The 144,179-nt window shown below is 41.8% G+C and overlaps 1 protein-coding gene and 2 long non-coding RNA genes across 6 annotated transcripts; 1 reads left to right on the plus strand and 2 right to left on the minus strand.

Moving 5' to 3' along the window:
* Positions 1–22,081: 22,081 nt before the first annotated feature.
* On the minus strand, positions 22,082–64,878 carry KCNK1 (potassium two pore domain channel subfamily K member 1). Its single transcript, XM_077894476.1, has 3 exons — positions 64,466–64,878; positions 25,974–26,369; positions 22,082–23,056 (listed from the first exon to the last, which is right to left on the minus strand). The coding sequence occupies exons 1-3, from the start codon at positions 64,818–64,820 to the stop codon at positions 22,797–22,799; spliced, it is 1,011 nt and encodes a 336-aa protein (XP_077750602.1). The 5' UTR covers positions 64,821–64,878; the 3' UTR covers positions 22,082–22,796.
* A 203-nt stretch (positions 64,879–65,081) lies between these two features.
* On the plus strand, positions 65,082–117,106 carry LOC144312128 (uncharacterized). 2 transcript variants are annotated; one of them, XR_013377568.1, is made up of 5 exons: positions 65,082–65,212; positions 79,892–79,967; positions 89,029–89,115; positions 114,775–115,012; positions 116,734–117,106. It is a non-coding gene; the product is annotated as an uncharacterized LOC144312128 (long non-coding RNA). The 2 variants fall into 2 exon arrangements; XR_013377569.1 differs by lacking the exon at positions 89,029–89,115.
* Positions 117,107–136,595: 19,489 nt separating this feature from the next.
* On the minus strand, positions 136,596–141,276 carry LOC144311776 (uncharacterized). 3 transcript variants are annotated; one of them, XR_013377299.1, is made up of 4 exons: positions 141,209–141,276; positions 140,969–141,087; positions 139,663–139,860; positions 136,596–136,822 (listed from the first exon to the last, which is right to left on the minus strand). It is a non-coding gene; the product is annotated as an uncharacterized LOC144311776 (long non-coding RNA). The 3 variants fall into 3 exon arrangements; XR_013377297.1 differs by lacking the exon at positions 141,209–141,276 and having other exon boundaries at positions 140,969–141,201; XR_013377298.1 differs by lacking the exon at positions 141,209–141,276 and having other exon boundaries at positions 139,663–139,864; positions 140,969–141,201.
* Between the last annotated feature and the right edge of the window lie 2,903 nt (positions 141,277–144,179).

The raw sequence follows: 144,179 nt of genomic DNA on the forward strand, positions 1-144,179 counted from the left end.
TTCTCATGAGATGACATGACGAAGGCCTGATGTCCCTGCATGAGCTATAAGAGAGGAACCTTGAAACTAAGAAACTCTGAGCTTACGAAGGCGGCTGACGCATCTGCTCTTCCTTTCCTCTTCTGACAGGATGGGTGACGGTAGGTAGGCAGGGCGAGATTGAAGGAGAAAATAAGAGAGAGAGACCTTTGCTCTGGAATGTAAGCAAATATTCTCTGGGAAGGGGGGGGGGGATGTTCCTACTTTTATTATCCACTTGAATGTAAGCAAATGACTCCATGGGAGATAAAACTTTAAATTCTCCAGAGCAGTACACAATCTCTAACTTCCGAGGCATGTTGGTCATTCAATCATCCTTTAACCCACGTGGCCAGTAATTTTGCTCAGAAGTCTCTGACTATGGATAAATATGAAAATGTTCATGGAGAGTTATTTCCCAGCACTAAAGAACTGGTGTGCCTTGATGCTTGAATACATTGTATTGATCTTCTATGATCACACCTATTTTCCAAATATTTCCATTTCTACTGTGTCTGTACAACCCTGCCTTCATACCTTTTATTTACTTTGCTCCTTCCCTACAGCATGATTCTCTACCTGGTTTTCCTAGAGCCCTAGTTTCTGTAATGATCCCGAGGGAACTCTAGGGAAGCTGGGATGTATAGTAAAGGAAGGATCTCTTTCTTTGAATTCTGCCATTTCAATACCCAAACATCTGTAGCTCTTGTTCTATTTACTTGTTCTATTTATATGGTGTTTCCACATTTAAAAAATAAGTTTTTTATGGAGGTGCTTGGGGGGCTCAGTCATTAAGTGGTTGCCATTGGCTCAGGCCATGATCTTGGGGTCCTGAGATCCAGCCCCAGGTCAGGCTCCCTGCTCAGTGGAGGGTCTGCTTCCCTCTCTCTCTCTGCTGCTCCCTCTTGTGCTCTCTCTCTCTCTGTTTCTCAGATAAATAAATAAAATCTTTTAAAAAAATAAAAAATAAAAATGCATTTTATATGAAGAAAGGGACTCCTCATAGCAGACCCTTTTATAGGGCAAAATTTTAATTTTGATCAAATCCAATGTATCAAATTTTCCTCTTATGGATCATGCTTTGTATGTCAAGTTTAAAAACTTTTTGCCTAGCTCTAGACTCTGAGTATTTTCTTTTTTTATACGTGTCTCATAGTTTTGTGTTTTATCCTTAAGCCCATGGTCTATTTTGAGTTAGCCTTTGTATAACTGTATACTTAATGAAACTTACCTCAAGATAGTTCTTTTGGCCTCTGAATACCAATCACCCTGTTTGTATTTGTTGAAAAACCTGGATTTCCTCAACTAAATTGTTTCTATACCTTTGTCAAAAGTTAGCTTGTCATATTAGTGTAGGTTTATTCTTAGATTCTCTACTCTGTTTCATTGATTGATGTGTCTATCCTATCAGCACCACCCAATTTGACTGGCTACGTAATAAATCTTAAAGAATCCAGTAAACTGACTCTTCCCGTTTCATTATTTTTCAAAATTGCTTAGCTCTTCAAGTTCCTTTTCATTTCCATATACATTTTATTTTATATATTTTTAAAGATTTTATTGATTTATTGATTTTAGAAAGAGAGAGACAGTAAAAAAGCATGTTCAAGCAAGTGGGGGAAGCAGCGGGAGCGGGGAAGGAGGGGCAAGCAGATTCCACACTCGTGTAGATGCCAATGCAGAACTCTATCCCACCACCCTGAGAACATGACCTGAGCTGAAACCAAGAGTCCAACTCTTAACTGACTGAGTCACCCAGATGCCTCTCCATATAAATTTTAGAATAATTTTGTCTATATCTACAAAATATTATTCTGGAGTTTGATAAAAATTTGTACTAAACTTGGGTATCAGTTTGAGGAAAGCTGATACCTTTACTATGTTAATCTCCCAATCCATGAACATGACATATCTCTCCATCTAGTTATATCATCTTTAATATCTTTCATTAGCTTTTGCAGTTTTCAAAATACAAGTTCTCTACATATTTTGTTAGATTTATATCTAATTACTTCATTTTTATTTTGAGTTGATTATAAATGGAATTGTATTTTAAATTTTTGTTTGTTTTCATTGTTGATATATAGAAATATAATTGTTTTTTTGTATGTTTATCTTTTACACTGTGACTTTACTGCACTCATTGTTCTAGAAGGTTTTTTTTTTTTTTTTTTTACTGTGATAAAATATGCATAACATAAAATTTACCAGGGCACCTGGGTGGCTCAGTTGGTTGAGTGTCTGCCTTTGGCACATGTCATGATCTCAAGATCCTGGGATCTAGCCCCACGTCTGGGCTCCCTGCTCAGTGGGGAGTCTGATCCTCCCTCTCTATGTGTTCCTCCCCCCAACTCGTGCTCTCTCTCTCAAATAAATAAATGAAATCTTAAAAAAAATAAAATTTACCACTTAAGCCATATTTATGTGTATAGTTCAGTGGCAGTAAGTACATTCACCATCACCACTATCTCTAGAACTTTTTCATCACACCAAATTGAAACTCTGTAGCAGTTAAATATAACTCCCCATTCTCTGCCTCCTCCCCAGATACAGACAGTCACTAACTCTATAAATTTGGTTATTCCAGGTACATCATATAAGTGGAATCATATACTATTTGTCCTTTTGTGTCTGAAGTATTTCACTTCAGACTTCATGTCTTCAAGTTTCATCCATGTTGTAATATGAGTATATGTCCTTCTTTAACCAATCTAAATGTCTGTATTACTTTATTATACAAAGACAAGTCCTCTATAATACCAAAACACACAGACATTTTAATTCTGTCCTCAGATTGATCTATCTCATTGCCTAGTATTTTGGAGGCAAACAACCCATTGCTTAATTTTTTAAATTCAATTTTCTTTTCTTTTTTTTAAAGATATTATTTATTTATTATCTTAGGGAGAGAGAGCACACATGCATGCTTGAGCATACATGAGCAGGGGGAGGGGTAGAAAGAGAGAGACAGAATCTTAAGCAGACTCTGGACTAGTGTGGAGTCCAACATGGGTTTCCACCTCGTGACCCAGAGATCATAACCTGAGCTGAAATCAAGAGTCAGACACTCAACCAACTGAGCCACTCAGGCACCCCTTAAATTCAAATTTCTTAAAGTAGAATAGATACTGTATAGACACAGCTAAAACTAAAACTGTCATCTTACTGGAATGAAGAATTTCCTTCCTTTCAAAGATGGGATAATATTTTATTATATGTTTATACCATGTTTTGTTTATCTATTCATCCATCAATAGACATTAGGATTGTTTTCACTTTTGGCTATTGTGAACAATGCTGCTATGAACGTGGGTGTAGAAGTATCTCTTTGAGACCCTGCTTTCAATTCTTTTGGTATAAAAGTAGAATCACTAGATCATATGATAATTCCATGCATATTTTTTTGAGGAACTATCATACTGTATTTTACATCAGCTGTGCCGTTTTACATTCCCACCTGCAATTAACAAGGGCTGCAGTTTTTCCACATCCTCACCAACTCTGTTGTTTCCTTCTTCTTTTTAAATAATTGATCCTAATAGGTGTAAAGTGGCATCTTATTGTCATTTTTCTTGCATCTTCCTCATGCTTAGTTATCATCTTTGCATGTACTTATGTTCATTTTATATCTTCTTGGAGAAATATCTAGTCAAGTCCTTTACCCATTTTTTTAAAATTGGATTGTTTGCTTTTTGTTGTTGAGTTGTAGTTCTTTGTACATTTTGGATATTAATCTCTTATCAGATATGCCATATGCAGGTATTTTCTCCATTCTCTGTGTTGCCTTTTCACTCTCTTGATCATGTCTTTTGATGCACAGAAGCCTTTAATTTGAAGAAGTCTGATTTATCTATTTTTTTTCTTTTGTTGCCTATGTTTTTGGTGTCATATCCAAGAAATAATTGCCGAGTCCAATGTCATGAAGCTTTTCCTCTATGTTTTCTTCTAAGAGTTTTATAGTTTTAGCTCTTATATGTAGGTTTTGATCCATTTTGAGATAATTTTAATATATGGTGTTAGGGCAAGGGTCCAACTTCCTTCTTTTACTAGTGAGTTCTAGAAAGTATTTGTAGATTCTTTGGGATTTTATTTATTTTTTTAAGATTTTTTTTTTATTTATTCATGAGAGACACACACAGAGAGAGAGAGGCAGAGACACAGGCAGAGGGAGAAGCAGGCTCCATGCAGGGAGCCTGATGTGGGACTGGATCCTGGGACTCCAGGATCACACCCTGGGCTGAAGGCAGGCCCTAAACCGCTGAGCCACAGGTGCGCCCAATTTTTTTTTTCTTTGGGATTTTCTATATAGACCATCACATCATCTTCAAATAGAGACAGTTATATTTCTTTATTTTAAATATTTATGTGTTTTATTTCCTTTTCTTGCCTTGGTGCACTGAATACTGTTACAGTGTCCAGAATTATGATGAATAAAAATGGTGATAGTTGGGACACTTGGGTGGCCCAGTGGTTGAGTGTCTGCCTTCAGCTTAGGGCGTGATCCTGGGGTCTGGGATTGAGTCCCCACATCAGGCTCCTTGTGGGGAGCCTGCTTTGCGCTCTGCCTTTGTCTCTGCCTCTCTCTCTGTGTGTCTCTCATGAATAAATAAATAAAATCTTGAAAAAAAAATGGTGATAGCAAACATCCTGGCATTGTTCCCAGTCTTAGGAGGGAAGTATTCAGTTTTTTATCATTAAGCATATTGTTAACTGTAGGTGTTTTTTGTTTTGTTTTGTTTTGTCTGCATATACTTTCTATCAAGTAGAGGAAGTTCTTCTCTTGGTCGAGACTTTCTTTTTTTTCACTTGTTTTAAGTGTGTTCATAATTGTGTTTTATGATGGCTGCTGTAACATCTTTGTCAGAAATTCTAACATCTGTGTCATGTTGTCATTGGAATCTGCTGAGTGTTTTTTCATTCAGTTTGAGATCTTCTGAGTTCTTGGTTTGAGTGTTTTTCAATTGAAACCTGAACATTTTTTTATTATATAATGTGACTCTTATTTAAACCTTCTATTTTAATAGCTTTCTCTTATACAGCTTAGGCAGAAGGTGAAGGTCACTGCCTCATTACCAACAGGAGGAGGTAAAAGTCCAGGTTTGCTATTTAGCTTCACTGACTCCTGAGAGGAAAGGGGTTCAATGTTACTTCTAGATAGGGGTGGAAGTTTTGGCTTTCCACATGGTCTCCATTGATACCATTGTGTGGCTGGTCTCTTACCATGGGTGGTGATTAAAGCCCTTCTACTAGGCCTCCTCTGACTCTGAAGGAGCAGTAGGGGGAGAGGCATCTGTCAGGTCAAAGTCCGGCTCTACTGATACTGTTGGAGTGGAGGGAAGTGAGTAGGAGAGGAGGCTCTTTACTGCCTGATATGCAGTCCCTAGCCCCTGCTTGGCCTCTTCTTGCACTACCTGGGTGACAGCAATGGAGTGCCTCACTATAGCCTGGTGAGGTTTGAAGTCTAGGCTTCCTAATATGCCTTTGCTGGCCTGGATGTCATGGGACATTTTTTTTTTTTCTCCTGTGATGTTTGCTTGCTGTGTCTTCCTGGCTCCACTATTCAGAATTTTCTTGTGTTTATTCTGTATATAATGTCCAAAGTTGTAATTAGTGAGAAAAATAAGGAAAAATACCTCTATTCTGTCTTCTTGGATACAGAATTCTTTTTTTTCTTTTTAGTTTTTACTTATTTATTTGAGAGAGAAAGAGAGAAAGCAAGAGCAGGGGTTAGGGGCAGAGGGAGAGGGAAAAGCAGACTTCCCACTCAGCAGGGAGTCTGACAGACAGTTCGATCCCAGGACTCTGGGATCATGACCTGAGCCAAAGGCAGACACTTAACTGACTGAGTCACCCAGGAGCACCGTATCTTCCTGGACACAGAATTCTAAGTTTACTTTTGCTTGCTAAGACACTCGATCTTAATTATTCCCACCAGAAAAAAAGACATGATAATTATGTGATGTGATAAAGGTGCTAGCTAATTCTATGATGGCAATTATATTGTAATATATGAATACAACAAATCAACATGTTGTGCCTCTTAAACTTATACAATATTATATATGTAAATATATTTTAGTTAAAAAAAGATAAGGGAAGGCAAAGCTGGGGATGAGGAAAATGAAACTTTAATGGTTAGACTAAAGCTTCAGACCCCCACAGACCCTGTGGCAAAGCCTACAAAGTCACCTTGTCTTAAGACTCTGCCTCATTTTAAATTATATCATTGTTGTAACTGTGAAAGCATCAGACCTTCTCAGTAGGTTGTGAAACAGTCTAAACTTGAGAAAAGAAAGTCATGTTGAAGATTTTGAGGAAGGAAGCTGCTAAGTGAATTTCATCTATGTTTAAGAATCAAATTTGTGGGGGCACCAGGGTGGTGCAGTCAGTCAAGCATCTAACTCTTGGTTTTGGTGCATGTCGTGATTTGCAGGTTGTGAGATGGAGCCCTGCATTGGGCTCTGTGCTCAGCATGGAGTAACAGATTGTCTCTCCCGTTCCCTCTGTCCCTTACCCCCACGCTCCCTCTCTTTCAAAGAATAAATAAATCTTAATTAAAAAAAGGAAATAAATCAAATCTATAGTCAATGATCTATTTAAGCAGAGGATAGCACTGAGGGACTGTGGGCAGAAGTTTTGAGGGGTCACCCCAGCATTTCAAAGGACTCCAAATGCACTTAGCATCCCCCCTATGCTTACCCCTTTGGCTTGCTTATATCTATAATACAAGCATATGTCTTGCCCACATATTGCCTATACATTATTCCTAAAAGGCCTCTCTAGATTTTGATAATAATTTATTGATGAGATTTCCCTCTTTAGCTCAAGTCAGACACTGAGTCAAAGAAAGGGGGTGTGACAGCCTCAACCCTCCATCTCTGGGCTGCACAGTGACCAGGCAGTGTTTAGAGTCTCCTCCATTAGTCAACAAAGTGAGCTCACAGCTTCTAGGGCCTTCAGGTTCCCAGAAAAATGAGGAGGAGAGGTTATAGTCTCACCTTATCAAACACCCTCCAGCAGATGCCACAGGCATTCCAAATCTTGGCCTAGAGTGGAAATGGTGTGGTTTTAAGAGCTGACAGGTAGAAACCTCAGCCTTCCTTTCTGCCACACTGGAGCTCCCTTCTGAAACAAAGAATGGTGACAATTCTTTGAATGCCTCACAGAAGAGTGTCTCCGCATTCTGGAGGGGGAGGCAGAGGGTGGTGATGAGGGGAACACTCCTCTCCATGACATGTTATTGGGATCATGCAGACCTCTGGGAAGCCAGCACACTCTGCTCTATTGCAGCTACAAATCTTTAGACCTGGTAACGTATTTTGAGCTTTGAGTTCTCCCCCCCCAAAAAAAACCCATATCTATGCTTTATTGAAGGAAGGCTTACATTTATTTATTTTTAAAGATGTGTTTATTTATTTAGAGAGGGGGAGGGGCAGAGGGAGAGAGAAACCCAAGCAGACTCTGCAGTGAGCATGGAGACTAACATGGGTCTCAATCTGACAACCTTGAGATCATGGCCTGAGCCGAACCCAAGAGTCAGTTGCTTAACTGGCACCCCAGGGCTTACATTTCAATAGGTAAATAAACATGCTCTAGTGGTATTCAATGATCTTTCTATTGCTTTCTCTTGGCAAGAAACTTATTGTAAAGAGAAGTATGAATGGTACAGAGGTCAGAGAGTTGTTCAGAAAATTGAATAATGCTTCACTTGATGAGAAGGTGACAGTTCTTTCATTAATTTTCCAGGAAGTAGTTGAGTTGGAAGATCTAATGATCAGATCTACAGATCTAAGGTAAATTCCCATTCATCATCAACATTGAAAGAAAGAAGCCTTTAGGCAGAACATCACTTACTCTAGACATGTCACACAAATATCTACTTCTATGGATAAAATTATCTTGTATTTTTTGGAATATCTTCTACCATGAAAGTGACAGTGAGCTATCTCATGGAAATACCATAGGCATTAATTATAATACAGTGCATGTGAAGTGCTTACCACCTATAAAAAGACTTAGATCTTAAGTCATTTTTCATGTTTTCATACAATGAACATTACGTTCTACTATGTAACACGATCTGACTTGACTTTCAGTTGTGATTTGGCAATAAACAAAGAATTCTTGTTTGGCTTTTCATCAGCCAGGAGCAAGTCCAGTTCTATATGGAGGATATCAATCAGAAAACTTGACTCTGTTTCCTGATGTCATTAATTGTGCTTCTCACAACACATATCTTTACCTTTGTGCTTTTGCTTCCTAATTATAACTATTTTATACCTAAAAGGCTAATAATACTTGTGGGTTGCTTTGAGATAATGCCTGGAAAACAATCATAGAAAAAATGCAATATTAGAATGAGTACAATTACCTCTTGACTGTGTATGGGCCCCCCAAAATAATCCTACTTTATTTGTTTGTTTGTTTTTTTTTTTTTAAAGTTTTTTTGTTTTTTATTTATTTATGATAGTCACACAGAGAGAGAGAGAGAGAGAGGCAGAGACACAGGCAGAGGGAGAAGCAGGCTCCATGCACCGGGAGCCCGACGTGGGATTCGATCCCGGGTCTCCAGGATCGCGCCCTGGGCCAAAGGCAGGCGCTAAACCGCTGCGCCACCCAGGGATCCCAATCCTACTTTATTTGTAATCTCATCCTTTCTTCCTCCCTCATTTCTTCTTGTACTTGCATCTTTACCTATATATCCCAACCACACACACTTCTCCGCAAGGATTAAGATCTTTCCAGATCTCGAAGGGTAAAACCTCCTAGATCTTTCCCTTTATAAATAGAAAGCTAAATCCACTTATGTTCATGAAAATGACTCTTACCAGGATGTTCAATTTCAGACATGACTTAAAAGCTACGGGTATAGCTCTTCCAGCAGGGCTTTCTGCTTCCTTGGTTAGGCGATCTTAGTGCATTTTTAGAAACAGTGTTGGGGGAATGTTCCAAACAGCTCTGTGAGCCGGCAAAGTGGTTGACTCTAGAGGCAAGGTCTCTCACACTGTGTTAGTTTTCAAGCTCCAGTTATTTAACAGCCCTTTAATCTGCCCTAGGTGCACTCAGCAACCAGTAACTCCCTTTTTTATTCAATATTTACCAGAACCAGTGGTGATAATACACTCAGGCTGGGGCCTGAGTGCTGTCCTGGAGAGGAAGGAGGTTTGGGAAGCTTGGAGCAATGAAGCTGTGGGAAAACCATCAAGGGCCTCTCTCGAGCTCTATGATGACACCATATGGGTTGGCAGGTGAAAAGGCAAAATGGTTTCTTACCATGACTGATGGGGCCTCTCATGGTGACCATGTCTGGTTCCCAGTGTGCTTTTATCATACAGTAGTTATTGGCACAAAAAGTTCATAAATTGAAGATGAGTCAAATAAATGAAGTCACTGTGTTGGTCTCAGCCTATTAAAAGTGATGCCACTGACAAGGAATGCCTTGGACCCTTGCCTGGGTAGCAAGCCTCCACAGACTAGGGGTCAATGTTGAGGCTGGAAGGTACAGGGCACACCGGAGGGCCACACAGCAAGGTCACCAGGAGAAAGAGAGAAAGAACTCTGCCATTATTAGGGTCTAAGGGTAGGCTATTTGGGTTAAGTGGGTTCATTCTTTAAAAAAAATGTATTGGAATATAGTTGACACACAATGTTATATGAGTTTCAAGTGTACATCATAGTGATTTGACAAGTTTTTATGTTACACTGTGCTCACTGTGTAGCCACCATCTGTCACCACACGGCACCATTACAACATCATTGACTATGTTCCCTATGTTGTACCTTTCATCCTGGTGACTTACTCATTCCATAACTAGAAGCTTCTATCTCCCACTCCCCTTCACCCATTTTGCCCATCCCTCCACCCCACCCCCTCTGACAACAACAGCTGAATCACCAGTAGTTACACGTCTTTTTCTCCTTTCTGTTTGTTCACTCATTTGTTTTGTTTTTTAGATTCCACAAATGAGTGAAAAACTGGTTCACTCTTTATTGGTTCATTTAAAGCATAAGAGTGGGAGTTAAGGCCCGGGAGGGAGCAGCAGGGTCACTCAAGAGGTTAGCCAACTATTGCCCAGGGCTTTCTGAAAGAGGGAACTCCATGCGTGAGATGGTCCCATTCCTTCCCTGGTTGTTTTGCTAGTAGCTATGTCCATACAGCTAGCTGGCAACGTATTTATTCAAGACGGGTGTCTTTAGACATGGATGCCTTCCCAGTGAAATAGCTCAGTCAGGTACTTACATTACAGAAACAGAGGGGAATAGCAAAGCAGGAGAGAGGAGGCAAGTAAAGAGCAACTGGAGGTTTAAATTTATGTCTAGAATAAATAGAAGATATCCCTAATCAAAGCCTCTCTCCACTGCCTTTTTTTTCCCCTGAAACACAAAACTTACATAATTTGGGTACACTGGTATAATAATATAAACCTCCTACCTTCCCATAACTGTTGAGCTGGTTCTTTGGTTTCAGGCCCTGTCTGGCTCAGCTGAAGCTCTTGGATCCCCTGCATGTGGGTTCGGCCACATTCCAACCTGGGCCTGCTGCTGACCTGGGCAGCAAGACCAAGCTAGAATGAGGGCAGCATCTCGCATCTGCCATTCTTGCCTGCCACCAGCTCTCATCTAAGTGAATCTGATCTCCTGTACTTGGACAGGATCCTGTTACTCGTCAGCCTAGAGCCCTTCGGTGATGTCTTACTGCTCGTAGGCCACAGACACTACTCCTTCCCCATGGGTCTGCCCCTCCAGCTTTAGCTCCCATCAGACCCCGCCCCCACCTCCTCACCCCCACTGCTGCTTTCTCTGCTGTGGCCACACTTATGCCCCATGATGAGCTTTATTGTCCCTTCCATGGCTGGACCATCCTCTCTCCTTATTCACCTACTAAACTTCTACTCATTTTCGAACACTGACAAGATCAAATCTAACATCCTCCTGGAGCACTCTACCTCTGCTCTGGATCCCTGCACAGGTGCTACTTTAGTTGTTGGTCCCAGGCTGGCTTCCCTGGGAGACTGGCTCTGACCCCTTAAAGTCCCATGATGAGTGGTATGTTGGTGGGTACTCAAATGGGGTGTGCTGCATTGAGGATGGCTCTGAGAATTGGTCCACAGTGGAGCCACAGGGCTGGGCCTTTGAACCTGGCATTGGCTGTCATTGGATAGACTCCATGGAGGAGATATCACCCTGAACAAGGCAGCTTTCTTCAGCAGAGGACAAGTAAAAGACTCAGCAGTGAGCCATTAGCCAGCAACAGTGCAGGCAGAGCACTGGGGAGGTAGTGCCTCAGTCCCGGAAGGGGTTCTGGGAAGCCCATGATAGCATCCACTACAGTAGTTGTGTTGTTTGGCCAATGCCTCTCTGGGCCCCTTGGTGCAAGCTTCTTGAGAATAGCGTCAGTTTTGTTGTGCAAGTGTTTAGTGTAGCATTGAGCACAGTTCGGGATCTCGGTAGATGTTTGTCAAAGGATAAATGAATCCAATCTATGCGATCAACCTTCCAGGTTTGCCCAAGACTGTCCTGGTTTTAGCAGCGAAAGCCCTACATTTCAGGAAAACCATCAGTCCCAGGAAAACTGGGGCAACTGGTCACCCTACCCCTACCATTCCTAAATACTCCTACTAACCCTGAATGGAGTTCACTGTAACTTATGGTTCACCTTGCAGATAGTCTGGCAGGGACTACCCTCCTTGCTCTTAAATGAGGAGATAGACCTTGACTTTGGTTTACATCTTCTGCTTCTAAGACTTAAGTCTTACTATCCCTTTTCTACATTGAGCCTCTGGTTTCTGACCTACATTTGTAAGGCATTGGCCATTCCTGTAACCCAGCAGGTCCGTCTAGATTCCTAATCTCAGGACGCTCTGGTCTACCTCATCCTGTTGCCACTTGACCATCTCTCATTCTCTTTCCACTCTCTCCAATCACTTGAAAACTAGGGGATGGTGTGATATGTTGTCTCACGTAAGGTGCTGCTTCACAAAGGAATGACTGTGTCCTTTTGAAACTATAGGCTCAGTGGGAATCACGGGCTGGCCTGGATCAAGGAAAGAATAATCAGGCCAACACCATGGAGAGGATGGTGTGGTCCGTGTCACCTGGTTCAAACTGATCCACTTAGAGAACTTAAGAGACATAGAACAGTTTGTGAATTTTCTTGGAAAAAAATTCAAAAGAACAGCATTGGGCTCTCTACATTCAGTCCCCTGTTAGGCTATCTGATCTCTGTAATCATTTCCAATGCAGGCTTCTAGGATAAAATCTGAAGCTCAAAGGTCTTGGGTTTCTTGCCAACTAGGATATCTGACTCCATTGGTACACTTCCTTTTCACACTAAATTTTAAGTCCAATTCCCACTCTTTATGAACATATCTATTGGGAATTTAATCAATTTTGACTGGTGACATGTCTGATGAATGGGGAGACCATTGGTACCTGTCCCATTCTAAGGAGGAATGTGTTAAAATGCTAAAGAGATGAGTAGCCAGTCCGGCATCACCCAACATCTAGACCTACAATTTTGAGAGGAGCAAGAAGAAATCTCCTGATGTCTTGGCACATCTGCAGATGAAAATACACTGTCTTCCTTTCAGGGATGTTCATCTACAGATACCCACTAAAAAGAAAAAAAAATCAGTAACGTTGCAGTTCACACAATACTGACCCACTTTAAGGAATGTTCACCACAGAACATATTTGTACTATTATTTTATGAAGATACAGTTGGGAAATGGTGTATAAATTTAATGGGATAACTAGGACTAGTCACTATCAAAGCATCAGTGTGCAGTGAGATTCATGCAAAACTACTCTACTGGATATGATTTCATCTTTCTTTGAAGGCACTAAAATCTTCTACATAGTTCCAGTGTAACTGTTGTGAGCGTTGATCATCATTGTGGAGCAGGGCCAGTTAAAAACCAATTCCTAGTTGATAGCTTGTTTGCTATTACCTGGACACAGGAAGTCATAAACTGCCATGTGTAAATAGGCACAAGATAATGTTGTTTCAGAATTATGTGGGAAACTCTTTCCCCGTGGTAACTGATATGAAAATGATCTTCTTCACTGGGAACAGGTCTCATCTCACCCCCCACTGAAGAATCAGTGCTTACCTCACGACCCGGTGGCAACTTCTAAATCTGGGTTAACCCAGGTGGTCACAGGACTAGCACTTAGTCCATGGGGTCTCATGGACAGAGAAATAGTTTTGGAATTGGTATCTTTGACAAAGAACTTTCACTAGTTACATGGAATGGAATAAAAATAAAATGTGTAATATATTACTATAAAACAGCTGTAGATGCAATTCTGTAATTATCCATCATTCTACCAAATTAGCTTCCTAAATTTAAGGCTCGAGCCACATAAGAATAAAATAAGTTGGCATTAGATGTCACATGTGTGTACAACTGGAATTCTATGCAGGATACAAAAACATATTTAGATTATGGCTAAGTATTTCAGAAGGTACAGGTAGGAATATGTCCTTTGTTTCCGACTATTCATGTATACTATTTAAAATGTTTGGAGTGCCTGAGTGACTTCATTGGTTAACCATCTGCCTTTGGCTCAGATCTTGATACCAGGTCTTGGGATCGAGCTCCTTATTGCTGAGCAGGGAGTCTGCTTCTCCCTCTTCCTCTGCCCTTCTTCCCAGCTCATTTTTCCTTTCTCAAATAAATAAATAAAATCTTTTAAAAAATAAGATATTGGGATGCCTGGATGGCTCAATGGTTGAGCGTCTGCCTTTGGCTCAGGGCATGATTCCAGTCCCAGGATCAAGTCCCACATCAGGCTCCCTACATGGAGCCTGCTTCTCCCTCTGCCTGTGTCTCTGCCTCTCCCTGTGTGTCTCTCATGAATAAATTTTAAAAATCTTTACAAAAAATAAAATATTTATCAGACCCACTGTGTTATACGCATTAAGGTCACCCCCCTCTCCACTCTGGGTATCTATGCTGAGAGCCTTTCCTGGTCTCTTTATCCCACTTCTGCTTTCATAAAACTGCCATGTCCACCTTGTAGCTAAATCCAATGTCATTTCCTTTAGCACATTTGGAATTTTCTAGCAGTCGACACTTTGCCCACATTCTGTGTCTTGTTACCTTCCTTCCAAATGTCAGGCACCATACTGGGTTTTTTTGCACACATCATCTCATTTACTCTCTGTGAAGATCTGCATTACACCAAACCAACATTATCACCAACCAAACTCATCTCTTCTCAACCTGTACTTTTATTCTTATTAGTTGTTTTTATTACAATTGACATGCAATATCTTATTAGTTTTAGGTGTACAACGTGGTTGGAGATTCATATCCATTGTGAAATGCTCATTACAAGAAGTCTAGTTAATGTCTGTCACCATACAAAGTGAATGCAATTGTTATTGACTATATTCTCCATGCTTATTATTATTAATAAGTCATCCCTGTGACTTCTTTATAAGTGGAGATTTGCATTTCTTGACTCTCGCCTACCTCCAAACCACTTCCCCTCTGGCAATCACCAATCCATCCTCTGTATCTATGAGTCTAAGTTTTGTTTGGTTTGACTGTTTTGTTTTTTTAGATTCCACATATAAGCAAAATCATCTTGAGATTTGTCTCCCACTGCCTTATTTCACTGAGCATAACACACTCTAGGTCCACCCATGTTGTTGTAAATAGCAAGATTTCATTCTTCTTTCATGGCTGAGTAATATTCCATATATATTGTTTCCATGTCTTGGCTATTGTAAATAATGCTACAGTGAACACAGGGGTGCATATATCTTTTCAAATTAGTATTTTCATTTTCTTCAGATACCCAGTCGGAGAGCTGAGGATCACATGATAATTCCTTTTAAATTTTTTAAAAACTTTATGAAGAGCCTCCATGCTGTCCTCCACAGTGGCTGCACCAATTTACACTCCCACCAATAGTATACAAGGGTTCCCTTTCCTCCATGTCCTCACCAACACTAGTTATTTCTTGTCTTTTGATAACAGCCACTCTGACTGGTGTGGGGTGATATCTCATTGTGGTTTCAACTTTTTTTTGAGTACTACTACTTTAGGTTTAGATTAGAAGCTTTTGTCTCTTCTTCATTATAATTTTTATGAGTAGGAAATCATGGTGATACCCCTTGAAGCTCTGTGGGAGTGTTCCCTCACCACTTCTTTCTTTCCTCCTTTGTTTCTCTTCTAGTCCACGTTTACCAGCGCATGTCTCATGACTGTGACAGGGACCCAGCTTCCTTCCCACTCCTAGCCTGGGTTAACCTTCTTCTGCCTTTGGTATCTATGTTCCAATTCTCAGAACACTCCGGTACTTTGACTAAGTTTTCAAAACACTCTTCCTACTGTATTTCTCACTATTCCTTCATCTACTTAGTTACCAATATTACTGTTATATAAGAAGCAAGCTGGATGTAGAAACATTTTGAGGTTCAGAATGGTTATTAAATAATTCTGGCACTTGGGGCACCTGGGTGGCCAGTGGGTTAAGCATCTGCCTCAGCTCAGGTTATGATCCTAGGGTCCTGGGATCGAACCCCACAACGGGCTCCCTGCTCAGTGGGGAGTCTGCTTACTCTCCTTCTAACCCCCCAACCCCGCAGCTTGTGCTCTTGTGTTCTTTCTCTCTCTCAAATAAATAAAATCTTTAAAAAAGTAATTCTGAAAAAAAAAAAAGTAATTCTGGCACCTAAATTTTGTTATGACAGATGATATGCCAGGGTGCTGTGCTAAGAGCTTTTCAAGAAATTGCTGGGACCCTTACATACCCAAAGAAGATACAATTCTCCCCACCTGAGAGATGAGCTGAGGTCAGCCATAGTTTGCCCATCACCCCACGACCAGAGAACGGCTCAAGTGGGCCTAGGAGCAGGACTGGTGCCTTATAATTTGTATCACAAGTCCCTATTCTATAGCCACCCAGCTGTGCTCGTCACTTTGGCTTATGCTGCTCTCCTAAATGCCACTACCCTGTGTTTCTAAGATCCAGTGGCCCCACAAAACCTTTCCTACTATTAAAGTGAAATACAAAATGGAGGCCAGGCTTGAAAACTCCCTGAGCAGACAGGAACATTCATTTATTTATTCATTCATTTATTGAGAGTGAGCATGCATGCACATATGTGGGCACTCACATGTGAGAGCTCAGAGGAGGGGCAGAGCTCAAAACAGGCTCCACGCCCAGTGCTGAGCCTCATACAGGGCTCGATCTCATGACCCTGAGATCATGACCTGAGCCGAAACCAAGAGTCTGAACGAAGGCTTAACCGACTGAGCCACATAGGTGTCATCTGAACACTTAAACCATATACACCAAACTAACGCTTGCTTATTTCAAGAATGTGGGTGAAACTTAGGTTATTTCCTGTAAATGCCTCTAATAATCACAAAAGAAACTTAAGTCTTAACTTGCTTAATTGGTATGAGATAACCACTTTTAACCAATCCCTGCCGTTGGTGACCATTGTCAAGGCTAAAACTCTCCCTCCTCTTCACTTTCTAGCCATTCTGCACTTCATATTGGTTCTGGGTTTCAAGGTTCCCAGTTTGTGAACTGCTATTATATACACAATAAGCTCTTACTAAACATGATTTTACTTATCTGGTTTCAATTTTCCCTATTTCTGGATTTTTGACACCACCTACCCCAATGCCAGATACCTCTTCCTCCTTTGAGTTCATGATCATTTTCCATCTGCAAGACACCACAGAGTATTGGAATTTCATGACCTCATGTTGCTAATTAGTGTATTGTTTATTCTCCACATAGAAAACAGGTGAGTTCCTTGAGAACCTGCACCATATGTCACTTACACAGCACTAGGAATCAACTTGTCCTTCAGGGAAATGCCTAAAATTGTTTTTGTTTAAAGATTTATTTTAGAGATATAGAGAGTGCATGTGAGAGGGGGAAGGGGCAGAGGGAAAGAATCCTCATGCAGACTCTCCCCTAAGCATGGAGCCCCACAAGGGGCCAAGATCATGACCTGAGCTGAAACCAAGAGTCAGACACTTAACCGATTGAGCCACCCAGGTGCCCCTAAAATTGGTTTTAATGGTAGCAGCTGACAGGCATGAAAGCGTTTCCTACTAAGCACCAGATGCTGGCTCCTTGCTTTGCATTCATCATCTCCTTCAGCCCCTGGAAACACCCTCCTGTAATCCTTGAGCTGTAACACCTGCAGACAGCCCTTAGGTTCACCTGTTCCCCAAGAACCAGTTCCTTTTAGAACCAGATCAGAGGGGAGCTCCTGTGACCCCTTCACACACCTTTACCTCTTCACATGGACTGGGGCCCCATGGGTGATCTGGAGGGGGCTGGGGGGGGGTTTGAGGATGTGAGGCATGGTGCAAAAAACTGGTAGGGAGAGTCCAAAACTTAAGTGTGCAAATGATGTCAAGCTACCTTGAATTTTTCACCACACTCAGCTCGTCTATTAACCTATAAGGGTAATGATTCACTGTTATATTTAGTTATTTATAGCTTTGTCATTATACTGATTTTTAGCTACTGCTTATAATAAATTTTTTTAAAACAAGTCTATGCTTTCAGGTGATTTTGGTAGCTTACATTGATTTTTTTTTTCTTTTTTGTAAAAAGAGTGTGTAACTCACGCTGCAAACTCTTCATTCTTTCTCTACTCCCCGGTATAGCATCTTTCTTTCTCCTTAGCTCACAGGCAGCTGTCACGGGGATGAGATTCACATGCACCTCTTTTCTGCAAGTCTGATGCTCCACGTGGGATTCACCGACATGGATTCTCACACATTATGTATGCAGGGAAGTAAGCGCCCATGATTTTACCATTTTATGACCTGGATACAAAGCTATTCACACTTGACCTGATACTCTGCCTAATGTGTATAAAATGCCTCTTTTCTTTCTGCCTTAGATAAGCCATGAAGACTTGAGATTCACACATCAGCCAGAAACAACTTCAAATGCAGGGTGATTTCTTTTCCTTTTTTTTTTTTTAGATTTTATTTATTTGAAAGAGACAATGAGCAATGGGGAGGAGAGAAGAGGGAGGGGCAGAAGGAGTAGGTAGGGAGGAGCAGAGCAGGAGAGAGAAGCAGGCTCCTCGCTGAGCAGCAGGGCCACGCAGGGGAAGGCTCCATCCCAGGACCCCAGGAACATGACCTGAGTTCAAGGCAGACACTTAACTGACTGAACCATCCAGGCGCCCCCATTTGGTTCTTCTCGTAAAGCCCCTCCACAATGATCTGAAATACATTCTTGATGGCAACAGCCAGGTTTCTGCAGACTGATGTATGAGGCCTGTCCTCCAGCCACTGCCCCTTCCTCGGAGCACATCACTAACACTGACACGTGAAGTCTGCGCCTGGCATGGCCCTGGGCTCTGCTGCTCTCTGCCCCAAGATAGGGTGCCTGAGGCAGCCTGATTTCTTTCTCAGCTCCCAAAACTCAGGGGGAGCATCCCAGAGAAAATAAGACCATGATTGAAAAAAAAAAAAAAAAGTCTACTATTTTATTTTGTCACAGAATTCCGCTAGTTCGTGTGCCCTAAATGATGCAGTGACCTTTAAAATCTGGCTTGGTCACTGCCAAATGGGTGGCAAGACGCTTAGTCCCAATGTTAAGGTCATATTGTCCTAAACTTCGACCATCACGTGGTGTAGCAAGTTGGTAACAAGGGCAGAGGAAGGCTTTCATTATACAAGTTAGCCTATCAAAAAAGGGCACTCCTGTCACATTAATGCAGCAATTTATTTTTTTTTAAAGATTTTATTTATTTGAGAGAGAGTGTGTGAGCGAGAGTGAGAAGGAGAACATGAGCAGGGGCAGATAGAGAGGGAGAAGCAGACTCCCCACTGAGCAGGGAGCCCAACATGGGGCTCGATCCCAGGACCTGGAGATCATGACCTGAATCCAAGGCAGATATTTAATAAACAGAGCCACCCAGGCATCCCTAATGCAGCAATTTAAAGCAATAACATTTATACAGAGCAAGAATAAAGTAATGCAGGAGTTTCAGGTAAATTATGCTAATGTTTCTGAGCACCTACAGACTCATTGGTAAGTTAAATATCTCACTGCCAATGGGCTCTGGGTGTCTAGCCACTGCTTAGAAAGAATTGCTGACTTATATGCATGCATGCATATATACGCATATATATATAATATATATGTATATATATATTATACATATATATATAAAATGGTCACAACTTATATACTAATGGACAAAGATGAAAAAAAACCCTCAAGACTCAATTTGTCCAACTAAAAATAAATGTCTGATTTACTTACAGAAGACTCTGGTAGTCAGATAAATGACAGCAAAGCTATACACTCATGAACTTACTACCTCATCTTGAAAAAGACTGCTAACTCTGGGAAACGAACTAGGGGTGGTAGAAGGGGAGGAGGGCGGGGGGTGGGAGTGAATGGGTGACGGGCACTGGGTGTTATTCTGTATGTTAGTAAATTGAACACCAATAAAAAAAAAAAAAAAAAAAAAAACTTAATAGAAGAAAAACAAAAAAAAAAAATAAAAAAAAATAAAAGTAAGGGGAGAAAAAAAAAAAAAAAAGAAAAAGAAGATATTTAGCCTAAGAGAATTGTTCAGACAATGGAAGTTATATTTAAAAAGCAAGCCTCTTAATGGGGCACCTGGCTGGCTTAGTCAGTGGAGTATGTGACTGACCTCAGGGCTGTGAGTTCAAGCCCCACATCAGGTGTAGCATTTACCTAAACTCATTTAGGGGGACCTGGATGGCTCAGTAGGTTAAAAATCTGCCTTTGGCTCAGGTCATGATCCCAGGGTCCCAGGATTGAGCCCAGCATTGGGTTCCCTGCTCAATGGGGAGTCTGCTTCTCCCTCTCCTTTTGCTCCTCCATCCCCTTGCTCATCCGTACTCTGTCAAATAAATAAAATCTTTAAAATAACCCTGAATTTTAATCATTTTGTATGGAAATGCATCCCCACTTACTCTATTTCCTTAGAGTATATTAAAGTGTAGTTTAACATTGTTATGAAAATCACAACATTGAAATAACTTAAAAAAAAAAAAAAAAAAAAAAAAAAAACGCTGTCCTGGGGGCTGTTTGCTCCCACTGGGAGGGCTATAGAAGGCAGTTCTTTTCTTCTGAGTCTGCCTTTCATGTCAGGCTTTCAACAGCCCTGGCAACTCCTCTCAGTGCACCTACTAGCAGTTAGCAAATGGTTCTCAAAGCAGGTGGCAGAGGGCACTAGGATCCACAAACCACACACAGGCGGCTGGCAAAGTTTTACCAATGTGGAAAATCCATTTTCTCAATCCAGTATTCATACTTTCACAATTGTGCTGGCCTGAGTGTGTCCTGTTGTTTTGCTTATGTAACCTGAAATTCATACACAGGAGTACTTTCCTTGAAAGACATGGGTTTCTGCTGCTTCTCTATCCTGAGGGTATTTCCTGGGATTCTTAAGAACTCAATCTAGAACACTCCTGCCAAAGAGATCACTGAGCTTATATTTGACTCCAAATCCTCTTTGCTAGTATTCACTCCCACCTTCACCTTCACCCATGCTCCCCTTCAACCAGAAAGTTCCAAGGTCACCTCCCTGCTGCCCACTGCTCGCTGCCTGCTGCTCCTTGTGCCCCAGCAGGTCCACTGTCTGTTCTCTGATTGACAGCAGGCTCCTCCTTCAGGACCACAGGTGGGCATCTGCTCATTGGCCAAGGACCAAAAGCAAGCACAGGAAGATACTCTGCCTTACAATATGCATCCAACAGAGCACAGGAGGCAACACTTGCTCCCAATTTTGCACCTCCCCCTTCACATTCAAAACAACAAAAGCAATTTGAAGGGCACTAAGTTAGTGCCTTCTCTGCAGAATCATAAAATTATGCTTTGAAAATCAACTATTTCTGTGACTCAATAACATCATGATTCAGAATTTTCCCTTTCTGCTATTTCTCCTTCTCTGTATTTTGCACTCCCCTCTTAGTCAAGAATGGTGGCACGTCAGTTCTCTTTTCCTGCAAGGAATATAAAGACACTGTCTCTGTGTAAAAGCCACCATTCCTGTGGCTTGTATCCTGCAACACCCCTGTACCATCTGTGAATTTTCCAAACCCAGTCGTGTCCTTGATGCATGGCCCTATTGGCTGAGGAGTCTCTATTCCACTCCTTAACCAACCACCAACCCCCAGCCTAAGAGCAGCCTCCACCATGGAGACACAGCACGGGATGTAGAAGAAATGTGCTTACAGGGCAGCATCACCCAGATCTAGAGGAATCGAACACTGGAAGGCGGGGAGGGGAGTGTCTACTGATGGCATCACAGGAGCTCTGGAGTGGCATGGAGGCTCCAGAATGGAACCTTCTTATGGTTTTGTTATTCTGAGGCCAGATGAGATCTCCTACAATAAGGAAGGGCCCTGCTTATGGAAGGTCAGCAGGCAGCAGGAAAGATCTAGTAATGGTGTGTGCCCAGGGTGGCACGTCATGGAGATGTTTCTGAGCAAGCTCCCTAAGGCGAGGACACTCTGCTTAGTTGGCTCATCAGCTCATCAGGGCATGGATTCCCATCAAGAACTCAAGCAGCGCCTCCCAGGCAGCTACCTAGGGGAGAGGAGACTCGGTTAGCAGGTCACTGAGGATCAGCTATCACACAGGGTCTTTTTCATTTTCTCTTCTAAAGCTCTTAATAGTGTCCTGTGTATACCAGTTAAATGTTGCCTTAGTGGCTCCTATAAAGGAGTATATATATATTACCTACATGGAGGAAAGCTTGTCTTGATATATTAAAGCATAGGATTGCAACCAGCTATGATTTTTATTGATTTCATCTTGTAAATTTAAAAGCTCTCTGATTAATTTAACAGAATCTGTTCATTTGGGGCTTCTCTATTCGTGTTCTGGGCTTTAGTACCAGGTGACTACAAATCACAGCGCACTTTCAAAACAAAATAACTTCTTTTACAAATCATATTAGTCATTAGCTGTTCTCTTCCAGAGAAATACTTACAAATATTTTAGACACTTGATATCATACTATTACAAGGGGTAGAAACATTTATTGTAGCAGAATACTATAGTAACTCACTCCTAAATGTATTGTTTCTCTTATTTTATTGTAGCAACTCTCGATTCTTTAGTACAAAGAGAAATCAAAAGGAAAAAACATCTACAATCTTGGGTTAAGAAGTATGCTGGGATCTGGTGACTAAACCATATGTACAAGATATAAACATATTTATACTTGTATGTACACAGTTAATGGTTGCCTATTCATTATAAATAGTAGGTTTAAGTTAGATTCTACAAAAATAATGATTTGGGATGGGCACATGCAAACCGGTACACATAAACTTATTTATAAAACACATCTCTATGCTTCTCTCTTTTTTTTGTTCTTAAATATAAATGTTACTATTTAGCCATCAGCTAAAATGATTTAAATCCCAAAGTCCCCAATCAAAAGTATAAAATCTGCTTCTATCCACAGCAGCACACTTCTTCAAGTATTCTTTACCTCTTTGTAAAGTCTAGGTAATTTTGTCACATATGAATTATAGGTACAATTATAGGTACATATCCTATTTCCTCAGGAGACAGTCCTCCAGAGTAAAAGCTTCCTTTGTTTCATGACTTTGTTGTGTGTGTGTGTGTGTGTGTGTGTGTGTGTGTGTGTGTTTGTAAATATTTCAAACAGTAGATATCTGTTAAAAGATCATCTTGGCTTCTACAATGCTCATTCAAATAAACAAGACAAAGGCTTTTTCTCCTGGCCCTGACCCTGGTGCTCTGGGGACAATGCCACAAAGCCATCAGTTGCCCGCCGAGCCATCAGGGTGGGCAGAAGACTGCAGGCTCACGAAAGGCTCGTTCTGCTTCCGATCCTCCTTGGGGCCCCCTGCCTGGTCTGCGATGGATGAGAAGGACAACTGGTCGTGTTCTATGATGTGTACTCGGTCTTCATCCTTGTCCTTCTTCACATAGAACATTTTTCTGAATTTTTTCAGCTCGTGGAGTTCACAGAAGGTTTCTAGAACTACCAACATGGCAATGAGGCCAAGTAGCAGGTAACCTGAGTGAGAGAAAAGCATGTCAGTGGGATCAAGTCATGGATGACTCAAGCAGCGACACAAGAGTGTGCCACTTTTTGAATTTCTAGGGATGTTCTGAGGTCCGTGGCTCCAAGAGGGATTACCCAGAGAAAAATGAAGAATGACTTAACTTTCTACAAACTTTGATTATTCAGAATCAGGGAGTAATTTCTGAGAAAACAATAAGCTGGGGCTGACATGGCATCATTAAAGAGAATGCCATCCTGCACTCACCTGCCCCAAAGGGAGACCTGCAGGGAGAGGGCTCTTCACCTCTGCTTCATCATCAATGGCTCCCAAAATCCCAGTGACATGTCCCTAGAGTTTTTGATTGAAGGCTCAGCACAGAGCTTGCCACCTTATTCAGGACTCGATACTTTTGTCAGTATTTCCACCAGGGAGTAAGAAGGACAGCAGTAGGAATTATAGTTTAGATGAAAACCCCTCTAAGAATCAATGCCAACATGGATCAGGCCTTTGTGTAGGGATTCGCCCTTGACCAGGATCTAACTGCACACTGAGCGTCCATGATGGGACAGTCATTTTGGGGGCATGTGGACCACTCACTGATTAACTCTATCAGCTTCTTACACCAAAATAAAAGATAACCTGTTGATTCAGGTTACACACTTATTCCCTGAATTTGGTGATGGGACAGTGGTGATTTTAAGGCAGTTCCAACACATTTAAAATCAGTTCCTGGGAAATAAAAATTCATCATGGAAGGGAACAGGGAAGTGAAAATGAAAATTAAAAATAACAAAATCCCAATTTCATGGCCCAGTGGTAAGATGTTTGCAGAGGATTTTCAGGAAATAAATGAACCAGCTAGAAGGAGTAGCATAATAGGAACGAGGGGGCTGATTATCTCAAGAATGCAGAGAAACACCATTCTAGCATCTGTAGAATTTGGCTATTATGTTTTGATGTTAACATGGTATACCGTAGAAAGAGCGATGACAGGGGTGCCTGGGTGCCTCAGTTGGTCAAGCAACCAACTCTTGATTTCAGCTCAGGTCATGATCTCAGGGTGGTGAGATCCAGCTCCATGTCAGCTCTGTGCTCAGTGGGGAGTCTACTTGGGATTCTTTCTCTCCCTCTCCCTCTCCCTCTGCCCCTCCCTGCTGTGTGCATGTCTGTGTGCACTCTCTCGCTCTAAAATCAATCAATCCATAAAAAAAAAAAAAGAAATAGCAATGACATTGTTGGACTAGTTGACAATTCCCCTTCTTTTCCTTCATCCAGTGTTTAGTCAAGCCCTTGAGTGCTGACAAAAATACCCATGGGGTTTCAGGCAAAAGCTGTGGGATTTTATCCTATGCACAACTTAATATATCTTTGAAATATTTGCTCCGCTCAGCATGTATGGTACATGGCCACCTAAGAAAACCTGGTTCATATGTAACAAGTGCTAAGATCATCTTCAAGGCTTTAGCATTATTGAAAAAATTGAGGGAGTTCAACAGTTGGGCAGAATTTGAGAAGACAGTGAACACAAGAGGGAAGTAGAGCTAGCAAATACAATCACAGAAACATTCAACTTCTCTAAGTTCTAAAAAAACTAAATTAAAAAGAGGAGGTAATAGTTTACCTAACAGATGAAAAAAAATTAAGATAATGTTTATTGGAGCTACCAAATTTGCAACAGAATGCCCCTAATTCTACTGGCCCACGCTACCCCATGAAGGTTGAAACCATTATGCTCAGATCATTTAAGCTTGTAATGCCATTTGGAAAGCACCAGGTCAGTATGTTCTGTGCGTCACAAGAAAGGTATATTCACTTTGGCCAGCAATCCTACTTCTTGGAAAGATATCCAAGTAGAGAAAGTATAAACATATACAAAGATTTACTATAGTGTTGTTTATAACGCTCCCAGCTTGGAAGCAATCTAAACAGTCAGTAGAGGCGTTGTTCGATTACAATATAGCCACTGCTGAAATATTATGTGGACATTAAAAATAATTATGGTAACTGAAGGAAATATGAACTCTTGCTTGTAACTCTTTGGTCAACATTTATGGAATGTGTATGGTTGTGAGGCACTGTTCAAAGCATTGGGGTTTACAACTGAAGTCTCTGACCTCGGTAAGCCCCAGGTTTAATGAAAATGTTAACATATACACAATTCAACTAATCATGTTATCAGGTTAAAACTACAAGAAGGGCTAGGACACGCATCTGACTGCCTGAGTATCTACTATGATCTGCGAGGAGACGTGACATGAGCCGAGTTTTGAATAATTCTTGAGATGACAGAAATGAATACTGTATACTTATTATGATACAAAAGAAAGGGCACACCAAAACTAAGAGTCTCTTGAAAACAGATTTCTAAGTTCCCCCCATCTTTTTGAATTTTAAAAACATGTTAAAAATTATAAACCACTGGCCATCTGAATCTGAATGCCTAACTTCACATACAAAACTCTGAAAATGGTTCACATATATTCTAACTTCTTTGAAAAAGAACCAGATGAACCAATGAGATCAGCAACTCTTTTAAGATTTTCCTGGCATATTAAAGAACATAATCGATAGCAACAGGCTAAATTCTAGCCCTAGTTTTCTGGAACTTAAAATATTTAATAAAAACAGCAACTTTTTAAAAATTAAAAGTTAGTGATTCAGTAATATTCTATGTGGTACATTTTTACACTGTAATTTATAATGCTTCCTATGTTATTAGTAAGAAATTGATCAGTTATGTTATTCGTTATTAGTAAGAAATTGATCAGCAGTTTTAAGGTGCCTGAAAAAATAAGATTTTTGCATTAAGGAGCTTGAAAATCTATCAGTGAAAAGGTGATCAGGGCTTTAATGAATGACTATTCATTGGTAGGTAAGGTGGGGTGTGAACAGTAAAGCAGGCCAAGGGGGTGGGGTCTGGATACTCACATGTGATCCCAATCTTATAGAGCTCTCTGAATTTTTGATTGTAGCCTTCTCCAGGAACGTAATCCCCTAGGCCAATGGTGCTCAGGGAAATAAAACAAAAATAAAATGACTCGAGGAAGTTCCAGTCATCCTCCAGGATGGAGAACACAGCGGCTGGGATGAAGAAGAAGCAGGACACAGTGACAAACCCAAGGAGAACGGCATGGACGATGGCCACCATCTGTTTGGAGAAGCCCCAGCGCACGTGGAAGTAGAGGACAGGCCTGCGGGTGACGTGGATGGTGACACGCTGGACCACTGCTGTCAGGAATAGGAGGGTGAATGGAATCCCGATGACCGAGTAGATGATGCAGAAGGCCTTACCTCCATCTGACAAGGGCACGGTGTGGCCATAACCTGCATGGAGGAGGTGAAGAGTAAGAGGAGGGCAGTCATACCTCGGGTCTGATACTTTAAAGGCTCGATCAGAATATTTACTGCAAGTACCTGGGTGGCTCAGCCGGTTAAACATCTGCCTTCAGCTCAGATCGTGATCTCAGGGTCCTGGGATGGAGCTCCACTTTGGGCTCCGTGCTCAGGGGGGAGTCTGCTTCTCCCTCTCCCGCCCCTCCCCACTGGTTTGTGCACGCGCACGCTCTCTCTCTGTCTCAAATAAATAATTTTTAAAGAGTATTTACTGCAATAATTCAACAGAGGATGTCATTGCCCTTGATGAAATCTAATTAGCTCTTCCCACCACACCCAGGCCTGGTTTTGAATTCACTGTCAGGCTGAAATAGAAGCTCTGGGTGCCAAGGGGCTGGCACCCATTGTCTGAGGCCAGCAGGGCAAACCCATCAGAGGGCACCTACTTCCCTAGGCTGATGTACCCCACCCTCATTCCCCCCACCCTGGGGATCCTCGTTAGTACCCAGACATCAGTCTACACTTGAGTCCAAAACAAACTACTCGTAGCATGTTCTAAGAGGGATGGCTGAACTGTGGGCACGCGAAGGAGACTCCAGGAAGATACAGACATGGCAAAAGAACATGAAGGTTAAGGCATACCAAGTCTCAGGAGTGAGCATTTCTTTTAAAAATATTGTGCTTGGCTACCTGGCTAAATGGCATATTGAGAAACTATAACTCTTCCCCCCTTATTATTTCCAAAGGCTCTAAGATGCCGCACATTAAAAAAAAGACATTAGGGCCATGGTCAAAACATGTTTATCGACTTTCCATGAGGTTCGAGTCCTTCCCCAATTAAGCCATTCAACAGACTATCCAACAAATGCTGGTAAGAGGGAAGCCAGCCGGCAGAGGCTCCACATACTGTTTTTAAAACTTCACGTCCACGTACTGTTTTTAAAATTTCAGGAGGACTTGACTTCATCCTCCGTTTGAACAAGTCAGTTCAGGAAAAAGCCAACAAAATGCTTTTTTTTTTTTTTTGGTGAAACTAGATGCTGAAGAAGCCTCACATATGTGATGATGATTTCAAAACCCGATTTCTCCTACATATCTTCCTGAAAAATAAACAACTCTGACAATCCTTCTGCTCCAGACCCCCAGACTCTCAGCTTGATGGCAGTTACTGGGGTAGGGCCCAGGGCCAGGTGGTCAATGAAAGCTTCCTTGTGATCCCCACGCACAGCATCAATACGACAGTCAGGTGGCGATCAGCCAGCCCAGGGGCACTCGGGTCATGAACGAGGTATGGGGAGTCCCAGAAATTTACAGAAATTGTTTGCAGCATGTACATCCACACGTGCAAGATTCCGGAATCTTGGATTCTCAAAAGAGTTACGAACAGTTGTTCTGAGCATCAAGTGCCTAAATCCATGGGGCCCTCGCACACCCCTGCTGCTCTTGGTGTGCCATGTTGGGCTCTGGGCACGGCTAAGGGGGAAGTGGGCAAGTCAGAGCATCTGGAGAACAGGAATGATGGGGATGGTGAATGATGTTCCCGCCACAGAAGGAAGCAAGAGAGAGTCCACTGTTGCTGGTGAAGCCTGAGTAAAGCAGCCACCTCACAGGAGATCAGGGCCAATCCCAGCCAGAGGAGAAGCGAGGCCTCAGGAGAGATGTTCTTGTGGCCAGAGATCTCTGGAAAGGACATTTCACTTAACCATAAAAAAGCCACTGGGAAATGACCACAGTTTTGGTTCTGTGCCTGTGTGAAAGTCTGAGGAGACCACAGAGCTCAGGCGGAGGTGCCAAGGGTGACTTCCACCATGGCAGGAATTTTGGAGAGAAGATGTAGGATGGGAGGAATCAGATGGACTCCGCAAAAGCCTGTAAGTCTATCCCTTTATTATGGTTTTTGGTAGTATTTTTATAAATTATCTTTTCTAAAAGTAGAACACACCAATTTCCTGCGGCCCACCTCTTCTGTACCATCTGTTCCAATAAATCACACGATTTCAGTTCTAGTAGGAAAAAAAGTAAATAACCATCTAATTTTAAAATATTTTAGGATTAACTTCTACTATCAAATGACAACAGCTCTTTCCATTAGAATGTAAACTGACTTTCCATTGACTAAAATGTTATCTCTGAGCAATGAAAATAATCATTACAAGACTCTAAACCTCCCCCTGCAGTAATGCATTTTTATGCCAGTAATATGTTCCCACTAAGAGATTTAAAATCACCAACGTGTAGATTATTCACTGAAAGCCTGTTTCTTCTCCTGATGTTACATAAATAATTTCTGCTAATGTAAAGTGTTAAATTTACATTCCTTTGGTATTGACCGTACTTTCGGTGCAGGCCTTATTGGGAATACTACCCTCTATGCAGAGTGCACAGCAATTCTTTTGCAGATAGCCCTTAATGCATCAGATGGAAACTTTCAGTGATATTGAATTTTAATGAAGTGGTGAATAATTTACTCAAGTTCAGTCAACTGAACCCCTAGATAAATCACCAAGAAAAGCTCATATTTTAAAATCTTATATTAAAATCCATTACAAAACATGAAGAATGTAGCAAAATAGTAATAAGCCTTACATATTTGGTGTTCTTTCATTTCTTACATATTTGGTGTTCATTCATTTTTCTAAGGCTATTCATACAATTTTGGGACATTGTAAGAGCATAGGTATAATAGGGGTGGGGGGTTGTACTAAGGATAGTGTCCTCGGAAATAAGAAATACTGCTTCCCAGTTGGCTCTGACAGCAACAGTCCCGACGCTGTGCTAGCTAACATCTAGTCTGGGGCTATGCCATGGTGGATCTGGGCCTTCTTGTTTTTCTGGTATTTGAGCCCTCTTGAAGTCCAAGACAGGGAACCTTTGTGGGCTCCTCTTCAGATCATTAGAGCAAGTCACCCACAGGCAACTTCCTCCCATGTATCAGATGTTTTTGAGAGAGGGGTAGCCTACTGCTTATTGTGTCCTCTTACTGTGACTTTGCACATATAATAAATATTGTCATTTATTTACATTATTTAGTATGATAGAGTACAGCATATACACTTTGAATTAAGTTAGCTTGATGCCTGCTTAAAAACCATCTATAAAAGAATCTCAATCTCTGAAATCAACACCAGTAGAGATACTGAAATAAATTACAGTGTTTCCTCTCCTATAAAACAGACTTTTGGGCAGCCTGGGTGGCTCAGCGGTTTAGCACCACCTTCGGCCCAGGGCATGATCCTGGAGACCCGGGATCAAGGCCCACGTCAGGCTCCCTGCATGGAGCCTGCTTCTCCCTCTGCCTGTGTCTCTGCCTCTCTCTCTCTTTGTGTGTGTCTTTCATGAATAAATAAATAAAATCTTTAAAAATAAAATAAAATAAAACAGACCTTAATCTGCAATCCTGAGCTTTCACTTATTTGTTATCTCTTTCCCATTAGGCCATGAGCCCCTGATGGGAAAATCATGTCCTCTGCTATGAAGCTCTCCAGGGCTCCCATCCATGGTGCTATCCAATCCACAGAGAGCAAGAATGCTGGGGTTGTGACTTCAAATCTGGGAGGGCCAGAAATTCACTGATTGGCAATGAATAGGCTTCCGGTCACATTGACTTTGCTACTTGAATCTTATCATTTGCTTGGAATAAATTTTTTTCACAGCTTCAGTGTGTGATCAGCTTCTATAGACACCCTGCAACAAGTCTTCATAGCTCCTTGTTTTACAGCAATACTTTTCAAAGACTCACACATGGGATAAACTCTGTTCATCCCCTCCATCCGGATCAACTAGAGGATGGGGAACGTACAGCTTCTCTTATTTTGCTTATTATAGAAGTTATTTACAATGGAGCAAAGACTCAAGGGGAGTCTAAAGAGGCTGAATAGAAATATTGGCAAAAACTGAAAGTGGCCATTCTGACAGATGGTCCATATTAACACCCTGCATTTAAAAACTAGGAGATCCCAGCAAATGGCCTGGATGTCATACATGGGAGCACCTTGCACTTTTTGCAATGAGAGTTTCACCCCAAAACAGCAGTACTGTAAAAGAACAATCAGAAGTGTTAACTTTGGCAAGGAGCGCCTGCCACACATCCATCACTCTGGTTCTGGAAAGGATGAAGGTGAGCTCAAAACAACCAAAAAAGAAGCCTCCTCTTGCTCATGGTGCATCTTCCCTAGCACTGTTTTCCTATTTAGTTTTAAGATTTTTTGAATAACCACTTTTTAGCTCTAGATTTCAGATTATGATTCTTTTTTATTTTTTCATATTTTTAGAACTCTTTTTCCATCTTTTTAAGTTGTTTTTAAAGATTTACTTATTTATTTTAGAAAGAGAAAGAGACAACATGAACAGGAGGAGAAGAGAGAGGGAGAGAGGGAGGGAGGGAGGGAGGGAGGGAGAGAGAGAGAGACCCAAGCAGACTCCAGGCTGAGTGTGGAGCCTGATGCAGGGCTCGATCTCACCACCCTAGGATCACAAGCTGAACCAAACCAAGAGTCAGATGCTTAATTGACTTGCTACCCAGGCTCACCCTCCGTCTTTTTTAAAAGACATATATCCCTGCAATGTCTTCTCTCACACTAGCCTCTAGTGATTCTTGTAAGCCAAGATCACCTGTGAAGCCCTGCTTCATAAAACTGAAATTAGGAGAGAAGGGAGTGTGCTGAATAACTTTTTCAAACTACCCTCCCTTCTGCCGTTCCTGATGAGCAGGCAAGCAAGCACCAGGGTGACAGCCTGGCTTTCCGATCTGCCTTGTCCTCCTGTGCAAGCCTAACTCTGTCAAGGTACTAACAGGGCCAATCATGTCTTTCAGTGATAATCTGGTAACACGCACAGGAAGATACTATAGGTTACAGTAGTACAGCACAGGGAATAGTTGGTCAAGGGCATTTTTTCCCTACGGAAAAAGATAGCTAATCATCTCTACCTTCCCAAACTCCAGCTTTTTCCATTGTACCATCTTTTGAGCACTGTTATTTAAGGTCTTTATTAGGTTACTGGAGGCAGGAAAAGGTTGCACATGACCCACTACCCGATATGAGGTTATAACCAAATTATGTCATATTTTTAGTACAGCTTTCCCAGAATTCTGAGCAGTCACATTTCTTGTGGTTTCCACAGGAAGGAACAGGCAAAGCCGGGAACACAAACTGGGTTGAAAAATTTCAGTGGATTTTGGGCACAGCAGTTGTCCCTCGTCATCTAGCATCTGGCCTTGGGGGTCACCAGGGCAGCAGCAGGGCAGAGGCTGAGAGTCCGAGAAAGCAGTGCTTGGGGGTGTGGGCTCCGGATTGGCTGGGTTGTATATGAAAGGTGTGCTCACAGGTAAGCCCTTCATTATCTAGGACTGGCTAACCCTGGGAAGGGTGGTTCCTTTAGCATCAGCAAGGCTGCAAGAGGTCAAAGCATCAAAATAAAAAAGACGTGATACAGGAGAGCAAAGCAGGAGCCCAGTCTGGACAGGCATATAACCACACCAGGAAGAATCCAGTGACCTGGGTACAGGCACAGGGAGACGTGCCGGACAGCATTTCAAAAAAAGTCACAGAATGTGGTCCCTTCTATACTCTGGACTCCTAGAACCTTTACATTCTCCCCACACTTGTTACTTGTTAACTCTGGTCTTTCCTGCAGACCTGGGAAGAGTGTTCCAGAGAGAAAAGGAAGGTGCTTGGTGTGCAATGCCCCAGGCAGTGTGCCAGGTGTGCATAAGCACCATCTCCTTTCTTCTTCATACCAACCCTCTGAGATAAGCATGCCAGTCCCTCTTTTACAGAAAAGGAGACGATGTAATTAGTTTACCAAAGTTCTAACAGCAAGCATGTGAAGGAGGCAGATCTGAACCATGTGTTTCCCAATCTTTTCAATCTGGCCCTAGGGCTGTGGTGAGGAGAAATGAGGGAAAAATAGAAAGAGAGCTGTGGGCAATTACCCAATTCCATGGGAAATAACTGGAGAAATCCTGGATATTTCCAAAGAAAGGAATCCTCTGAGACAGATGAGATCCAGCACAATGACCGCAGGGCTTGGCTACCCCACGCCTGGGCTTGCAGAAACTCCCCAGTGGCCCCAGGCCAGAGCCAGGCTACCAGGGCAGAGCACTCACTCTTCCCCATCCTCATCCTCCACTGGACTTGAGAATTCTAGTTTTCTGATTCACTATTGCCTTTGCCTTGGGGTTCCTTCGAAGATTTCTTTCCACTTTTGATCTCACCTAAGTGAAATCCTCTCTAATCTACCTGACCCCAATTCCAGGAGAACAGGAGTCGGGGCTTATACATCCTCACAGTGAATGCAACCCACATAATCTCTGACAGGCATGATCACCTGTTGCAGAGAAGGCACTGCCATGGATGTGCCCCGGCATTCCCATTACCAGCTACTGCTTGACATGCATGCCCTTGACGGCACGGCATCCCCTCTGCACCCCTAGTAGACGGCTCAGCATACCTGCTCATGCCCATGCTCCCACCTGCCTGCCTGTCACACACAGACCCATCATCCTTCCACTGCTGGAACACTTGAAGGAAGAGTGGGCACCTGGGTGGCTCAGTGGTTAAGTGTCTGCCTCTGACTCGGGTCATGATCCCGGGGGTCCTGGGATTGAGTCCTACATCGGGCTCCCTGAATGGAGCCTGCTTCTCCCTCTGCCTGTGTCTCTGCCTCTCTCTCTGTGTCTCATGAATAAATAAATAAAATCTTTAAAAAAAATAGTTAAAACTGACTCAAAGTCTGAGCACTGCAGAAAATGGCACAGCTGAAGACTCACATATTCCTGTGTTTTTTATTCATTTTTATTTTCTCCTCACTCATTCCTGACCATTTCTTAGGAATTTTGGCAGCAGGACAACAAAGTGAGGCTAAAGAAAAGAACAGAACAATGGGTCTAGTTTTTCCTAAGGCCTCAATTTTTAGATGAGGCTTCCTGATCTATTAACTAAAGCAAATATTTCCTCTACCTGCCACTTCCCTCAGGTTTGCCTTTGGGTTTGACATAATGATCCTGCAGCCATGACTACCATGAGGTTTAAAAGTTACTATATTGGAAAGGCTTCCCAGTGATGCACTTTTAGAACAGGGTTTTAAAATTCATGCTGTAGGCATTTCTCCCTCAGCATGGATGCTGTGCAGACAACTCAGGATTTCAATTTCTTTTCCCTTGGGAACAGTTGGGCACCTTGCCCAGTGGAAGATGGACTCAAAAGGTAATAGAAAAGATGCTGCATGACAAGGAGAGAGAAGATACACCATTTACTTGATGCTAAGTTTCTACTTCCTACCCCTGCACATAATCAATATGGATCTTGCCTGGCCCAAAGCTTAACTCCAGACTAGAAGAAGCCAAAGTGGTCCCAAACTCTCACATGGTGTAAAGGGAGGGGTACCTAGACACCTGCTGAATCAAACCACATTTCCACTACTCCCATTATAGAGTCTCAAAACAGTGATGTCCCAAGGGTTCTAGAAGCTCTGGGTGGAATGGGAAAATCTCTACACCTTTAAAGGGAGAGGTTCCTGAAATAGAATTTATTTATTCATGAGGGACACACAGAGAGAGGCAGACACATAGGCAAAGGGAGAAGCAGGCTCCATGCAGGGAACCTGATGCAGGACTCAATCCCAGGACCCTGGGATCAAGACCTGAGTTGAAGGCAGACATTCAACCACTGAGCCACCCAGGCGTCCCAGGTTCCTGAAATAAAGTAAACATTTTCCCTTTCCTTTCCATCAGACTGTAAAGCCTTTAAGGCTCTTGAACTCTGAGAACATGGAGAGGAAGATGCAAACAAAAAAAAAGCCCTTTGCAATACTACGCTTGTAAGCTAAGTGGGGCTTAGAGGAACAGGCTGAGGAATCGGATTTCTAAAACTGAATCCTGGCTCTGCTTCTTACTAGCTGTGAGGCCCTCAGAAACTTTATGACTTCATTTCCTCATTTGTCAAATATGAGTAATACATCCTACCCTCATGGAGGGGTTATGAGGATTACATAAAATTATCCACATAAGCAATTAGCACAGGTGCCTGCATGTACAAAGTCCAACGAAGGTAAACTCCTCTTTTGATGCTGAAAATAAATAACTAATGGAATCATCTCGACAATATGTATGCTTTTTCAGATGGGGCCATAATGTTCCTAGGCACACTAGTTAGAAGTTGTCTGTACTCTCATCTCTGTTCTCTGTACACATTTGAATTCTCCTAACAGGGACACCTGGGTGGCTCAGTGGTTGAGCATCAGTCTGCCTTTGGCTCAGGGTGTGATCCCAGAGTCCTGGGATCGAGTCCCATATTGGGTTCCCTGCATAGAGCCTGCTTCTCCCTCTGTCTATGTCTCTGCCTCTCTCTGTGTCTCTCATAAATAAGTAAATAAAATCTTTAAAAAAAAATTCTCCTAACCTCCTTCAAAACCTCTTCTTCCACACTGATGCTTGAAGCAGTCCCTGATAATGACTGAAGACCTACCACCGCCACTCAGGAAACAATCTGGCATAGGAACTTTGTGGCTGCTCTGCAATTTGGGAGGCTAGTAATGACCCCCCCCCCCCCAGAAACATCCAAAGACTCCACCTCAGGTTCTCATTCCCTCCATTGTAAACTGACCCAATATGGTGGCCATTCACCACAGTCACCTTTTCATGAGGAGATACCAGTAGATTCCAATGACCAAAGGTAGTGGAAACTTCAGGTCCCTTCTACAAAACTCCTCTACCAGGTGTGCCACATTACAACAAAAAGAGGCACGAAATAGTTGTAAACTCAGGGCACTTTGAACTCTCTTAGGTCCTTGAACAAGTGGTTTGCCAGAGTCACTTTTCTTGAACAACACTATTCTTGAAGCTAGATTCAACTACCTTCTGATCAAATCAGGTGACAAAATCCTCAGGTCCTTCCTTGAGTGGCAGAGCACAGAACAGGACAGAGTCCTACGCCTTAAATACCATTATGAGGGATCCCTGTTGGCTGGGTGCACAAAGATTTTATACTCACTTCATGTAAGAGTAGATGAACAACATCTCTAGTCAATCTACATAACTTCACCACCAATCTTACCCATGAAAAACACCCCTAGTATTCTTTATGCTAATTAATGGACTCCCCGGTCTAGCTATTTAGGTACTTGCTGAGACAGACTTGGGAACGGAGATGTCTAATTACTTTCAAATGATAACTTTTGCTCCACTATTCCTAATTAGGAACTTCACCTGCTACCCCCTGTCCCTGCAGTGCAGATTCATCAACAAGAGTGCTAATTGTATTCTCTAGGTGCTAAAAAACAACACTTTCTTCATTCTAAGTGTCTGACAAGTGACAGACCTTTCCTTCTAGGGGATCTTGCTGCTCTGGGTAATGGCCCAACCCTTACCCCAAGGGGTAAGGATCTCCTTCAGAAACAACCATGAGTGGGGTCTTTGTGCTTGGAGGCCTGTAGTTGGTGTGTTAAATAAATAATATACAGATTAGGGATGCCTGGGTGGCTCAGCGGTTGAGCATCTGCCTTTGGCTCAGGGTGTGATCCCGATTCCGGGATCGAGTCCCGAATCAGGCTCCCTGCATGGAGCCTGCTTCTCCATGTCTCTGCCTCTCTCTGGGTGTCTCTCATGAATAAATAAATAAAATCTTAAAAAAAAAAGAATATACAGATTATGATTTGCTGGCTGAGGTGGCACAAGCCACCCATTCAGGGTCAGCAGGTGGCTCCCCCAGCATCCAAGCTCCTACTTGGGAAAGTGAAAAACCACAGGGTGGTTTTGATTGAAAGGAGCAGTTTTCATACATTTACAGAAAAGTCACAGATTTATTACTTATAGATCCCAGAAACAGACAGGGGGACTAAGCCAGAGGAAGGACAGTCCTTCATCCTAGCTCTTGAGGGAGCAAGTGATAGAGAGCAGGGTAGCAAACACCTATTACTTATAAAGTGGTTGGGGAAGAGGTCCCTAACTTTTCATTTTGTTCATGGGCTTGACTCAAACTGGTTACTTTATCTTTTTATTTATGTGTTTATGTATTTATTTAGGGAGCGAGGGGTGGGGCAGAGGGAGAGAGACTCTCAAGCAGGCTCCATGCCCAGCATAGAGACTGATGCGGGGCTTGATCTCACAACTCTGACATCATGACCTGAGTTGAAATCAAGAGCCACCCAGGTGTTCCTCTAAGTGGTTACTTTAAAAGGTGCCCCAGGAAAAGCAAAGTGGGAACATGGGGTAGGAGTTCTCAGCTCAGGTTCTTACTTAAATGTCCAGACTCTGGGTACAAGCAGGGTGGTCCTACTATCAAATGCCCGGGCAGCAACTCAAAATCCCCATTTTCTCTTCACAGATTTCCACAGGTAGAGCCTCACCTTTCTGCCTTGGCCCCAGAGTAAGGAATGTGGGGGGCAGGGCCGCCTGTACCCACCAAGGACACGGACCCTTGTTACTGTAAGCCGCTGAGACCTGGGGGCCATGTCACCCCAGCACCATCTTGCAGAAATTTCCCAATACACCAGGAAAAAATAAAAAGAAGGAGGGGGAGGTATGTGGGACGGATGATACAGGATGGCAAAACTGGGTGTGGACAGCTGGCCTGTGGGTATGTGGAGTACTCATTATATAGTTCTCTAATTTTGTATATATTTCGTAATCACCTATAATAAAAAAAAAAGTTGAGGCTTTGAAATGTGGATGTAAGAGCAACTTTTCATCTAGACAACCTCTGAGGAAGTTCAGGACTTTCTTTACTCCTTAAAATCCTAATTCTTACTTACAGACAGTACTAGAAATAGAAAGAAGGTAAACCAGAGCTCAGAGGTGTGGCACTTAGGTCTGGCACAGCCAAATCTGATTTCTTAATTTAATGCCATTCAAACCCATAACAATCCTATAATCTCCTTAGCTAGAGGAGCTGAAACCTCAGGTTGTTCTTTAACGGCACACACTCCTGAGCCATGGGCCTTGTACTGTACCCACAAGCACTGGAGACAGTCTCGGGTTTCCTCACAGCTTTTCCAGGGGTTTAAAGCAAATGAGCCACCTGCTCCTGTATGTGGGACAGAATTCCTAAAGGAGCCCAGGTCCACCTGCCAGGCTGGAGGGGTGCAGCCCAGGAAGCACCTCCTGGGCTTAGCAACCTGCCATCGATATGCAGTGATCCAGAAAATGCTATTTCCTAAAGGCTGTAGGAACTGCAATCAGCAACAACACAGCTCCCCACACATATGCTGAGCTGGACTTCCATCATCCTATGAAGCTACCACGGTGCACAAGGATTCCTTGAGAGCATGGTGCCAGAGCGAAATGGAGAACCGATAACCAACACCGAAAAGGCAAAGGGGCCCTCCCCATTTGGCATCGGGGCACTTGTGTTTATCGGCCCTGAATGGGATCACTGGGGGGGGGCGAAGTAGGGAGGATGGGGGGTGCTGTGCAGGGCAGAAACTCTCCCATCCACCTGGACACGGACACCCTCCTCCCAAGGGGCCTCACGACGCTCACCTGGCCCTCCACCAAGCAGCTTTGTCTGCTATAGGGTCGTTTTAGCCCTAAATTTCAACCAATGTTGAAACTGCACCCAGGCAAGGGCTTTGACAAGACCATTTATGTTTGCCAGTGAAGCAGCTGGGATCCTGACTAATTCTGTGACCAAATTTTCCCACTGCTATTTCCCTCACACACCAACCACCCTATGCATACACCAGCCTTGTGTCTACTCTTCATAAAGTCCGAGTCCTAACCCTAGAGCCTTTGCACGTGCTGTTCCCTTGGTCTTCCAGGGCTGGTACCTCCTCTTCATTCTGGACTCAGACTCAGCATCACTAAGTCAAGAGAAGGCTCCCAGGTCACCCTCTCTAAAGTAACTCCATTCCTCGGTCACTGAAACCCATTATCCTGTTGCAGTTTCCCGTGGCACCAAACATCATCTTACTCGGGTATGTGCTGACTGCCTCCCCAACCACGATGGAGACCAGGGTCTTGTTCGTCTCTTTTACTGCTGTATGCCTAAGTGCCTGGAAGAGCTGCTTTGCCAGTAAGGTGCACTTCCTACATATTTGTTGACTGTGAATCAGGAGGGTACCTGCTTGAGGAGCACAATAGAGCCCCCTGAGATGGGTGACAGTTTTATCGTAAAGAAAAGTAAAATGCAACAGCTCTTTTAGTCCTGTGGCATCACACGTGATTTTGCCTTGTACTTTCCCTGCACACTCTAAATATTCTACACTGAGCATAATTGGTGGTGGTGGGGGGGGAGGTGTCAGGTGATTTTAAACAATGCCCTGTCTGGAGATGATGCTAGAAGCAGTGCCCATATATAGACTCAGCCACCTCATACCCATGCAAAGGGGGTGCAGGGGTGAGGTGACTTTAGCTACTCCTGCCCACCCGCCAGATCTGAGGCCCAGTGGGCAGCCCACACCCATTTAAGAAATCCACGTCTCCATTTACCCCTCAAATGGCATCACTGTCTGAGGAGAAGACAAGGAAAGCAAAGCAGAACAAGGGAGGAAAGTACAGTGTTTAAAGGGAACTTACTCTGGGAAAAGTGCGGTACTAAAAATAGGAGCTCAGCAGAGGAAATGGTGCCCGATGGAAGGAAAAGTAAAACTGACTTCATATAGACACGAATTCCAGGGATGCCAGTGGTTGAGCGTTTGCTCGGGTCATGATCCTGGGGTCCTGTGATCGAGGCCCACGTTGGGCTCCCCACAGGGAGTCTGCTTCTCCCTCTGCCTATGTCTCTGCCTCTGTGTCTCTCATGAATAAATTTTTTAAAAATCTTTAAAAAATAAAAAGACACGAATTCCAATGAGTGTGCAGAGTGGTCCATTCTCTCACCCAGAACTCCAATCCAAGCCATTTAATTTCAACTAATACTTACACGTACCCCTGCCCCCCCTCCAAAGTCCCTAATCCATACATATTCCGAGTCTGCACCTCTCTCCTCAAACCCAGCCCTCCATTCCCACCCACCTAGCCATGGACCACAGCTACCTTTAAGCCAGCATACAGACAGACTGGCTCTCCCCGCCCCCAACTGCATTCTTCAGGTTAGAGAGCAACTCCACTGTCCACCCACCAGCCTTGGAGCAATCCCCAGCTCTCACGGCCTCACCCCTAGCATTTGATTGGACACCAAGGGCCACTGATTTTGGAAAAAAACATCCCTAATTTATTCTGTGATGTCTTAGATGAGGCCGTGATCATCAGTCCCCTGTATGTAGAACCTCTGCTTGCTTTTCTCCTACTCTGCCCCTCCCCCACACTGCCAATTCTCACCACAAAAGGGATTCAGATCCCTCAGGTGTAATGCTTCATACCCACGTGTCCAGCCTCATTCTGGATCAGAGTGAATCCAGAGACATTCTCAGGACGCCCCCAACACTTACACAATTTTGCACCTGCTGTCCCTCACCTCTCTCTGACCTGTCCCCAAGTCCCTCAGGCATTGGTCCCTGCATGGGCTCCCCCAGCAATTGACATGCAGGACCCGGAGGCCGGCAGAGCCACACATCTCCTGTCCCTGCCACCCTAGAAGCCAAGAGCTGGCTGCCTGACCCAGCTCTGCCTAAGCAGATATGAATGGGAGCTGGATCGGGGAAAGCTTCGCTGCTTCCTGCCTTTATTCCAGACAGCATGTCTGGAGCGGAGTACCCATCCTGTGACTCTGGTCTGAGGGTCCAAGCCACGTGGGGGGAAGGGACCAGGCAGGTGGAGCAGCTAGACGAACGCCAGCAACTGCTCACTGCCAGACCTTATCACCAGAGAAAAACTGCACCTCCTCCCCATTAATTTAAGCCACTACAAACTGGAACTTTCATTGACCGCAGCTGAAAGCAATTTTCATTGGTATAGTTACTTGTATTACAATGATCAGTTTACATGTTTAAGATATGCTTGACCCTTGGCTGGGGCTCTTCGCTTATTTCTCTAACTCTGGAACCCAGCACAGAGCCTTGCAGGTGACGAGCATCCCTCAGGAGGAAAGCGGTCCTAAAAGGCTGTTATGGGCAGACATGAGACAGACCTGGCCTTTATTCTCAACATTTTTCCACAAAGCCACCTCTGGAGCAATTTACAGGGGTACCTCCTGTAAATTAAGAGATTAAAAATACATATGTAAAATGTAACCACATTTCCATCATGGGGAAATTAGCTCACATGATCAGAAAATAACTTTTGAGGTCAACTCATTTTACCATTAACATCTAACTATAATTGATTACTTCCATGTCTGTTTTATCTTTCAATGGAGATGAAATTAGCAATATAATGAGTCTACTGAATTCAAGCTAATCACCAGGTCAAAAGCAAGGTTGGGCTTCCCAAAAGTCCCTAAGAGCTCAGCAAAAAGAATGCCAATTACTCTATTCCTTAACTGGCCAGCCCACAATAAACCAGTCTGAATTAAGCCTACATAGATACCAATATTGTGCAATTGCTATTTCTTATAAGTGTTTGCATGCCTTTTCAAATCTACCCATGGTGCAAAAAAGTTATCAAAGGACTAGTTTCCAATTTATTTAAATGTTACTGCCTCAAACAAGTATTGTAGGGCTTTCTCTCCCTATTGCTTCCCACATACTTGGGGGATTACAGTCTTTCTGTTTGGGAAAGAGAATTCTCATCTCAGGCCTCTCTTTGGATACATTTGCAAAGTCCCCTTTGCAGATCCTCACTGGAAAAATGAGAATACTGAAGTAATGGCCGTACCCCTCAACAAATGCTTAATTTGTAAACTCTCTTTTCCATTTATCCCCAAAACGTGAGGTTAGCAAGAGCATAAAGCAAGAATGAGGCAGGAAGAGCCCCACTAAGGATCTCTATCAGGTGAGTTCCAATCTGGCACTTGTGTAGAAAGGAATCAGCATTCAGGATTGCATTGCAGAAAGGAGTTTTCAGGATAAAATTCAGGAGTACAAAATGAAAACCAAAACTAAAACCAAGCAAACGTGAACAAACCACAATGTCAAATTCATGGGATGATTGACAGCCTGTTGCTTTTTAAAAAATGGATGGCTTGAGGGGAGGATCGTATTTGACCCAAACACACAGAGAATGTTCAATGCTTTGCCAGACGTTAGATTCTTCTAACTTTAAAGATTCTTGGCAGATAAGTGAGCAGAAGTTTGGTGGTGAAAAGGAGGGTATCTCCTGTGGAGAGATGTCACTAGGCAATAAAGTTGGAAGATTAATCCCTCTCGGTCTAAGCCCAAAAAACAGGAATAGTTTGTGATGTTCAGGTCTCTAGGACAAACCCATAATGCATGAAAGGTTTTTAGATGATTTAGATGCTGTCTTCACAGACACAGGAGCGTAGCCACGCTCCTCTTATCTTAATGAAAAATAAAGATATGGAAACAGAAAGAGAGCATCTTAAAAAATACAAAACAGTGTATTATTGGGGGTTAACTTTGTGGTAAAAAACGTTCTACATAAGAAAAAAAGAGGCCGATATGTACAACATGAGGCCAGTGCTAGCCCTGTTTTTGATCTGGTCCAGATTCAGGGTCACATGAATGAAAAACCCAAATCCTATATATTCATTTCTTCTCTTGGTACATCAGGATCTGAGCCCCATTGTGGAGCCAAGAGCCATGCACAAATACACATGTAGGTGCAAAGCTGTGGGGACAGGACTTCTGAAGACTTGATCAGAGGCAACTAATTGTCATCGGGCTTATGGTTTACCCTCCTAAACAGTGAGTGGTCTCATTTGTTATGGCCAATTACCCTGGGGTAGCAGGAAAAACCTAATCTGTCACTTCTGTGGACACACCCACTCCCCCCTTCGAGCCAAACGTAGGAAGCACAAGTTGCTTGGAGGAGTCACGTGAATTCCTCTCTTTCTAAAAATATTACTTTCTGGCATAAAACGCGACTGAGCCTGGTTCAACTTAGTCATCGCGCCCATGGCTGCAGAGCTGGTATATGCATCACTTCCCGCGCTGCACCAGCTGGGTCCCCACAGCCCTGCACCTGTGCCATCGGGCAGCCCAGCCAGAAGGGCCGTCAGAAGACCCTCCTCAAAGGCTGGCAGCCTCCAGAATCTTCACGAAGTTGCTGCACAAGACAGTTTATTCTGCAGTGCTTTGGTCCCATCTAAGGAAAGGGAAACACTCTCATGCGTGCTAAACCATCATTCCTAGAGCTGGTCACTTCTTTTCTTTCTTTCCTTTTTTTTTTTTTTTTAAATTGATCATGAAACACATACATACACACACACCCCCCAGAGAGAGAAAAGAATCACTTTTTCTTCTCTTCCTAACCCACAGCTTTGTGTGACATCAGGAAACAGCTGTCGTGAGCTCCCTGTTCAGGGCAGGCACACTGCAGGCAGGGGAAGTGGAGGCATGTGGGGTCTCCCTCACTTTAAACCATTTCAATCCGACACTCCAAAGGCTTTGTTTTACTGACACCATGTAAGCTAACACGGTGGATAGCCAAACTGGTATTTTACTAACTTTTAAAATCAATGCTCCCTTCGGCTAAACAACACAAAGAAAAGTAAACCCATCATGGGAGAGAGTCTGGCTTGTCCAGCAGGGGAGGGCGGATAACGCTTTATGTGTTTTGTTTCTCCACAGCCCTGAACATTCCATCAAGCATTAATTTCTGTAATTTGCACAGTAAATATAAAATATAATCCTCAGTATTCACACTACATATCTCTCGTCTCCCCCATAGCTGCTAAGAATCTCTGCTCTTAGAGGCCTTAAATGTTGAGTCCAATCAGCCCAATAAATAGAACCACTTAAAATGTAAAATGAATTTCTTGCACCTCAAACATCTGAACTGAATTTATTTTTAATCCAGAGGCTCCCAAAAGGACACTACATTCTAACCATTCCGGTGTACCAAAAAACAGAATTCCTGTGGTAGAGGTTTCATACGGACGAAAACCTCATCACTGGCCAGGCCCTGGGAAACACGCCACAGTCAGGAAGATCCTACTGGAAGCGTGGTAATTCTGTGTCTAAGAAAAGATGAACACCCACCGCCAAATGGAAATTTTGATTTGAAAGAGCTTAGAGGCTAGCTTGAGAGGAATTATGGTGAAAAATCGAGAGATGGGCAGAGAAATCGGTGAAGTGGATGGGTGAATTTTTCAAAGTCCTTTTGTTTCCACTTCTCCTAACACTTTCCTCTTACTGAGAAAACAGAAGCCAACAAAATAGAGCTCGCGTAAGAATGCACTGGCCCATCTCTGCACCCGTGACAATGATCGCCCCCCTTGCCTTTCTCTTGGGTTTAGGAAGCCAGCTCTGCCCCCCACCCCAGCATGAGGTCCCGGACCCACTCACTCACCCCAGGACACGGGCCAGCGAGTCGGCAAGCTTTCCATAAACGTTGTTAACTCTATCTTACAGAAACACACTGATCCTTCTCTGATCCACCACTTCCCCGCCAGCTAACACCCATCTTTCTGTTCCTCTGCACAGCAGGACTCTTAGAAACCAGGATCAACCTCCGCCTCCAGTTCATCACCTCTGTCTCTCTCCCTTTTTTTTTTAATAGACTACTTTTTAGAGCAGTTTTAGTTTCACAGAAGAATTGAGCAGAAGGTACAGAGAGTTTCCGTACACTTCTTGCCCACTCACGCACAGCCTCCCCCGTCAGGAGCACTCCCCACCAGAGGAGTACATTTGTAACAATGGACGAACCCACGCTGACACATTATTATCTCCCAGAATGTCCACAGTCTATTCCTGGTGCATTCTATGGATTTAGACAAATGTATAATGACATGCTATACACCCGCAGAGTGTCATAAGGACCAGTTTTACTGCCCTAAAACTCCTCTGAGGCTCATTCACAGCACCCCCGCCCCAACCCCTGGCGACTGCAGATCTTTGTACTGTCCCCATCAGTTTTGCTTTTTCCAGGATGTTATAGTTGGAAACATACAGTACGCTGCTTTTTCACCTTGCCTTCTTTCACTTAGCAATATGCATTTAAGATTTCTCCAAGTCTTTTCATGGCTTCATAGCACATTTCTTTTTAGCAATGAATAATACTCCATTCATTAGACCACAGCTTATTTACTCACCCACCTAAGGACACTTTCATTTTCTTTTGAGTCTAACTCAGATTGAGCTTTTACCCCCACCAATCCAGGACCTTGCCATTGCTAAATCCCATGGCGATCTCCACCTTTACCTACTGACCCACCAGTAGCATCTGATACCACCACTCATGCCTACTAACAATGTCTCCATCATTGGTTGATCAGCCTCCAGGCCATGGCAGTCACCTGGCTTTCCCATGACATCACCGATCGATACCTCTCTGGCTTCTTATTTGATCCCTCCTCTTTCTGATCTGTGAGGTTGCATGGCCTAGACCCACACATCCAACAATGTCCTCAGTTCTCCACTTGGCTGGGCACCGCCAGGCATCTAATCTTACCATGTCCCCAGTTGAGCTCCTGGGTCTCCCCCACCACCTCCAACCTGCTTCTCTGGGTTTGTCTCCTTTCAGTCTATGGCACTTTTGTCTTGCTGTGGCTCATACCAAAAACCCTATGGTGATGCTCTCTCTTCTTGTTCCATCACTTTCACCTATGTCTAATCCCTCAGAAAATGCTATTGGCTCCACCATTGAAGAATGTCTAGAATCTGACCAATTCTTACCACCCCCCACTCTACTCTTATGGTCTAACCCATGAAAATCTCTCTGATGACCACTCTAGTGGCCTACCAACGGGTCTCCCTGATCTGTCCAGCCTCCTATACTCTGTTGTCCAAAGAGCAGCACAATGACCCTAGGAAACAAGTCAGGTTGTGTTACTCTTCCACTTCAAATCCTCCAGTGGTGCTCAGTCTCTCCCTCACAATGAGACTCAAAGTCTTCATTATGGCCGTTATGGTCTTACATGATATGACCCCACAACACATCCCTTGAATTTTGTTTGCTACTCTACCTTGCTGTTTACCCAGCTCCAGTCATACTGGCCTCCAAGCTCCATGACAGGCATGCTCCTGACTCCGGGCCTTTGCATATGCTGTCCCCGCTGCCTGGGATGGTCTTTCCTCAACTATCCATTTTGCTGGCTTACTCACTGACTTTAGGTCTTTATTCAAAAGCTGTCTAACTCACAGAAGCCTGCATAAACCTCCTTATGTAAAATATCAATGATCCCCTCAATTCAAACCTATTTCACCCTTCCCTTCTTTATTTTATTTTTCCTAAGCATGTATTTTATTTACTTATATTGGTAGTATTGTCATTCTTCCCTTTTAGAACATATATTCCACAGCTGGAAGTCTGATCTACACTGTACCCCTGACATTCCTTAAGCACCTAAAAATATGCCTGGCACAAAATCAGTGCCCAAAAGGCTTTTTATGCAAGTATTAAAGAATGCATGAGTGAATGAGAGAGTAAATGAATTCCACTTGGCAGAATCAAATCCATAGTTTAATCTTTAACAAAAACCCAAATTACTGGGTTTGGTGCCTCATTAACATATTATTAAATAGATCGCATGGAAAGAAGTATCAAAATTTCAAATAAAATATACATAGCTGCAATGTACTACTGGCTTAAACTCTCCACTTTATTCAACCATTTACAAGTATGAAAAGCAACAAAAATGTGATGGTCTTGAAGCCAGGTTCCCTTTGGGCAAGGAGTATATTTGCTCTGTTTATTCCCATATTTCAAGCTTAGCAGAGGCCAGCTCACAGTGAGAACTCAAAAGATATTTGTGGCTTGAATGAACACTAAATGTGGCTTTTGTTTTGGTTAGATGTCATTAGTTATTGAGTATACTAGGGTGAACATACTCTCAGGGGTACGCAGGGGAACTCTGCGGGTATACATGTAAAACATTTCTATGGAAAATATTTTTTTTCCATTCAAAGGCTAGCAATTGCCATCAACAATATTAAAATGGTTCCTGCAAAAGAAGAAAAAAATGGGTATTTACCTGTCAGCTACTATGAGAATTACAGTTTTGAAAAAGATTTTATTTTTTAGAGCAGTTTTAGGTTCACAGCAAAACTGCGCAGAAGGTACAGAGAGTTCCCATATACACCCCCCCCCCACCCATAGCCTCCCCCTTCATCAACATCCCCCTCCACTCTGGTCCATCTGTTATAACTGATGGACCTACCGTGATGTATCATTGTCACACAGAGTCTATAGTTTCTATTAGGGCTCACTCTTGGTGCTGTACCATCTATGGTCTGGGCAAATGTACAATTGCATGCATCCATCATTACATACAGAGAAACTTCCCTGTCCTAAAAATTCTCTGTGTTTTGCCTATTTATCCCTCCCCCCACCTCAAGATAATTCTACCTTTCTTTTTTTAAGATAATTCAATCTTAAAGCATTGGCCTATACAACGGACAGGTTAGACCAGAGGATTACCTACACTTAAACCTTCTTCTTTTGGAGTTGGGCTAAGGGGTAGAAGCCTTGAGTAGCAATGAGGGTAATAATAATATCAACTTAACATTGGAAGGAAATAATTGTTTCTTCCAATTTAACGGGTCCCATCTGGATGAAATAACCACTTCATATTCAGATGCCTGAGTGGGACACACTGGCACACTAAAAAACATAATTACGCATCTGTCTACTCCCAGATGATGATCATGATTTTCCTTCAGCTTTTGATTAATTATTTGAAGGAAGTATAAGTACAGGATCATCAGCCCCAGTAGAGATTTCTGGTGATCCTTTTGCCAAAGGGGAACTCAAGACATTTCAGAGTGCAGGTCACCATATGTCAGGCAGCAGTGGATATAACAACGCCATGAGCTCTGCTTCTACTTAATACCCTGCCACCAAACTCAACTCTCAAAATCCGTCAGAGTCTCTCAAAGTCCTCCCAGGATTGTCAGAGCATTTGGACTTGAGTCCCCATACTGCTACTTCCTAACTGCTTCTGGTTAAACAAGACACCTAAATTCTCTGGCCTCAATTTCACATCTGTAAAACTGAGTTGATTAAGGTCTGCTCTGCTATCCATATGTGAATATTCCAATAGCCAAAGAAAGTAATGTTAGTGAGGGCAGTTTGAAAAATTTAAAAGTGGCTTCTGCACAGCAAAAGAAACAGTCAACAAAACTAAAAGACAACCTACAGAGTGGGAGAAGATATTTGCAAATGACATATCAGATAAAGGGCTAGTATCCAAGATCTGTAAAGAACTTATCAAACTCAACACTCAAGAAACAAAAAATCCCATCATGAAATGGGCAGAAGACATGAACAGAAATTTCTCCAAAGAAGACATACACATGGCCAAAAAGCACAAGAGAAAATGCTCCACATCACTGGCCATCAGGGAAATACAAATCAAAACCACAATGAAATACCACCTCACACCAGTGAGAATGGTGAAAATTAACAAGACAGGAAACAACAGATGTTGCAAAGGATGTGGAGAAAGAGGAACCCTCTTGCACTGTTGGTGGGAATGTGAACTGGTGCAGCCACTCTGGAAAACAGTGTGGAGGTTCCTCAGAGTTAAAAATAGAGCTACCCTATGACCCAGCAATTGCACTGCTGGGGATTTACCCCAAAGATACAGATGCAGTGAAACGCCGGGACACCTGCACCCTGATGTGCACAGCAGCAATGTCCACAAGAGTCAAACTGAGGAAGGAGCCTCAATGTCCGACAGATGAATGGATAAAGAAGATGTGGTCTATGTATACAATGGAATATTCCTCAGCCATCAGAAAGGACAAATACCCACCATTTGCTTTGACTTGGATGAAACTGGAGGATATTATGCTGAGTGAAGTAATTCAATTGGAGAAGGACAATCATCATATGGTTTCACTCATACGGGGAATATAAAAAATAGTGAAAGGGATTATAAGGGAAAGGAGGGGAACTGAGTGGGAAAAATTAGAGAGGGAGACAAACCATGAGAGACTCCTAACTCTGGGAAACGAACAAAGGGTTGCAGAAGGGGAGGTGGGTAGGGGGTTGGGGTAACTGGGTGACAGGCACTGAGGAGGATACTTGATGAGATGAGCACTGAGTGTTATACTATATGTTGGCAAATTGAATTTAATTTTTTTAAAAATGTAAAAAAAAAAAAAAAAAAAGAGAGAGACCCAATGAGGAAAAAAAGAGAAAAATTTAAAAGTGGTATCAAAATGTAAATATTCTTATGGAGTGTGTATTTCTTCTTGTCTCCTCCTTGTATTATTCATTGTCACTGCCAAACATCTGTTGTCACAATTTCTTTTACCCAGAAAATACTCCGTAAGTGAATAAATGGAACTACTGTTTTGCTGTGGACAAATGAGTATTCTAACACCCCACCCTACCAACCCCTCCTAGAAGCCACGATGGTTTTCCCTTGGCGCCTACCACTAACGATTAAATCATGTGCTTTTTATTCCCCTCCTTTCTAAGCATTGCCCCAAACTTCACCAACAAAAAATTCCCTTTAAAAAAAAATGGAATTTTAGACACTGAAACTATCAAAACTCATCTCCTTTTCAGATGGTCTCCAAACACTAAGTAAATTTACTATTTTACAGGGTATTATTGAAGATTTTGGACAAATTGACACCACATTTTATTCTTCTCTTAAGGAAGACCAAATAGGACTCCAAATATGTCTTACAAAACTGGCAGTTTAAGGAACACGGTAAAGACAAATATTTAGATTCAAGAATATTTCCTGAATTCCTCAGAAAAGCAAACATAAATGGGCTAGCAATGTTTTCCAAGTATAATTATGTTAATCTGGCTTTTTAAACGTACTGACCTATAGGGAAATACCCTGGGGAACAGTCCTAAAATACATACACTAATGAAGTTTTCTTCTTAAGAAGTCAATTTTCTTTTTAATATACTTTCACTGTTTTCACACTTGCCAGAACAATGCAAGTGATAAGTCCGTCTAATATAGGGTAGATTTCTAAGGGTTACAAAATGAGCCAATATTGTCCATTGTCCTCTCCAGCCCTGTTTCTCAAGCAGATCGCGCTGCTATTGTCATACCAATCACTCATTAGGGAGCCTGGGTGGCTCAGGTGTCTCCCTTCAATGAGGGCCATGATCTCAGGATCCTTGGACTGAGCCCTATGTTGGGCTCCCTGCTCAGCAGGGAGTCTACTTCTCCCTCTCCCACTCCCCCCTTGTGTTCTCTGTCTCTCTCAAATAAATAAATAAATTTTAAAAAATACAACAATTTACTCATTAGTAATCAGTATAATTTTCACTGAAATGACACATGGAATCAAACCAAAGTTAACTATGGCTACCCTTGCCCCTGCAGGAGCCAATAAGGAAACTCTGCTGCAGGGCAGGTGGATGCTAGATCCTGGGAAGCCAGGTTTCTTAACATTTCTGAGAATAGAAAGTACAGTCTCCTGGCTCCAGTCTTTAGAGGAAAGGGCTGTTTTAGAGATGAGAAGCTCCCCCAAACTACGTTCTGAGAGCTGAATTGCAAGGGAACCTGAGGAGGAAGAAAAGCTGGAGGCAAATCAGGCAGAGATGTGGGCCAGGAAGTGCACCTGGGGACCCTTCTGGGAAGGGGCATAGACCTAGGGTGATCAGAAAAGAGGGACTGTGACCTTGAGATCAGTACATGGACAACAGAGGACCCCAATTAAGTGGACAAAGAAGCATGTGTGGCGGTTGGCCCACAGTACACGGTCAGCTAGCGGTAGCAATTACTGGAATCACGGGCCAGACCTCTTGTGAAGCCCCAGCAGCAAGCAGGGAACAGCCCCACTGCCAGGAGAGCCAGCAGAGCATCTGCACTGATCTAAAAAAAAAAAAAAAAAAAAGGATAAAAATTTAGTACTGGTAAGATTATGAAAAAAAAAAAATGCATCCTTGAGGGGTCTTGTCTATTCACTGGCCTTACCATCCTACCTGGTCAAAATGACTAATGAAACATTCTCTGTGAGATCACAAGGCAATGGTTGTCTGCATGTCCAAATGTATTAGCTTCATATTAAAGATATTTTTAGGGAGAAAAAAGAGAGAAAACAGGGCAACCCTGTCCATGTAGAAGTGAGTCTGTACGGAACATGTCATGGAAGGAATCATTCCCTTGGGCAGCAGCTTTGGGGGAATAAAGAGGACACTCCCTGAACTGAGAGGGCAGAGCACAAAGCAACACCATGACAAGAAGCTCTTCAGCCAAATGCCATTTTCGCACTGTGCAGAACACAAAGCAGTGTTTTCCTTCTGGAACAAACCCACAGCATACACGCAGTCGCAGAGTCCGAGGGGGACTACTTTCTGTCACGGCGTCTTGGGCAGACACTGCCTGGTTGGTGCTGCTGGAAGTCACCGTTGGCTTTTAGGACCAGGGACCAGAGCCACCGTTCCTCCAGCCAAAGAAAAGGGGGCCAAACCAGAAGACAGTTTCAGTTGCCAAAGTTTCTGGAATGCACAACTCTCTCTACCTCTACATTTAATGGGAAATTGGGGACAACCTGCTGGGGAGAAGGTGGACCCTCCAGGCACCTAATGAGAACGAGCACAGGAATAAGCCCAATGTATAAGAACATCAAGGATGTTTCTTTAGGAACACACAGATTCTAGCCCAGCCTCATTTCACAGATAAGGAAATGATAGGGGCTGGAAACACCTGAAAACAAATAAATAGTCTCACATATACCCCAATACGTGCCACCTCTTAAAACACACAGAGCAGCCAGATGATGGTGGGTGACTTTATCATACTCGTACAGAACGGCTTTCAAAACCACCCTGCAAACAATCAATCAATTAAATTCAATGCTGAGCTCAAGTACCTTCTCAAGGTGTAGGGCACAGCCAGACTTATTTTATTTTAGCTTCTAAGCTGATAACTATGGAGCTTGAAGTCCTATCATTAAGAGGAAATAAAATCAGGCAGATCTAATTGAACTGTGTGCCCGAGAGCCCTGGTTCTCAGCCTCCCCCCCTCCCCACAACAGCTACACAAACCCTAGCTATCTGGTGAGGGGCTCACTCTCGTGGGTATGCCCCAATGTTGTCAGAACCCCACCATTTGGTGGCAATGGGAAGCAGTCTGATAATCAATAACCATCATGCTTATTAGAATCACTGATTACTAATCAGACTGTGGATACATGATTCTCAGGGCCAGGTCTCTTACTTTTCAAGAAAGCATGTTAGAATGGAAGTAAAGGTAACATTACTATAGGGATAATAGTCAATCTGCTCTGTTTCAAGTAAGTCTTTTGGAAATACCAAAGCGCACTTGCTGCAAGCGGCTACATATCAGTCTTCTATGGGGCTCTTAATTGCTCTGAGGGTGCACATGACCGAGGAGCACTGGGGGACTGGGGGCATGTCTGACCCAGGGACGCCTGAGCTCAGCAGTTTAGCGTCTGCCTTTGGCTCAGGTCGTGATCCTGGGGTCCTGAGATCTAGTCCTGCGTTGAGATCCCTACAGGGAGTCTGCCTCTCTCTGTGTGTGTCCCTCATGAATAAATAAAATTTTTACAAAAAGAAAAATAACATGATATAGGGAATGGCTATTCTACTTAGAACTTTCTCAAACTATTTAAAAATGCCCATTTGTAACTGAGATCCTAATTACAAAAACCATTTACAGCCACAGTCTCAAGAGCTTCTTCATCATCTTATGGCTGAATCTGTGAGAATCTGGGGTGGGGGGGGGCCAGCTCCCCATGTCCCCTAGAAGCACACTTGAAGTCTGGGTCTGGCTAACTGCGCATGTGAGCAGGTGAAGGAGCACAGAACTGTAGCTTGCTCCCTGCCACATACACATCCGGAAAGACCTCACATTCCTGTTTACGGCACCAACTTGGCTTCTCAGCAAGGCCTTGGGGTGGGGTTTGGCGTACAGGCTGGGAAACTCTTGGTATCCTCGAGGACCCAGGATAACCTCCCTTATCCCACGGTGCCCCAGGGCTGAGGAGGTCCCACTTATGTCCACCTAGGCACGCCGTGTGAGGTCTTCCCATGGCTCTCCCCACCTCATCCCTGCAACTCTGTCTTCTCATGCTAGTGGCCCTTTTGGGAGTTTGGCACAAGGCACCTTGTGTCTGAGTGACAGCCAAAGCCTCAGAGCCATGTTGCCAGACTCCAGCTTTTCCTGTTTTTAGTCAGGCTACAAGCCAGACCATGTGTCATGGTGCCCTTCAGGAACATCCATGGCTCCCTACTGCCCACAGAGTTAAGTGCAAACTCTGCTTCCCACAGTTGACACCACCGTCAGCCCCCACCTCTAAGCCTCTTGTCTGCCCCTGGCCAAGCAGTTCTGGACCTGGTGAGGCTGGGATCCTCACACTCTGTGGTCAGGCTAGACTCTCACTCTGTCCATGCTGAGCATTATGTCCCTTGCCTCAACTGTCCTCCTTCCTTCTCGCCACCCAAACTGTGCGCCCATGCTGTTTGTTCACCTCTAGTCACCTCCACATGTCAGCCCATCCTGGTCACCCCCTCAAAATCCTACGGCTGGATTCAGGGCCCCACTCAATTCAGCAGGCAGCTCTCCACAGTTTTATTTTTTTTTAAAGATTTTTTTTTTTATTTATTTATTCATGAGAGACACACAGAGAGAGAGAGAGGCAGAGACACAGGCAGAAGGAGAAGCAGGCTCCATGCACCGGGAGCCCGATGTGGGACTTGATCCCAGGTCTCCAGGATCAGGCCCTGGACCAAAGGCAGGCACTAAACCACCGAACTACCCGGGCTGCCCTCTCCACAGTTTTATACTTCAGTCTCTCCCGCTGGACCACAGACTTCTCAAGGTCAGGGCTTAAGCATTTCTTATATGTCCCCACACTTTGGGGACAGGATAGACAAGTACTCACTCAGTCAACCTTCCAGAGACTAGGGCCATAGAAGCTCAGAGCTGGAGGAGAATCTTTCTTAGTCCTTTCATCGAATTGAGATGCAACAACTCAAGGTCGCTCTGGCGACCTTATCAGTGAATTTTTGTTGCTAATGACTTGCCAGAAGAGAACCCAGAACCCCCCACTGAAGTCTATAGATCAATGCTATTGAGCCTCTTATGTCCACCACCCTTCACTCACCCCTTAGGCCTAATTTCTTAAAGTTCCCTGACAAACATTTCTCAGTGATCTATGTAGGGTTGCTCAGTATATCGGAAAGTAAACGTTCCTCCCAAAAAGAATTCACGGTTTTTCTCACTTTTCCCTCAATCAGGCTGTACTTTTGAATACTAATTATTAATTCAGTCTGATATCATGGCAGTTGTACTTGACAACTGCACTCCCTGGCTCCTGAGGGAAAATCCATCCCTGTGCCCAGTTATGGGTGGGGGGTGAGGGTGCTGGGACACTGAGGAGGGGAAGCCAGTGGGCAGAAGCAACTTCCCATACATATACTGCCCCGCTAACCCTGGGTAAGGGGACACAGCCTCGCCAGGCAAGAGATGATGACCAGCACACATCAACACACAAGATGAAGCCAGGAGTGACATGAAGGAGGCAACCTGGATGAGCAGGTTCAGGTACAAATGTGTCTTTTCAGCCTCCTTCTGATTACCTTCACAAATAACAGGTGTTCAGCCAGAGATGCTCGAAGAATAAATGTGGATTTAGCTCCCGGTCCAGAAACTATCAATAGCAGAGTTTTTGTTGTTGTTGTTGTTGTCATTGTGGTTGTTTTGGTAATTTTAGTTTTGCTCTCTTTCTTTCCACCTTTGTTGGTTCAATTTTTAAACCTAAGATGCATTGCAGGGTTGCAGAGGCGGGGAAGCACATGATGGGCCCAACCTAGCAGATGACAGATTGCTTGTCCACACAGCAGCGCTCCTCCCTGCTGTTTGGGGTGTGAAAGCGTGGGTCGCATCCGCACCCTCCTGCCGAGCGGTGCATCTGTGCAGGCTGCCCGTGGGCGGGGCTCATGTCCCAGGGCCTGGGTGGCAGGTAGGTCCTGACATGGGTCTCTCCTTGCCCAGCTGAGAACTAGGTGAGGCCCTGTGACAGGGAGGCAGAGGCAGGGCAGCCTCCCCAGAGCCTTGAATTAACTTAATCCCCCTAACCACAGTGTTTAAATAATTGAATGCCTCGGTAACCAGTGTTCAAACATTTAAAGAATTTTAGCTACAAGAGTGTTTTAACCTTTCAGTTCTGGTTTCAAACATTCGGCTTTCCCTCCTGTTGATCACAAGCTCGGGAGACATCAAAAATACGGTATTTGGAAACAAAAAGGCACACCTCAGATCATCAATGATTAGCTGGGAGCCATGTTATTCAAATGGGATCATTTCAAATAGTAATTCTTATTACCATTTCAAACAGTAACTTAAAAACAAGCAGGAGAAATGAAAATTACTCCGGTGGTTTGGAGAGTCACATGATAATTTCACCATATGTTACAACCTGTAAATGCATTTATTTGAAGCTGATCTATCAACCTTTTAAAGTGGTTAGATGGATCCCTCATGGGAGAGAAAGAATTTATTTTTCTTATTTACTTCCTAAAAACAGAAAAGACCCACGTTGATTCCTTGGCAAATTATTTAATGTTAGCTGCTTCTAAAAAATGCACTGAAGATGTTTATCTATTATTGTTCTTTGGACTATACATGCAACATAACTTCTAAATTGACCATTTATGTCAAATACTAAATATCTTGTTGTCAAATTTTTTTCAAAGATTTTATTTATTTTTATTTGAGAGACAGAGGGAGAGAGAGCAGGAGCAGGGTTAGGGGCAGAGGGAGAAGCAGACTCTTAGCCAAGCAGGGAGCCCGACTTGGGGCTCGGTCCCAGGACCCCGAGATCATGACCTGAGCTGAAGGCAGGTGTTTAGCCGACTGAGCCACCCAGGTGCCCCCCTACTGTTAAATTAAAAAAAAAAAAAAGCAAATCCTTCTTCCTCACCCCCCAGTTTTCTATACAGACTCACATAGTATTAATTTAGAAAACAATATTACAGTTTAGATACTCTTTCTTAGCCTAGAAGTTGAAGTAAAATACTACTGTTAAACGTATTTATCAAATGGTAACTTAGCCCAGAGGATTCATATGCTCCCCCTGGAACACCTTTTCCTTCTCTACCTATGGCCACACTATTTCTCTTTCAAGGCCAAGTTCAGATATCACCCCTCAAAAGCTTTCTTCATCTCTGCAGTCGTATAATGATGCATGGGATGTAACTTGAAATCACAGCACGCTGTTACAGGGCAAGACGGGCCCTGGTAATGCCACACGGGGTGAATGCAGTGCAGCCTCCTGCGGACCTCAAACACTCAGTAGAACCTCAAGTCTGACAGGCCCATCACTAAGCTCCAGACGCTCCACCCAAAACCCGACACTTCCTCTGCCTTCTCTGCCTCCAGGTGGGGCTCAGATCAAAAAAGCTGGAGTCATTCTTGATTATGTTTTTCCAACACCTCATATCCAATCCATCAGCAACTCCTGTTGGGTCCACCATCCATTTGTATCAGAAATCTAACCACCTCTCACCACCTACTTCCACCACCTGCTCTAGAAGCTACCCACGGCCTCATCCGGTTCTCGAAAACGTCCCAATTTGGGCCGTGGGCTTCCACCCTTGCCCTGCAACAGCAGCCTGAGTGAACCTGGTAGACCAGTCAGCCGGATCACACTACCTTTCTGCTCAAACTCTCCCAGGGCTCTCTACTTCATGCAGAGAAAAGCCCAAAGCTTTGCAGTGGCCTCAGACATCCCACCCCACCTGCCCCCTTCCCTCCTCCTTGCCCTCATCATGTGCTGTCTTACTCAGCACCAGCCAGTGGCCTTCTAGCAGCATCTCCAATGTGGGGACTTGATTCTAGAACAGCTCCCCCCGCCCTCCCCGATAGCTGGATGATGCACTCCCACCTCCTCGGGAGCCGGACGCCAATGCCATTTTGTCAGTAAGGCCTTTTGTGACTTGCTTAGCAAAGACCACAGTCCTAGCCCCCACCCCATGCCCAAGTCCACACTGACACACACTCTCACTTCCATGGCTCCCCCTGCTGCAGATGGCAGGTCTCCTTAGCCATCCATCCTGCCCCAAGTGCTGTGCCTTTTCCTCAGCTCTGTGTACCTCCTGTGCTCTTCCTGGGTCTCTTTCACTCCTCACACAAAACACAACACTTCTGACACTTCCAGTCCCCAAACATGCAGAGGTTTTTCTCCTCAAACGAGCACTTTTCTGCAACAGCAGCTGGTGTCCTGCAATGCAACCCCGCTCTGACACTACCTACTTGGAGATGGCGTCAGATCCCGCAGGGGAAGGGCTCAATCCCACAAGACTCCCCTGCTGCAGACACCAGGCCAGGCCATCAGCTGTACTTCTAACTTCGCAGCCATAAATCCGAGTTCCCAAGATCCCTGCCTCAGGATCAACTAATTTGCTACAGCAGCTCACAGAGCTCAGGAAAACAGTCTGTCTGCTAGCTCACTGTTCATCAGGAAAGGATGTAATAGATGGTGAGGCTGGGAGGGTCCTCAGAGCACAAGCTTCTGTCCCTGTGGAGTTGGGGTATGGATGTGTTCACCAACCTAGAAGCTCCCTGAACCCCGTGCCATTGGGATCCTGTGCTATTGGGATATCTACGGAGGCTTCCTCATGATGATGTAACAGACAGTTAACTGCCTTTCCAGCCCCTGTCCCCTCTCTGGATGATGAGGGTAGGGGTCAAAGTTCCAGGCTTCTCATCTGGTGACTAGCCACCATCCCGGACCACAGGCAGAGTTGCTGGTAGAACAAGACTCAGGAACTTAGAAAGGTTTTAGGAGCTCTGTGCCAGGAACCACCAGACAGAGACCCATGTGTATTTTGGGTTATCTCCCACTTAATCATCTTATTTCACAGTATCTCCTTCCTCCTATCAGGTAGACATCCAGGAAGGCAAGATCCCTAAGTGCCTGGAACAGTACCTGGTGAGCCTAAGTGCTCAATAAATACTTGCTCGAGAATGCAAGCCTCTCTCCTCTCTTTGGGTCACTTAGGGCCTTCCACAGTATACTGAGTGTATGTGAGACACTCAGAATTGTCTGTAAGTAAATGACTACAGAACTCATTTAAGTAACATGGGTCTATTTCCTTAAGACAATGAAATGATATCTTAGGCCTCTTGAAAATGGGTAACATCTTTAGAAATCTCCTCCTTTTACAGAGGAGGAGATAGACTCAGACATGGGAAGAAACGTGCCTTCCTTTGCACTCAGGGAGGACCTACTGAGCGCCAGGAATGCAACATGAGGCTGAGACAGTGCTCATTCTCCAGACCACGTTTTTGGGGAAACACACATGAAAACACATCATTTCCGCCCAAGGTGGTAAGTGCTGCAACAGAAGAATGGAATATTCCAATAGAAAGTGGTACACAACATGTCCTGGGAACCAGCAGGCAGAGGAGAAAGGGCAGGAACAAAGGGCACATGGGTGTGGGAAGACAGGAGCAGAGGCCCAGGCCCATAGGTACCCAGGTCATCTGGCCAAGGCAGCGCTCTTTCCCCAGGATATGGGCACCTCTCCAACCTCCCCTCCTCACATCCTCCCTGCACCGTGGATGGAAGGTCTCCTTCAGACTGTGTTGCAGACTCTGACCAGAGCCTGAATAAACAACAAGAGGCTTCCATAATGCTGAGTGGAGAGGGGGCTAAGGTGTCACTTTGAGTAAACAGCTTAACTTGGGTCCCTGTACCACTGCAGCAGTAACAAGGGACAAACATCATAATAGGCTTCAACCAACCTACCTTCCTTCCTTCCTTCCTTCTAGTTGAAATACATTACATGACTTTCAGGTGTAAAACACACCAATTTGACAAGTCTAAGCTTCACTTCTTATTTCTGACATGCAATCCACTGACTACCAGCAGAGAAATAAGAACTAGTTTTTATTGCATGTTTTTGCTGGCTCTGCTCTGCACCCACCAACCATGCTCATGTTGACTTCGCATTACCTGGGTCACTGAGTTACTGAGGAGCTTTCTGCCTAAAGCTCATCACCAGGTACCGATATGTGAATCTAAGCAGGATTCAGAATGCTGGCTTTCACTTCACAAAGCAAGTCAACCTTAGCCAGGGGACCCAATGGATAGCCAGTGAGGAAACACTGCTGATGTCAAACACAGCCCAATTAATCTCTCTGATATAAGAACTGATTCTGTTTTACAGATTAAGGAATAGAAACATGGATACAACCACAAAATGCAAGACTGCTGGTCTGATTCATGCCCAGGGACAGGATCACAGTCCTTTCAGCTGTACCTCCTCTGGCTCTAAATCCCCCTTCATCTTGTCCTTCACTTTGATCTTGGGTCAGGGGCATAGTCCTGTACCCACAGAGAACTGCCACCACCTCTGAGGACAAGGAGTCCACCTAGAATGAATGAATAAAGAAGTCAGAGCACAAACTGGGTGTGGGAGACAGAAGCATCATGGAAGTCTAGAGGACACCCCCACAGTTGCCTGCTTTTTGATAGAGACAACCCTTATCTCCCACTGGTAACAGATCCGGTGATCATGGCAGAGTCAGCAGAGAAGTTAAACACTTCAGTAGTCCATGGATTTGGCTACAGTTGGGATCGAATGATGTCTCTTGAGAATGAAATCTAGCACAGTGCAATTCCATGCCAAAGAGGGGGTATGATATAGACAGTCTCTCTGTCCCCAAAATGGACTCATAGTAAGTTGAACCACATGAAATCGCTGTATTTGTCAAAACAATCAAGCACCAGCAATTTCACACGCTCTAAGCTTAGAGTCCTCTTCTGTGCTACAGACGGCAGATGCTCTCCCCGCCAACAGCAGTCCAAGGAGTGGTGCCATAAAACAACTTGTCCTGAAAGGCACCAGACTTTCCACTAGGTTACTGGTACAACAGAAAATGATATTCTTGACAAGATTTACAGTTAAGTCATAAAAGCAAACACGTAATTTCTTTCACGTTATTGTCATTTATAATCTCAACAGTATGTTCCAAGGGTCATAAAATAGGCATAGATAACAGCAAATTTATAGATCTGAAAAAAAAACCCTTCAAAATGCTAAAGAATGGATGTTTTATAGACAGGGATGGGTTTGCACAGTGAGCACAAGTACATACTCCTTTTCCATTACTGGGTGGAAATGTTTCTAGGATCCATTACACATTTCTCCATCTTCTTAAATGGAGGCATATTGAAAGTATTATTCTTGATTCTTTAGGATATCTATTACTCTACTGTGCTCTAAAATAATGACGTCTTATTCATGCATATGAAGTTGTAGGTTGCAATGGCCAACATGTAAAAGTCCTGTTTCTTGTGCTCCTATGTTTGTTTTTTGTTTGTTCTGTCAGTGCAACTAAAACACACACACACACACACACACACACACACAAACCACACAAAACAGTACTTCTGTGTTAGTTCGCTAGGGCTGCATAAAAAAAGTAGCACAGACTGGGTGACTCGAATAACAGCTGGAGGCTGGAAGTTCAGGATCAAGGTGTTGGCAGGGCTGCTGTCTTCTGAGGCCTCTTTCCTTGACTTGCACATGGTACCTTCTCATTGTGTCCTCATTTAAAACTTTATCACTTCTTTAAAGGTCCTGTCTCCAAATAAATAGTCCCATTTAAAAGTATAGGGGTTAGGACTTCATCACATGAACTCTGGAGCCACATTCAGCCCATAACCACTTCCCCTGCCTCAACCCTATGCAGATTTTAAGCTCTTAACCCAGACATGTCTGGATTCAAATCAAGGCCACACTTCTAGTTTTGTGACCTAGGTAAGGTCACTCAACCAAAATTTTAGTTTTAGCCTCTAGAGTGAGGATAATGACACTTGAGATGGTATACATAGCGAGTTCAATAAAAGTTTCCCTGTAAAAATACCACTTTATTTTTCTGATTTTTAAACTATTTCTCTTTTCATGACCTTTCACTTAGGCTTGCCCATAGCTGTGCCTTTCCTTCTTCAATTTGCTAGAGGCTTCTAACCCAGATTATTGAATTTGTTAGAACCAAACATAAAGGCTCAAAGTCAAGACCAAAGGCTCTCCTGTGAATAAAGAGTGTAACCTTCAGCACGCGGTGGGATTTCAGATCTCTTCCAGCTGATAGTCTGCTTGTCTGTTTCTGGAGGAATTTCTTTCCTCGTTGGCATTTCTGTTTCAGGTATAATACAGCATTTACCACACATGTGAGATGGGGTAATTCTAATGTGAGGTGTGGCTTTGTCAGCATTAAAAAAAAAAAAAAAAAAAAGAGGCAGTGTCACAAATTTGACCAGAAACTAGTGACATTCTTTGATAAACAATCATTTGCTTTGGAAGTGGCTGGGGTGGTAGCAACTAATTTAAATACTGCATACCACTGAAAAAACAGCACCAGATAGTCTCAGATGCTGATGGGACTTCTAGAAAGTTTTCCAAAAGGAAGCACAGCCCTTAGCCCTCCTCAGAGAAACTTAAGAGTTCCTTCTAAGTCTCATTCTAGAGCAGGGTTTGGCAAATTATTTTCTGCAAAAGGCCAAGCATTAAACGTTTAGGTTTTGTGGACATGCATGGGTTCTATCACAAATACTCAACTTTGCCATGGTAGTGGGGAAGTAGCCATACGTGACACAAGATCAAATGGCTGTGTCCACCAACACAAACTTTCTATGGACACTAAAATTTGGTTTTTGTGAAACTCTCATGTGTCCACAAATATTACTTTTCTTTTGATTTCTTTTCAGCCATCTGAAAATAGGAATACTGTTCTTAGCTTGGGCTGCACAAAAACAGGTGGTGAGTTAGATTTGGCCCAGAAGCCATCATTTGCCCACCGTTCTTAGCTTGCAAAAGCTCAATATGGATTTGTTGTTAACAATAACCCATTTCTCCTACAGTTTGAAAACTAAAGTTCAACCTGGCACCCCCATTGCCTTCTCCCACCTTGTCTTCCTGTAAACAGCCAATGCTGTAGCAGCTCCCTGCCTGACTAGATCAAAGGCCACTGTAAAACAAACCAAATCAAGTTCCTTTTCTGAGCATTCATTCATTCATTCATTCACTGATTTGGTTCTACACCCAGAGTAGAGTCCAATGTGGGGCTTGAACTCACGACCTTGAGATCCAGACCTGAGCTGAGATCAACAGTTGGACACTGAACCAATGAAGCCACCCAAGTGCCCCTCTGAGCATTTCAAATAAGGTTTAAAATCTCTCTGCGTAAAAAGGGATCAGGCGGTGTCCTGATGCAAGGCAACAGGCTTGCAGCTGACAGCAACCGGACTCAAGCCATTTTTCGGACCCGCATTTACAATGCAGCAAAAGGAAATGGCAGCCTTATAGTCAACCGCCCACGAAACTGTATTTTTACCAAACATTAGTGTGTTAGGGGGTTGAATAAAGAAGCAAACTTACAGTAAACAGACATGACAAATTGTTTTTAATTATTTCTTACTTCCTTAGTCTCACCTAGACATTCCTTAATCTTTGAAAAAAAATCACAGTATAAAAGTTATGTGGGAAATACCTCAGTCTATAATGCCTTTTATCTTTATACAGCCCTTCCCTCTGAAAAGGTAAAAGTGTACTACACTCTTCCCTTCCACTCCCATACAGTCCCCAGGTAGGTGTTCCTGTACCTTTTTTTTTTTTTTTTAATCCAAGAGAAGTAAAGAGATGGTCGGTTGTTCGAAATAATTCAGAGTCCTTGGCAGAGCAGAGATTGAAGACAACATCCCTGAATCACTGACCTAAGTCTCCTTCCAAAGAGATCATGAAGACTTTGCCTGGCTCCTCACAGAAATGGGAACTTGTCCTTTCCGAGATGAGAAGATTCGTCCATGAGCACATTCACTGTATTACCATGATTTCTACCAAGAACAGCAACTCTTTAACACCCACCGTTACCAAGCCAGGGTAACAACTAGATCAGTGATTTGCCATCCACAGTGCTAGAAGAATTCAACCAAACCACAGCATGTCTTACATCTCCCTGAAAGAGAAGCATGAACCACAATTCCACTTCAAGTTGTCTGATATTTTCCCAGAAACTATGTTTCTAGTACTGAAGCAGACTAGCTTCATTGACAAATTGTCTGACCCCCTGCCACAACACCAGTGCGTTGATACCACAGGGAACATCCCAATGTATTAGATCGTGGGTCCACACAAAACCAGTAGAAGAGCATCTTTGATCTAGAGAATTCTGAAGCTTACTGGAACTCTAATTGAACTGATAAAGTCAATTCTATCCATGACAAGAATTCATTGATTTGCTAACTGTACAAACCAAGCGGCACATTTTTTTTATCTAGTTTATCCTTAAGTGCCCCTTGTACCGATTTCCTAAATGAACTCTTGTTTTACATGAATACAGACTTTCTTAGGAACTAAATGTAATCTGAATACCAATAATAAGACATCTAATCCCACTTCTTTCTTTTTTAACCGGAACTGCAGTTTTCCTACCTTAAAAAAAAGGTAGGAGAGAGAACCTGGGAAGTAACTCTTTAGTCATGATATAAACTCATATTTTTGAGGTTTAATTGGCTGCATATCACAAGATTCGGCAGAGCAGTGTCAGTCATGGAAAATCCCACCCAGCAAAAGCAAACACATTCTTTTCCTCACAATATTCTTATCCTGTTGCCTTTAAAATACCACTATGAAAACACTAAAGTGATAATTACTCTTCACAAGGTTTCCTCAACATTGTGACCCAATTGTGGAGCTTCTGTAGCTGGGTGAAAACACTCAGTTCCGCAGAGGATGAATGATTCTCAATTTAGGACAAATGTACTTCAAAGGAAAAGCATGGTGACTTCTAAATGATCCCCGGATCCCAGCTCCCTAAAGACCATGGAAGTAGCACTTGTCAAAATAAAACTTAAAGACTGATGTCGGCAGAATTGAAAAGCCAGCAAGTCCTGTTTGTTTAGCGCCAAGTTTAACATAGTTTCTACAATATCATAACGCAAGCTCATATTCTGTTTACTCCAATTTAGTACCGCACCCCAGACTTCTAAATCATTGTTTTCACAGGATCTATACTGAAAGTGGACTATTACTCAGTACCACTTATAACCAAAACAATCCACTGGGTTTAGCCCAAAGGGAGTGCAAACAACCCTGGGAGGTGCAGAGGGGGTGGAGTGAAGAAAGAACTGTTGTCACACAAAGTTGATTCACCTGCTAGGGAGGTGGGGGTGGGGCGGGTACAGTCTTCCTGGCAGGGATCACAGCGGCCCAAATTCCAGGACTACCCTGGTAACTAGTAAGTGTGTGACCTTGTTCAAGCCAAGATGGATTGTTCAAAGATTTGATCTTCTGGATAAAAAGGGGACTTCGCTGAAGGTTCTTTGAGATACTTTCCAGGGTTCAAGTATCAACTTATAACTATCTCCAACCAAGTGTGAGTGCCCCACTTAGCCGCTGGGGAAATTCAGCCTTCATTCATCTAATCCGGCAAAGGAAGGGCGCCCTGGGGCACTCGCCGGCCTGCGCTTTCACCCGAGGACGCTCCTCCTATTCGTGAGCTTCCTGCGGGCTAAGTAGTGCGGTGAAGTGTCCCTGCGAAGTTTAAGGGTGGCCTTGCACACCTGAAGTTGAAAAAACTGCTGAATCAGGGTGCCCCCATTTTGCCAGATCAGAGGCAATCGGATGCTCCCTTCCCTCAGCCTTCCTCCAATTCTGAAAAGAAACCAGATCCGCCGGTCTGCTCGGACAGAGGTCACCTGCCAAGAGCACAGTGATGTCACTCGGCTGCCCCTACCACCGCCCCCAAAACAGCAAAGAGCCGAGAAATCTATGCATCACCAAAAGGGAGGGCACCCTCGGGAAGGTGACCCTTCGGCGCAGCCTCGGCCCTGCGGGACGGGGTCAGGGAGGAAGGTGGGCGCACCCGAAGCAACCGCGGGGCGGCCGGGATGCTCCAGATGCCGACCGGACAGTCGGCGCTGGGTACCGCGAAACGGGGACGCAGCCCGTGGAGCCCGAGCGGCCACCCAGGCCGGAGCCTTTAGGGACCACTTCCCGGGAGTTACCGGCCGCAACACCCAAGGCGCGCTCCGTGGCCACCCCGCCGGCTTCCGGCTCCGCGGGCTGTGCGCGCCGCGGGGGGGGGGGGGGCTGGGGAGGCTGGGGGGGCCGAGGGGCCCGGGCGGCCGGAGCGGGGGGGGCCGGGGCCGGGGGCGGGGCCGGGGCAGAGCGGCCGGGGTGGCCCTCGGCGGCGGGCCTCTACCTGTGGTGGACAGCACGGTGCTGGCGAAGAAGAGCGCGGAGGTGAAGTCCCAGTTCCAGTTGCCCGAGGCGTTGCTGAGCACCGACACGCCGTAGTTGCTGGCCTCCAGCACGCGGCCCAAGAACTGCTCGAGCTGCTGCTCCGACAGGCACTCGTGCTCCTCCAGGAAGCGCCGCTTCAGCTTGCGCAGCTCCTGGCGCAGCAGGTCCTCGTAGGGCAGCTCCACCGACGAGAAGACTACGGCGCCGAACACCAGGTAGAGCAGGTAGCCGAGCACCAGGAAGCCGAAGCACCAGGCCGAGCGGTGCCGCTCCACCAGGCGCACGCACGAGCTGCCGGCCAGGGACTGCAGCATCTTCCCCCGCCGCCGCCGCCGCCGCCGCCGCCGCCACAGCCCAGGCCCACGCCGCAGACCGGCCCGAGCGCGGCCCGCCGCCCCGCCGGCCCTCGGCCCCGCCCCGGCCCCGCCCCGCCGGCCCTCGGCCCCGCCCCGGCCCCGCCCACGGCCCGGCCCCGCCCCGCCCCGCCGGCCCTCGGCCCCGCCCCGGCCCCGCCCCTCCGGCCCTCGGCCCCGCCCCCGCCCCGCCCCGGCCCCGCCCCCGCCCCCACGCGCGCCCTCGACGCTCCCCGGCGGCGCCGTCTGCCTGCGATTGGCTCGCCCGGGGGAGGTTTTCCTTCCTTCTTTTCCTGTTTCCCCGCAATAGAAACGGCCCCGGTGATGTGGCGCTGACGTGGTCGGCGGCTCAGGTAACCCGGGAGTCGGCCGAGACCGCGTGGCAAACTTGGCCCGAGCGCCGGGGCTGGGCGCGGGGCCCGCGGGGTGGGCGCGGCGCGCGGGTGCCCGGACCCCCGCCCGCCGCCGCAGACACGCGCTGCCCTCCCGGGAGCTGCAGCCCGGCCCGGCGGGCCGCGGGCGGGGTGTGACGGCCCGGCCCGGGGGGCGGTGCGCTGCCTGTCCAAGCCTCCGCCCGGTGCCCGCTACACCTGCTGCCCACCTAGGTCCCACCTATTTCTTCTTAACCTCCACAGCCTGTATGGCAAAATAGCGAGCGCTAGGATGCTTTCCTTCGTCTGCCTTGTTGGCCAAGGCTCGAGCCATCTGGTGCCAATGATGATGGTGAAAATATCAAAACCTCGGGGTTGGGGCATAGAAGCCTCCTCCCACTCAAGAATCTGAGAGCAAAGGAGAGTTTGAGAAAAGTCACATTTCTGAACTCTCGCTTTTTAAAATGAAGAGGGAAGCAAAGTTAACAGGAGAAACTGAGCTTTCCCGAGTGTTCTTTTTAAGGTGACAGCGTCAGTGTCACCACTTGACTGTGGGTGAGAGTAAAAACCAGTGCACCCTTTTGGAAAGGCAATTTGGCAATACATTTCCAGAACCTTGAGGTGTTTCTGTACTCTGACTCCATGATGTGTCCTAAGAAAAAATCATCAGGCAAAGATTTATAGACAAGGCTATTCATAAATAGTACACGTATATTATATACAGGCGACACATATGTGTGCACGTATTATGAAGATAAGAGTCAGGAACAATCAAAATGCTCCAAGTAGGGGAATGGTTTGATAAATTATGTTATCTCTACAGCGTGGATATCATGTAGCTATTAAAGATGTATTTGAAGCCTGCTGAAGCATACTTGATCTTACTTATTGAAGATACACAGTCTTACGTCTAGAATCTCAAATACATAAACTGGCTCCCAACAGTTGTCTTTGAGTGATAGTGGAGTACATAGGTGACTTTTATTTCTAGTACATTTTTATAATTTTATAATTTTCTGCAGAAATGTTTTTTTCCTATGCAGTAGATTAGGCAGATACAGTTCTATTTTACAATACAAAATACAAATATTTTACATATTTGAGATTCTCCCAGCTGAGCCTGACCTGACTCATGAGATATAACACAGTTGCTATTTTCAACCATCAGGTTTTCAGATAGCTGTTTGTACACTGACAGATACCCAGAGCAGCATGCATCTAGATTATGCTGAACTTTACAAATCATCATTACAAGGTTTCTTCAGATGAATTTGTCATTGTCTCCCGAATTTCACTTCTCTGACTTAGACCTCTGCCCTAGGTCCATATTACAACTAGGCCAGGGATCCCAAATACTTTTTTTTTATTTTTTTATTTTTTATTGGTGTTCAATTTACTAACATACAGAATAACCCCCAGTGCCTGTCACCCATTCACTCCCACCCCCCGCCCTCCTCCCCTTCTACCACCCCTAGTTCGTTTCCCAGAGTTAGCAGTCTTTACGTTCTGTCTCCCTTTCTGATATTTCCCACACATTTCTTCCCCCTTCCCTTATATTCCCTTTCACTATTATTTATATTCCCCACATGAATGAGAACATATAATGTTTGTCCTTCTCCGACTGGCTTACTTCACTCAGCATAATACCCTCCAGTTCCATCCACGTTGAAGCAAATGGTGGGTATTTGTCATTTCTAATAGCTGAGTAATATTCCATTGTATACATAAACCACATCTTCTTTATCCATTCATCTTTCGATGGACACCGAGGCTCCTTCCACAGTTTGGCTATCGTGGCCATTGCTGCTATAAACATCGGGGTGCAGGTGTCCCGGCGTTTCATTGCATCTGTATCTTTGGGGTAAATCCCCAACAGTGCAATTGCTGGGTCGTAGGGCAGGTATATTTTTAACTGTTTGAAGAACCTCCACACAGTTTTCCAGAGTGGCTGCACCAGTTCACATTCCCACCAATAGTGTAAGAGGGTTCCCTTTTCTCCACATCCTCTCCAACATTTGTTGTTTCCTGCCTTGTTAATTTTCCCCATTCTCACTGGTGTGAGGTGGTATCTCATTGTGGTTTTGATTTGTATTTCCCTGATGGCAAGTGATGCAGAGCATTTTCTCATGTGCATGTTGGCCATGTCTATGTCTTCCTCTGTGAGATTTCTCTTCATGTCTTTTGCCCATTTCATGATTGGATTGTTTGTTTCTTTGGTGTTGAGTTTAATAAGTTCTTTATAGATCTTGGAAACTAGCCCTTTATCTGATATGTCATTTGCAAATACCTTCTCCCATTCTGTAGGTTGTCTTTGAGTTTTGTTGACTGTATCCTTTGCTGTGCAAAAGCTTCTTATCTTGATGAAGTCCCAATAGTTCATTTTTGCTTTTGTTTCTTTTGCCTTCGTGGATGTATCTTGCAAGAAGTTACTATGGCCGAGTTCAAAAAGGGTGTTGCCTGTGTTCTTCTCTAGGATTTTGATGGAATCTTGTCTCACATTTAGATCTTTCATCCATTTTGAGTTTATCTTTGTGTATGGTGAAAGAGAGTGGTCTAGTTTCATTCTTCTGCATGTGGATGTCCAATTTTCCCAGCACCATTTATTGAAGAGACTGTCTTTCTTCCAATGGATAGTCTTTCCTCCTTTATCGAATATTAGTTGCCCATAAAGTTGAGGGTCCACTTCTGGATTCTCTATTCTGTTCCACTGATCTATGTGTCTGTTTTTGTGCCAGTACCACACTGTCTTGATGACCACAGCTTTGTAGTACAACCTGAAATCTGGCATTGAGATGCCCCCAGATATGGTTTTCTTTTTTAAAATTCCCCTGGCTATTCGGGGTCTTTTCTGATTCCACACAAATCTTAAAATAATTTGTTCTAACTCTCTGAAGAAAGTCCATGGTATTTTGATAGGGATTGCATTAAACGTGTATATTGCCCTGGGTAACATTGACATTTTCACAATATTAATTCTGCCAATCCATGAGCATGGAATATTTTTCCATCTCTTTGTGTCTTCCTCAATTTCTTTCAGAAGTGTTCTATAGTTTTGAGGGTATAGATCCTTTACATCTTTGGTTAGGTTTATTCCTAGGTATCTTATGCTTTTGGGTGCAATTGTAAATGGGATTGACTCCTTAATTTCTCTTTCTTCAGTCTCATTGTTAGTGTATAGAAATGCCACCGATTTCTGGGCATTGATTTTGTATCCTGACACGCTACCAAATTGCTGTATGAGTTCTAGCAATCTTGGGGTGGAGACTTTTGGGTTTTCTATGTAGAGTATCATGTCATCGGCGAAGAGGGAGAGTTTGACTTCTTTGCCAATTTGAATGCCTTTAATGTCTTTTTGTTGTCTGATTGCTGAGGCTAGGACTTCCAGTACTATGTTGAACAGCAGTGGTGAGAGTGGACATCCCTGTCTTGTTCCTGATCTTAGGGGAAAGGCTCCCAGTGCTTCCCCATTGAGAATGATATTTGCTGTGGGCTTTTCATAGATGGCTTTTAAGATGTCGAGGAATGTTCCCTCTATCCCTACACTCTGAAGAGTTTTGATCAGGAATGGATGCTGTATTTTGTCAAATGCTTTCTCTGCATCCAATGAGAGGATCATATGGTTCTTGGTTTTTCTCTTGCTGATATGATGAATCACATTGATTGTTTTACAGGTGTTGAACAAGCCTTGTGTCCCAGGGATAAATCCTACTTGGTCATGGTGAATAATTTTTTTAATGTACTGTTGGATCCTATTGGCCAGTATCTTGTTGAGAATTTTTGCATCCATGTTCATCAGGGATATTGGTCTGTAATTCTCCTTTTTGGTGGGGTCTTTGTCTGGTTTTGGAATTAAGGTGATGCTGGCCTCATAGAACGAATTTGGAAGTACTCCATCTCTTTCTATCTTTCCAAACAGCTTTAGGAGAATAGGTATGGTTTCTTCTCCCAAATACTTTTAAATCATATGTTACCATCAGACTATGGTAGAAATTGGAAATATGATAGGAGTGGTCTGGTAGGGACCAGACGTAGGTGTTGCCCAGCAAGGTGAGATCTGTTGAGTGGAGCCTGGAGGTGGGTGGGCTAAAGAACACAAGTATTTCTGTGGTTTTGGCTCTCATAGTTGACCTGAATCTTGAGAATAGAGGTTGGCTGCCTCCCTTCCTCTTCTCAGCCCACTGCTCTGGACATGTCGCTCACCTGTCTTCAGGGAAGTTAGCAATCTCAGCAATGTCAGGTCTAGGACTTCTGTGGGCTGGCTACTTCCCTCTTGTGACCATGCAAACTGGAACTGACATCTCTGCCACCCTATACCTGCCTCAGCATGACAGAGATCATCCCATGTATTTCTCAGAAAAAAAAAAAAAAGGAATATGGAAGAAAACTCAGAGGAAAGGGTGGAGATTCACAAGAAGGGAGCAAGGGTGGGATGGGAGGGAATATGGAAGAAAAACTCAGAGGAAAGGGTGGAGGAATATGGAAGAAAACTCAGGGAAAAAAAAAGGAATATGGAAGAAAACTCAGAGGAAAGGGTGGAGATTCACAAGAAGGGAGCAAGGGTGGGATGGGAGGGGATGCAGTGGGTGTGAGAGGCAGTGGGGCTGTTTTCTGCATTGGTGTTCACGTTAATTGACATAATTTGGAGACAAGTGATCAAGCTTTGTGAAAAACAAATCTTGCACTGGCACAGAGCCTTGCAAGTTAATCAGACAGAGAGATAATGATGTAAATGATCACTATTGTGCTGTATGATAATAAGACATCAATGACACGCAGTTTATGTGACTAGGCTTAATTCTCTCAACAGGTTGAGATGATGAGAACAATTTGTAGAGATTGTAGCTCTATAGGAAAGTCGTTCACTTTCTAAAAGTGAAATTCACAAACACAGTGTTAGGGAAACCCAGCCAATCAGCAGCAAGGACAAAATATTAGCGTTTGTAATTCCTTTTCTGGCTTTATACCCCCAAAGAGTTGAAAGCAGGAACTCTAAGAGGCATTTGTGCACCCATGTTCACAGCATTATTGACAATAGTCAAGGGGAGGAAGCACCCAAGTGTCCACCAATAGCTGAATGGGTAAGCAAAATGTAGTATAAACTTACAATGATGGAAGTTTGCATCTTACAAAAATCTTACACCTTACAAAAATACAATGGAGTATTTTTCAGCCTTAAAAAATAATGCAATTCTGACGCATGCTATACTATGAACTTGAGGATATTGTCTTAAGCAAAATAAGCCAATTGCAAAGGGTAAAACCTGTATGATTCCACTTACATAAGATATTTAGAGTAGTCAAACTCAAGTTTGAATGAATTGTGGTTGCCAGGGGCTGAGAAGAAAGGGAAGTGGGGAGTTAGTGTCTAATAGGGATGGACAGAGTTTCAATTTTGCAAGATAAAAAATACTGGAGATGGATGGTGGTGGTTGTACAAAATAATATGAATGTGCTTTTGGTGCAACTGAACGCAAACTTAAAAATAGCCATGATAGTAAATTTTGTGTTATGTATATTTTATCATAATTTTTTAAAATGTTGGCATTTGGGTTGGCAGTAGGAATGCAGTCCTTAAGAGTGAGCTGAAGCTATCCCACCAGCCAACAAACTGTATCCCTAATGTGGGTCTTTGAAGTTGACATCTTTAACTTCTGGAGAGTGTTGGACAGTCTGTGGGGTGAGGGTGCTCAGTACAAGGAATCTCAGTGACATGGCCCATACCCCCATGAGATATACCTGGCTGATGATGGGTCTGGAAACTCAGCTTAGAGAAATGGCAGGGGTATTCCAGGCATTTGCCTTGAAGAAAGAAAATTTAGGATGATGTGATGGCTACATGCAGAGAAAAAATAGGCAAATTTATTTTGCGTGTCTTCCAAGGGCAAAGCTAGGACTAACGGGTGAAAGATACAAGGTATAGGATTTAGAAATTCCTGTAAGAGAGAACGTTCTAATTATGACTGGACTGCCAACGGAATGAGCTGCCTCTAGAAACAATGAGCTCCAGCCATGAGGTTCAAGCAGAAGGCAAACAATCGCAAATTAGAAAGATACAATGGAGGGCACTTAGCCTATTAAGGTTCTTAACAAATCTGAGATCTTGCAGTTGTAGCGTCTACAAGGTCAGGTGTATGGGGAGGACAGGTGTGGAACAAGTAAAACACAAAATTACCCTGAGGTGCCTCCGAAAATTGTGGATTCCTAGCCAGGAATCCCAACCTGCTCCAGCCTTGAGCCGCTAACTCCTGGCGGTGCCCAGCCCCCTGGCTTCTCTGTTGTCTTTGACAAAGGGTGTTGCCACGTCCACTTACTGTGGTCCACCATGTGAGAAACGCAGATCAGGTTCAGCCCGTGGGTGGGTCTGGTGGTGGAGTAGCAAGCAGCAGATGACTCCCCTTCAGGTCCTCCTGCCTACGCACACCTGTGACACACTGTCCACCCTGGCCTGAACAATGTTCCTAATTTCCCTGCTCTCAGCTCTGTCTCTTAAGCAGGCCTCCGATCACATGTTACCTGTGAGTGCTAAAGCATAATCGATCCCTGCTCACTTTTTATTTATGGGTGCCAGAAATAAGGAAGGAAAGGGGAGAAAGATGGAAGCAAGAGATTGAATAGAAGGGGGAGACGCTGAAACTTAAAAAAAAAAAATTTTTTTTAGTTAAAAGAAGAGCCACTGTAGAGAGTATTCTGATGACATCCACTGCTCTACCCTGCCATGCATGTTGGAAAGGACCCCCAGCAGCACACTTACCTCCCCCACTGTCCCCTGCCTCTGAGCTCCTGCTGATCTGAGCTGTGGTCACCTCACAGTTAACTCAGCGATTACGCTCTCCAAAACCAGGTCATGTGTCTCAGCAATCTGAAATGGGCTCCCCCAGTCTTTGTTATTCCATGATTTCAGATGGTTATGGTGTGGGAGATTATGGCCCTAATACTGGAAAAGAGAGAGAAAGAAGTGTTGGGCAATTTTTTTTCCCTCCTGGAGTGGTCCAGCCTGGATGTTGGCTCTCATCAGTGCTCCCCCTAAGTGACAGCCCCTGGCCAGCAAGCTCTTTGATGGCTTGGCACAATGCACTTCATAAGCTATTGTGTTTGCACCTGGGGCACCAAGTGTCTTCCGGGAAGCTTTCCAGCAGAGTGGCTTTATTCTTGAGGTCAGTGGTTTACCTTTTCAAGAACCTACCTACTCAGACAGAAAAAGACTGAGATTGCCCCACCAAACCCCCCCAAACTTTAGGTCCAGGACTCCAAATGAAGTCTGTAAACTTCTGAGTTTGCTTTAGTAGTACCTCCTCTCCATCCTAGTATAGTTTAATTCCTCCCGTATCACATGCCACTTCCACTTAAACCTTCCTGTATTGCAAGACCTCATCCAGAGCTACCATTTAGGCCACCTTTTTAAACTACCAAACTAGGGGTGCCCGGTAGTGTAGTTCCTTAAGTGTCTGACTCATGGTTGCAGCTCAGGTCATGAGGTGGAGCAGAGCATCATCAGCTCAGTGCAGAGTTGGCTTGGGATTTTCTTTCCCTCTCTGTCTGCTCCTCCCCCCTGCTCATTCTCTCTCTCTCTCTCTCTCTCTCTCTCTCTCTCTCTCCCTCTCCCTCTCCCTCTCCCTCTCCCTCTCTCTTTCTCTCTCTCAAATAAATAAATCTTTAAAAAAAAACTAAATGCACAAAACCCTATCTCTCTTCCCTCTGAATTCATCTACATACATTATCTGTTTGCGTGTCCAGGTCCCTAACATACCCCTTCCAGTGTCATTATTTTTATGAGTGCAGTTGACCCTTGAACAACATGGGTTTGAACTTCCTAGGTCAACTTATGTATGTTTTTTTTCTATACAATGCAGTACTGTAAATATATTTTCCTTATGATTTTCTTAATATTTTCTGTAGCTTTATTATAAGAATACAGTGTATGACACATAGGACATATAAAATGTATGTTAACTGACTATGTTATCAGTAAGACTTCTGGTCAGTAGTCAGCTATTGGTGGTTAAATTTTGGGAGAGTCAGAAGTTATTTGCAGATTTGCAGCTGCATGGGAGATTGGTGCCCCCAACCCCAGCATTGTTCAAGTATCAACCATAGATGCTTTGTCTCCCTATGACAGTGTAGACTCTCAGGAAAAATCCCTGCATCTCTTAGTTCTTTGTAACCTTGATAGTACTTGGTACAATTTTTTCATATGATGAATGTACCATAAATACTTTTGATTGTTTGATTAATAAATAATCACAATGATTACATTTTTCCCAGGCATGAAAAATTTGTTTAGTGAGAAATGTTTTTAGAACCATGGTCAACCACCCTGTGCTTATGTACTAAGTATTTGTCATTGCTTTCAATGCGAGGAAGCTATTCTTAGCACAAGGAACTGCTTGAGGGGCCCCAGACAGGGAAGTGATTTATTTGGGGGATAATTTTGTTCTATTGGATTCTAGGGTTTTCCATATACATTGAATTGAACTTCAATTCAATTCACTGAATAAAAAACATGTCCCACTAGTTCATCTTTGAATATTTGCCCTGCACATCACCTTTGAAATACGACACAACACAACACACTTACAGATCCTAGGAGCAGGACTATGGCCATGACCCTACCCCTAACATGACTGATTGGACTAAGCATAGAGCTTGAACCAAAGCTGGTCAAACCAATGATTGTCTGTCTACCAACCAGATTCATTGCAATTATCTGAGAACCCGGTAGGGTTTCTCAGGCAGCAGTGGGTGCTGGGGCTAAAGGGATCAGGTACAAGAGAAGAAAACTGCCTGTGTGAAAAATAAGAAAGGAGAAGACAGAAGAGCAAGACTTCAGTGAAAAGAGAGAGGCAGAGGGAGATTGTGTAAATTGAGCAATAAGTAGAGAATGTGCAAGCAAAAGTAGCCAGATAAGACAGTGCCCCCAAAATGTTTGACGATGTAAAGGGACGAGAAAGAACAGAGTTAGAGAAACATATAGAATGTTATCTATTATTTTAAGACGAGAGAAACTTTGACCAAAAGACATCGGAAACAATCAAGAAAGGATGTGGGGAGTAGAGCAGGAAGAAAACCAGGGGGGAGTGGTAATCTGTAAGCCAAGGAGGAGAGAAATTAACCAGGAAAATACTCTAGAGGTTGGAGGCTGCAAGGGGATACACAGGTGAAGGGTGAAATGTGACCATCAAGGAGCTGTGGGAAACCCCATCCAGTGAAGTTCTAGAGGGCCTGGCAGATACTAGCTGCTGTTAAGAAGAGTGAGGTGAGAAGTGAAGACCATAAGCCCAGAACATTAGCTCCAGCTAGACTGAGGGATGGAAAGGGAGTGATTAATGGGGATATGGGATGGGGCTGGGGACGGTTGTTGTGTGGACATGTTGTGTGCTTAAGACAACAGAGACTTGAGCATGATTGTGTACTGCCGGGAAGGAGCCAGTAGAAAAGTGGGGTATAAAGCAGGAGAAGAAAGAAGACACTTGATAAAGAATGGTCCCAGAAATGTGAACCGGTGCAGCCACTCTGGAAAACTGTGTGGAGGTTCCTCAAAGAGTTAAAAATATACCTGCCCTATGACCCAGCAATTGCACTGCTGGGGATTTACCCCAAAGATACAGATGCAATGAAACGCCAGGACACCTGCACCCCGATGTTTATAGCAGCAATGTCCACAATAGCCAAACTGTGGAAGGAGCCTCAGTGTCCATCGAAAGATGAATGGATAAAGAAGATGTGGTTTATGTATACAATGGAATATTACTCAGCCATTAGAAACGACAAATACCCACCATTTGCTTCAATGTGGTTGGAACTGGAGGGTATTATGCTGAGTGAAGTAAGTCAATCGGAGAAGGACAAAAAGTGTATGTTCTCATTCATTTGGGGAATATAAATAATAGTGAAAGGGAATATAAGGGAAGGGAGAAGAAATGTGAGGGAAATATCAGAAAGGGAGACAGAACATGAAGACTCCTAACTCTGGGAAATGAACTAGGAGTGGTGGAAGAGTAGGAGGGCAGGGGGTGGGGGTGAATGGGTGACGGGCACTGAGGGGGGCACTTGATGGGATGAGCACTGGGTGTTATTCTGTATGTTGGCAAATTGAACACCAATAAATATAAATTTATTATAAAAAAAAAGAATGGTCCCAGAGGAAGTAGGTATGACTGTGATCCATAGCATAGAAGTTGACAAAGAAAGAGAGAAAAGCAAGTGTTGGATGGTTCATTCACTTATTTATTGCTTCATTTAACAAATAGAGATTGAAAAACAAGACTTGTGCTAGGCTCAGAGAATGTAATAGTGAACAAAATGTTTCTTGTCTTAAAGAAATATTCAAATGAGAGAGCCAAACATTAACTAAATATGAAGAGAGAGGAACTATATGGCAGATATACATGCAGGGAATATGAGGCAAGTAACAGGGAAGTCTGTCTGAATATGGGAATCAGAAAGGCTTCCCTGAACCCTGCTATTTAGGCTGAACTGAAAGATGATTGGGATTAACTAAAAGAAAGAAGTGGGACTGAGGGAGAGTTTGGAACTAGGGGGAAAAGAGGCTATAAAGGTGGTGGGCCCAGATTACACAGGACCTTGCAGGGCAGATTAGGAATATAGGTCTTTTTCATGGACTCCAAGGAAGGGTTTTCAGCATAAGAATTTGCATTTCAAAATATCCACTTTGCAATGTAAAGAATGGTCCAGAGTATAGCAGGAGTAGATTCCATGGAACCACTGGATTGGGAAGGAATGTTCCAGAAAATGAATGATGGCAATTTACCTCCATGGGTAAATGCAGTAAGGGCAGGGATCACTGCCTGTTCTGTAGCCTCAGCATCTAGAACAGAATCTGGCACATAGTGGAAGTTCATGGAAATGAAAATGAATGAATGAATGAATGTGAGCAGATGGGCATAAAGACTTGAGAAGTCTCCAGGATTTGGGGTTGGACTGAGTGGATACATGGGTGTAGGTGGAACAAGGGCATCAGGTTTCTGGCTTGTGGGAAGAAATGGTGGTGGCACCATTAACTGAAGTTGAGAGAAGGATAAGGTTTGCAAGAGAAGTTCATGATTTCAGTTTAGGACAAGTTGAGTCCAAGTTACTCCTCAGGTATGCAAGGGAACATGTCCCACTAGGCAGTTGTCTATACAAGTTTAGATCTTGGCAAATTCTGGGGGAGATGGAAGTCAGAATGGTGGGTTATCCAAATTAACATTCATCTATGGAACATTCTAGAGAGTGACAGTTTTGGCTTTACAATGGAAGAGAGTGACTGAAGTTTAGTAGAGGTAGATTATTGGCATAAAGAAAGTCAAAAACATACAGATATTGGTTGCTGGATGGGACACCCACACAGATGTCAAATATTTCCCAGGAAGATGGCAGGAATAGATGTAAGACATAGCATAAGCCAAAAGCCACAGTCCTTAGAGACCTGTGGAGGGAGAGATAAAACAAGAGGAACAGGCTGAGAAATTGTCCCCAAGTGCTACAAAGATGTACAGGAAGGGTGTTAGCCTAGGTTTTAGGAGACTCTGCTTCTACCTCCAACTAGCTATGCATCTTGAATAAGTCATTTATCGTCCCTTGGCTTCTTTTTCTTCATGGGCTTAACAAACAAACAATAAAAGAACAAAGAGGACTGATAATAACTCATCACCTATCTATACCTACAATGAGAATCAAGGAAAATAATTATCCTATAATATATGATTGGGCACTATGGAAAAGTAAGGCATGGTCGCAATGACTTTTCACAGCTGAGCTGTGTGCTAAGAGCCCCACGTATTCAGAAGATGAAAGACACATTGTGAACTGTGTTGAGCTACCGAAAGTGTCTTCCTGAGAAAAGTCATTCTTGAACTAGGACTTCAAATACCACGTGTTAGATAAACACGTATATTTAAAAAAGAAAAAAAGAAAAAATTTGAGACAAGAATTAGCAAGCCACAGATTGACCCTACAATAAGCATTTACTTGAAGGCAAATAAACAGAGTAGAAATAAAAGGTATATGGATCTGCCACTGCTTTTTTTTTTTTTTTTTGGAATGATCAAACGTGGTTTTGTTCTCCATAGAATACAAAATTTTTGTCTACTCTTTTCAATATAAAGTGCCATCAGCATCTATTTTATTTGGGAAGAGAGGACATAAATGGAATCATCGGATGTCAAAGTAATAGGAAGAGAGTTTCTAGCACATGTGTGTGTGTTGAAGGCTCAGCAGATAGATCATATCAAGAGCTAACATCAGAGCTATGCAGTGCCCAGACCAGCCCCTTGGCCAAAGCTCACCTCCTGGTCGGCCTCATTGGTCTTTGGTGAAACCATAGCCCATAGTTGACTCTCTCTTGAGACTCGAATCCACTAAGACACCCCAAATAAAAGGGCTTTGTGTTTCTTCCGTGTGGTGACTGGGCTGTTTTCACAGAATGTGAAATTAGTAGGACTGCTGTGGTACATTCTTGTCCTTATAAGACTTTGGAGTTTTGCTCTAGTATGTTGTATGCTTGCCCTGTCCTTGCTTTTCAAGCAAACCTGCTGTCTTGGAGGCTACCCTCTTACTGACCTGTTGCCACCTACAGTGCTGCATCGGGACTCTAAGGACAGCCCCTGTGAGTTTTGGTTCCCCAGGCTATTCAATCAAACACTAATCTAGGTACTGCTGCAAAGGCAGATGGAATTAAGGTTACTAATCAGGTGACCTTAAAACAAGGAAATTAACCTGGAATATTGAGCAGGGCCCAGTGGAATCACTGGAGCCCTGAAAATCAGAAGAGGAAGGTCAGAGACTTTGTTAGAGAGAGGTTGACGAGGCAAAGGAGAGGTGAGGGGGATTTGAAGCATGGGAGAGATTCACCAGTTAGGAACTGTGGATGCTTCTAGAAGCTGAGAGCAACTCCCACCTGACAGCCAGTCAGGAAATGGGTATGTCAGTCAACCAGGAACTGGGTTCTGCCCACATTCTTCCCAAGAGCCTCCAGCAAGGGATACAGTCCTGCTGACACCTCGATGGGGCCCCGTGAGACCAGGCAGAGAAGGCTGACCCAGGTCCCAAGCAGCTCCACACGTACTTAAGTTGTGTGACCCGGCAGCCCTGGTGGCTCAGCGGTCTAGCGCCGCCTTCAGCCCGGGACGTGATGCTGGAGACCAGGGATCCAGTCCCGCGTTGGGCTCCCTGCATGGAGCCTGCTTCTCCCTCTGCCTGTGTCTCTGCCTCTATCTCTCCTTATGTCTCTCATGAATAAAAAAAAAGAAGAAGAAGAAGAAGAAGAAGAAGAAGAAGTGTGTGACCCTGTGAGTCTGTTCCCTCAGATGAAAACAGACAGTGTTAATGTGAGCTCCTGGGGTTGGGAATCTTACGTGTGAAGGGGATGGTATTGGTCTGCAAGGCTTACCTAAGGTAACTTGAAAGTATTTTGTAAACCAAGAAGTGGTTTGAGGTGCTGGTTATTACTAAGGACAAGTTTGCTACCTCACTCCTCTGTCATTATTTCACTGTTGAGGAGCCGAGAAGTCCTTTATATCTTATCTTCCCTGCCTCTGCAAACCTTTTTAACACAGAGACTTTTCAGGGCATGTAGATCTGAATGGTACCCAGATGTATTCAGCTCACCGCAGACATAAATCCCCAGGAAATAAGAAGTGTAATTTCTTTTAGACTTACCCAGAACTCATAAACTTTAATATATGGTACATTCTATCAAGTCGGAAGGGAATCTAGGGCCTCCTGGCTGAGACCCTATCCCTGCTTCACTGCCCAGCAAGAAAATAGCAGGATTAAGATAAACAAATTGTAATGATAATGATACCTATTATGTATATAGAGATAGGCATTGGACTAAATGATTTCTTTTTTTTTTTAAGATTTATTTATTTATTTGAGAGCGCAAGAAAGAAAGAGAGATCATGGAGAATAGGGGCAGAGAGAAAGGAGGGGAAAGCCTCAGGCCGACTCCTCGCTGAGTGTGAAGCCCAGTGCAGGCTCTATCTCACCACCCTGAGATCACGACCTGAGCAGAAACCAAGACTTGAAAGCTTATGTGGAATCTAAATGATTTTTATTTTATTTCGTTTGCGCTCCAACAAGTCCGTAAGAAGGAGCAGTCATCCCCATAAGGTTGACGAAACTGAGGTTTAGGGAAATTAAGTAACTTGCTTGAGGTCAAACAACTCCTACCTGAAACAACTGTGAATAAGACAAGTTTGCTGAACACAGTGGCTTTCCCTTTTCTGTCATTTTATCCCATCCTTGTATCTATAATTGCAGAAATCTGTAAAAATGCCTCTACTTGCAAAATGTAACAGATTCAAGTCTTTACCAGAAATGTTATGATATAAAATATTTATATTTCTGTAAGTTGGTGACTTTGTAGGTTTTTATTTCTTGTTACTTCTAATTCATATGTATAACACAACATAATTTTATATATATGTATACAGCCTATTATATATACACAATATGTTATGCATACATATACATAAGGTGTACATTCACAAAACCTCATTTTAAAATTATGTGTACAGCCTGTGTGGCTGTATACATGGATTTTTTTCTTATTGTTTCTTTCATTCACATATCCTATTTAATTCTTTTTCAATATTTTTTCTTTCTTCTCTTTTTCCTACCTGATCTTTCTCTTTTATTCTTTTTCTTTTTTAACCAACACAGGTCCTGAACCACAACCCCAAGACCAAGGCCCAAGCTGAGATCCAGAGTCAGATGCTCAACTGACTGAGCCACCCAGGTGCCCCTCTCTTTTATTCTTTATTATTCTATTATCCCTTTTTTTTAAAAAAAATATTTTATTTATTTATTCACGAGAGTCAGAGAGAAAGAGAGTCAGAGACACAGGCAGAGGGAGAAGCAGGCTCCACGCTTGGAGCCCTATGTGGGACTCAATCCTGGGACTCCAGGATCAGGCCCTGGGCTGAAGGCGGCACTAAACCGCTGAACCACCCAGGCTGCCCTATTATCCCTTTTTTTAAACTGAAGTATAGTTGACACACCATGCTTTAAAAATATATATATTTATTTATTCGTGAGAGACAGAGAGAAGCAGAGGAAGAAGCAGGCTCCCCACAGGGATCCCAGGACCCTGGGATCATGACCTGAGCCAAAGGTGGATGCTCAGCCACTGAGCCACCCAGGCATCCCTACACACCATGTTACATTAGTTTCAAGTGTGCAACATAGTGATGCAACAACTCTATATTATACGTGTGTGTCTGTGTATATATATATAATCAACATACAATGCTATTACAATATCATTCACTATATTCCTTGTCGTATCTTTCATCCTGGTGACTTATTCACTCCTTACTGGAAGCCTGTGTCTCCCACTCTCCTTCACCCATTTTATCCATCGTCTCTCCTCTCTCTCCGCCCTCCTCCCTCTCTCTCTGCCCTCCCCTCAGCTTGTTCCCTGTATTTATGGATTTGTTTATTCATTTGTTTTGTTTTCGAAACTCCACACATAAGTAAAATGTTATGGTATTTGTCTTTTTCTGTCAGCATAATATGTTCTAGGGCCATCCATGATGTCACAAATGGCAAGATCTTATCCTTTTTATGGCTAATATTCCATTGTGTATATACACCACCTCTTCTTTATCCATTCATCAGTGGACACTTGGACTTCTTCCATCGTAAATAATGACGCTATAAGCATAAGGGTGCATGCATCCCTTAGTGTTCCTATCTGACTCTTGATTCTGGCTCAGGTCATGATCTCAGCATCATAAGATTGAGCCCCACATCGTGCTCTACACTCAGCGTGGAGTCTGCTTGAGATTCTCTTCCTTTCCCTTCCCCTCCCCCTCCACTGCTTTCCCCACTTATGATCTCTCTCTCTCTCCTCTCTCTAAAATAAATAAAATCTTTCAGCTAGTGTTCTTCTGTTATTTGGGCAAATACCTAGTAGTGTAGTTGCTGGATCATAAGGTAATACTATTTTTAATATTTTGAGGAACCTTCATACTATTTTCCAGAGTGGCTGCAACAGTTTGCACTCCCACCAATAATTCATGAGTGTTCCTTTGCTGCACATCTTCACCACACTTGTTGCTTCTTGAGTTGTTGATTTTATACATTCTGACAGGTATGATGGGATATCTCATTGTGGTTGTGATCTGCATTTCCCGGATGATCAGTGATGTTGAGCATCTTTTCACATGTCTGTTGGCCATCTGGATGTCTTCTTTGGAGACACACCAGTTCATGGATTCTACTCAATTTTATTTATTTTTTCTTTTTTCTACCCAATTTTAAATTGGATTATTTGGTTTTTGAGTGTTGAGTTTTATAAGTTCTTTATATATTTTGGATGCCAGCCTTTTATTAGTTATGTCATTAGTTTGTCATATTATCTTCTTCCATTCTTTAGGTTGCCTTTTAGTTTTGTTGCTTGTTTCCTTTGCTGTGCAGAAGCTTCTTATTTTGCTATAGTCCCAATAGTTTATTTTTGCTTTTGTTTCTCTTGCCTCAGGAGACGTCTAGAAAGAAGCTGCTAAGGCTGATGTCAAAAAAGTTACCCATGTTCTCTTCTACAGTTTGTATGGTTTCAGGTCTCACATTAGATCTTCCATTTTGAATTTATTTTTGTGCATGGTGCAAGAAAGTGGTCCAATTTCATTCTTCTGCATATTGCAGTCCAGTTGAAGCACCATTTGTTGAAGCACCATTTGTTGAAGAAACTGTCTTTTTCCCATTGGATATTCGTTCCTGCTTTGTCGAAGGTTAATTGACCATATAATTGTGGGTTTACTTCTGGATTTTCTATTCTGTTCTGTTGACTGTGTGTCTATTTTTGTGCCAGTAACCATACAGTTTTGATTACTACAGCTCTGTAATGTAACTTGCAGTCCAGAATTGTGGTACCAACAGCTTTGTTTTTCTTTTTCAAGGTTGCTGTGGCTTTTAGCAGTTCCATACAAATTTTAGGATTATTTGTTCTCTTTCTGTGAACAATGCTGCTGGCATTTTGATAGCGATTGCATTCAATGTGTAGATTGCTTTGGGTAGTATAGACATTTTAACAGTATTTATTCTTCCAATCCATGAGCATGGAGTGTCCTTCCATTTCTTTGTGTCATCTTCAATTTCTTTCATCAGTGTTTTATTTATTTTTATTTTTTTTAAGTTTTATTTATTTATGATAGTCACAGAGAGAGAGAGAAAGAGGCAGAGACACAGGCAGAGGGAGAAGCAGGTTCCATGCACTGGGAGCCCGATATGGGACTCGATCCCGGGTCTCCAGGATCGCACCCTGGGCCAAAGGCAGGCGCCAAACCACTGCGCCACCCAGGGATCCCCAGTGTTTTATTTTTTTTTTAAAGATTTTTATTTATTTATTAATGAGAGAGAGAGAGAGAGAGAGAAAGAGGCATAGGCAGAAGGAGAAGCAGGCTCCATGCAGGGAGCCCGATGTGGGACTCAATCCTGGGTCTCTAGGATCACGACCTGGGCCGAAGGCGGCTCTAAACCACTGAGCCACCCGGGCTGCCTTCATCAGTGTTTTATAGGTTTTCAGAATATACCTCTTTTACCTCTTTGGCTAGTGATATCTTGTTATTTTAGGTGCAATTATAAATGGAATTACTTTCTTAATTCCCCTTTCTGCTTCTTCATTATTGGTGTATACAAATACAATGGATTTCTGTACATTGATTTTGTATCCTGCAGCATTACTAAATTATTTTATCAATTCTAACAGGTTTGGGGTGAGGTTTTTTGGGTTTTCTACCTATAACATGTCATCTGCAAATAGTGAATGTTTTAATTCTTCCTTATGGATTTGGATTCCTTTTTGTTGTTGTTGTTGTTGTCTGACTGCTATGGCTAGGATTTCCAGTACTGTGTTGAATAAAAGTGGTGAGAGTGGACATCCTTGTCTTGTTCCTGATGTTACAGGAAAAGCTCTTAGTTTTTCTCCATTAAGCATGATGTTAGCTATAGGTTTTTCATAGATGACCTTTATTATATTGAGTTGTGTTCCCTCTAAAGCTATTTCATTGAGGGTTTTTATCATGAATGAATTTTGTCCTTTGTCAAATGCTTTTTATGCACCTATTGAAATGATCATATGCTTCTTATTCTTTCACTTCTTGAGGTGATGCTGTCACATTGATTGATATGTGAATACTGAGCCACATTTGCAACCCATGAATGAATCCCATTTGATCATGGTGAATGATATTTTTAATGTGTTGTTGAATTTGGTTTGCTAGTATCTTGTTAAGAATTTTTGTATCTATGTTCAGCAGGAATATTGGCCTATAGTTCTCTTTTTTAATGGTGTCTTTATCTGGTTTTGGTATCAGGGTAAGGCTGGCCTTATAGAATTAATTTGCAAGTTTTCCTTCCCTTTCTATATTTTGGGATAGTTTGAGAAGATTAGGCATTAATGCTTCTTTAAATGTTTGGTAGAATTCACCTTTGAAGCCATGTGATTCTCAATTTTTGTTTGTTGGGAATATTTTGATTTCTGACTCAAATTCTTTGCTGGTTATCAGTCTGTTCAAATTTTCTATTTCTTCCTGTTTCCGTTTTGGTAGTTTAAATGTTTCTAGGAATTTATCCATCTCTTCTAGGTCATCCAACTTGTTGGCATGTATTTTTTCATAATATTCTTTTATGACTTTTTGTATTTCTGTGGTGTTATTATTTCTCTCATTTGTGATTTTGTTTGAGTCCTTTTTTTTTTTTTCTTGAGAAGTCTGGCTAGAGGTTAATCAATCACGTTGATCTTTTTAAAGAACCAGCTCCTGGTTTCATTGATCTATACTATTGTTTTTTTAGTTTCTATATAATTTATTCCTGCTCTAATCTTTATTGTTTCCTTCCTTCTGTGGTTTTAGGTTTAATTTGTTCTTTTTTCTAGCTCCTTTAGGTATAAAGTTAGGTCATTAATTTGAGATTTTTCTTGCTTCTTGAGGTCAGCCTGTATGTGACAAACTTCCCTTTCAGAACTGCTTTTGCAGCATCCCAGAGGCTTTGGAGCACTGTGTTTTCATTTTCATTTGTTTCTACATAATTTTTTATTTCTTTTTTGATTTCTTGGTTGACCCATTTATTGTTTAGTTAGTAGCAAGTTTTTAAAACACCGATGTTTGTGCTCTTTCCAGATTTTTTTCTTATGACTGACTTCTAGTTGTATAGCGTTGTGGTCAGAAAAGATGCATGTTATGACTTCAATCTTCTTGAATTTGTGGAGGTTTGTTTTCTGTGCTAATATGTAATCTATTCTGGAGGATATTCCATGTGCACTTGAAAAGAATGTGCATTCTGCTGTTTTAGGATGGAATATTCTGATCATCTTTGTTAAATCCATCTGATTCAGTGTGTCATTGAAAGCCATTGCTTCCTTGTTTTCTGTTTAGGTGATCTGTTTATTGATGTAAATAGGGTGTTATGGTCCCCTATGATTATCGTATTATTATTATTGATTTTATGTTTGTTATTAACTGTGTGTTTTTTAAAGATTTTATTTATTTACCCATGAGAGACACAGAGAGAGAGAGAGAGAGAGAGAGACAGAGACAGAGACACAGGCCGAGGGAGAAGCAGGCTCCATGCAGGGAGCCCGACATGGGCCTCGATCCCAGGTCTCCAGGATCACGCCCTGGACTGAGGCGGTGCTAAACTGCTGAACCACCTGGGCTGCCCATGTTATTAACTGTTTAATGTATTTGGGTGTACCTGTGCTGGGTGCATAAAAATAATTGTTAGACCTCCCTGTTGGATTGTCTCCTTTATTATTACATAGTGTCCTTTTTTGTCTTTTATTATAATCTTTATAATAAAGATTATTATATGTCTTTATTTGAGAGAGAGAAGCAGAAAGAGGCAGAGGGAGAGAGAGAGAGAATTTTTAAGCAAACTCTGTGCTAAGTGTGGAGGCTAATGTGGGGCTCAATCCATGACTCTGAGATCATGACCTGTGCTGGAATCAAGAGCTGGATGTTTAACCAACTGTGCCATCCAGGCACCCTACAGTCTTTGTTTTAGTCTATTTTGTCCAATATAAGTATTGCTACTCCAGCTTTCTTTTGACATCCAGGTTCATGATAGATGTTTCTCTATCCTTTTACTTTCAATCTTTAGTTATTTGTTTTTAAAGATTTTATTTATTCATTTGAGAGAGAGAGAGAGAGGAGAATGAGTGGGGGGAGGGGCAGGAGGAGAGGGAGAAGTAGACTTCCTGCTGAACAGGGAGTCTATGCAGGGCTGGATTCCAAGACCCCAAGATCATGACCTGAGCTGAAGGCAGATGCTTAACTGACTAAGCCACTTTGGCACCCCTCCTTTACTGATTTTTTTTACAGAAAAATTCATTTTTACTACTTTTGTGTTTCCTACCTCTATACTGTCACTTTTGGTCTCTCCTTTCCACTCAAAGACTCACTTTCAATATTTCTTGCAGGACTGGTTTAGTGGTCATGAACTCTTTTAGTTTTTGTTTGTCTGGGAAACTATCTCTCTTTCTATTCTGAACGATAGCCTTGCAGGATAGAGTATCCTTGGCTGGAGATTTTTCCCATTTAGTATTTTGAATATATCCTGCTACTCCCTTCTGGCTTATAAAGTTTTATTGAAAAATCTCCTACTAGCCTTATGTTTTTTTCTTATAAGTTAATGACATCTTTTATCTCGCTGACTTTAAAAGTTTTTCTTTATCACAATATTTTGCAAACTTAATTACAATGTGTCTTGGTGTTGGTCTGCTTTTGTTGATTCTTTTGGGGGTTTTTCTGTGCCTCTTGGACCTGGTCTTCATTTCCTTCCCCAGATTACAGAAGTTTTCAGTTATTATTTCTTGAAATAAATTTTCTGCCCCTCCTTCTTCTTCTTCCGGGATCCCTATAATATGAATATTATTATGTTTGATGGAGTCACTGAGTTCCCTAAATCTATTTTTGTTTTGCATAATTTTTTCCCTCTGTCTTTTGTTCAGCTTCATTACTTTCCATTACTCTTTCTTCTAGGTCACTAATTCATCCCTTTGCTTCTTCCTTCATTCCATCAAGTGTGTTTATTGTTCATTCTATCAATGTGCTTCTCATTTCATTTATTGAGCCCTTTATCTCTGCTGTTATTCCTTATTTCTGTGTTAAGGGTCTCATTCATATCTCTCACCTTTTTTCTCAAGTCCAGTGAATATCTTTATGATCACTGCTTTTAGATTCTCTATCAGGCTTATTCCTTCTATCTGTTTCATGTAGACCTCTGGCTATGACCTTGGCTTGTTCTTTCATTTGGGATAAATTTCTCTGTCTCATCATGTTTTCTGCCTCTCTGTCTGTTTGTCTGCATTAAGAAAGCCACCTGTGGAAAAAAAAAAAAAAAAGAAAGCCACCTGTGTCTTCTCTTTAAAGTAGTGATTTTATGAAGAAGCAGTCCTGAAGTGCCCTGCAGTGCCATGTCCCTTGCTCCCAGAACCTGGGACTTCAGGAGAGTATCCTGTGTGTGTTTCTCATACCCTGCTGTTGTGTCTGAGTCACTTTTCCTTTCAGTGATGCCATCTGCACAGACTTTTTACCTGCTGTGGGCTGTGCTTGCTCTCTGGCATTAGTGTGAGCCAGGCAAGACAGCTTTGGGAGAGGAGAGTGTGCCTGTTGGGGAACTTGGGAGCAAGGTGGCAATTTTAGCCAAATTTGCACCGGCCTCTCTCCACCTCTATATTGAGTTGTAGCATTTGTTCTTCCAGTCCTTGGATCACTCTCGGGTTTATTGACTTGGATGTGGATGTTATCCAGTTGAAATGTAGGATGGGCTGAGCTCAGGGTTTTCCTATTTCACCATCTTCCCAAGCTCCTCTCACAGAGTCTATAATTTAGCTAATGGTATTGTACCAATGTTTACTTCTCTATTTTTAATAATGTGGCTATACAAGCTAGTAACATTAGGGTAAGTAAAGTGAGGAACATAGAGGGACTCTTTGTACTATTTTGCACTTTTTATGTAAGCCTAAAATTACTTCAAAATGCAAAGTGAAAAGAGAAAAAGACTAGCAATATCAAGTGTTATCAAATATGTAGAATAACTTAGGAGTCCCATAGCATTTTTGGTGGGAGTAGGAAATGCTGCAATTAGTTTGGGAAACATTTTAGTACTTTCTCATAAAGTAAATCATGCAAATTATCCTGTGACCCAGCAGTTCTATTCCAGAAAGATGAACACAGTCATTGACCATAGTTGAAAACACTGTATTGTATAATTGAAATTGGCTAACAGAGGAGACCTTGGTATTCCCAACAACAACAACAACAAAAAAACAAAAAACAAAACAAAACAAAACAAAACAGAAACAACAAAACTAAATCTGTCAGATGGGGGATGTTTTCATTAACTTTTACAATGTATACATTTATCAAATCATCACTCTGTGCACTTTAAATCTTACAATTTTATTTGTCAATTATACCTCAACAAAACTAAATAAATAAATAAATGAGGAAGAGCTCTTAAAAACAAAGAAAGAAAAAGTCACCAAAAGGCTTGTTTTCAAACATTTGTAGTAGCTTTATTTATAATACAATTTGTCTAAATTATATGAATTTATACAATGGAGTTGTCCCCAGTAATGAAGGAATGAACTCCTGATAAAATGACAACATGCATGAATCTAAAGACAGTATGTTGTGTGAAGAAGTCAGGCATGAAATAATATGTACTATATGGTTTTGTAAATATGAAAGCAATCTAGGGTGGAAAGCGATCAGATTGGTGGTTGCCTGCAGTGGGGGAGATATTGACTGCAAAGGGGCAAGAGGAACTTTCTGGGGAGAGGAAAATATTTGTAATGTTGCCTGGAATGGTGATTAGACAGGTGTATATGCTTGCAAAAGTTATCACCTGTGTGCTTAAATGTATGGATGTTATTATATATAAATTATACCATGGTAATGTTTTTAAAAGTGAAAGGAAAAAGATGTATTAAATATATACTCTGTTTCAGAAATAAGGCAATATTCTGGGTCCTTAAAAATGTTGTCCTCAACAAACACATAGATTGTAGGGTGATCAGAGATCACAACACACTGGTGTGAGGAACAAGAGTTTGGACTTCTGTCAGGTGACCTAGATTCAAATATCATTTCTACCCCTTACTGCTAATGCAAACTTTGTAGAGTAATAGAACCTATCTAAGCTTTGGTTTCTTATTTTAATGTAAAAATTAGATTAATAAATGTACCAACCACTCAGGGCTGGGAAGATAAGCAAGACATTGCATGTAAAATGCTTTCACCCACAGCGTGGGACACAGAATAAGTGCTCTATAAATCTTTCCACTTATTGTAAAATTCCACGGGGCAGGCATTGCATCTGTTTTGCTCATGTGGAGGCTGTAGAATCTTTTATGGTGCCTGTCATGGAGTAGATGTGAAAGAAATATTTGTGAGATGAATAAATGGAGGAACCAGGAGGGAGCCAAGGATAGGGAAGGGAGAAATGGGGCTCAGGGTGTGGAAGGATTTCTCAGGGGGTCTGTTGGCTTGCTTTGTCTTCCCCTTTGGGGCATCTTTCTTCCCCTGGCCCAGCTCTTCTTAGAGATAATTTCTTTATCTTCAGAAACATCATGTACATTTCTACTCCTTCTCTTTTGGTGCAGATCCATCTCTCTGCCTGAAATGATTGTTGTCTCTGTAATCCCCCAGTTTAAGGCCTATCCCCTACAAAAAGGCTTCCTGAAGGGACTGAAATTTCTGACCTGAACTCCTCTAGCACCATGGGAAATCATTCATTTGGTATTGTGATTGTTGCCTTGTAAGGTACCATTTCACCTCTTGGTCCCTTCCCCTTAGCTGAAGATCTCTGACAAGACACTTTCATGAGAAGGATAAGAAGGAATTTCAGGCAACAAAACACGTGCTGTCTTCTACAGAAAGCAGGTGAGAAGTGGAATGAGTTTATGTGACTTCTATTTTATCTGGGAAGTAGGGGTGAGATAATCTGCTAAGTGTGATTAAAAGAATGATGTGCATGGGATCTGAGGAAAGAAAAATAGGAGAGCAAATGGATAGAAGGAGCAGAGCAGCACATTGAGACATACTGAGAATACCATTGAGGCTGGAGACTGTAGGCTTGTAATGGCTGTAATCTGTTCAGTTTGGATTTTCTGGAGCAGTCTTCAGGTTTTTGGCATAAAATAGACCAGAGTTTGCTAGGGGTCTGGAAGGGTGAGGGAACAAGAGGACAGGGTTTCCTTACAAGGAGATGAGTTACAATGATGGGTGGTGGTATCTACACAATAGCATAGAGAAGGCAAGGAGTTAGAAGCTAAGAACTCAGAAGGAAAACAAAGTATTAAGCAACTAGTGGTCTCCATGAGGTGGGAGACCAGGAATGGTTAGAATATGGCAGTGAAGGAATAAAAACAGAGCAAGTTGTAGACACAATAGAGATTTATTTCAGAAGTATGGAGTGAGTTCTGGGTGATGACAATTTCTAGGATTTAGCCATTGCCAAAGTGGAGGGAAGAAAGTCACTGGATGAGCTATGAGTTGAGGATTATGTATTTTGACATTGAAGACATGCAAGACAGTGCCAGGACCAGGGTAGAGAAAGAAACTACATGCCAAGAGCAGAAATCTCCAGGGTTTTAAGAATGCATGGAAAGTTAGTGGCTGGGACACCTGGGTGGCTCAGCAGTTGAGTGTTTGCCTTCGGCTCGGGGTGTGATCCCTGGGTCTGGAGATCGAGTCCTGCATCAGCCTCCCTGCACGGAGCCTTCTTCTCCCTCTGCCTATGTCTCTGCCTCTCTCTCTCTCTCTCTCTCTGTCTCTCCTTAATAAATAAATAAAATCTTTTTTTAAAAAAAGTTGGTGGCTAACAAAGATGGTGGTCAAAGGAAGAAGTACTGCTTTTAGTGCTGACTCCCAATTGAGGATCCTTTTACTGAGGAGAGAGATGGATTGGAAATTGATTTAGGAACTTGAGAAGCATGCTGACTGCTTCTCCAGCCCCGACATGTGGTAAAATGAATGGCATCCACCAAGGGCTGCCGGGTATATACCAGGACGACCAGACTTTAAGAAGGCAGAAGGTATTCTGTGATTGGAATAAAGAAGTAGGTGACATGGCTTTGGTAAAGGTCATAAATGGTAAATGAGAAACTTTGCACAGAAAAGAGCTGTGGAAATGACAGGTAGAGGAGAAGTGCAGAACAAAGTGCAGATGAGAGCACACGAGGATGGACTATACAAAAGAGCCTACATTTTGCAAGGTGGCCAAAAAAGATGGAGAAATGCAGTGGAGCAGAATTAACTGGTCTCAAGGTTTCAAAGCACACTATAGTCCAGAGCAGGTGCAGGTGCAGGTGCAGCTGAAGCTCAAAACTGTATCACCCTGGCTTGCAGTCAACCTGGCCACTGGGCAATGCCTTCTGCTTCTGCTCACCTCCCCACTGCTCCCTGGATGCAAGAGCGTGGTCACCTTCAACCTAAGAAATATTGTCACGGTAAATCAAACACCAGCCTTCCCCCACCTTTGTTACTGATCCCTGAATGTAGGTTGCGTGCTAGATGTTTTCATTCTAGAATGGCTATTAACCTATTTCAGAGCACTGTTTTTTCTTTTAAATACTCTTTACTTTTTTTCCAAATTGCTCCCCCCCCCCCAACTTTTACTGGTGTTTTAAATTTTGTAGATCATTTCCACAGAAATCATTCATTGGAGTAACTTCCTTACAGTAACTATGGAAGCAGCAAGCCATTACTATCCACTTTATCCAGATGAGTAAATTAAGAATTTGTAAACTCCTTTTTAAAGGGCATCTTTAAAGTTCAATGCTTCTTCAGTGTTTTTAAGGGGTCTGTCCTTTGAATGCAAAGTCACAGAGCATACTTATAAGGCGGCTCTGAAACATGCCTACAAAATAATTATGATGTACTTGGTGATATATTTAAAAATGAAACCTAAGAGCTTGGTAATAATAGCTTCCTGTCACTATTACTTTGTCATCTTTCAAGGACTTTTAAATCGCTGAGAAATATATTTATTCTTTGCTGAAAACCACATAAATGCAGATGCAAGTGACAGATAATCACTAATGAGAATGATTCATAGAGGTGGCTGCATCTGAAACAAGGAGCATGTTTGGTGTTTATTTAAGACAACAGTAGAGTAGGCACTCAAAAATAAGTTGATAGACCTAAGTCTGTGGCCTTAAGATTTTCATAGTTTTAAAAGACTGCCTTTTCAATCCAGATTTTTAAATGGCAGAAACCTCCCTGAATGTGCACTTGTGTGTTTGGAGATTAGGGAATGGGAGGTGTTTGTAGTGGTTTTCAATCTTATCAAAATAGATTTGGTCAGAATAAGAAGTAAAAAATGTCCAAAGTGTCCATCCCTTTAAGTGAAACAGATAAAGGTTAGGGATTTGGCCTATAAATTATATAGACTTGTAATGACCCCACATTTTTACTTGGGCTTTCTAGTAAGTATTTTTTTATATACTTTAAAAGATTCAGTAGAGGGGCACCTGGATGGCTTTCAGTTGCTTGAGCTTCTGACTCTTGCTTTTGGGTCCAGTCATGGTCTCAGGCTCATGAGATCGAGCCCTGTGTCAGGCTCCACACTCAGTGGGAGGTCTGTTTGAGATTCTCTCCCTTTGAACCCCTTCCCCTCATCTCCCTCTCTCTGTCTCCCTCTCTCTCTCTCTCTCTCTCTCTCAAATAAATAGATAGATAAATAAATAAACAAATTTTTTGTTTTAAAGATTATATTTATTTATTCATGAGAGACACACACCCAGAAAGAGAGAGAGGTAGAGATGCAGGCAGAAGGAGAAGCAGGCTCCATGCAGGGAGCCCGATGTGGGACTCGATCCCGGGTCTCCAGGATCACACCCTGGGCCAAGGTAGGTTCTAAACCGCTGAGCCACTGGGGCTGCCCAAATAAATAAATCTTTTAAAAAATTCAGTTGAATCATATGACATTGCTGTTTGTCAGTAAAATGATGGTCAAATACAAGAAATTTCATATGGCTCAAAAAAATATTTACCTAAAATACAAGATAATTAGAATCGACCCTGTGCTTGACACACACACTTCTCTGTGGGAGCTTAAAAAACAAAAGCTTCTATTTATCTTCTTGGTCAGTCTTTTCTTCTTTCCTTGAAACAGGTAACTCGAACCAAATCTGCACTTCCACTCTTGATCCTTCAGGCCCAAATCTTGTTCTTCGAGTCATTTCCAAGAGGGAAGAGACTGGAACCTGCCACAAAAGACCTAAGGCCCCTAAAGTCCCTCCCCAAGAAATTCTTAATCCAGCTATAATTAATTAATACATTATTACTCTTTATGAATTAAGCACCCATTGATTTAAGTGGTAAATAAACATTAAGTTATGTCCTCTCCTTTCTTTGCTTTTTTTAGAGTCAAAAGTGAATAAGAATAAAGTAATCTTTTCCCCCCCAGGTGTATATTATACTCAGTTTGGGAAATAGGTCATAGCATTTCAAAATATATAAAAATATGGGGATCCCTGGGTGGCGCAGCGGTTTAGCGCCTGCCTTTGGCCCAGGGCGCAATCCTGGAGACCCTGGATCGAATCCCACGTCGGGCTCCAGGTGCATGGAGCCTGCTTCTCCCTCTGCCTATGTCTCTGCCTCTCTCTCTCTCTGTGACTATCATAAATAAATAAAAATTAAAAAAAAAATATGACCCATGGTCAGCTAGACTATGTCATTAAAAGTGATTTCACATGTGTATGCCCCAGGAGACTAAGGAAATATTGCCATGGAAACTTTGATTTGGGGTTTTGCTTGTTTGTTTTAAAGATTTTATTTATTTATTTGAGAGAGAGCCAGCATGAGCAGGGGGGAGGGGCAGAAGAGAAGTAGGCTCCCAGCTGAGCAGGGAGCCTGACGCAGGGCTTCATCCCAGGACCCCGGGATCATGACCTGAGCCAAAGGCACACACTTAACCTACTGAGGCATCCAGGGACCTTGATACTTAGTTTTTAAGTGTAAATTTCTCATTTGTGAAATTACAGTTGCAAAACATTTTGTGTAGGAAGTTGGTACCCTTCATCAGAAGCAAGGAATTACTTTCCCATTTTACTAATCAACTGCATTGAATTTTATTCTAAACTGTGAGTGAGATTTGCCTCTTTTTTTTTTTTTTTGCCTCTTTTTTTTATGCCAGCTCTACCAAACTGGGCATTTTCTAATCAAAGCACCATTGAAAATACTTAAAATTCATGTTGTTGAGTGTATTGGCTTTACTTACAAGAGATTTTCCAGGAAAATAAGTTAAAAGCAGTGAATCCTGGAAAACATTTTGCTTTTAGTTCAGTATAACAAGTTCAGCATATTATTTTTAATTGCTAAATAGATAATGGCAATCATCCTCACATCTACATTTCTCTACAAAGTTTACAGAGATAATTTATACAAAAATATGAATATTTGGCCAATCATCATCACCTCAGTGCATGTCTGTAGTTTATATAGTGTTTGTTATATTTATCCATTCTCCTTCATCTCTGAATAATTAACATTCAAGATTTCTAGCAGATTTTGGCATTAACAATGGATTAGGGATTTTCTCTAGAAGAGGTTCACTGGTAAGGTAGGGAAATAAGGATGGGAGATCTGAAGCAAAATCTGATCTAATACAGACATTCAACTGAGACATGCTTTCAAACCAACCAATTGGCAGAGATTACATCTGTCATGAGAAATTGAAATAGAATGCATTGTAAGAGTGACATCATTTTTCCCACATGCATTAGAAATATTTACAAAGAACAGAAATATGGCTAAAAGAACTTATAGTCCTTTTATGCAAGGTTATACATTTTATTTATTTGTTTAGTAAGTTAGTTATTATCTATAGAGGGGTAAGAAGTCTTTCTATATAAATTGTATAGGATATTACGTGTACACTTACATATATATGTGTATGTGTGTGTGTCCTTCAATTATACTGACAGAGAGATTATTGCTTTTCCTAAATATTCTGTTCCAACCAACTGAAACCTACTTCACTAAAGTGCATCTGGCCTAAATAAAATTTTAATTAATTCTGCAATAATAATTATACCACTATTATCTATAAATTCCTGTCTGAATTTGTCAAGTGGACAGAGATTTTGAAACGAATGTCATTTAGGAATTGGGTTTAGACAACCCGTGAGCATTGTATTAAAAAGTTCTGCTATGGAAATCCAATATATAAACTGTGAATAAGCATGAAATGATCATTAGATCATTACCAAACTGATTGGATTTCAACCAGGCACTTTATTGAACTTAGTCCATTTTTTCTTACTGTCCTCTTGCTGTCCTTTTCAATTCAATTAAATGTTTTTTGAATACTATATACATTTACATTAAAAAGATAGTCATAGCTAAGAAGCATGTTAATATCTGTTCAATTTCCACTTTCAGCCTAGATTCTGTCCCCCTTCCCTGCAGTTCCTTGTAGAACGAGCATCTGAACCATAAAGCATATTTACAGCATACACAAAAATAAACTCAAAATGGACTAAAGACCTAAATGTGAAATCTGAAACCATAAAAGTTCTAAAAGAAAACAGGCAGTAATCGCTCAGACATCAGCACTAAGTGAAATTTTTCCAGATTTGATTCCTCAGGGAAGGAAAATTAAAAAAGCAGAAATAAAAAATTCAGACAACACTGAAATAAAAAGCTCCTGCACAGCCAAGATATGGAAGCAACCTAAGTGTCCATTTATAGATAAATGGATAAAGAATGGAATATTACTTAGCCATAAAAGGATGAGATCTTGCCACGTGTGGCAACATGGATGGATCTAGAGGGTATTATGCTAAGCAAAATAAATCAGACAAAGACAAATATCATATGACTTCACTTATACATGGAATCTAAAAAAACAAACCAATGACTAAATAAACAAAAAGCACAAATAGACCCATCGATACAGACAACAAACTGATGGTTGCCGGAGGGGAGGGAGAGTGGGGGACAGGTAAAATGGGTGAAGGGAGTAGGAGATACAGGTTTTCAGTTATGGAGTGAATAAGTCACTTGGATGAAAGGTATAACATAGGGAATATAATCAATGATATTGTCATAGTAGTGAGACATGGTAGCCGCACTTGTGGTGAACATGGCATAAAGTATAGAGTTGTGAATCACTACTCTGTATACCTGAAACTAATGTAATATTATGTGTCAGCTATACTTCAGATACACATGCACACACACACACACATACACACACACAAAGGCACAGAACACATTAAGTATAAAAATATTTCAAGGTGCCTGGGTAGCTCAGTCAGTGAAGCATCTGCCTTCAGCTCAGGTCATGATCTCGGGTCCCAGGACACAGGTTCGGGTCCTACATCAGGCTCCATGCTCAGTGGGGAGTCTGCTTCTCCCTCTCCCTCTGCTACTCTCCCCTGCTCATGTACACACTCCCTTTCTCTCTCAAATAAATAAATAAAATATTAAAAACAAAACACATGATATTTCAACTAGTTCAAAGAACTGATAAAGAATTGCCAGAGAACTGATAAAGACTGACTTGTATAGTCAATAGCTTTATAACAAAGGAGCCAAAATAATACAATGGAAAAGGATAAACATCTTTAATAAATGACACTGAAATATCTAGATGTCCATTTTTTAAAAAATGAACCTCAACTGATCTCTCACCATACACAAACATTGAATTGAGATAAACCTTATGTCTAAATATAAAAACCATAATCATAAAGCTTATAAAGGAAAACAGGAGAATCTCTTAATTACTTTGGAGAAATGTTTAATTTTACTTGAGTAGGCCATTTTACCCAGATTATTTGGTTAAGCAGTAGTCTAAATGCTTCTGTGAATATATTTTTATTTATTTTATTTTATTTTATTTTTTGTGAATATATTTTTAAGATAATATTAACATTTAAATCAGTAGACTTGAGGGGTTTCGCCTGGTTAGATGGTTAAACATCCAATTCCTGGTTTTAGCTTAGATCATGGTCTCATGGGTTGTGGAACTGAGCCCCACATTGGGTTCCACACTCAGTTTGAAGTCTCCTTGAAGATTCTCTCCCCCTCTACCTCCTTCCCACTTGTGTGCTCACTCTCTCTCTCTCTCTCTCAAATAAATCTTAAAAAAAATAAATCAGTAGACTGTGTAAAGTAGATTATTCTTCACCTTCATAATATGGTGGGCCTCATCCTATCAGCTGAAGTCTTACAAGATAAAAGACTGGAGAACCCTGGAGAACCCTGGAGAAATTGGAAATCTACCAGCAGAGAGACTTCAGACTCAAAGTGCTACATAAACTCTTTCCAGGGTCTCCAGCCTGTCACCTGCCTTATAGATTTTGGAGTTGCCAGCCTCCCCAATTCTTTGAAATAAAACTCTCTTTCCTGTATCCCAGCACAAGAAAAAGTGGAGGGAGTGAGAAAAGTGCATATGCAATGTTTTCAGGTCCAGACCTGAAAGTGGCACTCTTCACTTCTACTCTTTTGTCATTGGAGAACTCATAGTAATAAATGCACTCCCAGAGGCACAGGGGATGGAGATTTCCACAGGCCCAGCTATCAGTCTACTATGGAGAAAGAAAAGACTGTATTTTTGTAGCTACCTGGAAGCCTCCACTGTCTAGAGACTGTTGCTAAGCTGAAAGTCTTAAATTTTTCCAATTTTAAAAGTAAGTTGTTTTATTAAACTTTGCATGAGAAAATGTTTATATTATGTGTAAGGTATAAGGCAAAACAGTAGAATGGAAACTGATACATTCAGCACCCAAACTTAACAATTAGAACCATTACCACTTTCTTGGATGTCCCTTCTCAAATCCCTGCTCACACTGTGATTCAAGTCCCTCCCACATGCAAAATACATCCATGGTCTCCCAAGATTCCCTAGGGTCTTATCCTGCTAAAGCACTTGCTCAAACCCCAAAAATTCATTCAAATCATCTAATTCAGGGTGGATGAGATCCCTGGTGCAATCCATCTGTGGGCCTGTGGGAACTAGAGGCAAGTGACCCCAATACACTGAAAAGCTAAGAAGCATATGTGGGACCAGCATAGGATAATGGGTATAGACATTTCAGCCCAAGTGGTAAGAGAATGGAAGGTAATATGGAGGCCCTACACCATTGAGCTCTGAAATAGAGAAGGGCAAAAGTTGAGTTTTTCTTGATTAGGTCTCCAGGCCCAGGAATGATCCTTTGCAGCACTTTGGCTTGACCGGCTAGGCTCTTGACCCCACCCCCTGGCCTCATGGCTCCACCCTCTGGGCTTTTGGCTCTTCCTTCTGGGTTCATGGCCCCTCCCTCTGAGTCATCCTTACTCATGAAATGTAGTAAGTTGCTATGTATTGTTGAATAATATTATCAGCCTATTTCCTACCAGTAGGATTTTTGGGGGTCCAACATCCTTTCTTTCATTATATTCTCTCTGTCCCTTTTTGCACCAAAAACCAAAATTTTTGACACTATTTTTGCTGAAACAATTTCTGTCAAAAACTTTGTAGACTTTGCATTGATTTCATGGGGATTTACTCCAATTGACAAAATCCACGCCCACAGATGTTGTTAAGATAAGCTCCTCTCTGTCTTTAGCTTCTGCTCAGATGGCTGAGAGCCCCGCAAGCTTCCTAGAGGACCTCTGCTTTGAGAGGATCTGTGAGGCACACCCTTGATCTCTTGAAAGGGCCTTTTGTGCCTTGAAAGGGCCTTTCTTGACCTTCCCATGGTTTAGCAGAAGTTGTTCTGTTAGTCACACACTCAACCTTTTCACTGTGACACGCTTTTGGCAGCCGCCATAGCATCTGGTGCCATCTGGAGAGGCCAAGAATTTTGAAAAGTCTCCTGGTCCTTCTTCCTTTTTTGTTAAATAGTTCTTTCCTCAATTTATCTCTCTCTTTTTGCATTTTATCGCAAGTGGATGGAGTGAACCTGATATGGGCTAAGCTTCATCAAGCCTGGAGGCCAGCCCTGAGCCTGCCAGGCTGTGATTATAATGACGTGGTATTCTCAGCCTCCCTAGGTGGGAATTGAGAACAAAGGAACACTTTCCAACTCCCGTTATATGGTCAATATAACTGACACAAAACCAGATAAGGATATTACAATAAAGAAAAATTATTATGCCAGTGTTCCTCAGGAACACAGATGCAAAATGACAACAAATCAAATCCAGCATTGCATAAAAAGAATAATTTCTCATTACTGAGATAGGTTTATTCTATGAATTTATAATATAGGAAATCAATCGGTGTGTTGAGCATATTAATAAGATAAAGGAAAAATTCATATGCTCATTTCAATAAATGCAGAAAGCTATTTCATAAAATCCAATACCATCTTATGATGAAATCTCAGAGCAATTAGGAATAGCAGGAAATAGCCAGAAAGGTGTTCCAGGGGAGCTTATCCACAAAACACCCATCACTGGGGTACCTGGGTGGCTCTGTTGGTTAAGTGTCTGCCTTTGACTCAGGTCATGATCTTAGAGTCCTGAGATTGAGCCCTATGTGGGGCTCCGTGCTCAGTGAGCAGCCTGCTTCTCCCTCTCCTTCTGCCTTTTCCCCTGCTTGTGCTCTCTCACTCTCTCTCTCTCTGTCAAATAGATAAAATCTTTTTTTAAAAAAAATACCCATCACTGGGCAGCCCTGGTGGCTCAGCGGTTTAGCGCCACCTTCAGCCCAGGGTGTGATCCTGGAGACTTGGGATTGAGTCCCATGTTGGGCTCCCTGCACGGAGCCTGCTTCTCCCTCTGCCTGTGTCTGTGCCTCTCTCTCTCTCTCTCTCTCTCTCTGTGTGTGTGTCTCATGAATAAATAAATAAAATCTTTAAAAAAAATACCCATCACTAACAACATAAGTAATAGCAAGCATTGAATGCTTTTCCCATGAGTTGAGAAACATGGGTATCCACCATTAATCACTGCTATTTAACATCATGCTAAAGTTCCTAGTTAGTGCATTAAGAGAAAAAAAATGTATACTAAACTGTAAACAACATTAACTTTAAAAGTATTATTATTCATAGATAATGTCATTATGTATACAGATTATACAAAAGAACCCATGGTTCACATTAAGTAGTAAATGAACTCAGGAAGGTCATTATATACAAGGTTAATATGCAAACATCAACTGAATTTCTACTTACTAGAAACATTTGAAGACTGAAATTATAAAAACATTTCCAGTAGTATCAAAAGCCACTAAATGCCTAGCAATAAATTTAATGAAACATGTTACGATAGGCAGAATAATACCCCTGTAATGATGTCTATGTCCTAATCCCTGGAACCTATGACTATAGTACCTTATATGGCTGAAGGGACTTTGTAGAGGTGATGAAGGACTTTGAGGTGGAGAGGTATGCTGGATTATCCAGGTGAGTTCAATATAATCACATGGGTCCTTAAAATTAGAGAAGGTTTCCTGGCTGTGGTTAGAGAAAGAGATATGAGGATGGAAGCAGGATCAGAGAGAAGCTACGTTGCTGGCTTTGAAGATGGAGGAGGAGGAGGCCATGAGCCAACACATTCTGGATTCCAGAGAAGGCACCTGAATGAATTGCCTCCTTGAACCTCCAGAAAGCACGTGTCTCTGCTGACACCTTGATTTTAACTCTGTAAGACCCATTTTGGACTTCTGACGCTGGGAACTGTAAGATACTCTGTTGTTATAAGCAAATAAGCTATTATATTTATGATAATTTGTTAGAGCAGCAATAGGAAACAAATGCAATATAATGTTACCATTATTGGAGTGCTGCTGTAAAAAACACCTAAGAATATGGAAGGGGCTGGGGCATGGGGCAGTGGGTGGAGCCTGGAAGAATTGAGGACTGTGGCAGAAAACGCCTAGACTGCCCTGAATAGATTGTTAGTAGAAATATGGATGTAAATGACTCTGCTGGTGGGCACGCAGAAAGAAGGAAGGAGCATCACAGAGAAATCCTAGAATATCTTATAGAGTATGTAAATCATCATAAATAGACTGCTGGTAGACATATGGATGTTAATGGTGCTGCTGCTGAGGGCAGAAATAAATGAAGAACATATTTTTAGAAATGGGAAGAAGAGGGAACCTTGCCAGACAGTGGTAGAATGCTAAGCTGAAGTGTGACCTAAAGTTATGTGGAAGGAGAACTTGTAAGTGATGAGCTTGGATATTAACGGAGCAACTTTCCAAGGAAAGTATGGAAGGCGCAGCCTGGTCTCTGCTTGCTTCTCACAGGAAAAGAGAGGGACGAACTATTAAGCAAAACTAAATCAGTGCCTGACTACAGGCGTGCTGACAACACTGACTCCATCTTCGAACCACTATCTTGTTCACACACAATGACCTTCCTTGGGGCTTCATGTTCCAGGCCTTTTGGAGGTTAATGTATGCCCTGAATGGAATTCAGAAAGGCTTGTTCTGAGCCTCCCTAACCTGACATACAGGTGGTGCCACTTTAGATAACTAGTAGAAATGACTGAAACATGGGTAGCTCCATTTTGACCTCACCACAGTGCCCCTCGCTCCATAAAACCTGTGGATGAAGGTCCAGATGGGAGCAGAGAAGAGCTGCCTATTGCCTGGATCACTGTTCACCTGATCTTACCTGCGCACCCCCATCAGTAAGTGACCCTGAATAAAGCACTCTAAATGATACAGAGTGGCTTGCACGGTTTTGCCATCTTCTCAGTCTGGAGGATACTTTACTGTTCTTCCTCCACCTTCTAACACCTGATGATTTGGGAAATTCAAAGTTGTTCCAGATTGCAAAAAATGCTAGAATTTGGAGACTTAGAGGAAATCATGCTCTGGAATGAAAGCCAAGGGAGTCGGAGGACAACATTTTGCTAGTGCCTGGAAGGAACAAAAGGTCTCAGTAATCAGTCACACAGAGAATTCTTTGAAGGGATTGGGTATGTGACTCAAGGATCTCCTCAGCCTTCTCAGCAGAAGCCAAATATAGAAGTGGTATCATCTAGAAAAGATGGATGGATGAGTCTCTTGTCTAATGGAGTGGCTCTCTGTGACCTATGCGGGAGACCCACAGGTTTTTGAAATTTTTATACCACCAGAAACACTGCTGCCTTGGACCGAAAGGGATACGAAGTGAAATGAAAGAAGGCTATTGGACTCTTAAAATTCTACAGACAGGAAACAGGCTGGTAAAACTACCCAGATTCTAACACATGCTACCTTTATTTAAAAACAAAAACAAAACTCAGAGGGCAGGGCTGAAAGCCCAGAGAGTAAAACCTGAGCCCAGAGGGCAGAGCTGTGAACCACAAAGTATTATTGCCAGGACTGAAACCTAATGTTTTCCCAGCTGGATTTTGAAATTGCTTGGGACTGAGGATCCCATTTTTCCTTCCTCCCCTTACCTTCGCCCTAGTTTAACAGGAATGTCAATAACTATTATCCATGGTATCCATGCCTATGCCATCTTACCTTTGGGGAAAACAGAACACTTTCTAGTTTCACAGATCTAAAAAATGGAGAGGAAGTTTGCCCAGAATGGATCATAACCAGAGTCTCACCTGTGTCTAATTTAGATAATGTAGATAAGACTTTGGGCTTTAGGTTACTGCTTGAATGGGCTGCTATGTTGGGGGATGATGGTATGGGGTGAACATATTTGGCATATGGGACAGGTGTGCATCTTTAAGGATCAGATGTGGACTGTGGTAGGCCTCTGTGGTATGGAACTGAAGTTTCTGTCCAACTGCCAGCAAGGAACTGAGTCTTGCCAACCGCATGAGTGGGCTTGGCAGTGGCTATTAATGATGAACTCCTCAGATGACATCACTCTGGCCAAGACCTGACTCAACCCTCATGAGAGACCCTGAACCAGAACCGCATCACCAAGCTGCTCCCAAATGTCTGAACCTCAGAAACTCTGTGAAATAATGAATATTTGTTATTTTAGGATGCTTAAATTTGAGGGCAATTTACCATGCAGCAACAGATAACTGATATCATCATTTAATAATTTTATTTTTAAAATAAATTTATTTTAAAAAATGCAGGAACAAACCAAATGCCCATCAGTTGGTGAATGAGTAAACAGATGTGGTATACCTGTATGAGGGAATATTATTCTGTCATACAAAGGAATGAGACAGTGTGTATGCTGCACTATAGCCCAATGTTGAAAATGCGCTGAATGAAAGAAACGAGATGTAAAAGACTCCCTACTGTACAGTTCCATTTACATGAAATGTCCTGAACAGGCAAAGTCATGGAAGCAGAAAGTAGACTAGTGGTTGCCAGGGGCTGGAGGAGGGGGAATGGGAGTGGCTGCTAATAGGTACAGGATTGCTTTTTGGAGTGATGAAAACATTCTGGAAAGAGGAAATGGTGGTAGCTGTACAATTCTGTGAATGTACTTTTTAGTACCTGAATTGTGCTCTTTTTTTAAAGCGTGAATTTCATGGGATGTGTATTATACTTCAATTCAAAGAGAAAGGGGAAAAAAGGAAGACAAGGAGAGTTTTTTGATAGATGTAAGAGAATTGTTAGCAATGAGCATTTTTGGGGTGTTTTTGTTTTTACATAAGAGACTGAAGCAACAGCAATGCGGGATGGCTGTGGATGTGAGCAGGGAAAGAGAAGAGAAAGTGTTAAGAAACTGTTTCTTTCATCACATTTAATCAAAAGAGGTAAAAGACTCAAGCAGTTTGAAAATACTTTTTTGGAGAACACCTGGGTGTCTCAGTGGTTGAGCATCTGCATTTGGTTCAGGGTATGATCCTGGGGTCCTGGGATCGAGTTGCCATCAGGCTCCCCGCAGGGAACCTGCTTCTCCCTCTGCCTCTGTCTCTGCCTCTGTCTCTGTGTCTCTCATGATAAATAAATAAAAGCTTAAAAAAAAAAGAAAATACTCTTTGATGTGTGGACCTTTCCACCTTCTGAGACTGAAACCCAGCAGCCATGTTTTTATGAACATTGCAGAAGTAGAATAAATAGTCTCTGCAATCAAATCAAGATATGTAACATTTATTTTGTGGGAGAAAAATGAACAAACAAGTTATACAATATGACACCTAGTTGAGTGCTACACTGCAGGATGTAAACAATAAATCTGTAGAACCTTGGAGAGAAAGATCAAAGAGGATGGTTGGAATCAGTTCACCTACTATAATGAGTTTTGTATATTTATGGGAATCCAAGGGACATGCAGAAATCTCAGTTGTAGTAGTGGCTGACTCACCAATCCCTACTAAATTCCAATCAACTTGCCAAATATTAACATAAAACCAAAGTCTGAGTTTAATTTTTCAAAAAAGGAATATATGTTCACAACGTGTACAAAATTTGAGAAAATATTTTACTCTCCCTGTATATTTGGATATGAAGTCCTTGAGGTCTGATCTTTGTGCTCTCTAGTTTCTAGTAGTGCTTTACATGTAGTAAGTCCCTGATACTCTGGTTATTTGGTCATGAATAATAAAACCCAGGCCTAAGCTTTACTCATTATCAACTCTAGATGTTTAGCATCCCAATGAGCTCCTTCACCAAATTGCTGAAGATTGTGTTTCTCTGCTTTGAAAACTGTTATGTTCTGTGAATACTACAAGTTATATTTAGCTGTATTTACTTAGAATAGTCAAGATATAAATACTCTGGGGATCCTGAAGAAAATAGGATCCTTCAGAGAACATAATTTTGATTAGATCTCAGAATGTTTTCTACCGCCTTGCTCCCCAAATATTTATGTTCTGGCACAGCCCCCACACTTCCTTCACAGTCAAGGAGAGACCCGGGGTCAGAACAAAAAAACTGCACAAAGGCAACTCACTATGGGAAATTTTAAATGATTATAAACCACATTTCCCACTACCTATTGTAATTTTTAGAACTTAATGATTTCTTTTATGTTTCTTCATTATATTTATATTCTGGAACCTAGGGGATGTCCAGGGACAAGCCTTCTTGAGGGGCAGCACAGCATAGTGGTTCACAGCCAGGATACCAGAGCAAGACTCCAGGTCTACTTACCAACTTTTCAGCTTACTTGCTCTGTGCCTTCTTTTTCTTATGGGGGCAATAATGGTATAACTATCTCTTAGGGTTGTTTTGGAGATTAACTGACACAAGGTAAAGCACTTAGGGAAGCATCTGCACACAATAGGAGTTGTATAAGTTTTTAGCTATTATTTATGATCATTTCTGGAATCTGTTAACACGTAATGGAACAATTTGGAAATCTGTGCCCCAAGGAACTGAACTATTTACCATGTAGCTCTATGCTCCTGGGCAAGGCAGAGGGGCCACGGGAAGGTCTGGCAGGCTATTTACATCTTATAACTTAAGTTGATTCCTGGTTGGGTTGAAAGAGCAGAACAGAAAATATAATCCAAGTACAGTATTCATGGAAAGCATTAAACTGAGAGATGTAACCTACACATGTTTTCATCCCTCATTCTTTTATTCCTTCTCCTGACCTTACCTCCATGTCCCCTTGCCCCCCTTCCCCTCACTGTTTTCTTCCATCCTTTTATATTTCTTTGATTATTATCTCTGAAATCTGTGAGAAATTGCTTTCTATAGTGAAGCTGGGAAATTGGGAGCCCCTCAAAAAGGTAATATTAAAAGCACATTTAGCCTGATGTTATAACCAGGAAATTAAACTTTGAAATTGTTATTCTGCCTTGAAATTATTTTTCCTGATTCTTAACTGTGGAAAATGAGCAATCTGCTTTAAACATGGCCACATTTGACTACAGAGGAAATTGCTTTTCATTCTGAGATTTGCAGATTTGGATGCACTTATATTAAAGTTCATCATCCCATCCAGATTTCCTACAGGCTGCAATTCAAACAGAACGCATACTGTGCTGGCTCTCTTTTATGATCAAATTCTGTTCCTCTCATACTATCATCCCAAGTTGCTCTCCTTCTGGGTTTTTGAAATCAATCTAATGATCAGAGGTGCCATAGAGGAGATTTTCTTCGTATGTCAATAGTATACTTTGTATTACTTTCTAGACTTCAGTTTCCTTCTTTCTTTCTTTTTTTTCTTTTTCTTTCTTTCTTTCCTTTTTGAGAGAGGGAGCATGAGCAGGGTGGGGAACAGACGGAGAGGGAGGGAGAGAGATTCCCAAGCCGACTCCATGCCCAGCATGGAGCCTGTCATGGGGCTTGATGTCACAACCCTGAGATCATGACCTGAGCCAAAATCCAGAGTTGGGCTCTCAACTGACTGAGCCACCCAGGCACCCTTGGACTTCAGTATATTGCTGTATACTTGCAGCTATAGATGCAGCATTGGCAATGAAAATTACTGTGTAAGACTCATTATAAAGACATGAAGATTCCATTTAGGATGTTATTTTTTGGTTTTGAAATGGTACTGGGTTTGAGGGGTGACCTGTCAACTGTCATATTCCCAGCTCTTCTCCCACAAATGGAACACCAAAGCAGTTATAGTGCAACTAGAAGAAAAATACATAACTGGAAGGGAGTGATTGGTTGTAGTCACCATGGGAACCCAGCAACCTGCAAAAGGGGAAAATATGGTCATGCTAAACAGGCTTCAGTGACCTAGCTCCAGGAAGAATAACAGAACAACTCAAACTCATTCCATTCACTCACTCAGTACTTTTTTGAGAGCTCCCTGGGGTGAGGGTAAAGATCAGAAGTGAGGTAATGAGTTAGAAAGGATAAAAAGAGAAAGGCTCCCTGTCCTTAGGGACTTACCTTCTAGTTCACTTAATGATGGATTTATTAATTTCTTTGCAGTTTTCCATTTCAGTTAATGAGCCCAACTCTATTCTGCTGGATACTAAGAGAACAGAAGTAAGACAATCTTTACCTGTGACAGGAAACAAAAACAGTTTGAGACGTTATATCAAGTCTTAAACGTTTCTTGTTCTAGTCTTGTTTTCAGCATTCTCAAATCCATCCAGCCTCACCACCTTGGAGGTGCCATTGTCTCATTTATCTTTATATTTCCAATGCCTAACACTGTGCCTGACACATACTAAAGATTCAGCAAAGTGTATTGAAGGAACGAACTCATTTCTCCAAAAGATCAAGGCTACCTCGGAGCAAACATCTCATTTTTCAGGCACTATGCTAGTACTATACAAAATTGAAAGTGTTCTCCGGCTTTTTAAGTAACACTCTTAATAAATTGGAGTAAGTATTGTCAAATATCAGCAAATTTTTGACTGTGATCATCATTTATTATCTGAAATATCTCATTTTCTTTGGAACAGTTATTATTAAATCTGGAAGTCATAGAAACCAGAAGAAATAGAATTACAACTCCAATTTAATCTCATAATTGTTCTTCTATGATAGCTTAATAATGTGTTAATCAGCTTTGCCTTGGTCAGGTGTTGCCAGGTTCAAGAAAATATACACTACGCTTCTGCGAACATGGTTAAACCTATAAAAAATTATTTTTTGCCTTTAGCTCCTGTACAGAAATCATATTGATTTTTTAAATGCACAAATGTTACCTGTGATACAGTTATCAATCAATTTATTCCATGAATTTAATGGAGCACTATTTTTTTAATTTTATTTATTTATTCATAAGAGACACACACACACACACACACACACACACAGAGGCAGACACCGGCAGAGAAGCAGGCTCCATGCAGGGAGCCCAACGTGGGACTCGATCCTGGGTCTCCAGATCATGCCCCCGGCCAAAGGCAGGCGCCAAACCGCTGGGCCACCCAGGGATCCCTGAGCCACCCAGGGATCCCCTAATGGAGCACTATTAATGGAACATGCATTACCTGAATTAAGTCTCTAGCCAAGTAAATATCTAGAAGTGTGCGTTGTTGGATTTTTTCTTCTTGAAGATATGGACCATGTCTCAGAAGACAAGCAAAGCTTTATAGGAGTTGCAAACCCACATGTCGACCTGCTTATTCCTGAGCACATTCTGCTGTAAGCCAAAGGCTTAATGAGCTGGAGCTGATGATTGAGTTGGAGCTGATGACTGATCCCTAGGGACTGAAACACCCAGGAAATAAGATTCACCTTTCAACAAGTTGCTCTGGGTAGTAAACCCACTCTGAGGGAGAAAGACAAAGGTATACCCAGGGGGACACTGACATCAGATCACATAGGGTTGGATATGAATTCTCCTGTCAAGTTTCTTATTTTATATTCCCTCTGGGTCAGTTCCCTTCCTTCTGCTTCCTTTGAAAGGCATACATGTACTTGTCTCAAATATAGACACGATACTGGGGGCTAGGATGGTATTAACTGTGGAGAAATGTAACAGAGTCCCACAATCCCTTAGCTAAAGTCCTTGAGGCTATAAATTAGCTTACTATTTTTTGGGTTTTATATTGTATAATATCCCAACAAGGCCTGAGGCAGAACCCAGAAATCAAATACATTAACATTTCTTCCATACCATGCATGAATATTTGCATTAAATGGAATGAAGTTTAAAGTAGCCTCATGCTATTTTGAGTTAGATTTTGTTGCCAAATGAATTGTGAAAAACTTTGTTTTCAGATCATTTTTTGACTTTGGAATTGCAAGTGAAGTATTATAAAGCACTCAGCCACTCCTCACCTTTCATATGATCCTCATTTCCCACCTCCCTCACTCCATCCTGCCCCTGCTCAAGGTAATGGTTCATAATATTCTAAAGCACAGTCTTTGGTCTTATGCCTGCTTGACCTGGGGAATTTACCAGAATGGCAAAGAGGCCACAGTATCTTTTGCCAGATCCAGGAAATCCTATTTGAGATTTAGTTCTTCTGGGTCAGCATTTGGGGGGAGGTACCATTTCCCTCCCATACAAGTAAGTGGTGTGATTTCCTCAAGCATCCCAGTGAGCTCAATAACAAAATGAGGTAGTGGTTACTCATTGGCTAATGGATAGGGCAGAGACGCCAACATATGTCAAGGTCCAGGGGTAAAAGCATGGTGTTTTGGGGCAGCTGGGTGGCTCACTTCATGATCCTAGGTCATAGTCCCATGATCCTGAGATAGAGTCCCACATCAGGCTCCATGCTCAGTAAAGAGCCTGCTTCTCCCTCTCTCTGCAATTGTACTGCCACTTGCTTATTCTCTCCCTCTCCCCCCCAAAAAAGTAATAAAATCTAAAAAACCAAAACCAAAAAACCCACAGAGTATTTTTTTTAATTTTTATTTATTTATGATAGGCACACAGTGAGAGAGAGAGAGAGAGGCAGAGACACAGGCAGAGGGAGAAGCAGGCTCCATGCACCGGGAGCCCGACGTGGGATTCGATCCCGGGTCTCCAGGACCGCGCCCTGGGCCAAAGGCAGGCGCCAAACCGCTGCGCCACCCAGGGATCCCACCCACAGAGTATTTTTGATCCACAGAGTCACTGCAAATAGTTCTACGGCACTGGAGGAAAGGATGGGTGTACGGACAGGTCTGGACAAAGGACAGATGGAAGGCCAGGAGTAGACTAAGGATGAATGTGAGCACAGGGCAGGATCAACAGTGGACATGAGGTCAGGGCAGTAGAAAGGGTGGGCGATGTAGAGAAGGTGGCCTTGGCTGTCATATAACACAATCCTTTATCCCAGAGAGTGTTGGGGAGTCATTGACAAGTTTTAAGTAGGAGAACATGCTGAGATTTGTGTCATTTTGAAAATCCTTTGTTGTATCATTGAGGATGTGCATTAGATGCATCACAAGAAGGGACTTTATTATTAGTGTCCTTGTTTTAACTTTAGCAAGAGACAGGCTAGTTGAGGGGTTTAAAAGAGATGATTGATTATCCTCTAATGTTTGTCTTCCCTTTCTTCCTTAATTTCCTTCCATAGATTTTAAAATAAATTTTTTGGGACGCTTGGGTGGCTCAGCAGTTGAGTGTCTGCCTTCGTTTGCCTTCGGTCATGATCCCAGTCCTGGGACTGAGTCCTGCATCCGGCTCCTTGTGTGGAGCCTGCTTCTCCCTCTGCCTGCGTCTCTGCCTCTCTCTCTGTGTCTGTCATGAATAAATAAATAAAATCTTTAAAAGATAAACAAATAAAATAAACTTTTCAAAGTCCATTAAGTATACAAGTTCAATTTAAGAATTAGTCTAAGAATTGCCTTGTGATCAGCAGGAAAAGAAGTTCCTGTACTCAGCAGGTATAAGAGGATAGAATTCCTTGTACTAGCAGTGAAGGGAAAAGTGACCCAACTTCAAAAAAGACTGTTTGGAAGAGATTTTAATAATTTACCTAGACTAGTCAGCATTTGTGTAGTAAAATATGAAGTATTTATCATTTTGTTGAAACCTTTTCTAACTACTGACATGCACCACTGTTTAACTACACAGGGTCAGGTGACTAAACTCTGGACAAAAGGATGTAAGGAACAACAGTGTGGGGGGAAGGGGTTGTCTTTCCCTTTCTTTGCTGCTTGCTGGAAGGTATATAGCAAACACCAAAAGAAGTCTGCATTCCCACCCCTGTGCAGGTACAATGTCATGTCTAGGATATCTACTTCTTTTTCTTTTTTTTTAAGATTTTTTTTTTTTTTTTTGAGAGAGGCAGAGAGAGCACTAGTAGCAGAAGGGCAGAGGGAGAGGCACAAGCAGACTCCCCAGAGCCAAAGTCGGATGCTTAACTGACTAAGCCACCCAGGCCCTCCTCTAGAATACCTATTTCTGGACCTCTTTTATGTAAAGGAAAAGTAAACTTCATCTTGTTTAAGCCACAATTACTTTGTACTATCTTGTGTAGTCAAATATAATCCTAACCAATGTAGGATCACTGATCATTTGAGGTTCTGCCATTTTCTTTGTTTCAAATGCTTATTAGTTTGAAACATTTTTAAATGACAGGTTCTTTGTTTGCAGAAACATAAGCCAAATATGCCCTCACTATTTGAAGAAAAAAGACATGTTGTCACTGCTTTACATTGAAGTAAGATTAAATGTCCTTAGAATGTAGTGTAACTTCAACAATGTTTTCTTCATGGCTATACCTTTGGTATTTAAAAGGAATTTATGGGCAGCCCCGGTGGTGCAGCGGTTTAGCGCCGCCTGCAGCCCAGGGCGTGATCCTGGAGACCCTGGATCGAGTCCCACATCAGGCTCCCTGCATGGAGCCTGCTTCTCCCTCTGCCTGTGTCTCTGCCTCTCTCTCTCTCTGCATCTCTATAAATAAATAAATAAAATCTTTAAAATAAAATAAAAGGAATTTATGTAATTCATTCAGTAAGACAAATGATCACTCATGATTTGCCATCTATGGAAATTTAAATTTGTATTGAGTCTGATTAAAGAGAATTACATTTCTATCTCAATGAACTTTTAAATGGCGTAAATCATCCTGATATATCTTTTATATTTCTACAAGCTTAAAGAAAAGAAAGAAAACTGCCAAAGAAAATGGCATCCATTGAACCACTTTGAATAATTAAAAAAAAATTCTAAGTACCTAGGCATTAGGCAATCTCAAAAAATAATTTTCAGCAGGTTAGGCACATGAAAAAAAACAAATTCTCATGTTCAGGGTCAAATGAACTTAAACAAAGGTGCCAAGACCACTCCATAAGGAAAAGATAGTTTCTTCTACAAATGGTGCTGGGAAAATTGGAAATCCACAGGCAAAAGAATAAAGCTGGATCCTTACACCAGATATAAATTAACTCAAACTAGATTAGAAACTTAACCATAAGACATAAAATCTAGAAGTCCTAAAAGAAAACATAGGGGAAATTTTCATGACATTAGATTTGACCTGAATTTCTGGGACTTGACACCCAAAACACAAGCAAAAGAAGCAAAGATACGTAAATGTGAGTATATCAAATTGAAAAGCTTCTATACCTTAAAGGATACAGTTAACAAAGTGAAAAGGCAATCCTTGGAATTGGAGAAAATATTTGCAAATCATGTACCTAATAAGGGAATTAACATCCACAATATATAAAGAGCTATAATTCAATAACAACAAAAAACAATGTCCCAATTTTTAAAATGGACAAAGGACCTTAGTCCTTTCTCCAAAGTTGATAAGCAGATGGCCAATAAACATATGAAAAGATGCTCAACACCATTATTCTTTAAAGATGCAAATGGAAACCACCATGAGATTATCACCTTACACTCCTACAAATACTTGATGATTCCATTTCTATGAGGCATCTAGAGTAATCAAATTCATAGAAACTGAAAGTACAGTGGTGGGTTGCTGGAGGAGTTGGGGAAAGGAGGAATGGGAAGCTATTGTTTTATTGGGTATAGAGTTTCAGTTTTGCAAAATGAAAAGGTATCGGCAATCTGTTGTATTACACTGTGAATATACTTAGCACTACTGACACCTAGAAATGGTTAAGATGCTAAATTGGTAAATACAGTAATTTTTTTACTACAATTAAAAGTAACAATAAAAAAACAGCCCCAAACAGACAAAAAATTATAAAGAAAAATTTTCAGATGTATTTTGCCATGACATAAGATTATTTGGTATTAGAGTATTTTTCCTGAAATTGAATTCACAGGTAAGGTAATTGGTCTTAAGCGGTTAGAAGTTGTTTTCGTTTTCTGTGCTGACGCACCTCTTGGTGCCCCTTTGAGTGCAAATAGTTCCATTTCTGTTCCTCATCTTGCCCTGGCTGAGCTACCACATAGCTAACTATGTGGATTGCTTAGAAAAGAGGAAATGACTACATTCAAAGCAAAATAATTATTAGCAATAAAGAAAACGTCACAAAATGTTAAGATTGTATTGATTTGTAAAATTCTCCAAATGGAGTGCCAGATTTGAAGCAGGCTTTTAATCTTTAAAAAATTCAGTCCTCGTGGAGTGTCACAGAACATAGGCTGCTCATTTTGACCACTTGAACAAGCAAGTAAACACCTGTTGAGCTTTGCTAAAGAATTCTGATTTGGGGACACCTGGGTGGTTCAGCGGTTAAGCATCTGCCTTTGGCTCAGAGCGTGATCCCAGAGTCCCAGGATAGAGTCCAATATCAGGCTCCCTGCATGGAGCTTGCTTCTCCCTCTGCCTGTGTCTCTGCCTCTCTCTGTGTGTCTCGAATGAATGAATGAATGAATGAATGAATGAATAAATAAATAAATAAATAAAATCTTTTAAAAAAAGAAAGAATTCTGATTTCTTAGAAATAATTAATAGAAGTGACTGTTTTGTCCAAATCTTACCGTCTTCAAAGTTTGATCACACTTTTTTCCCCAAACTTTCCCAGGTACTTCAGTTCCAGGGTTTTGTGTTTGTTTCTGAATGCCTCCAAAATTCACAGGGTTTGCATCCCCAATGGATGGAGTTCATAAATGATTGGTATAATTGGTTGAATGCTGTGTCATTACATGTTAGTTGTTCTTGGTTGAAAGTTCTTTGAGAGGGAGAACTGCATTTTATATTTCTTTTATGACTCTGGTGCCAACACAATGTTCAGGACATTGTCAGGGGACCGTGCTGTTGTTTCTGCATTAATGATGAACAGTCACACCTCTTCTAAAAATGTCTTGGTTTGTTCGTAAACTATATGATATGAGGGAGATATTATTCTTCAGATGGGAGATAGGCATCTGGGGAATGTTCCTTCCAAAGGCATAAGTCATATCTCCCAGTTCTCACAGCCAGCAGGCACTCATGCCTCTGTGCCTACCTAGTGCTCCTGTGCTGGACTTTTCCAAGGTTCTAGATCTGCCACCAGCTTGCTTCCTGTTGACTTCCATATGCTACCTCTATAGGTTGAGGTTTCAGCTAACTAACCTTTTCCTATTATCTATGTATGCCTTTAATTTATTCATTCAGTCATTTATGTTTTAAAAACTCCTTTGCTGTCAACTTAGCAGGAGTTGGGGAAAGATAGGAGACAAATATTTATTTTCAACCCATCACATTTAACTATCTCTCTGTGCCTTTATGAAGAAAGTATACTTTAGCCCTGAGAGTGGTCTATCCAGGAGAAGGTGGTATGGCTGTGGAGTCTCCTTGGCAGGGGATGAGATTTTTAAGGGATTCTTTTACCTTGATGAGGGTTTTACACTAAATTCAGAAAGTGATGTAGAGCTTCCGTAGAAATTTAAGGAGCATGGAGGCTTATGCCTCAGACACTTCTATTTTATTTTATTTTTAAAAACATTTTATTTACTTGACAGAGAGAGTACACACAAGCGGGGGAACAGTAGGCAAAGGGAGAGGGAGAAGCAGACTCCCTGATGAGCAGGGAACTCAAAGCAGGGCTCAATCCCAGGACCCTGGGATCATGACTTCAGCTGAAGGCAGGTGAGCCACCCAGACATCCCTGCCTCAGACACTTTTAATATATGGTTTGGTTTCCTTTGTCTCTGAATTCACATTGGATTCCCAGCTTCCAGCCAAAGGCAGTCCAACAGAGCTACCTGAGGTAATGAAAATATTCTTTATCTGTGCTGCCCAATATGGTCGTCCCTAGCCACATGTGACTATTGAGCACTTAAAATGTGATTAATGAAACTAAGGAACAGAACTTTTAATTTTATGTAATTTTAATGAATTTAATAGCCACGTATGATTAATATATCCTGAGTTGGAAAGCATAGCTCTTGCTTCCAGAATTTGATTTTATCCTTCTCTAATTATTTCACTTGTGTCTGCCTTGTCACTCCAGATTTTTTTTTTACTCCAGATTTTTAAGACCCTAAAGATAGTGACCTGCTCAGATGATAATCTTAGCTCACAGTTCAATAATGAATGGCACAGAGCTGGTCTATAAATGGAATTACTGATTGAGTTGATTATGATGCATGAGAAAGAACTCTGAGCTGGGGATCAGGAGATCTGTTTTTTTTTAAATTTTTATTTATTTATGATAGTCATATCACAGAGAGAGAGAGAGAGAGGCAGAGGGAGAAGCAGGCTCCATGCACCAGGAGCCCGACGTGGGATTCGATCCTGGGTCTCCAGGATCGCGCCCTGGGCCAAAGGCAGGCGCTAAACCGCTGCGCCACCCAGGGATCCCCAGGAGATCTGGTTCTGATACTACCATAACAAGTTAGATAACTTCGGGGAAAGCTATTCTTTGATTCATAATCATGGGGTCAAAAAGTTATTTTTGACTGAGTCCCACCTAATTTGTTATCAATTGTAGTGAAGGTTCTCCAGAAACATAGAATATATATAATTAATGCAGATATACATGTTATATGTATATATATGAATTATATATAAATGCATATTATGCAAATATATAATTGTATATTATATATTATACATTAATTATATGTATAAATATATATATTTAGAGAGAGAGAGAGAGACTCATTGTAGGGAATTGGCTCATAGGAATTGGCTTACATGATTATGCGGACTGGCAGGTCACATCCTGGAAGGAGGGATGGCATCTACTCAGGGAAGAGTAGCTGCTGCAACTAGAGTCCCAAGGAATCTGCCATCAGAATCCTTTAAAGGACCTCAGTCTGTCTCTCTGAAGTCGTCCAACTGATTGGCTGAGGCTTTACCCATACTATGGTAAAGAGTCTACTGATTTAAATGTTAATCTTATCTGAAAAAAAAAATATCTTCAAGGCAACATATAAACCAAATTATCTGTGTACCTTAGCCCAGCCAAGCCAATTCACCACCACTCCAGTAATACTTGAGTCATCAAACTTTGCAAATATGTTGCTCTTATAGGTAAATGAGAAGATGTGTTCACCCCTCTCAGCTTTGCATTCCTGAAACAACGTAATGGGAGAGAAAAGGAATACGATTGAATGGGACAATGGCTTGTTTGGAGCACCCCTGGGAATGTACACTGGAAAAAGGTTGGATCTAGTATTGGAAAAGTCAAACAAGGGATCTACACCTTGTATTGCCCTCTTTGGAGAACTTCAGTGCTTGTGGGCCTCAGCTCCTTTCTGAGGAATTTCCGGTGCGTTGGTTAACATTCAGTATACCAAATGCCTGACTGTCCTGAAAAAGTGGTTTTGCCAGGTCTGGTAACTTCCTGAATCAATCAGATCTTTTTTAAAGTGGGTGAAGAGTCGAATGTTCTGTAGAAAGAACATAACCTGGGGCCTCCTGGGTGAGTCAGTCAGTTAGCATCTGACTCTTGGTTTCAGGTCAGGTCATGATCTGTGTCGTGAGATCCAGCCCTACAGTGGGCTCGGTGCTCAATGCAGAGTCTGATTGAGGATTCGGTCTCACTGTTTCTCTCTGCCCCAACCCCACTCTTGCACCTTCTGTAATAAATAAATAAATAAATAAATAAATAAATAAATAAATAAATTTTAAAAAATAAAATAAAAAATAAAGAACATACCATTAATAATGTGGACAGATTCTGAATGATACCTAGAAAGATAAGGGAAAGCAAAGAGCAACAGAAAAGATAAGTAGAAATCATGAGGAACAGTAGAGAAAAAGGACTAGAAATGGTAGATTGGCTGAGTCACTGGGATATTAAGTAGTAAAGTTCTGAGTGGAGGCTGTTGGCCATTGAAGACACTTCAAGATAAGCTGGTCACCAAATTGCCTTGTAAGTGACCTAAGTATATCCTGTGTCCACTGTGTTTCTTACTTGCCATCATCCTTCCCTTGAGCTGCCCCATGGATTGCTACCTTGAAATAACCTAAGTGCCTCACTGTTCCCTAGCATCCTAAAAAAAGCCGAATAGAGGAATGAATGCTGACTTCATCAATCTCTCCGCGCTCACTTTTCCCAGCTGCGGCATTCTGGGACTGAGCCAAATCATCTTTAAATTCTCTTCAGCCATGATTTTTATTTTACCACTAGGTAGTATTGGGACAAGGTGGATAGTTTGCACAGCAATACTCCAAGAATATAAAAGAAGAGAGGTCACCGCAGTCTGGCGTTGTCCTTCCCAGCTCGGTGGGGAGGTCATGGCATAAAAGTGTTGCCAAGACATCTATCTGATCCTGCATTTTACAGAAGCTCAGAGTGAACAGTGGATGTTCGCTAGCGCAATCCTTTTGTATTACTGTAACTGTATAAACAATCCTTTCTAAAAATGTGGGTTATTTTCCAATTAGAAATACATATTTATCAGAATAAAACATAAGAGGAAGAAAATAATAGGACAATCACTCCCATTACTTTGAGATAGCCCTTATTAATAGATTCAAGTATTTTTCTCCTCTTCACGCTCTTTTCAACCAACCTTGCATCATGAATGTTTTCCTGTCATTAAATGTTTTATGAAAATTAGATTTTCATAGATACACAGTATTATGTGCTATACTGAAAGTGTACTAATTCTGTTATTAAAATTTCTCTTATTTTTCAATACATTCATATATAAATCTTTATGTCCATCTCTAATTCTTTTTTTTTTTTCTTTTTTATTGGATGAGCCTGAAAACAGATTCTGGACATTTGTAAGGCATTTGACACCCACCGCTAAACTGTATCCCAGAACAGTTGTGCTGATGTATGCCCCTTCCAGGAGGACTATAAAGGCACCTTATTTCCTTACACTTAGGTCACAAGTATTATCTATTTTCCCCTAATTTTTGTCAAATTGCCAGATTTTTGTCAAATATGAAATCTCATTATAATTTGCATTTCTTTGGTAATTAATAACAGGAATCCATCTTCAGATACTTAAAGGCCATTTAAATTTCTTCTTTCAGGGGCAGCCCTGGTGGCTCAGCGGTTTAGTGCCACCTTCAGTCCAGGGCGCGATCCTGGAGACCCCCTGGAGACCCTGGATCCAGTCCCACGTCAGGCTCCCTGCATGGAGCCTGCTTCTCCTTCTGCCTGTGTCTCTGCCTCCCTCTCTCTGTGTCTCTCATGAATAAATAAATAAAATCTTAAAAAAAAATTTCCTCTTTCGGGACACCTGGGTGGCTCAGCGGTTGAACATCTGCCTTTGGCTCTGGTCAAGATCCTGGAATGGAGTCCTACATCAGCAGGTCCCCGCGAGGAGCCTGCTTCTCCCTCTGCCTGTGTCTCTCATAAATAAATAAAGAAATCTTTTTAAAAATAAATTTATTCTTTCATGAATCATCTGCCTATTTTTCTATTGGTATGCTTATCTTTTTCTGGTTGATTTTAAGAGCTCTCTATATATGGATGCTATCATTGGTTTATGTAAAGGTAAAAAACAAAAACTGAAACAACTTCCTCCCCCTGTTCTTTTGCTATGTATGCAAATCTTTTTAGAGGCTAAATAAACCTCTTGCCAGCCTCACCACTCAGGAATGTTTCTCTTAAGGGCTTAGAGCCCTCTTTTTGAAATGTAAACATCAAGGAAGAGTGTGCCTCTAACTTCATCACTTGGGGAAGTTAACCTGGCTACTGGCCTCTAAACCTGCTTGTCAGAGGAATACAAGGAGAAGTTTCCTTTTCCTTCAGATAAAGGAACAGCTGTCTACTCCAATTACCAGGTGAATATTTAACAAATGGTGTCGTAAGGTCTTCCTTCAAAGAGAACCCATGACCATAAATCCTGAGAACCTGTGAATAAAGGGTTTCCTGCTAGCTTATAGACAAGATGGTGTTCTTTCTGTCTTCATAATCCCATTAGCATATTCTCTGGGATGTGTGTGGCAGTCTGTTCTGATGTGAATTCAGTAATAAAACTGTTATCTTTATTTTGTACGTGTGTGGAGAGTATTTCTCAGGATGGACCAGAAATTTTATTTTAATTCCGCCCCCCAACAGTCATGATATATATTCCAAACGGATTTTGCATTGTGTTTATTTCTTTGTGTTTTATGTGTTTATTGATGGGCAGATGTGCTATATTTGGATCTACCAATCTTTTTTTTTCTTATGGTTCCTTTCTATGCTTTTACTCTCATAAAATCCTTCCTATCCTGAGAACAAATACATGTCCTTCATTTTTCCTTTGTCCTTTATGGTTTTAAGTTTTTAGGTTAAACACTCTAAGTCATTAAGAATTCACTTTGGTATATGGTGTAAAGTATATGTAATATCACACTCCCCAAACCCCAAATCTATTACCAATTATCAGACACATATTTAACTTCTTCATTGTGAAGATTGTATCTGTGAGGATTATGGTTATCTGATGTGATGATGCGGAAATAAAGTGACATCCAAGCAGAAGACATAGGCTTTCAGCTCAGCTCAGACAACAACTCCCCAATGTGTGTCATTTCTTTGCCTCCTCTAACTTCTTTATAAGCACATGGACAAACTTGGCTCTGTCATATTTGTGTGAAATTGGGCAAATTCTCTGCCTTTTTGTGCTTCAATTTTCTCAGCTATAAAATGGAGGTGATCATATAATTCCCTCATAGGATTATGGTAAGGATTAAATTAGGTAATACGCATAGAGTTTAGAACTATGCCTGATACCCATACATACTTGAAGAAATGCTAGTTAATACAATTATAATGATCTCATTGGTGATAAATATGCTTAATATGAGGCTATTTCTTTTCTTCTGCAGAAGGTGCTGTTAGACCAGTAAGGACTCTTTTTGACATTAACATTATGAATGGAGGAATGGTACTTACTCTGTGAATCTGTTCATCCCATTATCTGAGCTTCAGTTCGGTCATTGTTAATTACTCACAGCGATATGGTATTAAAGTACACAGTGTATTTGTTGCTCAGGTGCCATAACAAAGTCCCACAAAATGGGGGCTTCAACAATAGACATTTATTGTGTTGCATCTGAAGGCCAGAAGTCAAAAATCAAGGTATTGGCAAGGCTGTTTTCTTCTGAGGGTTGTGAGGATAGGATCTGTTCCAGGCTTCTCTTCTTGGCTTGTAAATCTTCACATTCACAAGGGGTTTCTCCCATGAGGCTCTGTGTCCATATTTCCCCAAAGCAGCCTTGAATGAGAGCCCACGCTAATGACCACACTTGAAAGTGATTACTGATCTCCAAATAAGAGAAAAACCCTAAGTCCAATAATGTCATATTCTGGTGTTGGCAGTTAGGACTTCAACATATGAACTGGGGCGGGGGCACAATTCAACACATAATACATGGTAAAGTTGTCTATGACAACAGCAGCAGCACCTAGGGGAAGCCTGCCTATAAGACATTCCTACAGTAGACAGTAGTGAGGGAGAAAGCATCTGCAAGCAGAAGCCTCAGAAGTATTCCCACTCAATTTTAAAGAGGTTTCCTTCTGACTTGAGGGGATGGCTTTTACTGGAAAAACAATCACTTAGATTGTTTTCTTCTTCACTTTGTCTTTCTGTATCCATTAACGAAGAATAAAATCCCACACATGTAGACTCTAAATAAATTTAGAGGAAATTAGAAATCTTTTGAGTTAAAGCCCTTAGTAAACCCTTATGTAGCAAGGAAAAATGTCCAGTTCTAACATGATTAATATGAAACTTACATGTCCGAAGAGATTTTTCTTATTTTTTAAATTTTTTCTCATTTTGATAGCAGATTGTACTTGAATTGATTTGCCAGCATCAGAGCAATGATGAATGGGAAAACAATGCTATTGAGATTTTTTTCTTCCACAGGCAGCTGTAAATCACACAAAGATCTTCATAGTAATTATAGCATGTGACAATCTGACTCAACAAAATGCCATCAATCAAAAATGCACTTTGGTGTCTGCTCCGTGACTTAACACATGAATTAATGGGGAGCTTGTGTGGAGAATTAGTCATGAGTATGGATAGAAAAAGAAAAAGTGTAGGAAGGCAAGCAATCTGCAGGACATGTTTTCTACTCGTGAGAAGGGGGGCTTTGGTGGGACTACTCACAGTCCTCCTTCTTTTCCTACTTTCTCTTCCACCTGCCTATCCTCCCAGAGCTAATTCTACTTACAGCATGAGAAAGGGAAGCAAATGGGAAGTTCACAGGATGGAGGAGGGAAAAGTAGCTATAGGCTGCAATGGGATACAGTTATAGATCTGAGTAGCAGAGGGGACTGTGGGCTTATCTTTCTCCATTATAAATGATCAGCACTCAAAATGGCACAGTTATGTCATGTGAAGTTAGTATTTCCCTCTGCCCCTCCCCCTGCTCTTGCCCATGAGAGAAATAGAATGAAAATCTTTTAAAAATTCTGAAGTAATGGACAGTTAATTAGCTCTTTGGTTGTTGTCAACAGAGAAAAAAGCTATAAGCTAATCACCAATCACACTGTGATTTCTTTGAAGAAAGATCTTGTTTTGTTGGTTCCACAGTTGCCTGGAAAAGAGAATTGGGAGTGTAGGAGATGATCAGCTTCTGTGTGGATGCAGAAAGTGGAGAGGCTGGAAATTAAGATTTTGTCATTGTTTTCTCCTTAGAGGCCAAGCTAACCTGAAGGAGGTGGGAGCCATTTGGGTGGCAGCTGGTATAGAAAATGCATCTCTAAATAACCCAACATGAGCACTTCACGTAGCAAACAATGCACTAGCCCCCAACACATTGTATTTTATCTTTGTTTCCTTCTGAGTTTATTCTGCATAATATAACCTTTATTTCTCAATGATTTCTCTATAGGCAATTTATTGTTGACTTTGCTAATTGCTGCATTGCAGGAGTACTCTGTCCTGGTAGCCAGCACCCTAAAGGGTGCTGTCTTTGTCTTTATCTTAATTAAATCCAGTTCATTTGGGGAATATAAATAATAGTGAAAGGGAATATAAGGGAAGGGAGAAGAAATGTGTGGGAAATATCAGAAAGGGAGACAGAACGTAAAGACTGCTAACTCTGGGAAACGAACTAGGGGTGGTAGAAGGGGAGAAGGGCGGGGGGTGGGAGTGAATGGGTGACGGGCACTGGGGGTTATTCTGTATGTTAGTAAATTGAACACCAATAAAAAATAAATTAAAAAAATAAATAAAACAAAATAAATAAAATAAAATAAAATAAAATAAAATAAAATAAAATAAATCCAGTTCAAGAACGTGGCTGAGCTTGTAGTGTGTTTGAAAGACTGTGCCATAATGGGCACAGTAGGGGCAACAGAGACACAGTTCATTCTCACTAAGATATCAGACATCATTCAAGGAAGCAGACAGGATTAATCTTCATGGTGGGAAGAGGGAGTGTCTGGAAAGGTTTGAATTAAAATTTGAAGGATAGATAAATAAGATGGGGAAGTCATTCTAGACTGGAGAAACAGACTGAAGCAAAAGGTACATGGATGAAACGTTTTATGCCATGTTGTTAATAAATTATCGCCTCTTTGTGTGCTACCTTTCTAGCTCAGCAAATAGTTCTGTTCAGTATGGCAAGGCCAGGGGAAGATATTTGGGAGTGGGTGGGGGGACCATTCACTACGTTCTCAAATCACACTCTGCAGCACCTCAAACTGGACAGGAGTGGGAGCTGGCCAAGTCAAATACAGACGGACCTTTCCACTTGCCATGCTCTCTATGGTTACTTGACTTCTTTGTTAAACAATGTGATCGCATTCAGTTTTAATCTTGTTTTTAAAAGCTTAAATCAACAATCCACAAAAAAAGAACAAAACTTCACTCATGTGGATGATTGCCTATATCAGTCAAACAACAAAATGCAGTGAACACGGTATATACAATTCAGCATTTCTGAAGTCTTTTACAGGGAAGATTTCTCAGGAGGACTGGCTGTGAAGCAGAAAATCTACAGGAAATGTCCACTGTGCTTACATCAGCCCCCAGGTCCCTGGGTGTCCCTGGGTAAGGAGTGGGGATAAAGAGAAAATAAACAGTTGTATAAAACCGAAATCCTTACTGCTCTATGTCATGTAGGAAATATGTACAGCCTGCAGTTCCTAAACCCAAGTGTGATGTGTGATTATCACTAAGAACCATGGGTGATTTTCTGGTGATTCATTGTCAGCAATATTGATTCACATATGAGCTGGATTAGAAAAATATGGCATCATTTTCAACTTAAGTGAGAAAAATAAGACAGCCCATCTTTCTCTTATTTGTTCTCTAGGACAATATATTCCATTTTCGCTTTCTTCTTATTGCTTCATATTTGGAGGGAACAGATCAATAGATCAATAAATGCCATTACCTCATTTGCCTAAAATTACAAAGCGAGTACAGATTTCAGCCTCCCAGGCACAAGAATGCACTGGATTACACAGCATTAGGCACCTATTAACATCACAGCCACATGATAATATCATGCTCCATTACAAGAAATGACTAACTCCCCTTTTTATCCCTTCTTAAACAATTCTCTCCAAAATTACTCCTTATTTTAAAAGTTTAATCTAAGTGGATGACTTAGATACAACAAATGCTATATATATGAGCTTAATGACAGCCACAAATTCTTACCATGTTCATGGATCTTTGACTATGGGGACACAACAAGGCCCTGAAGACTCACTAATCCCCCATGCCCTCACGACACAGAGCCTCTGATGTCAGCAGCACCTCTTCCTTAGAAATGGACTAATAGTTTGCTGAGCAGACAAGAACAGAAATAAGACCCACAGGCATACAAGGTCTGTCCTGAAAATAAACAAGCAGCAGCCAGGTCTGAGTCTGTGGTCCAACAGCCAGGCACAGACTGCTGCTGGGTGATGCCAAGACCAGAGGTGAGGTGCTCAAAGCCACCGTCCCCAGAAAGACAAACACACAGGGAAGCCAAAGTGACCAAGGAGTTATGAGGGGATGGGGACAGAAAGAAGCAGAAACAAGGAAGCAGTTGCTAGAAGGGTCCAACTAATTCTGTCGGATACTGTTTTCCTTACATGGGACGAACTTATTTTGGGAGGACCAAACTCACTGAGCGTTTCTGTCCCAGAACAACCCCATGGAGGAAGTACTCCCATCACCCAGAGAGCAGGAAGAGTGGAGGTGAGTTAGTCACCCCAGTGCACAGTGATAGGGTGTGCTGGGATGAGACCCAGGTCTACTCTGATGCCAGAGCCTCAAACGTCCCATGACTCTGCTTCCCACTTCCACCAAGGTGATGGAACCAGGTTTATTAACTGGAACAGAATTTGGAGCAGGAAGACAGGAACAGCTTCCAGCAGTGAAACGAATCCTAGCATGGACAATCAGGGGCCCATAGTGATGTTACTCTGAGGGGTGCTTCCTCCCTACCTTCATGTGGACAGAACTTATTTTCAAATACAGGTCTTATTATTATTGAGGTAAGTCAGTCCAGCAGTTTGGGAGGTCATTCCAGCAGTTTGGGAGACATTGCCATTAAAATGATACTTTGTTACAGTTCCCAAGAGTTGGGGGCACACCAGACCATGGGGGCCAGGGGGAAGCCTCAGGGTTAGTCACAAAGCAGAGGGAGAGGGACACTGTGAGCAAGAGCCTTGAATATGGTCTCTTTGGGAAGGAACAGAAGAGGCAGGATAAAAGCAGGCTCAGGATTGGCTAGTTTGAATAATTTCAAGGCTCTGAGGCAGAGAGGCTGTCCCCAGTTGTCAGATACCTGGCCCCGGGTGATTAGGGCAGGGAGACATAGTCCAGAATGAGAGTCCCATAGAGGAAGTGGAGGGATGGGCTCGAGGAGTTGGTTGGTTGGATTTTAAAGGTGAGCTGGGGCGGGGGGCTAGTTTGCTACCTGTGAGAATTGTCTAACTCTGGGAGGACTGGTCTGTCCAGTGTTAGCAAGGCCCAGGTGTCAAAGCATCAGAACTACAGAAAATCAAAGGCCCAATCAATATACATATATCTCCATTAACATAACACTCCTATCCTCACCCAGGGAAAAGAAGGGGCTTATCCACTGGGACTTTGAGAAAACTGAGCATTATTTTCATCCTCCTCTTCTTTCCCCCTTGGATGAGAACCTGACTTTAGAGAACTCTCCTACTTTCTGTCAATCCTGAGGGAAGCTAGGCTACAGAAGCCTTGCCTCTGTGGTGGAGGGCAGTGGTGGCCAGCACTGGATGGAAAGTTAATATTCAGTTCTGCAGCTAAGTATTAGGAAGTCAACTTCCCTGCAGATCTAAGCCACATTCACCAATGCCGACACGCTTGGCAAACATGACCTGATATTGGGTCAGATCTCTTTGTTGGTTCTGGCGAGGATAAGATATATGATTATTACTGTGTCCTCCCCAGGAACTTAGAAGGGTAATAATTGCCACACTAGGGAAACAGCCTTTGATCCTGATTACCATTCAGTTAAATGCCTGGGACCCCAAATAGTACTTCCACCTGGCAAAATAAAATGAGCGACTCATAGAATCTTGGCTGTGGTTCGACTTCTGCTAAGGTGTGATTGTTGTGTCTTCTCTTTAAGAACATGTGAGATAGGCCCTGGGAATACATAGTCTCACACTCCAAAAGGAGTGTCCCTTAGTCAGTTAATCTTGACAGAATCGAACTCTTCCGACCATTAGGGTGAGCATGCATTAGGGTGAGATTCTCACCCAAGACAATGCAGCAAAGAGCCACAATTGCCTGGGTCCTTCCTCTTGCTTCAGAAATCTTAAGCCAATGACCAACTACAAATCCCAAACTCCTCTTCATTATTCTTATTAGGCAACTTATGGTATCTGCTGGAAATTGCCCTCTATTTGGTATGCCAAAGTTGTCAAGAGATGGTAGACTATTCAGTTCAGATGAAGAAGGTAAGAGGAGGAGAAAAGGGAAGAATGTGGTTAGTAGGCTCCATCACTACATTTCGTTTATCAGAAAGCACTACATTAACCCAGTGTTTAGACAGATTTATGCACAACTAAATACATATGTAAGTGTCCATTTTGATAACTTTGACAAATGCAACCACCATGGAAACAAGGTATAAGATCTTCCCATCACCCTTCACAGTCATCAGCACACACACACAGAGGCAACTACTATCATGATTAGTTTCAACATAGTTTAGTTTCACTTGTTCTAGAACTTTATATGAATAAAGTCAAATAGTGTGTATTTGTAATAGCAATGAAATAAAGCAAAGGGGAAAAAAGGGTGAAAGGAATAAGATAAAATCTGGAGGACATGAAATAGACACTGAGCTCTTTGGTGTTCCTTTCTGCAATCAAGGCAAAGATTTGCCTCACTTCTGTAGCAGCATTGATCATAGCGATGCCCTTCCCACAGCCCCAGCTCCACTCTGGTAACTAGGCCAATGGCAACTATGACATCACAACCATTGTGAGCTGTGTCTTTGGAGGTTAATATGGAAAACTAATTGAGATATTAGGTGAAAGAATAGTCCTCGAAATTACTGTAATTCAACAAAAATAGGTTATTTAGCCAAAAAGTCCAGCTGATCCATTTGGAATTTTAAAATGTTAAGTGAAATTAGCATATAATGAAAAAGTAAAGTTTCTTTTGTTATAGTTCTCGCCACTGTTATATGAGATAATAAATTTGATATTTAGCTATTTACCTTGTAATCTGAAGTATTGTACTTTGCATGCACAATTTGGGTGAGTGATTTTCATCATAAAAAGAAGCCATGTGAGGTTTCCTTTATTCTCTGTGTTCCTAGCAAGTTTCAATTTGCAATCCCCTTAACACATTCAATATATTTTTCAAAATTGTATTTCTCAGTTTTGGGAGAAAGATGTGGAAGAGGGAATTGATATAAACTGTATCATAAATACTAATAACTCCTCAGTAAATCTCAGATGTTCTACAGCCTCCTCATTACAGAGCCAGAAACAAAGCAATCTCTGAAAATATTCATGCACAGAAAGCATTGGAAAAATCCAAGACTCTCTCTCCATCGTACCCCGTTACTGGTCTGTCTGAAAAGCTTCCATGTGAACTATTACATAGGATCCTGTGAAGCACTCCCAGCTCTGCCGTCAGGCTGGGGGGCTGCATCTGAGAACAGTGTGAAGGCTGGCTGTGTTTTGGGCACTCCCATTGTGCATGTCTGCTTCTCTGAGCATGCAGTCCGCAGCTCCACAGGATTCTACCTTAGTTCCAGAGCTAAATTCCCAAGTAGGGAAAGCAGAAAAACTATGAAAACAATGCACCTCATTCCTATGCCTAGGGGATAGGCAAAAAGAGCCTGTAGGAAAAATGACATGGGAGCAGGAGACTTTGGTTCCCAGTAAGGCCAGTTCCAGAACTCTGTCACCCAGTTTTGCCTGTAGGGCTTCCCATTCTTTGTCCTCTCTTCCTATGTTCATATATCCATGTGCACCCTAGAATCATCCACCACAACCCTCAGAGCACCCCACCACACACCGTAGACATTCCTCTTTACTTGTCCCCCTTATGTCAAAAGACAGTGTCTGTAAGGGCCACATTCTTTGCACTGCATGTAAGATAATCTGTTAACCAAGTACAGAGGACTAGATTTTAACAGGTTATCTCTGGAGTAGCAGGATTCTAGCCCACAGAAAGGACCTTGTAACTATGGTCTGTTAGGAAAAAGGATTTAGAGAAAAGAGGCACCTTTGAAACCTACAAAGAGTGTCATCTACCCAGCCATAGGCAGACGAGGCCTGGGGGTTCCACAGCTCCAGATTACTTGGAACACTTGAGGGTCATAGGTAATACCATACTGAGTTCTAAAACACAATTAAATGTGTTTTGTTTTCAATTTTAGGAAGTGGTAAAATGTCTTGTGTTAGGCAAGTTTCACCAATTCGCTCCTGATGAGTGATCCCAGCCACAGGACCCACAATGGTGAGAAGCAAGCGCTAAGATGATATGGCAGGTAGAAAACCAAAGCCACGGATGTCCACGTCCCAGTCCCCAGAATCTTGGAGTTTGTTATCTTACAGGACAAGGGAGAGTTAAGTTTGCTAAACAGCTGGCTTTAAATTAGGCCTATGGATCTTAGGTTACCCAGGTGGGGCCTACATAATCACAAGGGTCCTTAAAACTGGAAGAAGGAGGCAGAGAGATCCAAGTGATGTGCCATGAAACTGACACAGCCTGCCATCACATCATTGGCTTTGACAATGGAGGAAGGGATTTTTGGCCACCAGATGTGGGTAACTTCCAGCAGCTGGAAAAGGCAAATAAATGGATCTTCCTAAATGGCATCCAAAAAGGAATGTAGTTTTGCCAACAGCTTGATTTTTGCCTAGTGAGACCCATGTCAGACCTCTAACCTTCAGAACTGTAGGATAATACATTTGTATTGTTTTGAGGCTTTAAATTTGTGGTAATTTGTTACAGCAGCAACAGCAGATGACTCCAGGTGGGATGTTGGAGCAAATGGTTCTACACAGGAACCACTGTGCCTGAAATGCTGTTCTGTGAAGGACCACACATCAGCTCCCCAAGACTGTCTCCTGCAAGCTCAGAAATACTGCTTTACTGTGTTTCTTCTTCTCTATTCCCTGTCACCATCTTACTTTAAGCTTGTGTCATCTTTTCCTTAAACTCTTTCAATAGCCCTTGAATTGGGCTATTCAGTTCAGCCTGCTTTCAGCTTGCTCACTTACAACCAAGCTCCATGTGTTAGAAGGGCGTCTTTCTATACTTATGTCCTAGATAAATGCCTCCAGAGATGCCCACTGTCCATAGGCATCTATGGGGTCTATGGATGGCAGGGGCCATGCTCCATACAGAGCCCTCTTCTGTAGGCTTGTCTCTAAATAGCAGAGCCAAGAATGATACCAAAGGCTCACATAAACCATGTGTAGATGTCATAAATCAACTTATCAAACAGGTAAACAGAATATGTTATATTCTTCTGCTTTAGAAATCCAGATTTCAACTGAGAATGCTTGGATGTTTGGGCCAGAACATGTCTGTATGCAGAGAGCTGGTACCCAGGCCCAAGTCCCTGTCCTGTTTCTTATCCTCTTCTCCCTTTAGTTTTGCTTGTCTCTTATACCATGAGGGACCATGTTAATCCCAACTTCTAACTCCACCGAAATCCTCTGCCAATAGCCATCCCTAGGTTACCTATCATGCCCACAAATACATGCTGCTGGGATGGTCTGACCTTGGACATGGATCCAGGGAAGAAGCCATCCAAGCCATGGAAGTAGACTCAGGGCCATTGGGCAAGGAATTCGGTGGTTCTAGGTATACAGATCTTGGTACAGAAGGAAAGACAATGGGTTTCAGGTGGGCATGTGTCCTTGGTCCTGCAGATTTCCTCCACATGGGATAAAAGGTGACCCAAGGGGGACCAGCACAGGATATTCTGAAGTTTGAGGGCCAGGGCAGTGGCTGTCTTTCAAAAAACCACTTTTCCAGTTCTCTAGCCATCTCCACCCCTCACTTCATACCTTGTGCTTAGTATTATAAAAGTGCTGGTCAGATTTTGTACTAATGTGATGTTTTTTTCTGTGCATTTGCCTCTGTCATACCCATCTGGGTGCCATATAAAACAATAGATCATTCATCTCTTTGAACTATATTGTCTATTTTCTGTATTCCTGAACTTTTAAGCACAGCAAGCTGGCAACTGATTAACTGACCTGATTTTGTGACATGAAAATAGAGGGCATTAATTGAATTAAAGAATTGAAAAGGGTCATGTTTTTTCATTAACAACGGGTAGAAAGATCAGGCAGTCATGCAGAATATAATCCACTCAAGCGTCAGCAGCTTTCTCATCAGGTATGAAAGCATTAGAAAGTGACAGTAATAAAGACGTGGTTCTGGAACAAGAACAGACACTCAGGTCAGTGAGTGGAATTATACAGGAACAAAAGGTCTCTCCTGGCATCATGGTTTCAGCATAGTGATGGGGGCAATGTTAAAGGTGCTGTCATTGCTTGAATGCAGTGTCAGCAATATGACTTAGAGAATGAGTCTTGGGTGAATAGTTGGAGTCCAGCTGGCCATTCCCATCAGGGGGTCCTCTTTATGGCATTCACTTTGCTTTATATTCAGTAAGGCAACATTTCCTTCTTCCAAAAAGCTTTAACATCCAACCTGGCCTTGTCATCAAAGGTGAAACACCAAAGAGAATGAGATGAAACAGTAGCAATCCTTTTGGTGTTTAAGATGCAGATTTCGGGGAATCCTGGCTGGATCAGTCAGGAGAGCATGCAAACTCTTGATCCCAGGGTAGTACATTCAAGCCCATCTTGGGTGTATAGGTTACTTAAAAATAAATTTTAAAAAAAATGTGGATTTCAACAAAGAACCTGCCCTGTTCATCTGTAGAAGAACCCAGCATATGGAATGATGCTCCTAACCCAGGGCAAGAGGCTGAGCTTATAAGAGAACTGATTATCGAATTTTAAGAATGGAGGGTGCAAAGTATATCTTGTAAAATATCACAGAAAAAAATCTAAGTGCCCACCGATGAATGAATGGATAAAGAAGATATGATACACACACACACACACACACACACACACCACACACAGAATGCCATTTGCAACAACATAGATGGACCTGGAGGGTATTATACTAAGTGAAATAAGTCAGACAGAGAAAGACAAATACCACATAATTTCACTTATATGTGGAATCTAAAAAACCAAACAAATAGGGGCAGCCCAGGTGGCTCAGCGGTTTAGCGCTGCCTTCAGCCCAGGGCCTGATCCTGGAGACCTGGGATCAAGTCCCACATCAGGCTCCCTGCATGGAGCCTGCTTCTCCCTCTGCCTGTGTCTCTGCCTCTCTCTCTCTTTCTGTGTCTCTCATGAATAAATAAATAAAATCTTAAAAAACAAAACAAAGCAAAGAAACAAACAAAAACCCCAAAAGCTCAAATGGACTCATAAATACAGAGAACAAACTAGTTGCCAGAGGGGGAAAGGGGTGGGGATATGGACAAAATGGATGAAGAAGAGTGGGACGCACAGGTTTCCAGTTATGGAGTGAATAAGTCATGGGGATGGAGGGTACAACATAGGGAATACAGTTAATGATATTGTAGCACAGAGAACAAACTGTTGGTCACCAGAGGGGAGGTGGATGGGAGGATGGGCAAAATAGGTGAGGGGGATTAAAAAGGGTACGAACTTTCAGTCATAAAATAAGTCACAGAGGTGAAGTGTATAGCATTAGGGTTTATAGCCAGTAATATTGTAATAAGTTTTATGGTGATAGATGGCGACTACACTTAATGTGGTAAACACTGAGTAATGTATAGAATTGTTGAATCAATACACTATACACCTGAAACTAATACAACATTGTATGCCAACTATCTTTTAATAATAAAAATTTGGGGCACCTGGGTGACTCAGTTCACTGTCTGACTCATAATTTTGGCTCAGGTCATGATCTCAGGGTTAAGAGATGGAGCTCCTGTTGGACTCAGCGCTCAACCGGGAGTCTGTTTTAGGATTCTCCTCCCTCTTCCCCTGCCCTCCCCCATCACCCACTCTCTCAAAGTATTAATAATACAAATTCAAAAGGAAATAAAATATCACAGAAGACAGAGACAACTGAGAGCTGGTAGAAATATTTGCAGTGTAGAAAACATTTTGGCTGGGCCAAACTGTGGTAATGAAGTTGAGAGATGGCTAGACATGGGAGTGGAAGAGAAAGAACTACTCTGTTTTATAGACATAAATCTCAGATCGATTGATTTTTTTTTTCAGTTACACCCTTAGAGGAACAGAAAACTTTATTTTTTTAATTTAATCTTTTTATTTTATACAATTTAACATTTAAAGATTTTATTTAAATTCAATTAATTAACATATAATGTATTATTGGTTTCAGAGGTAGAGGCCAGTGATTCATCAGTCTTATGTAACATCCAGTGTTCATTACATTGCATGCCCTCCTTAATATTCATCACCCAGTTACCCCTTCCCCCAGCAACCCTCAGTTTGTTTCCTATAATTAAGAGTCTCTTATGGTTTGTCTCCCTCTCTGATTTTATCTTGTTTTATTTTTTCCTCTTTTCCCCTATGATCCTCTGTTTTGTGTCTTAAATTCCACATATGAGTGAGATCATATGATAATTGTCTTTCTCTGATTTATTTCACTTAGCATAATACACTCTAATTCTATGCATGTCATTGCAAATGGCAAGATTTCATTCTTTTTGATGGTAGAGTACTAGTCCATTGTCTATATATACCATATCTTCTTTATCCATTCATCTGTCAATGGACAGATGAGCTCTTTCCATAGTTTGGCTATCGTGGACTTTGCTGCTCTAAACATTGGGGTGCAGCTGCCCCGCTGGATCACTACATTTGTATCTTTAGGGTAAATACACAGTAGTGCATTGCTGGGTCAGAGGGTAGCCTATTTTCAACTTTTTGGGGAACCTCCATACTCTTTCCCAGAATGGCTGCTGCAGCTTGCATTCCCACCAACAGTGTAAGAGGTTTCCCCTTTCTCTAAACCCTCACCAACATCTAACATTTCCTGACTTATTAATTTTAGCCATTATGACTGGTGTGAGGTGGTATCTCATTGTGGTTTTGATTTGTTTTCCCTGGTGATGAGTGATATTGAGCATTTTTTCGTGTGTCTGTTGGCCATTTCGATGTCTTAAGTCTCAGATTTAAATACCAATGTCACTATTTGTCATTTGTACTACCTTGGATAAGTTGAGAAATGTTTTGAGTCTTAGGATTCCTATTTTTTAAAAATGTTAACTGGTATCAACATAATAAATTTGCATTTTGCCATTTGTAATCTGGTAACCATATTTAAATCCGAGGACTGCTATGAGGATTTCCTGGAGGAACCCTTAGCTTTCAAGTCACGCAACAATGCTTGGCATATAGATAGAGGCCATGACTACCTGTGTGCACTTTGCTCTTCACAACATATTTGTTAATTTCCTCAGTTTATGACTCATGGGATAGTTTACATAGAGTAAAACACACAGATATGCAGATTGGTGAGGTCTGTCACTTGTGTATAACCTTGTAACCACTGTGTAAACCAGATAATGAGTCTATCAACCCCGGAATGTTTCTCTTTTTTATTTTTTTAAAAAATTTAAAAAAAATTTTTTATTTATGATAATCACACACAGAGAGAGAGGCAGAGACATAGGCAGAGGGAGAAGCAGGCTCCATGCTGGGAGCCCGACATGGGATTCGATCCTCGGTCTCCAGGATCACGCCCTGGGCCAAAGGCAGGCGCTAAACCGCTGCGCCACCCAGGGATCCCCCCCGGAATGTTTCCTATGCCTCTCTCTGCTAAGTTTCCCCACCTTCAGAACTATGTTAGCATCACTTACTCTCACCTGCCTTGAATGTCATATCCATCAAGTATTATGACATCCTCTTCCTCTCCTTTTCATTTGCCTGCTCTCATTCAATATGATATTTTTGAAATATATTGTTGCATATATTAGTAGGAGATTTTTGATTTCTGAGTATGAATATATTACAATATCTTTAGCTGTTTTCTTATTGACAGACACTGGGTTATTTCCAGTTTGGAGCTGTTCTGTATAAAGCTGTTTTGTGGGTATATGTTTTCACTTATTTGAGGCAAACACCTAAGCATGGAATTTCTCTGTCATAGAGTAGATGTATATTTAACTTTATCTATGCTAAACAGTTCTCTGGGGTGGCTGGGCAATAATATTTACACCCCTCCAACAGTGTATAAGAGTTCACGTGTTCCACAACTTTGCCAACATTTAGTATTACCAGTCTGTTTCTATTTTAGCCATCCTGGTGTATGCAAATGGTAGTTCATTATAATTTAATTTAAATTCCCCTCCAATAGTTTTTAAGCACTTTTTTTCTTGTATTTATTGGCCATTGATATAGCTTCTTTTCTGTAGGGTCTTTTAGAGATTTTGTCTGCTATTTTAAGAATTGAGCTCTTTGTTCCTTTAATTACTGGTTTAGAGCGATTTAAAAAGTATGTTTTGAATAAAAGTGTTTTATTAGGTATACGCATTAGGAATATTTTCAGAGTTTGTGTTTTGCCTTTTTATTTTCTTAATTATATCTTTTTAATTTTGTATAATCCAATTTATAACGTTTTTTATGACTAGGGCTTCTTATTTTATAAGAAGTCCTTGCCTAAAGTAGGTGTGCAAAGATCTTTTTCTATGCTTCCTGATAGAAGCTTTATTTTATTTTTTAAAAATATTGATTTATTTATTCATGAGAGACACACACAGAGAGGGAGGCAGAGACATAGGCAGAGGGAGAAGCAGGCTCCTCGCAGGGAGCCTGGTGCGGGACTCGATCCTGGGACTCCAGGAACAAGCCCTGGGCTGAAAGCAGGTGCTCAACTTCTGAGCCATCCAGGCATCCCCTGATAGAAGTTTTATTATTCAAGCTTTTACATTTATGACAATGATACATAGAAAATTAATTTTAATTGACTGATCAAGAACTTTAAATTGGGTTCCTTTTTTGTAGTTTTTAAGGAAATTATATTAAATATTTAATATGAGCTTTGGATTTCATATAGCAGAACTACACACTGAGAACTGTGAATCACATTCTCTATATTTCTATTTACATTTTATTAGTTATTAGCCTAGTAATGTGGAAAACATCAATGGGGGAATCTAGCAGGCTGAGAATTGATCTTCTTGGCCCTGAGAATAAATTACCATGTCTCTTGACAACCCGTTTTCCCTCATCAGGGACCAATTGTCATCCCAAGGACTTTCTCTTCCAAACGTTATCACAAGGACTTTGAAGTGATTTGTAAGTGCAAAAATAAACACAACACCCTGGACCCCTGATGGGTGGAAGGTCTTCATGTATACAGGGGTTAGAACTCCATGACCACCACATCTTTGCATAGATGTGAAAGAAAATTCTAATGACTCTTTGCTCCAAAATTCCATTTTACAGATATTTCTTATTTGTACTGAACCAAAGAATTACTTGCAATGAAATATTTTTGTTGTCATAAAAGAAATGTTTTCAGAGTAAAATTTAAATTTTGATGAGGTCAAATGTACCAGTTTCTCCTTTTATGGATCTTGTTTTTGGTGTCAGTTCTGTGCCTGAACTCTGCCCGCTCTAGGTCTTGAAAATATTCTTCTTTTTTTCCCCCTAAAAGTTTCATAGTTTGGGTTTTACATTTAAGTCCTTAATTCATTTTTGTAAAAGATATGAGACAATGTTTTTCTTTGTTTTCCTTTTTGCCTGTAGATATGCAATTCTTGCACAATTGTTTCTTGAAAAGGTGATCTTTCCTTCATTCGATGGCTTTTGAGTGAAGTCCATTCACTGAGTTTTTATTCTATTTATTGTATTTTTTTAGTTCTAAAGTTTCCATTTGGCTCTTCATATCCTGTTTCTTTGCTGAAATTTTCTATTTTTTCATTTTTTCTGAAGCATGCCTGGGGGCACCTTGGTGGGTTGAGTGTCTGCCTTCAGCTCAGTTCATGATACCAGGGTCCTGGGATCGAGTCCTGCATTGGGTTCCCTGCTCAGTGGAGAGCTTGCTTTGCCCTCTCCCTCCGCTCCTCCCCCTGCTCATGCGCTCGCTCTCTCTCTCTCTCTCTCCTTATCAAATAAATAAATAAAATACTTTAAATAAAAGCATGTCTGAAATGGCTTGTGAAATATTCTTATGATGGATGCTTTAAAATCTGTCAGATAATTTTAGCAACTCTGTCATCTAGGAATTGGTATCTATTGGTTATCTCTTTAACTCAGCTTAAGATCTTTTTGGCTTCTGGTATGACAGGTGATTTTTCAGCTGAAACATAGACATTTGGGATATTAGAAGACTGCATCTTATTCATACCTTCTGGCTTAGCTGGCTTCCTGTCACACCACTGTGGCAAAGGTAGGGGCTGGGGTATATGTAGCCTCATCCCTTTGAAATTGCAGTAGAAGTCCAGATTCCCAATCTTCCATTCTACTGATACTTGAGAGGGTGAAGAAAAGAAGCTCCTTGTTTCTGTTGGGTCCAGGTAAGTACACTAGTAGAAGTCCAGATTGCTCATATGGTTTTTACTAATTCTGTGGGGAGAGCAGCTTTCTTCCTGCTTGGTGGGGATGAAAATCTCTGCCTTCCCTGACACAGCTCCATGGGAGTTTGTAGTGATTTGTTATATTCTTGGGAGGGTGGAAGTCTAGACACCTCACTCAGCTTTTGCTGGCATATGTGGGATGAAGCCATGGATTTATGTACAGGTGTGTGTGGTCGAGGATGGTGGGGCACGTTGCAGTAGAGTGGTTATTTCTGAGAGTTTTCTCTTTGGCCAGAGAGACCAGGCATTTTAAAGGACTTTTTTCTTTTCTTCTCCTGTTTTAAAAAACTCTATGCCTGTTGATGTTTCTATGTTGTTGGCTTCTTCAGCACCCAGACTTAAATTTGAAACAAAGGAAACCCAGGGAACTCATCACTGTGTTGTCTTCATGCCCCAAAGTCTTTTAGCCAGTCTGCCTCTCTCCACCTTTCAAAGTCTGCTTCTGCTTTTTTCTATATAATATCCAGAATTTTTCATTGTAATTATTGGAAGTAATATGGAAAGGTTTGTCTATGCCATCTTGGAAACAGAACCTTATTTTTAAAAAAGATTTTATTTTTATATTTGAGAGAGCCAGAGTGGGGGGAGGGGCAAATAGAGAGGGAGAAGCAGACTCCCTGGTGATCAGGGAGCCTGATGCGGGGCTCCATCCCAGGACCCTGGGATCGTGACCTGAGCCAAAGGCAGACACTTAACCTGGTAAGCCACCTAGGTGCTCCAACAGAAACTTATTTTCAACTATCCTCTTTCTAGAACTTTCCCACAATGATGACTCCATTAAAATTTATTGATATAATGGCATGCCAAAATGTTCAATCCACCCAAAAGATTGTAACATAAATGGAGCCTACCTTTACTCTAACTGGTGGGAGCAGATGGGGAACAGGTATTCATAAAATTGCACTGAGATCTCTAGAGTTGGTAAAATCAATTTGGGGTTTGAGGAAGGGGAGAGGAGAAGGATGTAAATCATGTCCTCTCCCCAACAGATACATACCAGCATCTCATGTGGTGTCACAGTAGTCCTAAAAACCCCAAATAGAAGTAGAGCAGGAGGTCTCTACCACGCAGTCATCAAAAGTCGCTATGTAGAAATTTCTCTCCATTATCATTCTTGTCTCAGGTATATCCCTACTAGGTGGATTATACATAAACAAGGCATTATTATTTTTTTCTCCTTCTCTTGGCATACCAGTCTAGGGAGGTAGGGATCTGTAGTTGGAGTCATAGTCTTCCTGACTCCTGTCTTAAAACTAGCCTGGAAGGACCAGCTCCAAAAGCAACCCTCAATGCCCATTCAGAGATTGACTTTCTTAAAAAAACAACAACAACATAAACAACAACAAAAAAAAAAAAAAGAAAAGAAAAAAACAGTAGCTTTTCTTGGCTTTCTCTCCTTAGAAAAATTCCATCGACTTTTTCTTCTCCAATTCCTTTTGCAGATTGTTCATTCTGCAGTTGACATGTTATGAATTCCACCTTTTCCTTCTCACTGAGGGGCAACCTAGCAACAATAAAGGGTATAGACGCAGGCTCCAGACTACCAAGATTAAAATTCTAGCTGAGCCATTCTCAGGTTGGGTCACTTTGGCCAATATACTTCACCTTTCTGTTTTACCATCTGTGAAACGGGGATGAAAGCAGTAATCTCCTCAAGGGGTCATCGGGAAAATTTAATGAATTTATATATTGTTCATTCCCGCCCCCACCCCCACCCCCCCAGCCAAAGACCACATGGTGCACATCTGTAGCCAGAACTGGGTTTATTATTTGCCTCAGTGGTAATAATGGAGGCAATAAATAATAACTAAGGAGAGATACATGCCATGGGGAACTCTGAGACACCACACGACATCCCAGGAAGAGGGTGGTAACATCTCAGGAGGGGCTTTTTTTTTTTTTTTTTAAGGATTTAAGTTCATGCTGAGTGGTTTTGGAGAAAATCTAAGAAAGTGGACAGTTGCTCTGGACTGGTTGCTGTCAGAAAGCAGGAATGATTCCATGACTGGGTAGCTTGAATTTTTTTTATCCAGAAGGCGGAGGACCAAGGCTAAAGCTGTAATTGAGAAAGAAGCTACAGTCACTCCTGTGAACCCAAAGACAGCAGTTTGGTCATTTTAGTGGCTTGCATTGTGTCTTGTTTTCGTCTTTCCTCAGGCATGATTATGGAGGAGTCTTGGACATAGTGACCTCATCTGATGTTCGTGGTCTGTGAAATTGTTTATGAGTTTATGGCTCAGCTCCGAGGCCAGCTACCAGCTACTAACTATCAGAGCTGCTTTGTTCTCTTTCCTAAAATATGTCTTTAGCACAGAGTATGATACAATATGGCTAAAAGTTCTGCTGCACTTGACCCCATGAGCAGCACTTCATGGAAGCTATTGTCTCTCCCATTGGGTATTGCAGGATTTTTCTTTGCTCTGGTCAAGCCATCACTTTTTTCATACACAGAATATATAAGGTAGCCATAGTTTAAAGATTATTAGACACACCTCATCTTTGCACATCATGGCAAAAATCAGTAAAGTATTTCTACTGTGGGGTGCCTGGGTGGCACAGTCAGTTGGTTAAGTGTCTCTACCTTCTGCTCAGGTCATGGATCCCAGGACCCTCAAGGGCTCACTGCTCAGCAGGGAGCCTGCTTCTCCCTCTCCCTCTTCCCCTCCCCTTGCTTGCACATGCTCTCTCTGTCAAATAAATAAATAAAATCTTAAAAATAAATTAATTAATTAAATGTAAGGGTTATGTAGACCTTTATTTAAAAAAAAAAAAAGGATATTTCTACCATAATAGAAATTTACCTATCTCTGCATTTCCCCTACTATTTACACAGTGTCTGACACATTACTGTGTATGGGCTAGAATAAAGCATGTAAATAAAAGTCTTCACCTGCCTAAATGTGTAAAATACAGGATTTCCAAGCAATCTGGAAATCTCTAGTGGAGCTGCTCTGTCTCCCACGTTCATCTTTATGAGGGATCAGCAGGTGGTGCTAGCGTTTCCTTGCAGCCATTTGCCTTTAGGCCATGACTCCTCTACCCTTGGAAGAAATTTCTTCCTCAGAGGTTTACATCATACAGCTAATTCAATTTAAGACTCAGGTTGAATCCTAAAGGACTATTCTAATCACAGCCACCCATAATACTCTAGCTGGTGTAAATTGTTAATTTAAATGTATCTTCTATCGTATTTACAATGTCCATTTGTAAAAATGTGTATGTTAAATGCTCGTGGGGGAAAAAACAGAATGACATAAAAATTTTTCAAATTAAATTTGAATTGTAAAGTATGTTAGAGTTTTAAATATATTTTGAAAATATTTTATATAAATAATAAACTTGTCATGATATATTTATATGGTGTTATATGGGATTTAGAGAAAAAAATAATAGCATAAGATGATTATTTTCATTATACCCAATGGAATATAAATACCATATATCCATTGAATTCTAAATGCCAGAGCAATTTGATATCCTACAACACACATAAATATATATATGTATTTTTTTAAAGTTGCTGACCCCAGGATCCAACTGTTAAAAATACTTTCTTCTGTATTCAATTATATTTATAAATATTAGTAGGATAATAACAACCAAAATAAAACAATTATTTATGTATTTTGATAATTACTAAATGGAAAATATAAATTTTTGTTAGAAAAAATTTTAAGGGCACCTGGTGGCTCAGTCAGTTAAGCATCCTACTCTTGTTTTCAGCTCAGGTCATGATCTCAGGGTTGTAAAATGGAGCCCCCCATTTGGCTCTGTGGTCAGCATGGAGTTGGCCTGAGATTCTCTCTCCCTTTCTCTCTGCCCCTCCCTTCACTCATGCATGCACTCTCTCTCAAATAAATAAACAAATAAAATATTTTTAAAAGAGCAATGTCTTTTTAATGAGCTGGGTAGGGCTTTTCTTTCAATTTGTTCATGTTTCATGGGTAAATATTATATATTACTAGTGTGAGACAGTGTTCACCATAGTTTTATTCCTATCTTTCATGTTTTATGTGTAAATACTAAAAAACACGTATATAAGTAGATGGAAATAGTTTGTTAAACAGTATCACTACTTAGAAAAAATATTCCTTTTCTGAGTTTGAATGCCAAAAGTAGCAAAGTGATCAATCTATTTAGTCTTTTACAAAGTAGGAAGAGGTGAGTTTAATTTATTTATTCATTTATTTGAGAGAGTGAGAGAGTATGAAGAGGGGAGGAGGGGAGGGCAAAGGGAGAGGGAGAGAGAGAATCCCCAAGCAGGCTCCATGCTCAGTGTGGAGCCCCATTCGGGGCTTGATTTCATGATCCTTAAGATCATGACCTAAGCCAAAATCAAGAATTGGATGCTCAACTGACTGAGCCACCCAGATGCCCTGGAAGAGTTCAGTTTTAAAAGCAGTAGTGGGTGGCTGGGTGGCTCAGCAGTAGTGGGTGGCTGGGTGGCTCAGCAGTTTAGTGCCTGCCGTGGGCTCAGGGCGTGATCCTGGAGTCCTGGGACTGAGTCCCACATCGGGCTCCCTGCATGGAGCCTGCTTCTCCCTCTGCCTGTGTCTCTGCCTCTCTCTCTCTCTCCCTCTCTCTCTCTCTCTCATAAATAAATAAAATCTTAAAAAAATAAAAGCAGTGGTGGTTAGAGATGACTGGTATGATGTCTTAACTTCAGATGCTTGTATAGGCAGCTCACTTTTAGAACAGACTGTATAAATGGAGGTTGAAAAACTGGAAAATGATCTCTATGGCTTCCTTAGAAAGCCTTCGTATGCTCCCACAATTTCACCTGCCCTTGGCTGGAAAGTTCTGACCTTCTCAATATCCATCCGTCTTTCTCTTCATTGTCACTAACAGAATCCCAGTTCTGTTCAGGGTGGTCCTGTACGCAGCCCCAGTACTCACTGTGCCAGACTGCCTTGCATTATGACCCACTTCTTGCCAATGAAATCTAAGTTGAGTTGCCCAGGAGGGTGGCTGTCCTGTGAGCCCTTGTTTTTCTGATAAAATGGGATCAATTCAGCTGGCACAACCCCTGTACTTTCATTTGCTGTCCTTTCTTTTCTTGGAATGCAAACACCACCTCAGGAAGTGTAGCAGCATCTGTCTTACAAACAGCAGAATAAAAATCAGAATGGGGGAATCCATTCACTAAGGAACCTAGGTCTATGTTGACAAGCCTGGGAAGCTGCATCTGTCCCACACTACCCTACATCTGGGTTGTCATTGCATGAGAAAAATATGCCTAAATTGTTTAAGCCCTTGTTGTCAGGTTCTTTATTTCTTGGCTCCAAATCCTAACAGAAACAAAGGGTTATTCTTTTATAGACACCTTCGGGAATACATGATTTATTTTTCTGGCCTCAAAGATTTTTGCTAAATGCTGTAGGGAATGCTAATGAACTGTTATACAATCACATTTACACATTATTATAGACATTTGTTTTTCTGATCTAAATAAGATAAATTTATAAAATAAATGCTTTGAACACCAACAAAAATATCACAAGGCTTTTTGTAGACAATTCCATCTTTTAATTTTTGTTCTTGGAAATAACAGGCAGTCAGTAAATATTTCTCCAACAAAGGACTATAAAGAGTAAAAAGGCCAACTCTAACATTATTTTTTAACTTAATGATAGGGAATTGTAATAAATGTTTGAGAGCAACTTGCGAAAAACTATAAATTCAATTCTAACTGTTCATGAAGTAGTTATTAATCACAGTATTTGGGACATTGGAAATAAGATACAATGTAATATAGTGCTTGAGTGACTGGAGAAACATCATCTGAAATGAGAATGGTGATTTGTGACTTGGGGATTTACTACATTTATGAAAATTTATCAGTGAATTTCACCTACTGCTATCCTAGATGACAAGTTGCCTGGAAATTTCAAATGAATCACAATAATTATTCATTGAGGAAATGACTAAAAGTGTTGGGAGAAATCTCAAAATGGCACAAAAATAATACTCCCAGATATAAAACAATAATAGCAAGATTCCCAAACACTCTAGATATATTATACACATTTATCCTTTCAGGATCTCAAAGTATTAACATGGATAATATTATTTTCCATTTTATAGACAAAGAAACTAAGACGAAATACATTTAAAAAACTTGCCCCAGTTCACACAAGTAATAAGTGACAAGATGAGATTAAAACCGAAGTAGTCAGTTGCACTGACTGTATGGCCAACTCACCTCTTACTCCCAGCGATGAACATTATCAGCACTAAGTAGAACATAGAATGACTATCCAAATGCTCTGGGGAGCACACAAGAGCAGGGAGAGTAGGGATAGTCTAGAGGGAAGCCTGCTCCTTGAAGGAAAAAATGGCAGTTAGCTTCCCATGTCCTATGGTTTTTAGGCTGACATCTTATTTACTGGATGTAAGGAGACAATTCTGGAAAGCAAGGGGCAGAAAGGGCAGAAATACATACAATTTGCTTAAGTCTCTGGTTGACCTCTGAAGACCTATTCAAAGGGCAGGCTTAAAGTCCCTCAACTGGAGACAAAAGAACAGAACTGAGAGTACACTGGACTTAGCTTCAGGCTTCAAGTCCCACCAAATTAATTGCCTATTCAAATAACAACAGTCACTGGGGGAGTAGAATGGAACTCAGGACCTCTAGGACATCAAGGATACAATTCAAAATTACTCCCTGTGTAAAGAGTCAGGAAGATGTGCCCCACACTCAAGAGAAAAGGCCTCACTCAAATTTGGGATACACTTGCATAATAAGATGACCATGCCAAGTTATCTACCTGCGTACAAGATAAGACATGGAATGATTAATGAGTGTGCACCAGGAAAAGCTTTACATAGTGGCTGATAGTTTTAGGTCTGCCAATTTCCATTCTTACTTTGCCTATCCAGGTTCCAGGCTGGTGCCTAGGTCAGCTGCTTCATGTGGGACATTGACTCTGTCCTTAAATGGTAAATTTTATTTTATTTTATTTTATTTTATTTTTAACACTTTTAACATTTATGGAGGATTCTTTCCCAAATCTGTCAATATCTTAATGGTTACAAACTTTCTAACTCTACTACTCCTTCCAGTACATTAGAGGGGGAAAAAAATCTCATAATCTCCAATCCACAACAATAAAACAATGTTGGGAACTGCCATAAGAACACAAGTGAAAAAAAAAACTTTTCTAAGAACCACAGGACTATAAATTCAGGAAGGACACAAAAAAATTAAATGAATCAAACTCATCAAATTATATACATTGGATGTATAGCTTTTTTTTTATGTTACTCATATTTCATTTGAGTGGTTTTAAAACAAGAATCATGCCAAAGAAAATCATGATTTTTGGCTTAATCCTGAGTTAAGAATATTAAGAATTTGCCCACAATGCATATGGCCTCCTATATACAATGGATGATTTAATATACAATTTAAAATCCAATACATTATGAATTCATGATTCAGAAGTACCGTTAAATATTTTTAAGCAGTAGAAACACACACGATAGTTACAAGTGGAAATAATACTTGCAAAGTGTTCTACATTATTATCCCAGAGACACACCATAGAGGTCTCAGGTTATTAAGAAAACATCAAAAAATGTTTTATATATTAAGAGTATGTTTTTGGGAGTGGAAAAGAATAACAGCTTTCCCTTTAAATGATAAATTTTAAGATAGTCCAATATCAAGGGCTTCCCAAAGACTATTTGCCCAATAACATGTCTTCTCATTATTTCATTAACACTTACTTGTGTTCCATTTATTTATTTATTTATTTTTAAATTTATTTATTCATGAGACACACGCACACACACACACACACACACACACACAGAGGCAAGAGACACAGGCAGAGAGAGAAGCAGGCCCCATGCAAGGAGCCCGACTTGGGACTCGATCCTGGTTCTCCAGGAGCATGCCCTGGGCCGAAGGCAGCGCCAAACCGCTGAGCCACCCAGGCTGTCCTGTTCCTTTTAAATATTCAGCAGAAGGCCTTCCACGAAGAGACTGCTACTGATACATAGATGAACTAAGTGACCCATCGTATGGCCATCAGCATCACTTCCCCAGCCAGCCCCAAACTTGAGCAATGGTCTCCTGGATAAAAAGGTAATGGTAGTTAAAAGAGAAGACCTGCTTGGCCTCAGAAAGAGGACCTACCATTAACAAGTCAGTAGCCATTGCTTTTTCTAATTTGTCTGCTTTGCCAATAATAACCTGCCCTGAATTCCTGACATGGCTCCAGGGACCAGGCAGTTTTCTGGTGGCAAGAAAAATAATTATGCTGGAAACCTTCCATCATCGAGAGGGCCAAGATTAATGTTGAATCTGTTATCTTGCCTTCAAAAACAGAGGAAAGCAAGGGAATAAAGGAATTTTTAGAGGTGATAAAAATGTTCTATATTTGGATCACAGTGGTGATCATATGACTCTATACACAGTTGACCTCTGAATTACATGGGTTTGAACTGCACAGGTCCACTTACATATGCATGGATTTTTCCCAACAAATAATGTACAATACTGTAAGTGCATTTTATCTTCCTTATGATATTCTTAATAACATTTTCTCTAACTCTCTTTATTGTAAGAATATGGTATAGAATACATAGGACATACAAAATATGTGTTAATAGGCTCTTTGTTATCAGTAAGGCTCTGGTCGAGAGTAAGCTATTAGTAAGTAGTTTTGAGAAGTCAGAAGTTTTTTTGACTGCATGAGGGTTTGGCACCCCTCACCTCTGTGTTGTTCAAGAGCCAATGCAAATTGACCAACAGTGCCACAGTATGTTTTGGCACTGCTTGCAAGATGCACTCTGGGCTCTAACCAGCCGGAAATACATGCTGCCATCTTATTAACTGCCAGAGAATACAGATCTCAGAACAAAACACCGAAATGGAAGTGAAGCCTCTCACCATTTTGCCTAATGACTCACTCAAAATTTTTGTTCTGAATTCCCATGTGACTGAATTCTCTTGATCTGGGGATATTAGTACTAAAGAAGGAATACTCATACTCAAGGTTTTGATGAATGGAAAGTTAAGACTGCTACCACATCATTAAAAGTGACTAATATGACGAAGGAAACTAGAAAAAAATAGTATGGGGGTGGGTGAGCTCTGGTCTCTCCAGACTCTGCCTGCTTCCTTTGATCATTAGTCACTATAGTTAGTATTGGTGATGTTACTACCATGCTGGGCAAGGGTGATTGAAACTGGAAGAAATTCTTGTATTTACATGGCAGGTCATGGAAAACCACTTGACACTCAGGCTGCATCATCAAAGTCTCAGGTCTTTCAGAACTGAAGGTTTAGGTTAACCTAATGCTCAAAGAAAGTGAACTAGTGAGGTGTTGACCAAGGTCAAAACAGCCTAAGGCTAGAACTATTTACAGAAAGCCCTGCCATGGACATTAGTGGAAAACCCCCAGGC

This window comes from Canis aureus, chromosome 4 (genome assembly GCF_053574225.1).
Source record: "Canis aureus isolate CA01 chromosome 4, VMU_Caureus_v.1.0, whole genome shotgun sequence".
In the NCBI taxonomy this organism is placed as follows: Eukaryota; Metazoa; Chordata; class Mammalia; order Carnivora; family Canidae; genus Canis; species Canis aureus.

Coding starts and splice junctions, on each gene's coding strand:
- KCNK1 (XM_077894476.1), bottom strand. CDS start 64,820: ATGCTGCAGTCCCTGGCCGGCAGCTCGTGCGTGCGCCTGGTGGAGCGG. Junction 26,370..64,465: donor CACCGTGCTGTCCACCACAG/GTAGAGGCCCGC, acceptor TCCTCCATGCAG/GTTATGGCCACACCGTGCCC. Junction 23,057..25,973: donor CTATAAGATTGGGATCACAT/GTGAGTATCCAG, acceptor TCTCTCACTCAG/GTTACCTGCTACTTGGCCTC.